Source organism: Chanos chanos, chromosome 10 (genome assembly GCF_902362185.1).
Source record: "Chanos chanos chromosome 10, fChaCha1.1, whole genome shotgun sequence".
NCBI classification, from domain to species: Eukaryota; Metazoa; Chordata; class Actinopteri; order Gonorynchiformes; family Chanidae; genus Chanos; species Chanos chanos.
In genome coordinates, this window is record NC_044504.1 from 18,963,735 (window position 1) to 19,096,981 (window position 133,247).

General features: G+C 41.1%; 3 protein-coding genes across 3 annotated transcripts; all 3 read left to right on the plus strand.

Annotated features, from left to right (window-relative positions):
• Positions 1–12,859: 12,859 nt before the first annotated feature.
• On the plus strand, positions 12,860–85,662 carry LOC115822942 (ankyrin-3-like). The gene is made up of 44 exons (XM_030786908.1): positions 12,860–12,976; positions 38,055–38,156; positions 38,478–38,576; positions 39,569–39,667; positions 41,519–41,617; positions 42,318–42,503; positions 43,472–43,495; positions 46,022–46,120; positions 46,939–47,037; positions 47,507–47,605; positions 48,217–48,414; positions 48,954–49,052; positions 49,157–49,255; positions 49,642–49,740; positions 50,185–50,382; positions 51,110–51,208; positions 52,253–52,351; positions 53,284–53,481; positions 53,737–53,835; positions 54,301–54,399; positions 54,515–54,613; positions 54,988–55,083; positions 55,933–56,005; positions 56,785–56,844; positions 60,079–60,202; positions 62,250–62,261; positions 64,467–64,569; positions 65,951–66,001; positions 66,481–66,590; positions 67,132–67,164; positions 68,297–68,521; positions 68,694–68,848; positions 69,160–69,371; positions 69,797–70,004; positions 70,423–70,519; positions 71,178–71,406; positions 72,814–72,939; positions 73,194–73,316; positions 73,649–73,675; positions 74,439–74,520; positions 75,507–81,485; positions 83,626–83,700; positions 85,073–85,204; positions 85,508–85,662. Exons 1-44 carry the CDS (start codon positions 12,860–12,862, stop codon positions 85,660–85,662), a joined length of 10,896 nt encoding a protein of 3,631 aa, XP_030642768.1.
• A 14,890-nt stretch (positions 85,663–100,552) lies between these two features.
• Positions 100,553–118,369, plus strand: ccdc6a (coiled-coil domain containing 6a). Its single transcript, XM_030786910.1, has 9 exons — positions 100,553–100,857; positions 102,248–102,397; positions 103,600–103,728; positions 104,371–104,474; positions 104,903–105,063; positions 109,802–109,958; positions 110,519–110,619; positions 112,886–113,007; positions 117,232–118,369. Exons 1-9 carry the CDS (start codon positions 100,603–100,605, stop codon positions 117,409–117,411), a joined length of 1,359 nt encoding a protein of 452 aa, XP_030642770.1. The 5' UTR covers positions 100,553–100,602; the 3' UTR covers positions 117,412–118,369.
• A 6,697-nt stretch (positions 118,370–125,066) lies between these two features.
• On the plus strand, positions 125,067–131,398 carry slc16a9a (solute carrier family 16 member 9a). Its single transcript, XM_030787439.1, has 5 exons — positions 125,067–125,217; positions 128,471–128,614; positions 129,371–129,466; positions 129,749–130,642; positions 131,190–131,398. The coding sequence occupies exons 1-5, from the start codon at positions 125,082–125,084 to the stop codon at positions 131,396–131,398; spliced, it is 1,479 nt and encodes a 492-aa protein (XP_030643299.1). The 5' UTR covers positions 125,067–125,081.
• The last annotated feature ends 1,849 nt before the right edge of the window (positions 131,399–133,247 follow it).

Here is a 133,247-nt window from a genome sequence, read left to right on the forward strand (position 1 = left end):
TCACTCCATCTCACTCGGTAGTGATTCGTCCATTCAGGTATGGAAATGACTAATTTGTCTTATCCATCATTACAAACAACTAATGTCTCCAAATACATACACACTCACACTCACACGCACACACAATTACATACTCATGCAGAGCCAACACACAGTAAGATAAGTTCTAGACCGTAGGGCAGCCCCATTCTGAGCACACCATTTCCTCAGTATACTGGCCTTAACCCGTTGGCTTTTCTCCCTCAATGAGTCTACAGCAGGAAGCTCCTGGCTCAGCAAAGCATTCCCACTTAAACACATGCACATCACTTCCAACCAATTCCTTTGCCAAATTAGAAAGCTTTGTAATAATAACAGCGATGCTCAGATGTGGTGATTCAGATTTACAGTCATGACTTTATACAGCGTGGTGAGAATGGTATTGAATTGTATTGAATGGTATAACTGACACAGGCTGTTTAACACTGGCTGTTTCAGCTGTTGGGGTCGCTGTAGGGGTGTGATTCCTGCTTTGGGGTGGGGATATATTTTACTGATCATGCTAATGGAGGTTTGACAGTCCAGACCATGGCTTGGGAGCTTTCAGACTACAAAACTATTGACTGTCTTCTCCCTTTAAATGTTTAATGAGATGAGACTGAACTTCCAGGAGCGTGATGGAAATTGTTAGACGCATTTAACAGCTTGGACTAAAGGCACACACTTATGTGCTTCCATTTAACTCACTTACACTCAAAGACAGTAAATCTTAATGGAACATTTTCAGAAGTTTCCATAACGAATTACATCTCCTTAAAATCTTCAGACTCTTATCCCTGCAGCGGGATTTTCCATCCATCTTTTCTAAGCGGAACAGATATAAACGAAAAGCTTTAGACAGAAAACTTATAATTTTGATTATTTCATTTATTGCAGACTAACTGGAGGTACAAAAAGACAGATCACTTCAGTTAAGCCATGGCATCAAAGGATGATGTTAGAAGTACTGAGCCAGTGTCTGCTTTTCACTAGAGATGATTAAGACTGTTTGTGTGTGTCCAGCTTGAGAGGACAACCAATGAGCATTAGCCTTGAAAATTCGCTCTGATCAGGATTTTGAAAGCCTTCAGACATTTCATTATATCAACATCAGTTCCTACAAAAAGTGTCTGTAAAGATGAGATTTATGCACCCTAACAAGATGTCCTAAAATGTAGATATTATCAGGCCAATGTCATCCCTTTGAATCCAGTTATGTCTTTTTGTCTGTCTCTGTACAAATACACATCCGAACAAATGGCATGTGATAATTTGAAAAAAAATACTTTGCAGTAATACATACTGAATTGAAATGTTTTTTATTGCCTTACTTATTAATAATCTGTTTGAACTGTGTTTCTATTGATTTGTTAGCAACAGTGTATTTTAATACTAATTGGCTCGATCACAATATCAGATGGGGTCTTTATATATGTACTGATTGATGGACATGCGCTCCTTCTTTTGTCCCAGGCTTCTCTCTATTTCACGCTATTTTGAACTTGCTCTAAAGTGGTCTCTCTCTCTTTCTCTCTCTCTGTATGTGTGTGTGTGTGAGTGTGTGTTTGTGAATGCATGATGAGTGTAAGATGCTTTCATTAAGCTGCCTCAGATGTTTATAGCAATCTCTCTCCTGATAGTCATTTCCTGTGTGTGAGAGTATATGTATGTGTATGTGGTTTCGTTAGCTGTGGTTAGGTGTCAGGAATGAGGATCTCCAACATGGATCTGAGAGACATGAGGTGTAGAGTGATATGAGCTAAGAGTGTGAGTAGATGGATTTACCTGCTTGTCTGGAAGGCTGTGTCTCTGTTAAAGAGATCAGTTCGCCTCTCCTTACCTCCGACCCTGTGCATCAACTCCACTATCTCAGACAGACACCAGGGCCAACGGCTCCATGGCTACTCATTCCTGGCTGAGTTATGGCCTGGGCCTTGAAATGAGAATGTAAACACTGGGAGAGATCCACAGGCACTGACATGCCCTTTATTTCATCTCACAGAGAATGCTAATCCTGCAAAATGGCAGTCGTCGTGTTCCTGTCTCCCCAAGTCCTGGCTGTGTAGCAGCCACCAAGGATAAGCATGTGGGTGGTGTGAGTGTGTATGTGTGTGTATGTGTGTGTGTGTGTGTGTGTCTGTGAGTACTGCTGAGGATAAGCCGGTTCCGTTGCCTACAGTTGTCGAGAGAAGAGACAAAGCCAGACTGCCATTTAAAGCAATGCTGACTATAACAACATATGCATTCATCACATGGAAGTCAGAGACACACAGACACAGAGACTTGACAGCAACACAGCAGTCAAACAAATAGGAGTTACATTTATGACAAAACATACATGTATAAATTCTTCTGTGTGTTTGTGTCTGTATGTGTGAGTATGTGTATGTGCCTGTGCTGTGAGATTTGACTGTCAAGGACAAAAAGATGGTGGGTGGAAAGTGTACCAAGAGTTCTGGTTTAATCTGGTAAAGGGTGTGGGAAACCATCTGATGCATGTGTGTGTTTGTGTGTGTGTGTGAGTGTGTGTGTGTGTTACTGGAACCTCGAAGGTAGAGGCAAAGGTTATTTTTTCATGGTGCTCTATTTGCGTCTCCATTGGTTACACTCCTGTGTCCGTTGCCTAGGAGACCCCAGGGCTAGCTTCCAAAGTGAAGATCAGTGTTAGTTCTGCAATCGCTTCTGCCAGCTCTCACTCAGAAGACTCATCACTGGCCATCAGTAACTCTTAAATCCTTAATGCAAAATAATGGCTCTAACAGTGACTGAAACAAATACCACCATAGCAGAGGCTTTGCCGGAAATGATACCTCTGTGTTATGCCCCCTGGAAAAATCAGTAGTTACATTCCAAGGTGCGGTCACACTAGATGACGCTGCCCAATTGATATTTTAGTATATATTCTTTACTATTTTATTACTACGTAATAGAGAAATGATTATGTAATACACAGTAATAAATATTTCAGTTGTTCAGTTACAACAACTTCAGTATCAACATAGAATAAATACGAAGTAAGATTTGCTGGAGCGTTGGTATGAGTTATTTCATTTGACTCTTTCCCTGGACTTAAACCGGTGGTCTTTTGGTTTTAACCTGTAGGAGTTAATGTTGTCAGGACTACCTTTCCTAATTTCACCACCATGAGCACAGATTAGCATCTGAGCTCTTTAAAGGATTAGCTTCTGTGGTGATTAGCTAGCTATACACTGAATCCGGCTGAATGTCTGCTTTACGCCTGCGACCGGCTTGGTGGGTTACTGTCATGACCAACCCTAGTCTGTTGTGGAAAGTTACACTTTCACTAACACTGGCTGAGTCTTCCTGCTAACATGTTAGCAATTTGCGCTGGTTAATTAGTTCAAGACTGATACTGAGGCTGAAATACATTGGTCAAATGTGAGGGCATGGTAAGTCCTAATATTGGTGAGTTAGTTTAAGTGTTGTAATGTAATGTGTTGAATGTATTCGTTTTTCAAAGACAGACATTACAGATTTTGTCTATTCAATATTTGTGTATTTCATTAATGTAAAATTGACTTCATTATTGTAAAGCAGTTAGGCTATATGCTTATCTATACCATCTTTGAGATTAGATGAAATGTCATTAATCAGGGTCAGTTTTGCCCCAGTTTAACAGATTGCTTTGACAAAAGAATATACAGCTTGGGAGGGACAGTGTTTGCTTGATAGAACTGTAGAGAGAAATAGGGGACCAAGAAGAGATAACAGGGGGAAAAAGCGTCCTGAAAATATGACAGAGAGGAAGTGTGAGGGAGGAGGAAGAGGAGGACCAGATATCCACTGGGTACAGACAAAGTAGAAAACAAATCTTAAAGAAGACTGTGACAGAAAATGAAGAGCAGACAAATGAGAGAGGGAGAGGATGTATCTGCTAATCAGTTTTCATTAATCAAATTCGTGCTGCATTGATAAGCCTTGGTTTTCTCCTTTCCTCCACGATGAAAGACGTAGGAAATGGGAAAAAAAAAAACTGTGTGTGCATAATGGAATATCTTAGGGCGAAAGGTTTGGTCATGAATATATATGATTAAAAGTCCAGTCCAGACAGTTGTTGTATAATTTAATTAATTTAACATAATTCAATTAAATTACAATGCCTCCCACTGTTTACTCAGTTATGTTGAAAACTATGTGAATCTATGGAAGACCTTCCAAATTTACCAGCTGCAGAGTGTGTTGGTGAGAGTTGTGATGACCAATCAGCCAATCAGCAGATTATTTGATTACAGGCCATGGTTAGTTGTCCTCAGTAAGCACTTTGCTGCTTCAGAGGTGCCAGAAGTTAATTAGTCAAGAAGTGCTTTTTTTGTGATTTTGTCTCAGACACCACTGTTTCTGTGTTTTTTTCACTTTGCATACTCTAGTCAGTATTTCTCCATTCAAATTCAAGATCAACTCACACTTCAGCTTAAAGGTGTGCCACCAAACTGTGAGCTTCAAACAATGAGCAGCTGCTGACAGATACTTGTTTCACCTGATTAGTTACATAACTGGAGTGTTGACTGACATGACAACCATTTGTGCATTTGCGGGAATGTTTAGATTGTTTCTTATCTGCATTTTTAGCTCTGTAAACATTTTACTGTGCAGTTCTGTGTGAGTGTGTGTGTGTGTGTGTGTGTGTGTTTGTATTTTAGAGAGAGTTAGAAAAAGGAAGACACAAAGCGTGTCTGTGTGTGCATGTGGGACAGTGAGTGACAGTACACTTGCGCTTTCGAATAAGGTGAGGAAATGTTCAGAATGAGCATTAAGGACATGACATTTAAGATACCTTCTTTCAGCTCTCTCTCCGTCTCACTCTTTCATCCTAGTCTCCTGTATCCCTGTCTTTGTCAAGTGAATTTCTAAATGACAGACACTTTCATCGAGAGGGTGTCTGTTATTCTTAAATTCTTTTTCTCTTCATCTCCTCATCATATGCAGTGTGTAGCTCTGCAGAGAGCTGAGGAGGGCTGTGCTGTGGGCTGAGTCTCAGACTGTAATGTAATACTGTGTGTTTGATGATCAGTCCCCTAAACTGAACACTGTGTAAAGCAAGAGTAACCAAACACACCCTGCAAATCTCTCTATCCCATAAGCGGTATGCCACTAGCAATTGGGCTTAAGGTCACCAGTTAAACAAATCACCTGTAAAAAAGTGTGTGTTTGTGTGTGTCTATCTCTTTGTAAATGTCTACGTGTGTGCCTGTGTGGGACTGTGTAAGGTGTGGGGTGTGACCTTAGACACCAATTTGTCCCCTTCACCACTAGCCAAAATTTGATGCAATCATACAAAGTGAGATTAAATAACTTTTATATCTAATTTGGGGTGGACTGTTCCAGTTCTGTTGAATTCTGTTCCAGTTCTGTTGAATTTAGTCTCTATCAAAAGTTTAGTGTTTCCATAACAGTGTGTAATCAGTCAGCGGGTCAGTTATGTTACTGATGAAAAGAGAATGGGGGAGAGGCCGAGAGAGGAACGTCGTCTCTTGCCATGCAGGAGTGGATCTCCAGCACACTGGATTTGGCAGAGATAGAAGAGAATCTGGTGATCAGAAAAATGACTGCATGCGTACACACGCCCTCTCTCTCTCTCTCTCTCTCACACACACACACACACATACACACACACAGAGTCAAAGAGGAAACACCCATCTTGATCAGAGGCCAGAAACTTGACACTACAATATTCTGTGTAGCATATGAGTTTACACACACACAGACACACACCCACACACACAGACACACACACACACATACTCCTCGTGACTGTGCTAATGAAGGCTTTACTGTGTGATCAGTCTGTGATATTGACTAACTGAAGGAAAGTCTTACGCTAGCATAACTGGGCAGATGGCATATGGACCTACTGATGGGCACACACATATGGTCTCACAAACACACACACACACGCACGCACACACAGAATGTTCTGCCATGAAGCAGAGTGAGGTGTTGGTTCGACTGCATATTGCTTTAGTACAGGCGTCCACAAGCACCTACAGTACAGCAATGATAACATACTAATAACTGGATTCATTAGGTTCATGTAAATCAAATGTAAAGTTCTGAGTCCTTACAGATGCATACACACACACACACACACACACACACACACATACACAAGTACACATAGAATTGTACTGGTTTTGGTTTGGGCTCCCATTAATGTACTTTTCCACTATGTTTCATGTTTTCTTCTAGAGCCTCATAGTCCACTGAACAAACCCAGCTCACACCTAGTCTTCTCTTTCTCTCTCTTTCCCCTGAGCTGCATTTTGAGGGCTGTGATCATGCTTGATTGACAGTCCCTCTATGCAATATAATCTTTAAAATGGGAGAGCAGTTTTCATGCACTGAGTAGAATGGTGTTTGTAAAGTTGGGGCAAGTATAGTTCATACCAACCACACAAGTGGACCAAGGTTATGTATTCTAAAGCAATGACTTTAGGGAGGTTTAGTAATGGGTTTTTTTCTGCTGACATAGCCTACAGAGTACCAGCAATGAGCTGGTAATGCACAGTCAGGTTCTGTTTCCACTTGCGCACATGTGCGCAATTATCATATGAGCTTTATGGTTATGTTATGTTGACTTCGGTTTGGCTTTGATAACTAAAATTGGTGAGATACTCATTGCCACATCACTGCAGAAATGAAATCTGCTCTTTGTTTACACTTTATGATTACTTGACATTAGGCTTAAAGTGAGAATTGTTGCTCAAGTGTGAAATCGTTGAGGGTTTTTCTTTTTTCCATAGCATTTTTATTCACATCAAAAAAGGATATTTGCCAGATGTTCAGTAAGCTCTCAATTATAGGGACATTCGTTTTCCATACTGGTATAGCACGATATATGAAATCAGAACCTTGTTTGTTTGCTGACAGTTTTCAATCCTGCATACAGACAGAGCATGGTGACATGAATTATTTCCTCTGACTTGTCAATGTCTACTCAGCTGAATGAAAACATAAAAATATAACTATTAAAAAATGACACATCAGATTCTAACTGCCAAATGACAAAAAAGACACAATTTCTAATACAGCAAGTTGATTTTCAACATTTGTGAATTATTCTTGGTTTGCTATGTTTGACTATGACACATTTTTACGAACAATTTAAATATACCTATTCCAGCTCCGTTCTTTGTGCTGATTCTTTGCTGCTGTCTGAACTGTCTTAACTGTTTTTGAGGCTTTTCAAAGGTCCAGACAAGTCTAAAGCTTTTCATATCTTGTAAGATGTGCCATTTTCAGACGTCTTTTGATGAAATATTTCTAGCAACTTGGCGCACAGAAACTGCTGGACTCTTCAGATGTGGCTGATTAAGAATGCTCTTTGTATTTATTCAGGCAGATACCGGTAAAAGCATCGATAATCACTGAGAGAACATGGACTGACTGAGGTTTTGAGGCTAAAAACGTGTAGCTCTTAGGATACGACTATGGATCAAATTCACAAAAGGTTCTTCATCTGAATCAAGGTGGAAAGATTCAGATGTAGATACAGAAACAAATCCAAACACAGATCCAGATATAGATATGTGAGTGATTTGGTAAATCAGTGAATCTTATTACACTGTGGCAGTTATCATTTTTAAATAGGCTGTTGTTTAGTCATCTAGGGCATGCCAATCTGCCCTCTTTCTTTAAGCAACAGCCTGCCCCAGTGTGGGGGGACAAGGCAATGACCATTTGGTCTGATTTGAGCGACAGCATTTCAGACACGTATTTCACTATTTTCTGCCCAAGTTCCAAGTTTCAGGGGCCCTACTACTAAAGTGGGTTAACATTCGAGCCTGTCTGAAAAAAAAAAAAACACCTATGCTCTGGAGAGGGACATTAGCATGTTAAAGGACATAGAGGAGGGGGAGCTTGAAGGTGACCTGGATTTGATTTAGGTGAAAGAAAGGACCATCTGTATATTTCATGTTTAAATCCTCTGGAATGTGGAGAAAAATAAACACTTTTGTTCTGCCTTCAGCAAGGACGTGACCTGAATGAGAGACCTCAGCCCATTAATGTTAGTGAAAGAATTATATTTGAGACCTAGATGACAGAAAAAAAAAAAAAGATTGGCTTGGATTCATAATTTTATTCTTTGATAGTGGTGATGTCAGTGTGGCTCTTCCTAACCTGCTTTACATACTCTTCCACCCAATCACCACTTCATACAAGTGACATCAGTTAGTTTGTATTTGACCTTCACTAACCACCTGACTATCTTTGACACTTGGCCTCTGATTCAGACTTTTAGGTAACTACTGTTATACGCTGCAGACTAAATGTGACGACCCTTGGTAGACTTTAGTGAAAGTCCTTACTGTTAAACTCATGGCTGTTGCTGGCTGATCAGGCACTGGTGTCTACAGCATTTAGAAATAACAAAATGTTTTTTTCAGCTCTGATGGAGATTTTCACATATGCTAGATATAGGCTATTCAACTTAACAGAGACTTGTGCTTATGTTCGTAAATTAACTGAATAATTCAAGCAGTAAAGTTGCAGGTGAACAGAGTTAGTGTGAGTAGTGGAAAGGGGAAAGTTCAGTTTCAAAGTGATCACACAAGGTGATCTGTTTTGACAGCCGTGCAGTGAGAATGGAGTTAATGGTAAATGTCACTGTAAACAAAAGGATGACTCTCTCTGTGAAGGATTTGGGGCCTGGTATTTAGACTAGTCCTAACTTGTGCCCGTAATACTGTCTAACATGAGAATACCTCCCTATGGGTTTCAGAGCCACTAATTTAACGGTGTTTTACATTGCACAGATAAATATCACGCAGTTTAACTGTGTTTTACATTGCACTGATAAATGTCACTCAGCTGTAAACCACGAACAGTGCAGCATTATATGTTCTTTCCCATATATAAACCACCCAACTGCAAAAAACACTGAATATAAAATGAATACTGTGAAATAAATGAGGTAGTTTGACTGGGTTTTTACTGCACTATCATAATGTGGCATTATCAGCTTTACAATGTTGTACTCAACTGCTGTAGTGCCAATCAGTGTCTATTAGCTACTCTGAGATTAAAGCTCTTTTCAATATATGTGTTTGATTGTGAACTAATATACAGCTCACAATGAGTCATAAGTTATGATATCTCTCTAGACACGGAGGGAACACATCAGTACTCTAACTTTCTTAGAGTTAGGAGCTGAGAATATTAAAAATGTGTCATAACCATAGTCTACAGGGTGCTTACATAATTTTTTTTTTTTCTAAATTTTTTTGTTTCAAATTTATTGTATGATTTGTTTTTAAAATATGCCTTGCTTTAAAAGACACCAAGTGTATTAGAGAATCTAAGAAAATCAGGATAGAGGGAAGATGATATATTAGCTTTGCACAGTGTTGTGAGATACACAGAAGCCTGTGTGTGTTTAGACAGGTGATATCAGTGGACTTTAAGAGAAGAGTCTCTACAAAAGTGTGTAGAGACGCACTCGTCTTCATTTATATTTTTTAGATTTACATTTATAGATTTATAACAGCGATGATGCATGTAAATCAATGTTCAGGTGTTCTCTTGTGATTTGTATTGTCCAAGACTAGGCAGATCATTTATCCAGTCTATGGCTTAAGCCTTGGGACATAGTTACTAAGCACTACTTTCAGTAGGTGGGAGGAGAGCTGTTGCTCTTGTTTCCACCACTAGGGGGAAATAAAGGACTTCCAAAAACACAGTTACTGACCAAGATGGCATCCCAGTACAGGCAGTAGAAGCAATATCAAAATCTCAAGGAACCCCTAAAAATATTAGTAAAGTGTTTAGAGAGTGTGTGAAATTCGAAAGATAAGTAAAATAATGAAATGCTTTAGTCCAGAGGTCACCTGATTGAACTTTTTTTTTTTTTTAACCTTGATGGATTTAGCCATGATGTTTCAAATTAGCCAAAATCAATGAAATGATTGCTTTTTTGTATGTGCAGAATCATTGTGTAATATGGATCTGTTCATGCCCTCTCTCACTCTCTCTCTCTCTCTGAGGGTGGTGTCTGTTTTTTGGCTCTGGTGTAGTCTAGGTTCTGGCTCTTGGCTGAGGTGGTGAAAGACACACGTTGTTGTGACTGCAGAGGTCACAAGGTCAGTGACACTTGTCACAGTGGCATTTTGGGTTAGTCCCCGGGGGCGACTGTCTGGGTGTGTCTGTCATGGATGGGTGACTGGGGTACTTGTCTTGTGATACTCTTAATATTACCTTAAATTCTAAGCATTATTATATCATGACTTATAGTTGTGGTGTTGTCACCCCAGTCATCAAGCAGTTAATCGGTTCTGACCGTCACATGAGCTCAGTGTTGTATGACATATTAAATTAGGATTTTCACTTCCCATATGACATGTATGTACCACAGGTTTTCTCAGCCTATTAGCTATCATTCGTTGCCTTTCTGACTTGATCAGTTAATATTTACTAGTACAACTGTAGTGTGTTTGAATCAAAAACAATGTAGTAGTTGTGGAGATTCCTTCATCTATCACAGCAGGTCAGAGGTGTATGTATTACACACCCACTGTGTTTTAAGAGAGTGTGCTATCCCCTGAACTGTTCTTGTTACTTGCTGTCCCTTATCAGTGTGTGTTTGTGCGTGCATGTGTGTGTGTGCGTACGTGTGTGTGTGTGTGTGTGTGTGTTTGTGTTTGTGTGCGTCTGTATGTATGTACTGAAGGGTAAGTGGACCTATTGAAGTTCTGTTTCTGTACAGAGCCTTGGCTCTGACTCAGGAACCAAACCAGGGCAGTACAAGGTTGAAAAAGGCTTCCTGATGTTCTCCCATCTATATGAATTTTTAGATGTTAGTTTTTGTCTTATATGCATTGCAGACCTCCAATTATCCTGCAGGAATCCTCCTGGTTTTCCATTTATCAGTCAATGTTTTATTAAAAAGAATATGAATCTACACAGAGGGAACTAACTGGCATTTTTTACCTTTAACTGTCCAAAACTGTCTGTTTATTGACAGAATGAGAGATTTCCTTCGGTGACACTGTTTTTTTTTTTTTTTTTCATATTTTCTGGGACAGAAGGATTATACTGGAGCATAGAGACTCCTCTGCAGTCTTTTCTTCAAGCTACAAATGTCCTGGCCCCACCCCCCTCTCTCTAAGTAGCAACCTCCCTGAGCTTTATTATTGGTCCTTGCCTAGCAACAAAATTCAAATCTGCCATAATGTGACACCCTCAGATGTACTGATGGGGGCTGTAGCTCCGCCTTCCTGGCACTAGTTTGTGTTTTCACATGGAAGCAAGAGACTGGTGTGAAGTGAAAAATGATGAAAGGGTTTTACCACTGAGTCCATCCACAACGGATATCCTCGTTTTGAATATGCTTCTCATATGAGTGTGTTATATCTTTTTTAATCTTTTCTCTGACACGTATATGAATGCGAGGCAAAACAGATTTTTGGAGTGTAGACAGTGGTCTTCAGGCTAAAGACCTGCTGTCAGGTGCCACAGAGACACAGCGTGAGGACGAAACATGGCCGACGCTCTTTCCACATGGAAACTCTGAATGCGTCAATAACATCAGAGTGAGAGTGAGAGAAAGGGGGGGCGGAAGCTATAGGATGATTTTTAGTGCTCAGTCATCTCTCTGTCTCTCTCTCTCTCTCACTCTCTCTCTCTCTCTCTCTCGTTCTTTTTTATGCTCTCTCAAAAAGGCATCATAATGAACACTGACTTCAATATTCGTGTTTGAAATGGGTCCATTATCACAGAGAGTCTCAACAGTAACTGTGGCCAAAGTCAGAAAGAAGGACAATTCATTCATCTGTTTTTAGTCTGAGTGTAGTAAGTTATGAAAGGGTGGGTTTTCACCACTGTGTAGCCTTTGTAGTAGAAAAACTGTAATTGGTGTCATTTTCACACATCACACCATTTCTCTGTCACTCCATCATTCTGCCCTACAACACATTCTGATAAACTAGGAGGAGTAAGTGTGAGTCCCTAATTTAATGAGACCGATGTAGTAGCAAGCAGTACAGATACACCAGCGCTCGCGTGTGTGTGTGTGTGTGTGTGCGTGCGCTTATGTGTGTGACTAGGGTAATCTCTGTGAAATCACCCCCTTGTGCCCCCCCCTTCTGTCCACCCCTACATAGACGCTTAGGCAATTCCAGCCAGTGGGGGTTGCATCACACACACACACACACACACACGCACACACACTTATACGCCACATGCAGATATGCAGTCATAACACTCCTTCTCTTCATCTCTGTCCCAGCTGTCTGTTCTTCTCTCCATCCCTCCCTTTCTTTCCTTTTTTTCATTCAACCTCTCACAGCCATACGCTAATGTGCACACAGACACACACACACACACACAGAGAGACAGAGCTCACACTCGTTCTCATTTCCACGGCAACCCAGAGATGGGTTCAGGTAGATCTACGAAGAGGACGGCCGAAGAGAGTATGTGGTTTCCGTAGTAACCAGCCGGCCTCCCCTCCTCCTTCTTCCCCTCCTCCTTCACTCGTGCCTGGTGATGCTGGTGTCACCGTCCCGCTCTCTTTCTCTTTCTCTCATCTCTTCTCCTTTTCTTTCTCCTGCCCTGTCCTCTCATCCCTCTCTTTTGGATACGGTACCCTGAACACTGGATGAAAAAGAGAGGAAGACAGCTGGAAAGATAGTCTTTTCTTTTCCCTCTCCCTCTTGCTCTCCATCTTTGGACGGATTCTTACCTCTTCTATCCCATTTTTCGGTTTTGAGGCAGGATTCTAATTTGACTCAATTTTGTATTCTGTCCTGGTTGGAGTTTTTGTGGTATTATTATCACTGGTGTGTCAGTCACCTGACGTTGCCGTGGAAATAGGGGCAGTTCCAACATGGCTCATGCTGCCTCTCAGCTGAAGAAAAATAAGGATGTGGACATAAATGCACTTGAGGATGAGAAAGAGAAGAAGAAGAAGGGCAGGAAGCATTCCCGTGAGCAAAAGAAAAAGGTAGAGGTACTGGAGAGTGACCCCAAACCGCACACACACACACACACACACACTCACACACAGCACACACATACAGACTCTTGAAGATGTAACATGTGTACCAAATAGCAACAGTTTCAGAAAATCCCTACATTTTAGCTGTGGTGTGTGTGTGTGTGTGTGTGTGTGTGTATTTGCTGAAAGACATATGTAAGCATTTAAGTGTGTGTTTAGGACAGGCTGGTGGTTTCACCTGTTAATACGGCGGTGCTAAAGGCTGTGTCTGTACTGCAGCGGCAAGGTTACACTTAACATTTCCCACCCAGCTTCTTACAGACACCACTGATCAGTAAGACAAACGTGTGCTCAGCCAAATCAAGTAATGTGAGTGGAGAGAGAGAGAGAGAGAGAGAGAGAGAGAGAGAGAGAGAGAGAACAAAAGAAAAAAGAGGGCATTAATCCAAAAAATTAGATTCATTTCTGAACCACACTGTGAAGTAGTATGTATGTAGCTGGAATTGCACTGGCTGTGTATAGAGAGTTGACTTGAGTGCTCTAAAATGTGTGTGTGTGTGTGTGTGTGTGTGTGTGTGTGTGTGTGTGTGTGTGTGTGTGTGTGTGTAAGTGTATGTGTGTGTGTGTGTGTGTGTGTGTGTGTGTGTGTGTGTTCAGATACTCGTACATAATGCATCTGAGTGTGATTTATTGATGTTAGTGCTGTGCATAGCGATGGAACCAAGCACATGTCTGTTCCTGCGATGAGTCGTGCTCTTCACTGCCTACATAAAGCAAACACACTCACACGCACAGAAATGGCATATAAATATATTTTATACATTTCCTTATTTTAGATGAAATACACTCATGTCAGCCTCAATGAATTCATTTGAGAGCACATGAACCTAAATGTTTAACCAATAAGCTCAATGTTCAAGATTTGCTAATTTTTTTTATGTGCATGATCTTTTCTGAGTAATCATCTCTAGAGCAGAAATCTGCCCTATGTGATGGTGGCCATTACCTGTGATTTATAAGAGGAAAGTCTCATTTATTTGGGAGAATGATCATATGATATGTGGCATGGTTTTGAATTTCATCATTGCTCTCTCTCTCTTTTTCTCTGTGTTTCTCTCTCTCTCTCCCCCTCTCTTTGTGTGTGTATCTCAGTCTGTCTGTCTGTCTCTCTGTGTCATTCTCGTTCCTAGTTCATGTTTGCTTGGTGTGTGTATTGATTGTATATTAGAAGTGAGATAAAGGTTTAAAAGATGGGGGGGGGTGAATTGATGAAACTGAATGGAAGGATTAAAGCTGGACGTGTGATGAAAAGGATGGAGGAGAAACGGGACTGAATAGGAGGAGGAAAGTACTGACTGTATGCATGCTTCACTTTGTTTAGAGAGAGAAAAGAGAGACATGAGACTAGCACAGTAAGGACAGACACACACACACACACACACACATACACACGCCATATATTTACCAAAATGCCAAAATCCTGAACTGTCTAATTTTCTAGATATAGCAGACAAGACAAAGGCTGAAATTGTATGATATAGACAATCACTAATACAAACACAACCAGTCACAGAGATTGAGGTTTATATTCTCTGCATTCATGCATACCGGAGATAATTGCCTTGGCATTGTGAAACCCTCCCCCCTCCTTTCCCCTCCCCTCCTGTCATCTCCCCTCCCCACTCCAACCAGCACCACCCTTTATGCATCACAACCACCAGCAAGATGGATGCCAAACCGTGCACCTAGTGTAGCCACCCGGTGCATCCTATGAACCAATAACTAACAACAAACAGTTTCTCAAAGCGACTGCTAGGTCTCCCTAAAACAAAGAACCTCTCTTTACACGTGTATTAGAGGCTCTGTGTTAAGATATATTGAGTTTGGTTACACTGACTGAACAAAAGATGAATGGACTACAGGCAGGTCCATTGTGTCCAGACTGCAGCAGGTGATTTTCAGCCACCAAACACTGTACTCAAACCCAGTAAGAGTCTAATGTTCAGAGGAACTAGTACAGACTTAGCATAACAGAATACAGATTACATTGGCTGAAATGATGTTGATTTAGTGTATAGATGTGTTTCTCAAAAAATGGGTCCACTAAAAAAAGTGTGTTTTTCCAGTGTGTCAGTTATCTCCAAAGCACTAAATTGTAAAATTTTGATGGCAGAAGAAAAGCTCAAATTATTTAGTGTTTCATTAACATAGATGCAGAGTGTCTGGAAAATGAACCCACCCAGAGCACTGTCAGGAAACCCATACATTTCAAAATTTAATTTTATGAATTTTTATTGAATTTCTGTTGAATTTATTATTTAGTATTCTGTGTGTATTGTGCCTTACATTAATTTAATTTTATTTATTTATTTATTTTTTAGTTAATAAAAGCCGCCCTGTCTGTTGGCAATAAAATGGCTCTAACGTAATCTAAGTGAAAATGTTAGGCAATCTAGTTTCCATTATGTCTGCTGAAAAATTATTGCAATTCTGCGGGCACCAGTTGTTAGGATTCTTAATCCTGCTGCTGACATATAGCAATAGAGCGCATGTGTGTTGCCTGTATTTCTCTCATTCATTACAGAGTAAGTAAAGAAAAGCCAAAATGAATCTCTTTCTGAATAAGACAGGTAGCTGATGTCACTCAGAGCCCACAGCGAGTTTTACAATTGGAGGAGTTTTTTTTGTTTGCCCATCTTAGTTTTTATTGCGAGCACTAATTTAGATGTACATTCTACATACCTGCGCTTTGTCTTATAAAAACTGTACTGATTTAAGAACCATCTTTAATCTATCTCTGGTCTACTTCTCTGAGTCAGACTGATTCAGCACTGATTTGGGTGCAGTGTGTAACTCACCTATGGTGTCCTCTGTATCAGAGAGGTTCAGTGCTGATTGAAGAACACTCTTTAACTCATCTCTGGTCTACTTCTCTGTGACTGGGTGGCTCAGTACTGATTTGAGAACAGTCCCCAAGGGTGTAGTTGTGATTTAATGAAAGGCCTCATCACTCAGGGGCCAAGCTTTCTGTCACTCATGCTAAACTGTAACAACTCCCCTGTGAATGAACATGTGTGTGTGTGTGTGTGTGTGTGTGTGTGTGTGTGTGTGTGTGTGTGTGCATGTAGGCTTCTGTGTTCTTTTAGACAAATCAATAGTTTGCCATAGCTGTTTGATAAGAACGATCTAGAGCTCCTAGTGTTTCAGTCCTCTGTGCAGTGCATCCACTTACATTCTGCTTTGAATTATCTAATTCCTTTGCAGTTTGGATTAGTTATATAATGACTGCTGCTTTTTAAAAGTTTAAATGTGATGGGTTTGCAATTCATCCTATGGATTCCTGTCTCTATAACATATTAGTTATCAGGCTGTCCTACTTTCACTGTATGATTGGTTTGGTAGAGGGACGGAAGCGGAAAATTGGAAAGAGAGTTTAGAACAGGGTTGAGATTATAGAAGGATAGTTGAAGATGCTCAATGTGTAAGATTGCACAGGTAAATGATTGTTTAAAGCTTCAGTCTTATCTGGTTGTGGATACATAACGATACGCCGGGAGAGAAACATTAGCCTGATATATTAGCCAGATGAGGTGACTGTGAGAGAGGCAGAGAAGGGGATTGGTTGATGTGTTAGCAGAGGTCATTTGAAGGTTAGATGGCTCTTAGCCTGCCTGGCTGATTTCAGGGAAGCTTTCATCTTCAGGGAAACACTACTTTCTTAATCGGTATTAAAATCAGACCTCGGCATATCACTCTGTCTCCAAATAAGTGTACAAATGAAGCTGGTAAAAACATCGCTGTCCTCTGTCTCTGAGCATTAAAAAGGAATCCCCGTGATCACAAATGAATCACACATAAAACCCGTACAATTCACGAATTATGAGACACTGTAACACAATCATACCATGTTCTGGAATGTTCCTCATGTTGTGTTTGGTGATTGCGTCAGTAGGGAAGGCGTATATTCTCAGATGTGTTTGGTGAACACAGTTTGTCTATGTTCTGTGCATGGTTCATTTTTTATTGATGATGCATAGACAGTGCGGTTTCTGCCTCCACTGCTGCTGGTTCATGTACTGACAAACGTTTCCATGTGCTCCCATTTTTCAGAGCTCTTTGTATTGCTGAGTTGACTGAACCTGATAAACAGGGAAAAAGTGCTACTCAGGCTTTGGTAACAAGTGAGTCTTGTCAACCCAACATGTCAAACCAGACGTCAGTAAAGAGCTCTGAGCTTCACAACTAATTTTCAGTGTTTCATAGTCCTCAAAAGTAGCTGTGGAGTATTAGTCTTTTCCTCTTCACCCATGTGCTGGTTTTGAATCAATGTCGAGTATCATCTTCAGGATATTTTTACTTTGTATGAAAGAAAAAAATCAAATCCTTTAGCTGTTTCTCTTTACGGTGTTTTACAAATGAAAGCATGTCACCTATTCTTTTCCTACAGCCAGACCCACAGCCGTCGCTTTTCATGAAATAGCTCACTGAAATACCTGTATTCCTATGACAGAGGCCTGATTGTATGGTTTCATTGACACTGCATCACAATAACATATCCAGAGGTTTCACATCTGTCATTGCATGTTGTCCTGATGTTTACACTAAAGCTAGTGCAATTTAGTATGAGTCAGACTGGCTTCAGCTTTAGCTCACATTCCAAATGTGAACAGTAAAGTTCAAACTCCTTTAGTTTGTGGGAGAGAATGTGCATTCTGAGAAGGGCCAGTAAGATAATAAAAGAGAAAATGACTGAAAAGGAGAGACTGAGTGAGGAGCTTAAAGAGGAGAAGGTGTGAAATCCCCCTCATAATTACTGACCATCAGATGAAGGACATAATGGCAGTTAATGAGATGGGTAGCCACACGCACGCGCACACACACACACACACACACACATGCAAGCACACACATACAAACACACATACCCACTCGACACACACGCACCCGCACATGCACAGGCACACGCGCACACACACACACACACACACACACAAATGCACATGCATTCACAGGCAGAATAAAGGACACAGGTTGGTGGATAATGACAGGGTGAGTTGTTCGGTACAGAACCCCATGCCCCTCATTTTGAATGCTCTCCTTGGCTCTTTCTCTCTCTCTCTCTCTCTCTCTCTCTCTCTCTCTCTCTCTACAGCAGAGGCTCACCCTCCCCCTCTCCATCAGCATCCTCCCTTTGTGTTTGGGGGTTACACCACGTCCTCTGTGTGTGTGTGTGTGTGTGTGTGTATCGGCCAGCCCTCTTCGACATCACTCCTCTTATTAATCCCCTGCTGTGTATCAAACCTCATTCATCACCCACTCTGTATGTGTGTGCATGTGTGTGTGCATGTGTGTGTGCACGCGCGTGTGTTCGTCTTTCACATATATTGGAATTTTGCCCTCTGGGACTGAGTGAATGCTTGGCCATGCACCAGGAACAAAACCAAAAAGCATTTAGCCTCTTTGACCTCCTCCTGCCCCCCCCACCCCCCCAACAATCTTAACCCACTACCCTCCCTACAGTTTCTCCTCCCCCAGTCACATCAGCTATCACTGAATTACCAAACAGTATTTTATAGCCCTTTACAACGCTTTACCAATCACTGTACGGTTACCGTGTATATCCTTGTCGGTATCTTATATTGCAGAACTCTCTGCTTTCACCACAGAATACAGATCATTTTAGCTTTACGATCTACCAGCGTCATTTCATAGTAGTGTAGATTTGTCATCAGAGGCTGTCTATAACAGAGCTCTCTGGTATGATGACCATAATGGGAAGTATGCAAAAGGCTGTAGTCTGAATTCTGAGGGACTTAAATAAACACATATATAAAGAAACCAACGCGACATGTCTCAGTTCACTTCTCAGAAGTGGCACTCTCTCTCCCTGCCTGAGCATGGCTGGCTGGAGCTTGGCCTTGAGATACAGCCTGAAAGTGTGTTCAGTTATGGAAAGATCAATAGCAATCAGTGCTGCGGCCTGGGCCAAGTAAATGGATGAGTCTCTCTCTCTCTCTCTCTCTCTCTCTCTCTCTCCCTCTCTCCCTGTCTTCCTCTCACTTTGTGTAACCCTCCATCTATCCCTTTTTCTTTGTCTTTTTCAGTTGTAGATGATAGTGAGGGAGATTTATTGAGTGAAAGCCAACATACGTTGTTTCTTCTTTTGTCTTTGTGCACTGGGTGTCCTCCTCCTCAGCCAATGTTTACAACGTGTTATTCAGCCAAGCCAGGAATCACCTAAATATTTATGGCTCTGTTTTTTCTCTTTGCTCTTTGTGACTTTTTCATCTCTTATGAAAAAGAAGTAGACATGGAGGAAATGTTGTAACATTTGGATCCAGTGGTACCATTTGATTTCTTTGAATTTATTAAAGATTCAGTGTTTGTATATTAGGCTTGTTTGGGCATAATAAATTCATTGTGGGTATTAATTGAATCAGGCTCTCATTTGACTAAGACAGTGACAGCATGAGTAGCATTGCTTTCTGAGGAAAGGAGAAGAATGATTAGCTGTTAATGTACAGTAACTGGCATGTAAAATGCAAAAGATACTAGCGCTGTTATGGTAAATGGAATGTGGATTGTTGGTTTGGGTGGTTGTGTGTGTGTGTGTGTGTGTGTGTGTGTGTGTGTGTGTGTGTGTGTTTGTGTGCTATATCAACTGTCAGTAAAAGGTTGATTTCAGCTTCAGGGAGTTTGTGGTAATTCCCACAACTCTACAAGCAGTCTTTTCAGGTCTGACTACAGAGAGAGAAGTGCATTTTTATTGCTCTAAGAGATTGCCTGATCACAGGCAGAAACACACACTCACACATACCTACACACATATACCCCAGTAACCTGTAGGCTCTTCTGCACACTCATATGTAATGTAGGAAGTCTATAAAATAAAGAATACAATGAAAGAATGATATAAAGTTAAGCACTTTAACTAATTAGCATGTAGTGTGACATTATTTAATAGCCTCTATTCCACGCCATGGAGACTCCAATCCCAGTCACTTCGGGCCGATAGCTATGCTCCCTGTGCATTGCAGGAGAAGAGATTCAGACCACATGTGGATGGCATATTACATCACAAGCAGTCAAAAATAGACCCTGCTCAAAGGCTCACTGTATTATCTTACAACACAGAATGTATGGTCTGGGTGAGTATTTTCTGCTGGTGGTCATTAGCAGTGGCGTTTATGGCCATCCTGGCACCCTAGGCGAGATCTCCAACCCCACCCTGTCCACACCTGGTGCCTCCCCCACCATGTCTCTCATCATTTCATAGTCGTAACAAATAAGTACCTCTTAATGCGTGTGTTGTTCGTTTTATTTTTATAATCATTGAGAATACATATAGACTGCCCCAATATATATGTGTTTTTAAGGGGTGGCAGGGGGGCTGGGGGGCGCCCAATCGGTGCCCTCCTTGCAGGTGGCGCCCTAGGTGATCGCCTAGGTTTCCTGTGCCTAGAAACGCCCCTGGTCATTAGGATCAGATGGGATGATGTTTGCGTGTGTGTGTGTGTGTGTGCATGCACCAGCGCATACATGTGTAGCACTGGTATTCCACACTTTAGAGAATAGAGTTGATGTGATAAGTGTACAGTTACCTGAGTCAGAGTTCAGTGCTGGATTTTGAGTCAGAGTGCCGTTTTGAACATCACATAAAACTAGTGATGTGAGTGGGTAGTCAGTGTTGATGTGTGAGGAGAAAGAGAGAGAGAGAGAGAGAGAGAGGATGCTGTGACTTCCCATGCTACCAATGTAAAGATAATCTCTTCTCTACATCTACAGTAAGAGTAAACTGATGAAAGGAGGCCAAATTCTACCTTTTCTTCTGACACCTTATATCTTACCCTCCTTCACACTACATAAGCAGTAAGAGTCAGCGACTGTACACAGAAATCTATTAAAAAATGTTCATTTAGCATATACAAAACATGGCCTAAAAGGAGTATATAAATCCAGAAGATAATGTTCAGTCTAAGTCACTACCATAGATATGTTAGCTCTGGTGATTTGGACACAGTGACAATGTTATTATGGGCACAGTGCCAGACATCACCTTGCTAAGGTTGCTAAGGACATCTTTCCAAGCTGCACTGACCCATTTTTCTGTCTCTGACTCCTGTTTGCGTTTAGAATTCAATATTTGTTGTTGGTGTTGTTTTTGAAGATGAGCTAAGATAATAAGAAAAAAATCTCCAGTGCTCAACATGGGTCCCACCTAAACCTAACCTAACAACACTCCCAGGCTGGATTCTTAATAGATTTTGTTGTTTGTTCAGGTTTTCTATCATTCAGTATCACTTTTCTCATCAGACCTGTAATCCTGTAATCAATTGTTCTTCCCTCTCCCTCTCCCTCTCTCTCTCTCCCTCTCTCTCTCTCTCTCTCTCTCTCTCTCTCTCTGAGATATTAATTATGTGAGGGGAAAACACTAGCTGAGTAGTTGCTGCGGTGCACCAGTTTCTGAAGGTGAAGGAGGGATATATCAGAGCAGTGCGAGTATGCGTGTGTGTGTGTGCGTGTGTGCGCGTATATGTGTGTGTGTGTGTGTGTGTGTGTGTGTGTGTGCGTGCGCGTGCGCGTGCATATATGTGTGTGTATGTGTGTGTGTGTGCGTATGCGTATATGTGTGTGTGTGTGTGTGTGTGTGCGTGTGCGTATATGTGTGTGTGTGTAAAGCTGCTCTTTCCAGTCGATCTCCTTTACTGCTCATAATGGTATGAATGTCCTTTCTTCACAGATTATCATTCCTCCTTCCTCAGCAGTACAAAATGGCCACTTTAAGACAATTGTGTACCTACATGTGTTCCTGTGTGTGTGTATGTGTGTGTGTGTGTGTGTGTGTGTGTGTGTGTGTGTGTGTGTGTGTGTGTGCAGGCACGCGCATGTGCATGTATGCTTACTGTCACAACAGACAGTGTATCACTGTGCTCACTAACTTTGGCCATCCTGCATATGTGCATCAGTGTTTACACATATTGGTGAATATCTCAGCATGTGTGTACTTTTACTCAGTAGGTTCATTAATGATGTCACTGCTTTCTTTGGCTGTGTGTGCACATGGCGATGTGTAGGTGTGTGTGTGTGTGTGTGTGTGATAGAGCACGTTTGTTCCAGTCTTGGCAGAGAACCCTTGGGCTGTTCACAGTGAATGATAGATAGTCTCTCTCAGGGTCAGTCCTGCATGCTGTCCAGGCCCTGCCACCGTGTGTGTGTGTGTGTGCACACGTCTACACTACTGTATGAGTGTGTGTGTGTGTGCGCACGCTTTTGTGTGTTTCTCTCTAACTCGTTACGGAACATTCTTACACAAGACAAATTAACTGTACTCCATCAGCAAATAGCACTGTTAAAAAATAAAATCTGGAGAATTTCAGAATTCTCAGTGTTTTAATCCATGCCAGTTTGTGTGAAACTTCAGGAAGTTGCTGATTTGAGAAAGCTTTCACATTGTCCCCTATTTCGTTAGACACTCAGTCCTTGCTGCATTTAACTTATGTGATCAAATATTATGCCTCTTGCTTTTGTTCTGTATGGATGAAATATGCCTATATCCCATAAATGTCAAACACATTATTAACCGTAAATGGCCGTGTGTGTGTACCTGGAGAGCAGTATTGATCCCACCCATTACAGAATAGTGGAGATTTCCAGTTACAGTGTAGATCTTGGGCAGGGTATTGGTGATATACTCACGCACCACATCCTATTGTGGTGATTCTCTGTGTTCCACCAGGGACCATATTGTAGTATGTTTCTTAAAGGGAGTTTTTAGTTAAGATATTGTAATGAAGAAATGATCTAGATTCAGGACCCTTGCACTACAGCACTACTCTGTGTGTGTGTGTGTGTGTGTGTGTGTGTGTGTGTGTGTGTGTGTGTGTGTGTGTGCGTGCGCGCACGTGTGTTTGTGTGTGTGTGTGCACATGAGTGTGTACAGGTCACAGAAGGGATCCACTGAGACAGATGGCCTTTCCTGCTCTCTCATCTGCTTCTCTCTCTCTGCCAAAAATCTAGCACAGATTCCGACTGTGTATGTGAGCGACACATGGATCCAAAACCCCACCCACCACCTTGCAGTACACGGCCTCTGGCTCTGCTCAGCCCTTCCAGACATAGTATACTATGACACTGTGATGCTTATCAGTTAGTTTGTTCTTGATATTCATAGTTTATCCATGTAAATGCAACGCTGTGTTTCTGCTTGCACTTACTATAAAATGTATTGATTTAACGAAAAAAAAACCCTCCAATTTTTTTTTTTTGTACATTAAACATAGATCATGTGTATATGTGTGTTTGTGTGTGTGTGTGAGAGAGTGAGCGAAAGAGACAGAGAAAGAGGAAGAATTGTTATAATAACTTCAATCATGTCAAATAGTAGAAATATATTAAACAGTAACACAAACAAGTTACATTTCAAGTCAGAATCGACATGATCTCCCCAGCCCCGTAACAGACTATAAAGCTGAGTCTTGTTAGTGTGTCCGGTTGCTAAATTTCTGTTCATCAGTCTTGTGAGAGTTCCTCAAGGTCCCTTTTTCCGCTTCACTCCAAATGAAGCCTTGATCTGTTAAATGTCCCAGCGGACAGCTTGCTTTGCTGTCTGAGAGGTTTTCTCCCTCTGCCAGCTCTTCCCTGGGTTTCTGCACAGTCACGCTGAGGAGAGGAGAGGAGATGGGCTTTGTTCTGATGAACTTGATGTGAAGGCTCTCACATTGCTCTTTCATCCACTTATTTATTGTGTGTCTCCCAAACTTCTTCTCTTTTAATTCCCGCGGGATTGTGGGTTTTGCTGTTTGCGTCTGTAATGCATTTATAATGTGTATTATTGTTATTATCTTAGCTTTCAAATTGTGAAATGTGTTGATTTAATGGTCACATTGATGGCATTTGGTCTTTATTTCAGGATGCTCTTAGGCTAATGGTGTTCTTGTTTTGAAGTAGAATTAGAGAGTTTTTATACTGTTGTTGAATCTTTATGGCATCCAACAGCTGGTATAGTGGGTCTTGGAATCATAGTAGCATGGTCAAAAACAAAAGGTAGTGTGACAATGTCTTAATGCTAGAAAACTTGGTTATTTATTTATTAATTGATTTATTTATGGTAGTTTTAGTATAATGTCAGTGTATTGTCGCTCCTATGTACTTGATTACGGGTGTCATGTTTGGGCATTTTCCTGTTCAGGAAAACACGATTGTGTGACGGTCATATAAGGGGTTGCTTATATTTCAACTTTTCGTAACAATTTTTGAAACTAATATTTCCAGCTTTCCAACTGTATATATAGCACATTCGCTATTTTGCAGAATGAGTAAAAACGGCAAATATGTGATGATGCCTCTGTTGTTTGCACGCGCTGGTTATCAATGACACCTTCAAGCAGCGCCAGCAATACATGCAGTTTGTGCCCTAGTCCTGTTCTGTATATATGTGTGTATGTGTATGCAAGTGACAGGCCAAAGTGAAAATAAAAAACTGACTGAGGATGAAAACTGACAACCGTTTTCTGTTGTGGAATGTTGAAGAAGGCCCCATTACACAGATGATATTTTTCAGAAATCTGAAAATCTGAAATTTTTGAGGCCTACTTGTTACTGCAAAATTACAGTGGTTGATGGAGCAAGATACTGGCAGATTTATTTAAAAAGTTTACATTTATGTCACGTTTTGTTTGTTTGTTTGTTTGTTTATTCTTTTGTTTGTTTGCTTTCAGTTCAGTTTTTTAAAATAATGTCCTCTAGAAAAGACTGACTGTTCTATAATAACCATTTTTTATCATTTGTTGTTTTGTTTCTCACTTTCATGAAAATCATAAATTAAAAGATAAAATGACTTAATTCATGCAATGGTAAAAAAAGAACAATTGACAAATAAATAAAAAAGTACTGGTGCTTCATTTAGTACATCACTAGTTCATTAGTTCATATGCGTGTGTGATAGAGAGAGAGAGAGAGAGAGAGAGAGAGAGAGAGAGAGAGAGAGAGAGAGAGAGGATTAATGAGAATGAATAGGCACCCCATCTCTGATTTATCTTTTTTTTTCCCTTTTATTTTTTTTTTTTTTGGTTAGTATTAAATGAAACCCACCAAAACCTCATAAACCTCATAAGAGCTTTTTCTTGGGAAATTCACTTCCTATCTTAATTTGCCCAAATCCCTCTCTGACTCCTAATTAAGACTAACATGGGATTAGTATAACACAAACTTGCAAGATGTTCCTGAATCAGCTTTTCCTTTGTTCTCTGAGATTATGATCCAAGAGGGTTCAAGGTAATCCCGTGATCTTTGAGGAGCTCTTTTCAAACCTGCACACCTCTCAGATACTCACTGCCTCTCTCACAGAGAGAACCTGGCTAAACACTAACTCGATTTCTCTCTCATTATTGGTTTAGTGGCACTGCCACACTGAGTATGCCCGTAGCAGTGAGAAAACTTGCTCTCTCAGGTGTTTTAACTTTCTACTCACAGCATAGCTGTCATAAAATACATTTTTATAGCTCTGTCCATAAACAGTCGGAAAATGAAGAAACAAGTTGGGAAAACCCAAACTCTACTCTTACCCGTAAACCACTATTGCAGGATTTAAGATATTTGATTGATAGGTTTTAAGGATAGGATGAAAAGCCTCATGAATGTCAGATTCAAGGACATTGTGTTCCCCACTGAGATGTGTCAGCTGTGATTAGACACAGAGAAAGAGAGAGAGAAAGAGAGAGAGAGAGAGAGAGAGAGAGAGAAAGAGAGCAGCTGTGTCCAGATGGGGACCAACAGTCAGACATCAGAGTCTGACCCAGTATAAAACAGATCTGTTTAAGTTTACCACCACAGACACAGTGTCTGGAGACTATCCTTACTACTGCACCTGGACCAAGGGCTACACAAACATACCCACACACACACACACACACATGCACACACACACACACACACACACACACACACACACACATACACACACACACACACACACACACACACAAAATCTGACTCATTGACTGGCTTGTTGTGGAGTTTTAGTTTCCAGAGTCCAGAATACTTATCACACTTTGTGCATATGTGTGTATGTGTGCATCACTTCATTCTGTGTATTGGGACAGCATTTTTTGGTACAGAAACCAGTGTGGGGACCATGGGGAGATCAATCTGCAGATCACTTTAACATGTACCATCTCCATAGAGAAAGAGAGATTAAGAGGGAGAGAGAGACAGACAGAGATACTAATACATATACTACTAACAGATAGAGAGAGAGAGATACTAATATACTACTAACATATGAAATGGTCTGATTGTCATCAAGTGTTCCCATCAATACTCTGTTCTCATCATTCCAACTGATCAAACTGTCACAGTTCAGATCTGACAGCATGTGTCCAGGCAGCTGTCCAAGCAAATTAATTCTTACTTCGCAATGATTCTTGCGAATGTTTTTTTTTAGCCTGTCATCGTTATCTGTGTTTATCAATACATGTAAACCAATGGCCAGGCAGAAAAATGTCTAATGACTGACTAGCTCAAGCGTGACAAAGGTCACCTCAGACAGTGTGAAGCAGGAAGGTATCACTTTTAGTGTGTCACCCCCCCCACCCCCGCCCCCCCAATGTTCATCTCTGTGTGAAAAGGCCCCTGAATGAGGTTAGACACAGTGTTACAGTTAAGGGAGGTAAAACATGCTGACAGGCATTAGAGTGATACTTCTCTCTCGGTAAATGGATGCACAATTAGTGTGTTTGTGTGGGGGTGGGGGGGGGGGGGGGTGTGCGTGCATGCGTATGTGCATGTGTGTGTGTGTATGAGAAAAGAAAGGGATGATGGAATATGTAGTTCAGTACCGGTGTGGGTTGGAAAAGTCAACATATGAATCAGGTAACAGTAATACACTAACCATATGTATCAGGTAAAGGTAATACACTAAACATATGAATCAGGTAAAGGTAATACACTAAACATATGAATTAGGTAACAGTAATACACTAAACATATGAATCAGGGAACAGTTATACACTAAACATATGAATCAGGTAACGGTAATACACTAAACATATGAATCAGGTAATGGTAAAACATTAAATGCGTAACAGTGTAAACACTGGGGTGCACAGATAGTGGTTTGTTCTCACGATAATGTTGTATTATGTAATGCAGCGTTCAACTAAAAAGTGTAGGAGTTGTGTTGTGTGGGTCCAGAAATGTTAGAGCCATTGTGTGGTTAAAAAGGAAGACAGGGTTCCATAACACTCTTACCTGTTTAGCGCACGATGAAGATGGAGTTTTTGGCAGTGATGATGACATTGTTCTTGTTGCTGGAATCCAACTAGGAAAAGAACAATAGATCAAAATGCAGACTGAGAGAGCAGAGGGTAATTTATCTGGATCTTGAGTGCCATTTGTTGGCTAGCTGCATAACAGCGAGAATACAGAACTATCAACCCGAAATGCTCCTATTTCCTGTCTGTTTAGACAGTTTAGACTTCTGATCTGATGTTGCTGAAGAATAAGATATCTTATAACTGAGTGGCTGGAATAGCTCTGAACTCTTGCTTGACTGACTTGAATATTGACAGTGTTGCAGCCTTTTTTGGCTTCGTATATTATTTCTTTATTCATCTGATTAAAATTTTGATTTATATTTCATTTTCCTGTTTCAATACTATAGAATATACTTATTTATGTACCTACCCCCATAGAGTGCATACCAGTTACTGCACTGAGGAAGTATTTCAAACGAAATAGTATTCAGCTTCACAGAGCTGGTAAGGACAGTTTCCAACCATATTACGCTGCTCTCTCCATAAAAGCTACAGTTTAGAGAAATTAAGAGCAAGATATAAGTGAAATGTTCTAAGCAATTTGCTTATTGAGTATACTCTGTTGAACATAATGTAATAAACCTTACACTGAAACCTTAAACAGAGTCTGGAGGTGTGTGTATCTGGGTGGCGGCCGCTACAGGCAGTATTGTGATTCTCCACTAGAGTCCAGTGTGAGTCAGGTTATAATCTGTTCTTTGACTTCTCTCCACTCCTCGCCCTGTACAGTGCCCTGATTTTTGTATGGAGAACTGTCATTGCTACAGACCATATTCCATACTGATTTTTGTGTGGAGAACTGTCATTGTTACAGACCATATTCCATACCGATTCCCCTCAGTCTCAACACCCCAGTTATTCCTCCTGGGATCTTTTGACTGTCCTCCTGTTATATATGCAGTTATACTGTCGCTATACTTCTCTCTCTCTTTATCTGTCTTTCTGGCCTTCTCTTTCTCTCTCTCTCTCTCTTTCTCTCTCTCTCTCTTTCTCCCTCTCTCACTCTCCACTGAGCATCTTTTGTCCCAAGTGACATGGAGTTGTTCTCCTGCGCTCTCTCTCTCTGTCTCTCTCTCTGTGATCTGTGTGTGTGTGTGTGTGTGTGTGTGTGTGTGTGTAAGTGTTTGTGATTTTGATCATATGATGAATGCCATTATAAGTCACTAATCCACCAATAATTTTCACAATCTAGTGTCCCTGACTGGCTCTCATCAGGGCATCTGTATATCAGCTCCACTCTGTATGAGGTATAAAAAATCTAATTGCTGAGGAGGCAAAGGTCATTAAGTGAACCGGTCTCCACAGTTAACAAACATCTCCAGTGACTTTGCAAGGGATTTGCCTCTCCTCCTTTGCCACATTGCCCTGTTTCCATGGCAACCTCACAAGTCTGAGAACCAGAGAATCTGTGATTCGGCAGTGCATCATGGGATATGATTTTCTTCTGTCTACTTTCTGAAGGCAGAGGCTTTTTTTCACCAACAATGCATCAGAGCATTCTAGCTCCACCACTGATAGCCTGTGATAGCAGACCAGAAAAAGACATAGAAAAAGGCCATATATTCATATTTGCAATGCAAAATAATTAACAACTTAACAGATATCAGTGTTTCTGCAATAGGCTGCCTTCTGCCTGAAGAAAGTAGTCTTCAGCCACAACATTGGCATCTATTAAATTACCAGGATTTCAAGTGTGCAATACAACCTCTTTTCATGTCTACACTTAGTTTATATATATATATATATATATATATATATATATGTGTGTGTGTGTGTGTGTGTGTCTATATATATACAGAGAGAGATATAGATATAGATATATTTAATTGACAGAACAAAGATGATTGTTAACTATATTTGTCAAATCTGAGAAACAGAAGACTCATCACATCACCAGAGTCACCTTCATAGAGACAGTTCTGTTTAGACAAACACAGAAATGAGTATGTGAGACAGTTCTGTTTTAACAAACACAGAAATGAGTATGTGAGACAGTTCTGTTTAAACAAAAGCATAAATGAATATGTGAGACAGTTGTGTTTAAACAAAAGCAGAGATGAGTATGTGAGACAGTTCTATTTTAACAAACACAGAAATGAGTATGTGAGACAGTTCTGTTTAGACAAACACAGAAATGAGTATGTGAGACAGTTCTGTTTAAACAAACGCATAAATGAGTATGCGAGACAGTTCTGTTTTAACAAACACAGAAATGAGTATGTGAGACAGTTGTGTTTAAACAAAAGCAGAAATGAATATGTGAGACAGTTGTGTTTAGACAAACACAGAAATGAGTATGTGAGACAGTTCTGTTTAGACAAACACAGAAATGAATATGTGAGACAGTTGTGTTTAGACAAACACTGAAGTGAGTATGTGAGACAGTTCTGTTTAGACAAACACAGAAATGAGTATGTGAGACAGTTATGTTTAGACAAATGCATAAATGAGTATGTGAGACAGTTGTGTTTAAACAAACACAGAAATGAGTATGAGAGACAGTTCTGTTTAAACAAAAGCAGACATGAGTATGTGAGACAGTTCTGTTTAACCAAACACAGACATGAATATGTGAGACAGTTGTGTTTAAACAAAAGCAGAAATGAATATGTGAGACAGTTCTGTTTAGACAAACACAGAAATGAGTATGTGAGACAGTTGTGTTTAGACAAACACAGAAATGAATATGTGAGACAGTACTGTTTAGACAAACACTGAAATGAGTATGTGAGACAGTACTGTTTAACCAAACACAGAGATGAGTATGTGAGACAGTTGTGTTTAGACAAACACAGAAATGAGTATGTGAGACAGTTCTGTTTAGACAAACACAGAAATGAGTATGCTTTTTCTTTTGCATCATTATGTTAGCTCCTCTCAGTGTGTGATGAAGGCCTTTTCAGATGTTGTTCTAAGGATGTTTTGTGAGTGTCAGAGGATATGAACCATAGCACAATAATATTAATGTCAGAATTTCTGTAGTTGTGTAAGGATAGAGGACAATAGAGCTGGTGTTTGCATGTGTGTGTGTGTGTGTGTGTGTGTGTGTGTATGTATGTTGTCTATATGTTCTGTATGTGTGTGATGTGCAGGGGTGTTGTGGCCCCAATACAGGGGAAAATACCCTCTAATCCTTTTTTAATCTTCCTTATGTCTGTGTGTATGCTGTCTGTGTGTATGCTGTGTGTATGCTGTTAAACCCCCCCCCCGTACGGGTCCCCCTGGCTCCTGTCCCGAATAGCGGCTGCCTCTCTTTACCCCCTCACTCTCTTTGTGAGAGAAAAGAAAAGATAAGCACAGAAACAATACGAACATGTGCAAGTGTATCTGTGTGTGTGTGTGGGGCGGGGGGGCACCATGCTCACTGTTAGTGTGGGGGAGATGTGGGGTGACGATGGGGCGGGAGTAAAAACCCCTTCATGACCTTTTGATTCAGCAGCTATATTTGGTCCCCTTCCTTCTCTACATATCACTATTACAGTCACCCCACCCACCCTTTTCTGTGCGTGTGCGTGTGTGTGTGAAAGAGACGGAGAAAGACAGAGAGAGGGGGAGGGAGGGCATGAACAAAAACAACAGTTATGAAGAAGACGGTACATTGTCTAGTCGAGTGAAAGGATAGAAAAAACATGACAACATGCTGCTCTAAATCTGATGACAGATTTGACCACTAAGAGAGAGAGAGAGGGAGAGAGACAGAGAGAGTCATAGACCGTGTGTGTGTTTGTGTGTGTGTAGAGCAGAGGAGAGACCTCTGTGTCCTGTAATCACACTCAAACACACACACTCAGCTGTATTTCAGTGTCCTGCCACCCCGGTGACTTTTCCACAGTGTCACGTGACTCAATGGCACCTTGCTCTTCCCTCATCCACCGCTGCAGAGAATAATTGACAGATCAGGTTTCACTTCCCAACTGCAGGGCAAAATGGCTGTGGAAGAGGGAGCAGACTTCCTAACTCCAGTAAGTGTCTCTGAGAATATGGGCATTATATATGGGCACTTTTGAGTGAATTTGAGGAAACTGTCCCTTTGTAGTAAAGGGATGTGATTTGCTTAATATTTTGGAGTGGTGTGTCTGATTTAGGAGCTGATGGAAAGGCTTGTTAAGGTCATGGATGTGTTTGTGATGCAGTGTATGAGAGGTGTTGTGATTAAAAAAAAATGTCTCCAACAGAGATGTTTCTCTAAGCGTGGTTAAGTTGTTAAGTGTATTCTATTTACCTGTCTAGAAATCAGCAGGATGCGTTACTTTTTTAAGCTTAAGAGTATTTGCCTTTTAAGGTTTGCTTTTTACTTTGGGTCTAAGTCAAATGAACAGTTTAACAATGGGCAGAGAAGTTGAACTCTGTGTCTCTGTGACACTTAATATAGACATAAAACCTTTAGCAATTTCAACAAACCACTGCTGCTTATAAAAAAAAAAGCATTTAAAAAAACCTGTTTCGTTATCTTTAAATCACATAGAGTGAAATGCGATTTGGAATAAAGCATGAAAAGGTACAACAAAAGTATCTTGACATTTTGATAGGGGTAAATTAGTGAGGTGTTGTAAGTACTGGATTTTGGACTGAAGAAAGGCAAGCTTTTTGTAGAGCAGGGTGGATTGGGGACACCGGTGAGAACTGGTTTAGAAGGAAATATACTAACAATGTCCTCAGAGCTGAAATAAGTGTTGGGCTGCCTGCCACATTGGCATCATGCCTCAACTTTGAGTTTACTACTACAATAATCATTGGTAAAACACCAGTCCATTTTTTGCCAGGCAAATACAGTATTTGGTGTGGGTTTGTGTGTGTGTGTGCGTGTGTGTGTGTGTGTGTGTGTGTGTGGTGTATATGAATTATTGTTGAGAAAGAATGGTCTGGTAACACATTTGATTTATACGTTATCAAACCAGGACTATACTTATTTTCCCCTGTGTGACTACCCCAGGGCACAGGATCTTATTCTTTCGCAGTAGCATAGCTCTTGGTGATGTTGGTTTAACTGAACTAATGACTGTGACTTAATGGAACAAATGGAATCAAATGAAGAGTCTGAACACCTCAGTGAAACCAGTCAATAATCCCAAATCATTCACTTCCATTTCTATTAGTGCTTTAGTTCCACTTCTTATCTTTCAATTAGTGCTCCGTTTCACTGGCAGAGTCAGTGGGTGCACTGAATATGAAGAATGCATTAGTGTAATCAATAATATTGTTTTTGTGTGTTGTTGTTGTTTTTTGTGTGTGTGTGATGCTTGGTCTTTGACATGGGTGGGCGTAGCAGACTGTTCTCCCTCTGGCTCTGTTTTTGTGAGGGGGTGGTACGGGATGGGTTGGGGAGGGATAAAAGCTGTGTTTTTGTGTGTACTGAGGTGGGGGTTACTCTATTTTTATGCTGAGTGTTTGAGGAGGAGTAGGAGCTGTTGTGTTTTTGTAATGGGTGTTGATAGGAACACTACATTGGCTTGTGGGGGAGGGTGAAATGGATTAATTCAACAGTGTGATAGCTTCTGGTCCCTTTATATGAATAACAACCTGCCTAAGGCATCTACAGTAACGCTTTGTGTTCCTGTGAACATGTGTGTGTGTGTGTGTGTGTTTGTCCATATGACATATCGAAACGTGTGTGCGTGTGTAGGGCTGTGTGTGTGTGCGCACGTGTATAAGGGTGTATGGGGGGGTTTGACTTGTGAACCGCGTAATGTTGAAAATATGGGCCGTGCTACCTCAGCAGATCTCCTATCAGCATCTCAGGTCTAGCGGTGCACACAGAACTGTGTCACCAGCATCAGCCTCATTTACACTTTCATTACGTTTTCAAATCTTCCTGCCCAGTGTGTCCTTCTCAGTGACACAAGACTGAGTCTCTGAGAGATTTATCTGTCACCTCACAAGGTGCTGATTGTGTAATACTGTATGTGTCTTGGGTTTGGGAGTTCCTCTATATGTACTTTCCTCAGCAGTCTCTGTGTGAATGGGTGTGATGATGATAGTGATGTGAGGAGGAGGAGGAGGAGAGGAATGAAGAGTATTATTGTACAGTGAATTCACTAGTGTTAAATTTGGTCTGAATGTGGTTTACATTATCCCATACCTTACTGTTTATCCTTATATTTCCTGAGTTAGGAACATTAAGTTTACCCTAAAAGTTCTTTGACTGTGACATGTGTTAACACTGGTCCAATCACAGGCTTGACCCTGTATCACTGGGGTTTGACCACATCATAACCACTTCAATAGTGCAGTGTTATCGGTGTGAATCTTAAACTTACAACAACAACATGCATTTGGACACTTAGAGCAGCTGATACTTGATACTGGAACATAATGACAGCTAACAAGACTAAACTCATTTTGTGGTTTGGAGGAGACAGCGTGATTATTGTTTGTGGTAAAAATATCTCCCTGTGGAATGAAGGGCTGAAATATTTGTGATACATTTGAATGTGCTGTGTTGAGGTGGTGCTGTGTAAGTGTGATGTATGTAAATGTAGTGTGTTGGAGTGGCGCTGATGTTGTCAGGGTAGTAGTGGGAGAATGGCAGGGACAGTAGTCACCCTGTCTGCTGCCACACTGACAGGACCACTTTGTGTTTCAGGCTTTTCTGTTGATGCTGCATTATTTGAGCTGGCTGCTTATCTCAAACCAAGACAGAGAAAGAGAGAGAAGAGAGAGAGAGAGAGGGAGAGAGAGAGAGAGAGAGAGAGAGAGAGACTACATGGTCTTGGCTTCCATCCCTGGTTAAAATTAAAGTGAAAAAATTACTTGACTGTCATGCTAAATGGAATGTTATCCTGATGTTTATAATCTAAATCTGATGAAAATGAAATTAATTGATCATAGGCCTTCATACATGTACAGTAGAGCCCTCCCTCTTTCTCTCTCTCTCTCTCTCTCTCTCTCTCTCTAATGTCCCTGGACCTCTGATGTGTGAAGGTTAATCGTATTCGCAGAGCTAATCCCCCCTCCATCCTCAGACACTTATAATTCTAAACGACATGACAGCACTTTTATGCCAATTCAGTGTCTGTTTGTCCTGAAAACCTAAAATGGTTAGGAATGCTCTCTGAATGATTTGATGTTTATGGGAAGAGGAGGCAGCTTTCTGCAATCCTGTGATGAAGATGTCCATGAAGAGGTCATATTTGTCATACTTAGACTACATGAATGAGACACCCCATACATCTTCATAAAACATTTCCCCTAGCATTTAAGTCCTAAGGTCACCGCTTAACATATGTTAGCTCTATCATTCAAACTGATTACCTTTGATGAATGACATAATACTATGTATAGGTGGGAGTACCATGACAAAGATGCAGATTTGGATTTACAAAGAGCTTTTAGTCAAAGACCAATTTTTCTCATAACCACGAGAAAGAGCTAAAAATATCAAAATACCATGGAAGCAAGAATAACTTTAATGGTCACACAAATCCAGAGTAGAAGGCACAGCTTGTAAAAAAAGTTTTGTTCTTCTCACGGTGTTCTTCGCTACAATTCTTGCAGCATATAACTTGTCTTCTGCAGAAAGACCCTAAACATTACGTAATATCACGTGTGTGAGTGAGAGGTAGATGCGTGCGTGTGTGCGTGCATGCGTGCGTGCGTGTGTGCGTGCGTGCGTGCGTGTTTGCGTGTTTGCTAAAGGATGCTTGCATTCTAGCTTGCGAGTATTTTTTATATTTCTGTGTACACGATGTACACACATCGGGGCTTCTGGGAAATTCCCACGCTGAATTATACATGTGCACTGTCTTAAAGTGTGCAGTTTTCAGAAGGCAGTTTTATTTTTAATCTTTCATGGCACATGGCCACAAAAATGTTCCTTTTTTAAGCCATTAAAATACTTTGTTTTACAGCTGCATCGTACTATTTAAAATGGGAAAAAGTCAGCACACTTATTTATACTGCCCGTACACATAGCCATGAAAAAGCTGTACAAAAAGTATCATTCACTGATCTTTAGGATGCCTTGTTTACCTTTACTGTGTGCTGTGGATACTGCATAATATAATCTCTGGATGCTGTGTACAGGTGAATGCGGAATTTGTAACAACCATTATTAAGTAGTTATGGATGATGTAATTATCCAGTTATCCAGTAGGGCACTTAATATTATAGTAATGATATATAATGTGTGTCTTAGAGGTGAACACATTGTGAGATTACAGTTGAGCAAGACGGCCGAAGGTTGAAAGTACAGCTGAAAGTTCCACAATCTCCCGACCACTACATGTCTTTTTTTTCCACAACATTCATGATTTTCAGTGAAAAACTGTCAGTTCTGTCCCTATCCTGAAATGTTATTGTTGATAAAGAAAGTCATTGAGGTTCTTCTTCTGGCTGTGACAGCGCCATCAGTCACTGCCAGAGGACATGTGGATTGAGGAGTTTTGTAGCTTGTAAAGCATAATGAAAATTCACTGAAGCTGATCGTGTCGTCAGTTTGTACACTGATCCTTTACACTGAACTAAGAGGGTTTCCCAAACTGTGATGGTCTGCACACTTTTGATAAAAGCAACAGCACCAAGATATTTGGCTGTTGATATATGATTACTGTTGTTAAAATACTAAACAACGACTTTCAGTTCGAATGTGTCGACCATTGCATTAGTCTGGATCATTCTCTTGATCTTCATTTTCTGTGTGGTAGCAAAAATTCCCAAGCCAAACCCCCCTGGGATTCTTCTAACATTGACAGAGAGGAAAAACTCATTAACGGAGAGATAACGGGGAGGGAACATGTGCTCATACACACATGTCCATGCATACCCACACACATACACACACACACACACACACACATGCACACACACACACGTGCACACACACACACGTGCACACACACACACACACACACATACACACGCACACACACACACACGCACAAGCATGCATACATGCAAACATTGTGTAAAGAAGGACATGGCACAAATAAGTCAGGTCCAAAAAATGCCCTCTAAGCAAAGACATTAGTACTGTGTGATCTGTCATTAGTGGAGACTGGGCCATCAGTGTGTCCTGTGGGACTGGGACTTCCCAAAGGAACACAGGCTTTATCCTTCAAGGATGGGAAGATTAAATGATTTTGGCTAATGCGATGCACGGGTCATCAAGAAATGAGTGAAAGGATGACTGGAATATATGATCTCTTATTCAGTCAGTATTGAAACACTCACATCCACTGACACACACACACACACACACACACACAATCGTTTTTCCGTATTCTCATTTCCTCTTTCTCCATGATGGTTCTCATGTGGCCACTGTTCTCAGTCAATATCTCCTGTGAAATCTGAACAAAAATCTCTTTTTCCCATTAAAGTTAAAGACATGTTTATAGTGAGCTTTTAACTCAATGAAAATGCCAGCATTGATACCACATATCTCTAACTTATTATACTAGTGTGCAAGAAAGTCTCCTTTCGTTCCTGCCTCCACCTCCTTACCCCATGGACGTGGAATGATTTCTGGAAAAGAGGTTGAGAAAAGAGGGAAGGATTTAACTGGTGAAGTTCATTTGCCCAGTTTACCGTAAGGGTCTTTATTGGGAGCTAAATTTAGAGCATCTCTGATCTAGTTAATTTAACATGGAATTCCCCATGTGATCCTCTGATAAAATCCCCTCCCTCATACTGTCTGCAATGGTAAAACAGATTTTGCTTTTACTGTAAAGGTTGTGTTTTGTCAAGCTTTGTTGTTATTGCATGATTCACAGGAGTGGAAGGTGGTCCTTGCATTTCGCTGTGTGTTCATTTATGTCAGTTACAATGTCCCCAAAAATAAATGGACAAACCTGACCTGACATGACAAGACTAAAAGTTCACACACACATACATACTGACACACACCGACACACCGACACACACACACACACACACACACAGACACACAGAGTAAAAAAAAAAACTGCATGCCCTGTCTTTTATCAGGGTAGTTTCGGCTTTTTCGAGACAAAGAACAGAACCATAGAAACAAGGGACAAGGAGTCAAGAAGCAGTGCAGAAAAGCATGTTTATGTGTGTGTGTGAGGGAGAGCGAGTGGAGGAGACAGAGACAAAAAAAGGGTGGGCGGGTGGAAGGGATGAAGTGGGAGAGAGAATACTCTTTGTTCATTGGAATTCTGAATTGAGTGCTCATGGACTACAGAATTCATGATGAAAGATCTGTCAGCGAACTGTGGGAACTTTGTGGGGGAATGTTATGAGACAGAACCACAACAGGAAGCAATGGAGGATTTGAACATCACTAAATAAACGTTTGGGAGGCTCATTTTGTTTTTTGTCTTGCGATTTTTTTCGGCAGCCTGCGAAACATCGTGATCCTGGATTTTCATTTTGTGAGATGTTTTTAAGCCAAAACAATATGTAGTGTTCAGTGACACCTAAACAACACACTCTGTGTGAAATCTATGGCTTTGCAGAAGCCTTTTTTTCTTTATTTGTTTGGTTTGGTAATCCCAACCAAATGCTACTTGAAGTCACTTTTGGGCTAGTGTTGCGATCCTAAAATGGAGTTGGTATGGCTGCTTCGTTTTGAGTCTTTGTGTCACCTTAGAATGCAACGTTTCGTTAAATTGCATGTACCATACTGTCACAAAGGATTTCTGTAGCGGATGACGTTTCTGCTCTGTATTTATATTCTCACCAAGAATACTTTATGTTTGATCTCTGCTGGACCAATGGTTTACCTGTACTTAACCACCTGCGTTTTTTTTTTTTACCTGATTTTCATTCGCATGAACTAAGACCCATTATTTCTCATTGTCCTTTTTCTGCAGTCGGACAGCAATGCCAGCTACCTGCGGGCAGCAAGGGCAGGCAACCTGGAGAAGGTCCTCGATTACCTGAAGACTGGGGTTGATATCAACATCTGTAATCAGGTGAGGACATCTAGAGCATGTTCATTAACGAAACATCCAGTCTCTGATTAGAATGTGCTTTAGTCTTAGATTGTGTTGTGTGGCTTTTTCACAGAACATAACAAAAGCCTAAAGTCTGTTGAGGCTCTGACACTGAACATGTCATCATGAGACAGTCAGTGCTTCATAAAAATGCATGTCATAAAGTAGTTTGGCTTTTGCTCAGTTGATTAACATGCTCCTCTGTCATGTTGCTTGAGTAGTGCTCTGTGAGATGCTTCAGTTTCACAGGTCTGTATGTGATGTTCTTGAGTAATGGAGTGTTTTTGCCTCCATGGTCAGAATGGACTTAACGCTCTCCACTTGGCCTCAAAAGAGGGACATGTGGAGGTGGTGGCAGAACTTCTGAAACTGGGTGCAAATGTAGATGCAGCCACCAAGGTGAGTCATTCTCTCTCTCTCTCTCTCTCTCTCTCTCTCTGTCTCTCTGTCTCTCTCTCTCTTTGTCTGTCTCTCTTTTGGAAAGACAGGGTGCTACACTAAATATTATACTGCTTTGTAAACATTTACAAAGAGTGATACAGTTTCTGTATTCAACTGTACCAGAAATCCAAAATGAGGTAAAGTGTTTTTTGATAATGCCCTACAAATGACCTTAACACAGAGTAGTACACCTGTAACTACAGACATAAACACCCTTTTAGCTTTTGAATTCAGCTATTCTGTTACTTGCTCTCATTGTACATCAGTCACTATGGAAACAAGCACTGGTTATGTAAATATGCTGAGGTATGAAAAAATCAGCTTTGCCAAGAGCACTTCAGTTCAAATTAAATATCAGCTACTTCATTCTGAGAGACCATGGTTAGATACAGTGAAAATGTCCTCAAAATTTTCACTTAAATGGGAAACTGATTAGCAAATCAAAAACTTTGGGAAGAAGTAGACTTAAACTTGCTCCTTGAGTTTTGCTGTCAATAACTGACAAATTGGAATATCGATTGTTTTGATTTTTTTAAGTCCAATTTTAAAACTGTTCTACAGAAGAAAAAAAAACACAAGGATGTATGTCCAACCTTTATTTTGTTTCCAGTAGAAAACAACAGTCTTAAACTCTCAACTCTTCTCTGTCAGAGCTGTTATGTAGTCTGTATATAAGAGGCAGAACACCAGGCATATCCACATTCATCTGAGCACGTTCACTCGTTTATAAAAAGACACCCCTGGCTTTATTTACACTCCTGGAATGGTAGCTTTGTTTATGCCATTGGGGGTATCGGAAGTGACACATCGTTGGCAACGGGCATGGAATGTTGGGGTTGAAGGGGGGGCAGGAATGCTTGTTGCACAAAAGTGTTCCCTCCACTCTGTCCTCTGGGCAGGTGGTACAAAGATTAATGGAGGCATGGTTCTCATTCTTTCACCTAATCCAGAAAGGAAACACAGCACTCCATATTGCATCGCTTGCCGGCCAAACAGAGGTGGTGAGAGAGCTAGTGACCAATGGAGCCAATGTGAATGCACAGAGCCAGGTATGGACATCTCTGGATATTACAGTGCACAACACAGTCATAATGCAAACCACTGATAACTATTTTACTATTTCCAACTTCTCTGTTTAAGCTTTACACTTTACAAAAAACACAAACATGATGGCACAGACACAGGACTTAACAATATCTTAGCAATAGCAGTCAGTTTTCTCTGTAATTGGCTCCTGTTTCAGTTTTGGTGCCTGTGTTTGGCATATGTTTTTTAAACAAACATATCTTTATACATAACATGTGATGTGATATAAGTTATTTGAATGAACTGAAATATTTGACACTGTATGTTATGCTCCGTGCAGTTTTAATGCAGTCTTACTGACTGTGATGTAATAAGCTGTGGCCCCACGTGGTGACAAAGGTCAAGCTGACAATGATGGACACTGGACAGGCTTTGGTTCAGATTTTAGTTTGTGCCAGCAATGATTAGGAACCGTAACAACAGGCTGTGTTGGGTGGGGTTTGGTTTGGTTTATTTTCCATGTGGGCCATTCTGTCATCACAATGCTCTGCATTCCATTTATGTACCTGCAAAGTCAGCATCCTCTCATTGCCATAGGAACCAGAGTTGCAAAGGTCCTGAAAACCAATGGCTGTCTGTGACAGAGTGTGTGTTTTTTTTAAGGGAATTAGGTGTGTGTATATGCCCTTGGGTATGCTTGTGTGTGCATCATCACACAGCCATATCTACAACTCAACCTAAAATGTGAAGGCTAACCATGGTAAACAGAGTGGCTCTCCCAGAAGCATCCTTGCCTCCAACAGTCTCAAATATTGTGCAAAGAAAAAAAATTAAACTGTATTGTTTCTGAATGAGGTAGTTGTTAGCATAGTGCTCTTTGTTTACGCTGTTGAGTTATTTATTTGTTTAACACACCACATGCAAACATCTGTTTTGTTGTGGGAGAACTCTCTGTCCACATCCCTCAGAATTACAGAATTTCAATTAGGAGTAGGCATGTCTGGGCAGAGTCTGACCTTCAGAGGAGCAGTTCTCAGGTTTCACAGTGCTTCCTTGGACAGCATTTTTGACAAGACAGGCTATACTGTGCTCCAGAGACTAGGCCTATTGCTGAGAAACTAGAACATGTATACTGTATATATCTATACATATATGTATATATGCTTTCAGCGAGAACACTTCACAAAGGAAGCTTTTGTCAGAATAATACCTATAACTTTAGGATTCAGAGTAATGCACCAGCCTGTTATCTGATTAGTACCTCTGAAACTTCAGTTGGAGGTACAATCCTGGATGATGCAGTGTAATTCACTGGGACAGATTAGAGTACTAAAACTAGAGTACTACAAATTAAACAGCGCTGGCTGTCTGTTCCACACTGTTCGTTTTTTGGCCATGACTTCTGTTTGGTCGTTTTTGTTGTCACTGCATTTTGTGTTTCCAGTCCCTCTTGTTTTCAATGAGAGGGAGGTTCAATTGACACCACTATTTTTCTTCCCTGAATCAGAGAGGAAAACCTCTCTTCTAATCCAATGAGCTGTCATTCAAACAAAATTAGAAACAAAAACACGTTAGAAACAAAAAGGGGAGTTCTTCACAGCGATGAAATTTCTCAGTGATGCCCCTTGATTCAAATTACTGGACAGAGCGCTGTTTCACAGTACCTCATAGACATTATTATGGTATATTGTGTAAAATAATGTTCATTTTTCTTTCTCTCTGTTATTTGTGAGCTTTTTGAAGCAAACTACTGCTATCATGCATTAAGTACACATATGTGTGGAGAGAACCTTAAAAAATTAACATTATCTGAGAATAATGTGTGTATGGGATATGTGTAACGTATTTCTGATCTTTACATCTGATTATTACAGAATGGCTTCACTCCACTGTACATGGCAGCCCAGGAGAATCACCTGGAAGTGGTGCGTTTCCTCCTGGAACACAGCTCCAGCCAAAGCATTGCCACAGAGGTGAGTGTGCGTGTGTGTGTGTGTGTGTGTGTGTGTGTGTGTGTGTGTGTGTGGCAGTGCTGTATCGATTATAGTGGTATAGCTTTGTGACCTTGAGCAGTTTAGAGAGATAAAAGCATCTACTTCCTCCAGTCTTCCCCTCCCCCACTCCCTCTCTCTCTCTCTCTCTTTCACACATCCACACAACAGACACACTTACACACACACATTGTTTCTAAGCTGTAGAACTGATGTTCTGTCAGAGGCCACTGCAGGTGAAGCAGTGCCTTGTAATACAGTATGGCTCCTTTACTTTGATATTCACCAAATGACATCGATATTTAGTTGGTGCGGAGTAGTCAAGCCTTGCAAGATGTAGTATTTTTTTAATACTATATATTATATATTATATATTACATTATTAATTCTTCATGCTGTTTAACAATGGTATATATGCATTTCCTACTCAGTGTATCAGAGTATGCATTTACAACTACAGTGGATACTCAGCAGAATCATACATTCGTTATGAACATAGAACAGGTGGAGGACTACTCTCTGCTGGAAGAGCATTTTTTAGAAAAGGATCAGATAGGACATTATTTAATCTGGATGAAGGGTCAATGTTAGAGACATAGCTCAAATGAATGAGTCAATACACTGGTCCTTGCTATATCCAGTACATTTCTGGCTGACCTCTGTGTCTTGGTGTTATGTGTAGGATGGGTTTACGCCCCTGGCCGTGGCTCTTCAACAAGGGCATGACCAGGTGGTCTCTTTGCTCTTGGAAAATGACACCAAGGGTAAAGTGCGTCTGCCGGCCCTTCACATCGCGGCCCGTAAGGATGACACCAAGTCCGCTGCTCTGCTACTTCAAAACGATCACAACGCAGATGTGGAATCCAAGGTCAGCAACTCACAGATTTCACTGACAGTTTCGATTCCCTATTCTGTTCTTTTTCTCTCCCTTGTGTGTGTGTGTATGTGTTACCTTTCTGTATTACAATACATTGTTTTATTTTCCTTTTTGTTTTTGTTTTTAGATTTTATGCCCTCAGACGTTCTTTCCCTTGGGATGTAGCATATCTGTTGATTTTACCGCATGTTTTGTTACCAGCATAGGTTGTGAATTTACTTATTGTACAGTGAGGTGGTGAGTATCTGTTTTGATAAAACAGTGCTTTACTTAAACCACCTATCTCAGCTTCCTGTACAGTAGTTCTGACATCAAGAGACTGTATTAAATTTTGTACTCAATTTTTTTTTGTTATGGCAAAAACATTTGATTTTCTTGGTGACGGAGCACAGCTTGTATGTATGTATGTATGCGTCGGTTGGACCTGGTTGCTGACTTACAAGCCCGGTGTTGTTCTGATCCAACCCTACTCTGACCCCCTGCCAAAGTGTAGTCATGCAGATTACTTCATTACCCATGAGTCAGTGAGCTCAGCTTGAGTCTGATCATGAGATGCTAATGATTGCCAATGTATCTGATGTGTCTGAGTCAGGAGTGGTACTGGGAGACGAAACAGAGAGACATTTGGTGCTTAAGACACGGTGATAACCATAGGATGCGATTTAAAGTTACACTGAGCCTCTGTTTTTTTCACTATGTCTTATGAGTTTATATAAGAGAATAGCCATTGGAGCCCTATTAATTATATAATATAAAGGAATTATCTGGAGTGACTATGTAAGATGTTTCTGTTTCAAAGGAGACTTGCGCTTCTGTATTCAGTGTATCGGTAACACACCCAGCCTGCATCGCCGTGTCGGCTTGGCTCCATTTTAATGTGTGTTTTTGTTTTCCTGTTGTGTGCACTAACCTCACGTTCTCTCCTTTCCTCACTGTTGGTTTTGCGCTGCCCTGCGTAGATGATGGTGAATAGAACAACGGAGGTACACCTCAACTGTGCTTACTCTACCCATTGCACTACAAACAAATCCAATACCCCCATTCCCCCTGTCTTTGCCCCAAAACTCTGCCACTGCCCTATAGTGTTGCTTCTGCCTCACCAGCTTCTTATTATTTTTTCTCTTTCTCTTTTAATAAATATCAGCTTTTTCCATTCCCGTTCTTTCTTTCTGACCATTTTTGTCTATCATTTGGACTATTTTTTGTTCTCTTCTTTATCTTTTCTGAGTTTCTTTAATGTCCTTGTTTCTTTCTTTGGTCTGTCTCCTGCTTTCTATTTCCTGATGGATAGAGCCATGCTTTGGGTAGAAGAGAAAAAGCATGTCTCACTAATACTTAAGCAGACCCCTGATTTCTGCAGCTAAGAGCAAGGGTTCAACACTGAGGTATTTGACTGGAGAGCAGATAGTTAGAAACATTTAAAGGCATACTTATCAAGCTTCTATTTCAGCAGTTCGCACCAATGTTTCTATTAAAATCATAGAACAGAGTGGTGTGTTAAGATATTGAAGGAGCAGAATTTCTTTGTGACATCACCTTTAAATAAACATTAACACACTTTTTCAGTTTTTGAATCTTTATTTGTTCGAGTCATCTTATTGACCAGAGTCAGCTGACATTATTGTGTGGACTCAAGAGAAAAATGACCACTCTGATGAGTGAAGGCAGCAGTTGTTCCCGCCGGATGTGCACATAGAGTTAATAATGTGTAGAGAAGCTGGCATTGTCAGCCCAGAGGGATCTGTTGATGTACAGTCATTTGTTTCAAGTTATAAAGACATTAAAAATTTGTTGTTTTTTTTTAGTAAGACTTTGATGCCAGCATCATAAAGTGATTATGCCAGTTGTCATGAGCAGTCATAACAGCTTATGCCGATGACAACATGTTTACCCAACACAGTACTGTGTACACCCCAGGAAACTGCTGGTGCCCAGTGTAGTCTGAGACTAATTAAAATGTAAGCCTGTGTCAGCTGCATGTAGCCTACGATCAGCTGGTAGCTCACAGACCTTGTAGGGGAACCACAAGACAGTTTCACAGTGTTAGGCTGGTTCCATGATGAACAACTTTAGTTTTAATAAATGATTCAGAGGAGGGAGAATGTCAGGCCAAGTTTTGGAAGCTTAGCAGAAGAACCTTGTTAGCCAGCTGCAGAGATGGTCTGTTGGATTATTAGACTGCATTTTGACCCAGCCCCTCAGGCTTGTGCATGGTGCTTTGAATCAATCTCTGTAGGTTTCCTCTGGCGGAAACAACAGGACATGTTTGCAACAGTAGACATTTTTGTTTGTTTGTTTGTTTGTTTGTTTACAACAGCTAATTTTTGTTTTGTTTAGACTAGCATGGCTACCAGACAAGCTAATGCTGCAAGCAACTGTAGTTTGATTTGGTAGAGGTAGAGTAGTTTCGCTGCATGGTAGATAATTTCCCTTAAACCATGAACTAACCACCAACATTTTAAAAGAGTTGATGTTTTAAGAACATTGTTAATATAATGGAACAATTTCAGAGATTTGGGGGCACTGTCAGTGGTCAGTCATTAGAGACTGTTGGTTGACAAGAGATCCATAGACCCTCGTGATTATCTCAGTGTCACTAAGTTTATGTATACTTACACATCACATAGTGCTCTTCCCATGCTTTGATTTACAGTCATATAATATCTCTGATGAGACTTTAAAGCAGTAGAGCTAAAAAAAAAAAAATCCTTTCACTATGAACGATTTAGCATTAAATTTTGCAATGAACAGATACCAAATATCAGCTTCAGTGCTTTGCTCTTCTCCAAAACTGAAGTTGTTTTGTGCATTTCCCTGAGTGTAGTACCTGTTAGTATTTCTGTATTTGCTCTAGCAGTCTATACTTGTAATAATTCCCTGCAAAGTGGGTGGGAGGTTAGTTGTTCATATAAGACCCTGTGCATATGCCCAGTGGGCAGATACCTCAAAGACCACCTGCTTTGTGTTGAATTATTGGTAAATTGATATGAAAATTCCCATGACTTGATAGCTTTGGCCATGACGTGGATTATAGGAAACACCATCTCACTTTGACACCTGTTGGGAAAGCTATGTTCTCAATTTATTCTAGACTGTTGATGGAGTCAGCATGTACAGACTGAATGTAATGCTGTTTACTCTGAAGTCTTGTTGGTCATTTAGACTAAACTTGGAGAGGTATTGCAGTCTAGTCATTTCACCTTGTGAAAACTACTGTAAGTAGATTTTCCATTGTGATACATCACAGCCATGTATTCATACTGTTGAATGTATACTACACAATATGGTATACAGTTTGAGATTCACATAATGCTACACATTCAGTCCAGACACTGTTATGTTAATTGGTTAAATTATTTCTTGATTTCAAAGAAATAAGAAAGATGCTGATGTAACTTCAGTGATGCTTGCCTAAGTTGAACATAGATCTGCACTTACGGGCAATGAGCTGATGAGAGGTGCGGTTTCTGATTAACCTGTGGTTTGCCTTCCTTCTCTTTCTCTATCAGAGTGGCTTCACACCTCTCCACATCGCCGCTCACTATGGCAACATCAACGTCGCAACACTGCTGCTGAACAGGGGGGCGGCTGTGGACTTCATGGCCAGGGTAAGAGAAGACTGCCAGCTAGTGGCTTGGAGGATCACTTTTGTTATGAAAAACAGCAGGAGAAGGACATCTTCAAAGCCTTTGAGCTTAGTATCCACACGTCAGATCTGTTTGGATTTTTGTTTATGTCATACAGATTTTAATTCTCTCATATCCCAAGAAAACATTTTGGTGCAGACTTTTTTTTTTTAATTTTTTTTAAAAAGCTGAAAATTGTCTATATCAGGCCATAGGAAAAATATGGTTGTTGGTCTCCAGGGGATATGTTGTGTTTTAATATAGATTCTGGTTATGCAGCTTTTTGGCTTTGTTCTCCATGTGTGTGTTTGATCGGGCTAAATGATAGAATTTAGAAGCAGGTCCTGGACTCTTGGCTGCCATATATCCACACAGGTGAATGAAGCACAGTTGTCTTTTTTTTTTTTTTACTTTATTTTTATGAAATGATTTGTATCAGAGCTGCAAACAATAATTTGTATCAAAGCTGCAAAGTTATACACAAAATAATCAGTTCCACACATGTTTTCCAAAAGTCCATCATTTCTTAGTTGTACGAATGTCTCTTTCCTGGGTTAAATAGGTTGTCCATTTCTGGAAGCACAGTTGTCTGTTCACTTTGGTGTATGTTAAACATGCAACAAACCAACAGGTTTCTCCTATTTGGCCAGGAATGATCTGATATCACAGGCTCGTGCTTGAAAACTGGATATTTTAGACCTGTATCGGGAGATTCATATAGCTTGATAGTGATCTGAGGACTGTTATTCTCTCTCTCTCTCTCTCTCTCTCTCTCTCTCCTCACTTTCTGTGTTCATAAGAATGACATCACTCCCCTGCATGTGGCAGCTAAAAGAGGAAACGGAAACATGGTGAAACTTTTGCTGGATCGTGGAGCCAAAATAGATGCCAAGACCAAGGTGAACCCCCTCCCCACCCCCACCTCTCCACTGTTTGTGACCTGACACAGGGGGCCCAGTTCGGCCAAAACAGGGTCCATCTCTGCTGCTTATTTTATCTTTTATTTATGGTTGTGGAACATGCTATATACTTTTATATGACGCATTTGGATATAAAGATTCATAACTAAGAGCGAGAAGACATAGGTTTGTAGGTGTCTGTTTTTCTATAGACAAAATGCTACGGATTCTTTCTGTACTGCTTATGGCCCATTGGTGAACACTGTCTGACAGTCAGATATTTTCCAGTCAGATGATTTGTAACCAACTTGGACTCGCTGCTCAGTTCTGGACAGCCAAACAACTACAGAGGGAGGAGAGAGTTCTCATAACTCAATCAAATTATTCACACAGTGAACTGTGGTTTCATATGACTAATCCGTGCTCATGTCCATGGTAGCCTGTGGTTGACCCTGATTTGCGGTTTTAGGATGGTCTGACGCCGTTGCACTGTGGGGCCAGGAGTGGTCATGAAAAAGTCGTTGAGATGCTGCTAGACAGAGGAGCACCCATCCTGTCTAAGACCAAAGTAAGACTGTTTGCCTCTGACACTGCCACCTAGTGGTTCTTTAAGAAAATCACAATGTCTTATGCAAGCCCACATAGAAGTAATCATTATATGTCATTTTACACTTCAGGTGTAGATTTTTTCTTAAATTCTCAACTGAGCACTTCTATATTTCACATTTACAATTTACCAAGAGTATAAATGGTTTTATTACGTTCAGGTTCAAGCGAGTGACCTTATATAGATGGTTCAGTAACTCAAAGGATCTGACTGTCTGTTGACAGCATTGTGTGTTAATATGCAGTGTTTTGGTTTGAACGGGTGTGGCATAGCAGTGTGTTCGTGACATGATGGTTTTATCATTGGTATCGCTTCATTACTGTTTGTGAAACTAATATTTAATTTAGACTTTAATTTCATGTAGAGCTCAACCACACTTATAGTTTCACGTTGTGAAAGCAAATTACAGTTGGCAGCTGTCTTTAAACCTGCAATCTAATGTATATCAAATATGACATGGAAATTTGAAAGATAGATTTATTGGAAAGACCTAATGAAAAATGTAATACATTAAAACATGGATAAATTTTGTAACATCTATGTATATATTTATATATATTCTCTCTATGCAGAACGGTCTGTCTCCATTGCATATGGCAACACAGGGTGATCATTTAAACTGTGTTCAGCTTCTCCTGCAACACGATGTTCCTGTCGACGACATCACCAACGATTATTTAACTGCTCTCCATGTTGCTGCCCACTGTGGCCATTACAAGGTCGCAAAGGTCATTGTGGACAAGAAGGCCAATCCCAATGCAAAAGCACTGGTGAGAAGACCTGAAATAAGAGTGCCCCATCCCCCCAAAAATCTATTACTTTCCCTTGTGTCCTTCAACTTGTTTCTTTTTTAGTATATCACCTCCACTCCCTCTCTTGGTGTGTTTGACTAGGTGTGGTTCACCCCTGGTTCCTGTTGATATCAGCACTTCCCGTTTTGCCCTAATAATCCCATTAGGGGTATAGACTGATGTACCCAAACCCTCTGTGGCGTGACCCTTTCACACTCATTTACAGTCACTGCAGCTGGGAGGTCACAGAGAGGCTGGTCACACACCAGTAAACCTGTTGCTATGGTGTTGTTTTCATAGTGGATCTGATTGAGTGTCACTCATATAAGTGACAAAAGAAGAAGCGTGCCCAAAAAACACAAGGTTTAAATATAGACTCAGTGCCCCAGTGCATTAGAAAAAAAAAAAAAAAAAAGAGGATAGCCTTTTTTTTTCAAACCCTAATTCACCATCTGTGGTGAGGTGTGTACATATCTAACTCAGTCAGTGTGTACATATGTGTGGTATTTGGTCTTCAGAACGGTTTCACCCCGCTTCACATTGCGTGTAAGAAGAACCGTGCAAAAGTGATGGAGCTGCTACTTAAACATGGAGCCTCCATACAAGCCGTGACTGAGGTAAGAGAGAGAGAGAGTTGTAATGTTTATTTTTGGGTATATTCATGCAATGAATAACTCATACTAAAGTTGTTTTTTTTTCGTTTTGTTTTTTTTTTTTACAGTCCGGGCTTACGCCCATCCATGTGGCTGCCTTTATGGGCCATGAGAACATTGTGAAGCAGCTCATGCATCACGGAGCTTCTCCCAACACCACCAATGTGGTGAGACTCTCTTTTTCATTATTCCTGTTTCCTCTCACCTCAACAAGAATTTGACTAATGAGTTTTAAAACTATTTTCAGTCTGACAGTGACATCATTATAGACATCAGCTGATACGCAGTATTGCCAAAACAGCTGGTGAAATAATAGAATATGACTTAAGGCTGTTGAACTGTTGTTTTTAGCTGTACTACTGTTACAGAATCTTTTTAATGGAAGTAATACAAAGGAATAGGTTTGGTGCGGGTATATAGCTACAAAGATAAGAGAGCCATGAATATTTGATCTGTAGGTTGGTTTAAATCTTTAATTCACTGTTAGTTTCGGAAACATGTAGCTCATCTTGTTGTGTGTGTGTTTGTGTGCGTGTGTGTGTGTGTGAGACAGAGGGGTGAGACAGCATTACATATGGCAGCCAGGGCAGGACAAGCTGATGTGGTGAGATACCTACTGCAGAATGGAGCCAAGGTGGAGATAAAAGCCAAGGTAAGGCGCACACGCACACACACACACACACACACACGCGCACACACATGTCCGCAGACATCCTTGATAACACAGTAATGCTTTGATGTATGAAATATTTTGTTGTTCTGTTATTTTGCCACTGTAGACTGTATAGAGATGGAAAGTTGGAATAAATCTTTTCTACACGACTGTTACGCACGACACTTTTTTGCATGTATTTATGAAAATGGCAGATGGAGTGCAGAACAGAGCGTATCTAAGAGCATTCTACACCACTGTTATGAACACTCTGTGATACAATGATTTAATCAAATTTAAAGAACCTTCTCTTCTCTGAGAGCACAGATTGGATGGTCCTCAGACTATTGCGGGAACAGTTCAGCATTTGGGACTCATCTTATATTTTAGTATCTCACATGACCTTCTCTCTGTCTCTCTGAATCTTCAATGATGGTCCCTCAGGATGACCAGACAGCTCTGCACATCTCCAGTCGCCTGGGGAAGGCAGAAATCGTACAGCAGCTGCTGCAGCGAGGTGCGTCGGCCAACGCAGCCACCACGTCAGGCTACACCCCCCTGCACCTGGCTGCCAGAGAGGGCCATCAGGAAGTGGCCTCTCTACTGCTGGAGCAAAGAGCTTCTCTCTCAGCTGCTACCAAGGTCTGTCGACCATCGCCAAGCTCCACCCAAAATATACTGCTCATCATGCAGAGTCCATCCTCATTTTAACACTAGTTATTTGAGTATTTGGTCATGGTCCTCTTTGATGGTTTGATTATTTTTGTTTTAATACGTGTGTGTGTGTGTGTGTGTGCGTGCGTGTGTACATGTGTGTATGACCACGTTTTGTATGTGAGCTGTTCTTGAAGGTGACTCCTGTCAAACACAGATTAATGACATATCAAATCTCACTGTGCCAGTGTTCACTTCACCTCAACTCTCTCTCTCTCTCGCTCACTCTCTCTTGCTCACTCTCTCTTTCTCTCTCTCTCTCACACACACACACACAGTCCCTCATTCTGTCAACTCTCTCACTCACACACAGATTAACGGAGCTGAAACGTAAAACACAGCACACCCATGAAAGCAATACGTATAAAGTATATCTGGTTAATCTTTCCCATAAAATTTTAAAATTTCATATTCCAGAATTAATAAATTTAGCAAAGTTCTTGTCTCTATCTCTCTCTGTCCCTGTCATTCTCTCTCTCATCACACAGCTTTTCTTCAGGCTCTCTGTTTTTCTTGCATATATATTCACCTTTAATGAGTCTGCTTGGGCTCTGGCACAGCAACCCTGTTTTATGGTCAGTAAAATCTCTGACTCTGCATTAACATATTAACGTTTCACACTGATGACAGTAATGTCACTTTGTTTCCCTCACAGAAAGGGTTCACTCCTCTGCATGTGGCAGCCAAATATGGTCAGATTGAGGTGGCCAACCTACTACTGCAGAAAGGAGCTGCCCCTGATGCAGCAGGAAAGGTGGGAAAACACTCACACACAGACACACAGAGTTATACATGTAAAAAAAAAAAAAGTGAAATGTAAATTGGACAGCCGTGGTCTAGAGGTTAGACAACCGGGTTCGTGACCGAAGGGTTCGATTCCCAGGACCGGCATCCACGGCTGTTTCCCATTGCCCCCCCAGGGCGCAAGGAATGCTGTCCACTGGTCCTGCGTAGGGTGTGTGTGTTTTCTACTGGTGTGTTGGATGGGTTAAATGCAGAGGACAAATTCACTGCTCACTGTTCACAGTGTGTGTGCGTGAGCACAGTGATTTACATTTCCATAACACACATTCAACCAAAATAAATCAAGAAACTAACTCTCACTAGAGTAGTCTCACACTAGATATTCATACAAACAGCACTGATCAATGAACTGCTGACTGTGAACAAATTCCTAACAGTGTCAGATTATAGTTTTTCCCTATTTACATACCATTCCATGGAGCTCTATCTCTCCCAGTGCTTGTGTGTGCTTACCTTCCCTCTGACATGTTGGTGTTGGTTTGGGGGTTTTGGGTTTACTGTCCTCCTCCTCAAACACCTCTAATATGTGATGTATAAATGTGTGTTCCAAATGACTTGAGCACTGACTTGTCAATACTTTCATTATCATTAATGTCATATTTCTTATATATAATAATATATATTATTATTGTGCTAATAGTCTTACCTACAGTAATTTCTTTATTTTCTGTATTAGATGTCACATGCCTCTGGAGTAACCTGCAGAAGTGTCACAGTTCTCTAGCTAGTGGGCTGTTTTAGCACCACCCTAAAACTGATCAAGGACTCGGTTCACATAAAGCTGGTTCAGAATGCTCTTTCATTTGGAACATGTCTTGTTGATGTCTCACGGTGGTGCTGTACCATTAATCATGTTCTTTATATTGAGTGTGTGGTGAGCTGGGCTCCCTCTCTGAGATAATTCTAACAGAATGTGTATGTGGGATTGGGTGTGTGTGTGTACGTGCATGTGCACGGGGTGGCTTGTGTGTGTGTGTGTGTGTGTGTGTTTTAGACTGGGCTAACACCTTTGCATGTGGCTGCTCACTACGATAATCAAAGAGTGGCGTTGCTGCTGCTGGACCAGGGAGCCTCTCCTCATGCAGCTGCCAAGGTACCCTAACCTTCAGCCAGGGTCAGAGTTCTCCATGACCTCACAGTCCCAAACAACACCTAATATCATTCTGCTTCCAGGGCTTCACATGGACATGACTTGATTAATGTCATTTTCCTGCTAAAACCTCCTCATGAAATGTCTCATGGATATTCTTGTCAGTGTTCTGAAGTTAATCCTAAAAAATGTTCCCCTCAAAGGAACATCAGTTCATCCAGTCACCACAGAAATGTATGCAATCACTTCATGCTTTTTGAACAAATATTACTATCTCCACAGTTAACAAAAATGTACCCTTTCCAGAATACCTGAATGCACTCATTAGATTTTCTGACTGATATAAATCTTCCCTACTAAAACCCTTCATTCATCTGGACATTCAAGGTCATTACACTTCCTTTTCTGAGAGGAAATACTATTGAATAGCTATCCGCTGCCAGGTCTGGATTAAGGATATGTCCTCTTCACTCTAAACACACCAGGGAAGCTGTGTAAAGATCATCTCCAGGACAACAGGCCAGGAATGTCAGGGTGCATGCAGACTGGGGTCTACACTGAATGGTTGTAGGGGTTTCATGTCCACTGTGTATAAATGGGCTAAAAGGATAGTATGTGACATGGTGTGACTGGTGACCTATTTGACCTGCTGTGGTTGCCTCATTATTACCCAATACAGATGGAATGTGTTTTTGTTTTGTTTTATTATTTGTTTTAATAATGTATAGTTATACTGACTTTTCTATTAAGTAAATTCTTAGTTTGAGAGTACCTTTTTTTTGCAAATATCAAAACATGCCTGAGAAGTACAGGGTTTTAAAAAGAGCAGAGGAATGAGATATGATTAAAAATCCATCCTTTAAATTGTTTAAGAAGAGATCAATTTTAAAAGACTCCTCTTTTCAATATGCTCGTCTCTTTCCCTCCGTTTGTAGAATGGGTATACCCCTCTGCACATAGCAGCCAAGAAGAACCAGTTGGACATTGGGACGACACTGCTGGAGTACGGAGCAGAGACAAACGTAGTAACACGACAGGGCATTAGTCCTCTTCATCTAGCAGCACAGGAGGGCAGTGTGGACCTGGTGTCCTTACTTCTCACCAAGAACGCTAACGTTAACATGGGCAATAAAGTAAGACCACATTAACATACACTTGTGTTTTTATACACACACACACACACACACACACACAGTAACATGAATTAAATCACAAGCCAAATTACAGGTGTATAGACAGATTATTAAACTATTACTGAGCTAAAACAGTTATGCTAACAGTATATTTAGTGGCAGTATGCTCTGACCCAGTAATGCGCATGTGTGTGTGTGTGTGTGTGTGTGTGTGTGCGTGTGTGTGTGTATGTGTTTTGTGCTGTTATTCTACAGAGTGGTCTTACCCCACTGCACTTAGCTGCTCAGGAGGATCGGGTAGGCGTGGCAGAGGTACTGCTCAACCAAGGGGCTGATGTTCATGCCCAAACAAAGGTTAGGAGCCTGAACCTAGCATGTCACAATAAAAAACAGTACAAATGTGATAACTGAACTCTTACAGAGTTATAAAGACTCACTTTGGCTTTGATTGGCTGAACTAAGGCAGGGAGACAGAAGAAGCTAAATTCAAAGATGGGAGCTTGTGTCCTACATAAGGAGTAGTGCAAACAGTGTAGCTGTAGTAATGGTGTAAAGTTACAGTCATATGATATGATTCCCTGACAGTTTTACACACATATGATGTCTCCTGGTTAAAGTTTCCTATGACCAGACAGGAGTGATGAAACATGAGAAAACCTCTACCCTGTGCTGTTTTTCTCCCGTCTATACCTTTAACAATTTTCAATCTCTCTCCTCACTTCCCAACTCTCTGTCGTCTGATAAACCTCTCTTCCATTCCACCTTTCTATATCCCTCTCTCTCTATTCTCTCTCTTTCTTGCTCTGTTTTGCCACACAGATGGGTTACACGCCCTTGCACGTGGCCTCTCACTATGGAAATGTTAAGATGGCCAATTTCCTCCTGGAAAACCAGGCAAAAGTCAATGCCAAAACAAAGGTCAGTCTGCAGCATTGTTGTGTCTGTAGTAAAGTGTTATTTAAGTGTTAATTACAATTAAAGCATGAATTATAATTAAAACACACTCTCTCTCTCTCTCTCTCTCTCACTCTAGAATGGGTACACCCCACTCCACCAGGCGGCACAGCAAGGCCACACCCACATTATTAATCTTCTGCTGCAGTATGGCGCCTCTGCTAATGAGCTCACTGTGGTGAGTACAGGGACATTCTGGGAAAATGTGCTGAGTTCAGCAGCTCACAGGGGAGACTTCAGTCAGCAGGACACACGCAGACAACACACACACAACACACACACACGCACACACAAACACGCATACACACACATAAACACACACATGCACACACACACATACATAGATACACACACACATAGATACACACACAAACACACACACACACACAAAAACACAAACTGTTCTGTTGTACATGTCCCCATGCCAGTATCATTACACACACACACACCTCAATTAACAGAAGAAAGTTAAACATCACTGCACTGAATGCTAGAACTACAATAATCACACATAATTCTGAATCTGTCTCTCTTTTTTTGTCTGTATGTAAGAATGGGAATACACCACTGTCTATTGCCCGGCGGCTTGGCTATATATCTGTAGTGGACACCCTAAGAGGAGTGACCGATGAAAACCTTAATGCCATGGTAACACCTCTCTCTCTCTCTCTCTCTGTCTCTCTCTCTCTCTCTCTCTGTCTCTGTCTGACACAAACACACGCATACAGACACAGACACACACGCGCACGTGCACACATACACACAGAATGGTGGCTTTCTGAGTCCTTTTTAAATTCGCTAAACTATGATTTGAATAGCAAATAGTTGCACTACACAGTTTTCAACAGTTTTTCTCACAGAGGTCACAATTTAACCTTTCTGTCACAACTATGTAAATTGTATTTACATTAAGTGAGTTTAGTTGTAAATGTGCAAATATCCATGAAAACATGCATGCAAATCTGCCTCAGGCACTGGTGTTCTAGAGGCATAACTCAGGCCATATCATCACCATCCAAAGAGTGTTCTCCAGAATATGCTACTGTTACAAAATAACAAACTTATGATACAATGACAAAATAATACTTATAAAAACTCTATAACAGGATCTTTGAATTTTTATTGGTAATTATTACCCCTATTAACATGGATAAGAAAGACCTTGCCTGTTTTGAGATCATGCAACAGATGCTAAGGTGCATGCCCAAGTTCTAAGAATATATGGTCCAGACCTTATCAGAAATTTCTCAACTCTCTCTCAGTGACAAGCTTTTTTACAGCATAGGGGAGTGGCTGAATTAGCCTGGTAAATGTACTGAGTAATGCTATGGATCTTTCAATGTGTCTGGAATCTAACATAAAGGAGCTCTTTCACATTCACAGTGAGACACAATTATTTCATCATATTATGCCTTAGACATCACAAATACATTAGTTATTCCTGTAATATTGTTATTGATCTATCTGTTTAAACTTTGTGTGTTTTGCCTGAAACAGCCACTGACGGAGAAACACAAGATGAATGTTCCAGAGACCATGAACGAATTTCTCGACATGTCAGACGATGAAGGTAAAGAGACTCCAGATTGTTGTAACTGTACATTCCTTCTATCAAAACTACTGTGATCAGGAGGACTCTGTTGTTTTAAGTCTAATTTATACTTCAGCCAAGAATATTCATCCAAAAATAGTTTGTTGCCATGGACACTCTGTCAGTGTCCCACAACCCTGCTTTGTTTATTTACCGAACTATAATGAAAGGATTTGGAGAGAAGGGGTTGAAGAAATTAGGAAATACTTTTGAACATTATAAACAATTATCACTGGGCTTGCCTTGCAGTTGCCATAGAGACAAGGTACTCGACCACCATACCATACATGCATAAACTGCCAACAGAAACCTATCACTTAACAGTATACATTAGGCCTTAGACTTCTAGACTTCTCACTTGTCAAAACATACTGTTAATTTTTTGAGTTACAGTTTCAAAGGCCTCCGTGGCCCAAAAACTGACAAACAAAAGCCAAATTTTTCATTTCATTTTTAATTTCAACTTTTCGCTGTAGATATTCGAAAGGAAGCCCATCTAAAGGGCACACTTATCAAACAGTGATAATATCAACACCACCTTTGCACTCTTGTGAAACAGTGTGTTAACAAGTGCACCACCCACTTTTACCACAAAGATAGGAGAACATTTGCCATTGTTATTTTTGTGGTCTGTTTGTGTTTCTCCAACTGTCTGCATGTTTTTTTGCTCATGGACTGAGATGTTTGCTGATGTTGATAGAGTGTATGTCTGGTGATGTCATTATAATCACCTTGCTGTATGTATCCGTACCTCACAGTGCAGAAAGACACTGAGCGTGAAGCACTCTGCCAGGAGTGCCAATCTGATGGTGAGGAAGGTACTTGCCCCCCACATTCTAACAAGTTTGGTTTTAGTTGCTCTCTTTTAACAAACTCTTCAGTTAATTTAACATTCATGTAACCGACCTTGATTTTCAGGTTCTTCTGTTCTGTCTCTGACCCTTTGCTTGGCTTGTGATTTTGCTGTGTGGTTTCTTCATTGTGTGACGTGACTTAAACACGTAGTTCAACCAACCAGGTTATACTCCAATATTTTAACCACAAACCTTGGTGACTACTACAAACAAGAATGATGCTGATCAAACTTTGGACAGATTATACTGGAAAAAAAAAGATTTTTATGTGTACATTAGCTGCCTATAGTGGAATTTTATGTTTGAATGAAACTACCTCTGTCCTGACATGAGTCAGTTTTGGGCAGCAGTCTCACCCAGGAAAGATACTGCAGTAATGCTGTATACCAGACGCACTTTCAGTACTGATGAGCTTTCTGTCAAATGTTTGTACATCACCATGGAAACGCTACTTGCAGCAGTGAGAAGGAGTGTGGAGTTACCATGTGTGTCAGACGATACCATCGGAATCCTACAGGTGTTACTGACCTGTTGGCACGTGACTGATGGTGGCAAGGTACTTGGCAGGGCTTATAAAAAAAGACATTTAACAGAGAGAGGTTGCTCTGTTGGCTGTTGTAAAAATTAGACATAGCTTTAGTTTTTAACCATGACCTAATGAGTTGAGACTGTTTTGAAATAGAATGGTTGTGATGTAACTAAGGTTTAAATTCAAGCCAAGCATTTTTTTTCACTGATTCAGATATGGTGAATTCCATTTATTTTAAGGAATTTTTTATTTTATTCTGTGAACTGAGGTCAAATTTGGAATGTGCATGTTGATTTGCTTGCAACATAGACAGGGAAACCCATTGGGAGGGCACACTGTGTCCCTAATATGCGCATACATTCTTGCAAAGAAGCAATGTATTAGTTTATACATATATTATCTGTATTCTTATACGCTTAGAGCAGGTCCAGACTGCCCGTGAAGCAAACAAGCCAGGAAGCAGCTTCTCAGGAAAATGCTCCTAACATTTACAGATACAGTGTATCAGCATACAGGCACAGCAGTAGCTTTAGCTCCTAACAGAAATCAGGGTCCTGGACAAGGCCAGGATGGGAGAAGAGCTCACTGTGTAATCCAATTGAGAGTGAGCCAAGAAGGTTTCCACTTCTGGTCTTCCACTGCTGGAGCATGGCATGCAATGCAGCTGATCTCCACAGTTCTTTTTTAGAGCTCTCTGGGTGTAATGTCCCTGAATACTCTGAGTTATTGAGAGGGGATTACTGCTGGCGTAGCATCAGACAGTGTGACTATGCAGCACAGGCTCAGAGTCACAGAGGAGGTAACAGGTCTTCTAATGGTTATATAATGTTCTCAAGAACAACTTTGGAACTGATCTCAAGAACATTCTACAGATATATATATACATATATATACAACTCTGGAGAATGTATATATAGCCTACGTATAGCCCTAACATTCTTGAAAGATTTTATAGAAAAGGAGAAAAATGAGTACTTACTAAATTTTTCCTCACTTTGGTGTTTTAAATATTGGGGTCTAAAACACAGCCAGGGTGTGAATTCCAACTCCTACTTGCCCAAAAAATTGAGTAGTTGCAGGCTATCCCTTAGTGTGAAGTCCCCAAGCTCCAAACTCATAAACTTTTGCAAGGGAAAAAATTATTTATTTATTTATTTAATTTATTAATTTATTTATTTAGCAAAAACCCTCGCGCGCACACACGTACACATTATTTAGTGCTGCTCAGAGCAACTCATAGCCATGTGAGATGAGCTCTGCCAGATTAGCTTCTGTACAGGCATCTCTCTTCGGTCTGACACTAGATGCCTGCTGCTACTCTTTCCCTTTCGATCATGTGAGCAATTTTCTAAGTTCAGTTCAGACTGAACTTATGAGGGCGCCACGATAGAACATACTTTCTCAAGTCAAGATACTCTCTCAGGGTAAATCGTATTCGACTGGAAGATGCCGAGGCAGGATCTCATATGACAATCGGTTCCCTAGAGTGATTTGGAGAGTTCATTTTCGCGTGTGGTACTGAATATTCAAAGAGGCTGACAAAGGATATACCGCAACATTTCTGCTACGGTCGCTGGTGCCGGCATATGGCTGCAATTCTGTGTAAGAGCAGTGGATATTTGTAGTTATTGTACAGAAGACATACTTTAGGTTTGAATATTTTTTCAAATGCTGCTGCGGCGTTTTCTCAGTGTGGGTTGTGCTGTTTTAAGTGTTCACCGGGTGAGCGCTGTCGGGACAGACCTGCAGAGCTAGAGTGTCCTGAGTGTGCGCAACGGAAAATCGGTCTGCTTAACGGAGTAAGCTAGTTCTTTCAAATGTGAGGTTGCATTGCATTTTAATGAGTGGATATGTATTTCCGTTATGTGAAAATACGGTGTGAAGCCTGCATTTAACCTAGACGCAGGCAGAAGAAAAATGTCAGTGAATAGATTTCGAATCAAGAGGGAGTGCGGCACCAACCGGGGACGGTAGCCGGAGGGGAGGGGCTGCAGTGTGGAGGAGAGGACTTGCAAGAGTCGGTCGAGAGACAGTGTGCTTTGCTGCGGAAGGATTGCTGAATTCTGTTTTTTTTCTCCCCTGATTACTTCCCTTGTGTAGAAAAATATCTGTCACTGCGCACGACGTGAAAAGTATCTGTCTCTGGTTTTAAAGGACATAAAAGCGTCGCAAATTAATTCACATCATAATATCACATGTTTGTTAACCGTCAAATCAGTCTACTTCCTGCATGATTTATAAACTGCTCTTTAGAGTTCATTAATGCTGATTCCAGAAGATGTGCCTCGTTTAGGTGTTTTCTCCATAAAGCGACGTTTAAAAGTTGCAGTTGGTGTCTTTAATCTGAAGTATCTGAGATGAACACAGTGCTGATGCCGGTGTAAACAGCTGATCAGTTGTTGAGAACAGGTGACAGGGAAAACCTTGTGAAATGCAACGACGGAGACCACTGTTGGCCATTGAGAACTTTAAAAAAACGAGAACTGTATTAAGTGACATTGATTAATTATCGAAGACCGTGAACCGGACTCCGGTGTGTGTGTGTGTGTGCGTGTGTGTGTGCGCGCGCGCGCGTGCGCCTATTGGGGGGGGGGGCGTGCATGTAATGCCGCAGCGAGAGGCCCGCAGCTCCCGAATCACCACTGAGTAACGCCGGTTCTTGTCTTCAGGCGAGGATGCTATGACCGGGGACACAGACAAGTATCTGCGGCCGCAAGACCTGAAGGAGCTTGGTGACGATTCACTTCCGCAGGAGGGCTATATGGGATTCAGTGTAGGAGCTCGATCTGTAAGGTACGACTTTTCATTGGCTCAGGTTTTCTCATTCAAACTTTATGCTAACAGGGAATAGCCTACGATAACTCACAGAGAATGTACCGCAGTGGATGAGATTATGTGATAGCCACCAAATATTTGCAATAAATGGTTATGTGGCACTGGCTCTCAACAGGTCTGAGACTAATACAGTGAAGAGATTGTTTTTCACTCAATGTGCTATTAATACTCTAAGCATCCGTAAAACAGAGATTGCATAATTTGCTTATATATAGCCTGGGACATTGGTGTCACTCTGCAAGTCACCTGACAGGTTTTCTCCGTCACTGCTGTTTATCATCAGTTTATCATAACATGACTGTGGAGAGATATACGCCTGTAAGAGATTAGTGTGCTAAGGAGAGCAAATATGCTAACATACAAACCTAGCACTCTATCAGCTGGGTATTGTGTCCTGTCCCCTTATTGTCTGTGTTTTATGCCTCTGGTGACAGTACATGAGAACAGCAGATGCATGACTGGATTAAAACTGTGACATCATCAGGAAGTGGACATGTAGTGAATACTGAAAAAGGACCAATTGAGATTTTGGTGTTTCACTGATTGGGTCTGAAAACCCAATGTTTAGAAGCATGCTGTTTGTTTGTTGCAGGTGTGTGTGGGAAGGGAGATGTGTTCATATCAATGTGTGTGTTTGTTTGTATATGTGTGTGTGCTCTTGTTGAATGAGGAGTGACAGCATGGTGTTATTAGGCCCATGGTGTGTTGTTTTACTGTTGACATATCTACCTGCTGTGACAAAGGCAGGTCTCTGAGCGGAGTCATCGAAGCTCAGAGTGCTTACTCTCTCCACTGCAGTAACAACTCTTAGAAACACTGAGAGGAATTCTCCTTTTAAGGCTTTTATTTATGGACAAACTAATTTAATCTGCAAATTTGACTAGTGGGTGAAAAAAGATCCAATTCGAGTTGTTGCTATGCGTCCAGTATTTGTCAAATTTGACAGTTGTATGAGACAGTATGGCTAGCTCTTCTTATCTGTGTTGAAGATAAGGTTTGCCTACATTCAAGGATGACATTGAATATTCAAATAATGCACACATTGGTCTCACTGACACTACCTCAAGTGCTTCACTTTTAAATATACAGCATTCTTGCTACTAGCCAAGGTAAGACACACCGGTAGCTTTTTTCCCTTTACAGCTTAAATTAAATGTGAATATGATACTGTGTTTGCAGTTGGTCACCAGTTTTGTTTTTGAGATGTTGAATTCAAGTTAAATATGTGACTGTTGAAATTTTGCCAGGTTACAGTTAGTCAGTGGGATATTGATTGTGATGAATCATTATTGTACTGTGCTGAGCCTTGGAGCTTTCTCCTAACATTTCTGTTAATGACATCAGTCTAGCATTGTGTGTGCTCTTGGACGGGGCTGTTGTATTCTCTAAATTGATTCTGACAAACTTAGTACATCTTTACAAACAGTCTCTGTCTGTTAATACGTGCACACAAACTGTAAGTAGAATGAGAAAGGCACACACACATACACATGCGCGCACACATTTAGAGTAACAGACTACAAGCACAAACTTTGGACTGCATAGTGAAATATCAAACAAATTCTCTCCTAACACATTCATCTGTATTTATGTGTAAGATTTGAACAAAGAATTCACAGAATTGTAATAATTTATAGTAATTCTGACAGAAATGAGGAGATGTAGAATTAGACCAATGTCTAAATTCAATCCCTCTCATAGTTTTAGTTGGAAAGAGGCTACTTCCAAATACTTGTTTTCAAACGTTGCATATGGAAAATAAAAACACAGACACAGATATGCACACGCAGGCACATACACATACATGCACATGCACACGCGCACAAACACACACACACACACACACACACACAGAGTCCCAGTCCTGTTCAGGAGCAGAACACATGTTAAGGCAATGCCTGAGAACCATTCTCTCTAAGCTCATTGCTTCTGTCGTCTTCCAGTGCTTTGCTTTTTCACTCTTCCTTTTTTCCCTCACTCCCTCTCTTTCTCTCCGTCTCTGTAGCCCCAGAATCAGGTAAGAGCGCTCGCTATCCACTTACATCGTTTGTCACTTCTAGAGCGGCCCCTTTCCTTCTGAACTACAACTCCCATTATGCATCACTTCATTACTCCATTGTGTGACATACTACATCATTTCCACTGCAGAGCCACACTCATTTCTGTCACACGGTCACATAATGTTTTCATTCTTCATATGAGCCTATTGTAGCAACACTGTAATGTTGTGGTGAACTGTGGACCCTTTAGAAGGAGTTTTGGTTTGAGGAAAGGAAGGCAATCGCTATATGTTTGTGAAGCGTTAACAGTTTTTTTTTTAGTTTTGTTTTGTGTCGTGGTAGATTAACCCCTGTTCAGTTAAATGTGGCATGGGTTGCTTTGTCCTTTTTGTTGTTGTAATTGTTGATTTTTTTGTTTGTTTGAATTTTCAGTTTTTAATAAGATGTCTTTTATGTAACTTCCAGGGAATGTGCACATGGTTTTCATCAAGAATCAATCAAACAACCATAAATACACCAGTCAGGTTATGAAGCCAATTAGGTCCTTGAGCATCATAAAATTTAATGTGTTGTAAATATGAAAGCATTTGTTATATATTAACATAAAAGTGTTCACAAACATTGTATGTTCATTAACACAGTTATATATTATCAAACATTGTGTGTCTTTTCACACAGTTCTATCTTTATGAGTTGATAGTGTACACAGTGAATGTGTGCACATATGAAAACTTGAGGACAGAAAAGTGGTGCAAATAGCATACCTCACACTGTTAGATGTGAAAGTGAAAAATGGTTACAGCTCTGTCAAACACACACACACACACACACTGACACATGTGTATGTTACACACAGAGACATATAAGTGCATGCGCACACATATAACCTTGGAACGGAAACTGACAGGTGTGTGATAGAGGCACTTCAGGTACTGTGGGGAGAGAAATACAAATATTCACTCTTCACAAGATCACACTTGTCATACAATCTAGGCTCTGTTCATAGAGAGACAGTAAGAGGCAGAGGGAGAGAGAAAAAGAGGGAGAGGAAAGTGGTGAAGGAGGTGTAATGGTGCCAGAGAGAGAGGAGGAGCAGTTTGAACAGTGCTGCTTTACAGAGACCTTTAGCAGATTGAAAAATAAGAATGATAACAGAAAGAGAGATGTTGTGTGAAGACAAGAATAAGGACAGAACAAAGGATATGGGGTTTGCTCAAGTGCAGGGGAAATTGTTAAAGTTGTTGCTTAAGTATAACCAAACTGAACTGATTGGAAGGAGAGACAGGAGAATGAAATAGAGAGATAGACAGAGAGAGAGAGAGAGAGGGGGGCAGAATGGTGAGAAAGGAAAACCACTGCTTCTGCCCATTCATCTGTAGCGTTCAATAAAAGCATAGAGCACTGCACAACACACACACACAGACACACACACACACACACACTGCTCGGCTCTGATGGCTCAGTAGGTGTATTGTACAGTGCAGTACCCACTCAGTCCTGCTGACTGCTGCAGAATTCTCTCTCCACCACACACCAGCCCAGAGTGAATCAAGGGAAAAGCCAGGGGTGTGTGTGTGTGTGTGTGTGTGTGTGTGTGAGAGTGAGAAAGAAAAGCTCAAAAGAGAGACCTGCACTCAGTCTGCAGGCTTCAGAGACAAAACACTGAAGCTGCAAATACACTCTTATGGTGCAAAGAATTTAGGAATTATATCCAAGTGACGCTTTTGTGGAATAGATATTCCAAGAATACTGTGACAGGTTACCACAGATTCACCTCTTCTTCCGGATTATTCTTTGCTCATTTTAAACTACTCTTAGAGTGGGTGTTTTAAAATCTAATCTAATTCATTGTTAAATACTTCAATCTGTTAATCTACTTGTGCATAGATCTCAGAACCCTCAAAAGAATATAACTCAGCAAAGTGTAGTTCACCTGCCCTTGAATAGCCTTTAGATCATCTCTAGAAACATTACACACTAAAATAACTCTCATACCTCTCCACCTCTCTTCTCCTCTCTTTTTGCATCCTAGGCCTCTTTCCCCTTTCTTCTTTCCTCCATCAGTCTGCTCTAGTTCTGAGCAGAGCTGTCCCAACTTCCCTTTTCCCTGGAGGTTACATGCAGTAATGTGTATATTTTTGTTTTGTGTTTGTTTGTCCATGTCTTTTGTGTGTATGTGCGTGTCCTTCGCTACGTTGTGTGATAACCCTTACACACTCCAGCCTGCGCTCCTTCAGTTCGGACAGGTCAAACACACTGAACCGGAGTTCATTTGCAAGAGACAGCATGATGATTGAGGAGATCCTGGCACCCACCAAAGACACGGTACGATTCCGTGACCCACCTTTCTTTCACACTGTCTTTCTGTTTCTCTCTCTCTTTCTCTCTTTTCTGTCTTTCTGTTGATTCAAGATTCAAGAATTTATTTGTCACATGCTTAGTTGTAGAAGTACAGCGGCAGTGAAATGAATTTCAACAACTCCAACAACTGTGCAAGCTGTAGTGCAAACGTAAAGCTATAATAAAATTACGTAAAGAAAAGAAATATAAAACCAAAGCTACATACAGGGAAGTAACAGAGAATAAGTAAAATAATAAATATAATCTGTATCTCAGTAAACACCCCTCTCCCTCCTTAATGTTAACTTGCCTGTGAGTTTCTACCAGACAAAGTTTAGATCATCAAATTGTACTTTTTATGTGACTCATATTTGACTCTCATATATTCACTTCAAATAAAACTTACAGTTGAAACAGTTTAAACGTGGCCCTAGTATGTATGTGTGAGTGTGTGTAAAAAATCATATAATATGTAGGTGTTTTCAGATTTTCTTTCTGGTTTCTGCACTGAAAAGCCTCTTTTGATTGTTAGTTATTGTTGTGCTGGTGGCAGATATGCCTGGAAAAGAGGCTCTTATAATGCCAGGCTTTGGTAGGGCTCTGTACAGGTGGAGGCAGGGCCCTGAGGGAAACAGAGAGGACTATGTTTACACAGGAACATGTTTGGGTGGAGGGGAGAGGCAGAACAGACATCACAGCCAGGTGCTCTGTAAACAATCCCCTTATCAGCACAAGCAACACGTTCGGACCTCTTTTTTTTTCGTTTTTTTTTTTTTTTTTCATTGCCTCACAGTTCTGTTGGACAGCAGAGTATGTGCTCTCTTTAATACCTCATGTTCAACAAGCTCCTGCTTTGCAGTTTCTCTACAGCACAAAAAGATTATTAAAACGAATCAGAGATACAATTTTCAGACATGGTTAGGCTAATCTGACCATTCATAGTAAGTTTAGTTGTAAGTAGCCTTGTCAGCAATTCAACAACCAAGAAAGTAATCGAACAGTGGGCATACATATAAACAGTCTTTTTCTTTCTTCCCGTCAGTACTAGTGTGGCGTATTTTTATGTGCAGTGTAGTAATGTCTGCTGTGTTTTTGAATGACGTTTGCCTGAGTTGATACTATGTGACGAGTCAGGTGAGGTTAACTGTCTTCGAATGAAAGAGGTGTTCGTCGAAATAAGAGTTTAAGTGGGTCACAGAGAAGTCTCTACTAATGAGAATACACAGAAAATTTAAACCCAGATACTAATCTATGGGAGATGGTCCCTTGGCTGTCGATTTAACACCCTTCTGAAATAGTTTTACACTACTTACTATTTCAAGTTAAGTAAAAGTTTTTATATGTTTTCCTCCCCTGCTGTGAAAAGCTCCAGAGTGTCTATAAAGACATCTCTTACATGGCTGACCCACCAACTAAGGTACAGCATGGCCATCCAGACTGTATAACACATCCCATCTAGTAGCATGTGAAAGCACTATTACGTTTCCCTCCTTGGTTCAGTGGTTACTGAGTTTTCATTTTTTTGTGTTTACAAATGATAAAAAGAAGCCCGCTGGAAATTTCATGTGACCCATCAGTGCTTGATTCAAGTTTGTTTAACCATTTTTTTCATACATACTTATTGCATGTATAAGACATTCTTTTAAGGCAGCTGCCTGTGTCAGTATCTTATAAGTTTAGGGGGTTTTTTTTCTTTGTTTTTTGTTTTTGTTTTTTTTTTTTTCATTGCAAAGATGTGCTACCTGGAAATGTATAAGAATGTAGAAACAGATATATCATGTGCTTCCAATGGGAATTGTGGACAATTCATAACATTCTTAGTCACCAACTATCTGCTTACCTTTACCCTTTCATGAAACCATATGACCTTGTGTGTATGTGTTTGTATATTCACAGCACTTGACAGTGACCCGAGACTACAACAATGAGTGTTTAAGGCGTTACAGCTGGACCCCAGACACAGTGGACCATTCTCACAACACTGTGTCCAGCCCTGTACACTCTGGGTAAGTACATTGGTACTCAGTGATTGGATAGCAGTATGGAGGGACAGAAGGTCATAATGTAAAAAAAGTCTCAAGCTGTAGTTGTCTTTCAGTTGCATTTGCTAGTTCCCTCATATTAGACTGATAGTTTCTTTTACTGAAGTGTTTTAAGATATCATTACTGCTCAGAGATTAATGGTAATAAAAAAAAAACAGCTGTTTCCCTCCATGGTTGCCATGGTTGTGACTCATTTGAATTGCATGTGTACAGTAAAGCTCATGCCTCAATTTGCCTGCAATGTGCAGTCTATCATTTACCGTTGGTCAGTTAAAAAGGCAAAACTTTTTTTTTTTTTTTTCAAAGCTACGTTTTTTTTTTTCCTTTGGTGTTATACCTGCCTGGGAACATGTGATGGATTGTGTCAGCATTGTCTATTGGCTTATATGTGAGCTTTGTAACCATGACAGTGGTAATGACTGTGCAATGATAATGAATGTCATTTTTTTTTCTTTTTGCCTCCTGCATTTTTTGTCCTCTTTTGTTTATGTTTTTCTTTCACAGCCTCTCTTCCCCGCTTCCTCAGTATGATTCCAGGTGAAAAAATGTGTCCAGTGATGTTCTCTCTTTCTCTCTCTCTCTTTCTCTTTCTTTCTCTCTCCACACTCTTTCTGGTACTCTTACTTTGTTTTTGACTCTTCCTTGTGACTCCTCATTCACACTGTTAAAGTGGTATCTGTGCTGTAAGGCTAGAGATACATTGGTAGCTGCATTTAAATTAAAAAACTATGCCCTTGCATTTATCAAACTACAGTAAGACCATGGGTTTACAGGGAGTTTTATTAAAGAAACATGTGAAACTTCACTTACACCTATATTATTGCCTACACCATGTCGGTCATGGAAAATCAGGCGTGATGGGAGAGCAGAAATGTCATCTTTAGACACTGTTATCACTGTGCAGTGTGTAAATACAGTTATGGTTATCTTAGAGATAGTGATGGTCTGGTTTTATCCCCTTACTCCAGCTTACTGAACCATCCCTCTCTTTGATGACCTTATCACTAATGCCAAGACCTACAGGTTTTAAATGCTTATGAATGGGATTCATGTGGGGAAAAATAACCTATGTAGCACTCCTAATTTAACTCACCAGGTTTTGTCATTGATTGTTAATGAAGTGTGCTTGATTTAGTTGATCATTTGTGAAGGTGGTATTTATCACTTTGTCAATCACAGATCACAGCTTCGAAATAATTGATCTTGGCAGTAGCATTGTTTGGATGTATTTTCAATGTAGGAACTGATTAAATAATGAAGTAGAAAAATTTTTCCTCCCCAGTATTACATTGTCAGGATGCAGTTTTATTTTGTTTCTGGTTTTCTTGTTTTGTTTTTTTTTTTCACTTTTATTGTAGTGATTGTTTTCTGGTACATAACTTTGGCCATAACATTCTTTGCCAAAGCTGAATGTGTGGGATACACGTACTGCCAGGTTTAAAAACTCGAAGCCCCATCACCTCTCTTTCTTGCTTTCTTTCTTTCTCTGGTCTCTAACAGTCTCTTTCTCTTTGGTGTGTTTTGGTTGTATGGTGATCACAGCATGAGAATCGTTCCTTCTCACTTGTTTGTGTTTTCTTGTGCCGTGGGTTGGCTTGTGTTCCACTCTTTTTTTGTTCTCTCGCTCCTTTTGCATCTCTCTGACCAATCTCTGGTTCTGTGCTGGCAGGTTCCTGGTCAGTTTCATGGTGGATGCTCGCGGTGGTTCCATGAGGGGAAGCAGACATGATGGGATGCGGATCATTATCCCTCCCAGGAAGTGTCAGGCACCTACACGGATCACCTGCCGACTGGCTAAGCGACATCGCCTAGCTTACCCTCCACCTATGGTGGAGGGTGAGGGTCTGGTCAGCAGACTGGTGGAGGTCGGGCCTGCTGGTGCCCAGTTTTTAGGGTAAGGGCTTCGTCCATTTTAGTTCAAATGCAAATGCTACATTTTTGCTCAGACGGTGTTTCTCTGTGGTCAAATTGGAGAACTTACTGGTTTCAGTCAAAATGTACTTGTGGTTCATGTATGTAGCTTTTGGTACAGTGTGAGACATTCTCTCTGCTCCACTGTGTTCCAGGCCTGTAATTGTGGAGATCCCTCATTTTGGCTCCATGAGAGGGAAGGAAAGAGAGTTGATTGTACTCAGGAGTGATAATGGGGACACGTGGAAAGAACATCACTATGACTGCCGAGCTGAAGATCTCACTGCACTTCTCAATGGCATGGATGAAGGTCAGTCTGTAGAGTCCATACAGAATAACAAAATCTGCATACACCTGAGCTAACAAACACACACTTGTTTCTTGAAATAATGCACAATAACCATAATTCTTCGTATGTTTTTCATAATGTTTATTTTGCTGAAATTCTAATTATTGATCTGTAATACTGCTGTAGCTGTGGGTGTTATGCTCAGGAAAATACAACATGGCCTCTGCACTGTGGCACGCAGATATTATTTGTTGAGAAATTGAGAATGAGAAAGTGACAGAGCTGTATGTCTGTAATTTGTTTGCATTTTTTCTTCTTTTGTTTATTAACAGAACTGGACAGTCCTGCTGAGCTGGAGAAGAAGCGGATCTGTCGTATCATCACCAGGGATTTCCCGCAATACTTTGCGGTAGTGTCACGGATCAAGCAGGAGAGTGATCACATGGGTCCAGAAGGCGGAGTTCTGTCCAGTGAGACCGTTCCCATGGTGCGGGCCTCCTTCCCTCAGGGAGCACTGACCAAGAAGATCCGGGTTGGATTGCAGGTACGGAATTTCACTTCAAAAACATCTCTCTGTTTGATTGATGAGACCAACACTTCATTCATTCTTACCATTTATCTAGGTCTGACTGGGATAGAGAATAGCATGGGGATGCTACCTCAAAAATGGAATTAAGCAAGTCCTTCCAGAATTTCTGACAGTGAATGGTTGTTAATTAACCCATGGATTTTATCTGAGAACCATGGATATAATCAAAGCCGTTTAATAAAATTAAAGCCAAAACCAATTTGTATCAAAAACAGGAGTGATGATGTGTCATTATTAGACATGCTTATGGATTTGCATGAAGTGATGCAGTTGGGTTTGACAAAAATGCTGTTATGGTATCAAAAGGAAGTACTGATGTTTGTTTGGTGTCAGACTGCAGTGATGTACCAAGACTCTCCTCCTATATTTCAACCCATCAGGCTCAGCCAGTCCCAGAGGAGATGGTTCGGACCATTATTGGTAATCGAGCCTCTTTCAGCCCCATTGTTACTGTTGAACCCCGAAGGAGGAAGTTTCACAAGCCCATTACCATGACGATCCCAGTGCCCCCTCGGTCAAAGGAAGCTGCTGCTAACGGTCGCAAGGGTGAATCCGCCCCCTGTCTCAGACTCCTCTGCAGTATCACAGGTGAGTGAGGAGGTCTGTTTTTTAAAGAGTGTGGCCCATGGCAGAGCATTTTGAAAATTCATTTTGTACTGTATGGTTATTATAGGTTTAAACACGTTATGAATATATGGATGTCAGCGTGACATCAGTCAGCTAAGAATAAGATCACCTCGGCCCCTTGAGTTCTGTTGTGGTAAAATGAAAGGTGGAGTTTTTTTCATGAGGGACCACATAATGACATGGTGATGTATTATTGGGTTATGAGAGAAGGAGATTTGATAGCATAAAGGAAAACAAGCATAGCTTCCCTGTAATTTTAGGAAGGTTAATAGCGTTTTGGACAAAAACTGACACTGAACGAAATGTCGAAGAAGAAAGTGTGTGTGTGTGTGAGAGAGAGAGAGAGAGTGCGTAACATATGTGACCTCTTTGTTTCTAGGTGGCACATCTCCAGCTCAGTGGGAGGACATTACAGGCACCACTCCACTGTCCTTTGTGACTGACTGTGTATCTTTCACAACAAACGTATCAGCCAGGTAAGACACACCCAAACACATACATTTACACATGCTCATTCTCTACTCACACAAAAAAAACATCTTTTATGCTCCCCCAGAGTAAACATGAAATGAAAAACATTGTTCAAATGCATGTGTATGTGAGACATGGCAAACAGCTGTCATTTTCTGTCTCTATTCCCAATTAAAGTCATGTGCAAATGTGGACGTTCTCTTCTAAAGAAATTTGATTATTTTAATCATGTGCCATGATGCGCTCGGCCTGCCAGACTCTCAGTGATTTCAGCCATCACTCTGATCTTCCAGCATTTGCTCAAACACAGGGCATCATAGGAGCTCCTTTGAAAGGATATTGGCAATAGAGGAGAAAGACTAATGGAAATATTCAGTCATTTAGGAGGCTTGAATAAACAAGACTGGCAGAATATTCCACTTTAAGTCTATTTTGATATGAGCAGAGTAATGGTTATAGCAGGTGTTTGTCCCTCTGTTCATTAGTTATCAATACTGACATTTTTGTTCTATTCTGCCACAAGAGATATGTAAAACCTTTTTTGTCGTAGATAGGTCATTTGCAAGTGGTCTCTCAAGAGTTTTCTTAGCGTCATCAGTTATCACATTGCACCTCCTCTCCTCTCCTCTCCTCTCCTCTCCTCACCCCTCCTTTTCTCTCCAGGTTTTGGTTGGCAGCTTGCCAGCAGATTCCTGAAACGGTGAGCTTGGCATCTCAGCTCTACCGAGAGCTGATCTGTGTGCCATATCTGGCCAAGTTTGTGGTGTTTGCTAAAATGAATGACCCTGTGGAGTCTCGCCTGCGTTGCTTCTGTATGACTGATGACAAAGTAGACAAAACCCTGGAGCAACAGGAGAACTTTGAGGAAGTGGCCAGGAGCAAGGACATTGAGGTGTGTTTCTGTGTCCCACCCACACAGACAAATATAAAATCGGAAGGGACACACACAGGAAATAATTTATTTTATCAATGATTGTGATGTTAACAAACAAATAATCTGTGATTGTTAAGGTAAATTACATTATACAGTTGCCTATTTAAAATGTGAATGTTGAATGTTTCCAGGCTTTGTGAATGGGTTTTCACCCAAATATTACACCACAGTCTTAAAACACAAAACAGTATTTGTTTACACAGTTGTTAAATTTAGAGGAAAATCCAACATGTTCCACATGGCTTAGAGGATTTAACGTCTCTTCCTTCTGCTTGCTGTGCATAAATCGTCTGTTAAATCAGTACAGATGTAGCCCAAGGACACAGTCTTCATATGTGTAATAATAAAAGAAAGACATTTTGTCACAGTTAGACAACTATACTGTTAATCTCACTGACAGGTCATTATTTCTGCTCACCTACACAAGTGCGGTATAGGCACGGCAAATGGATCAAAACAGAAAACATGAGAGTCTGTTATGGAATGGAAGATTGCAGTAATGTGGCTTTCAGTAGTCACTGCAGTCCAACAATCTGCTGTGAGGCCTAGCTTTTCAGGTGCAACAAACTGTGCCTTGACTTCTTATTTTGTGCAGCAAACTGTACCTTGAGTTCTTGTTTGGTGCAGCAAACTGTACCTTGAGTTCTGTTTCATAATGCCTTTGAATGCAGCACACCACAATAACTGGGGATGGTGATTTGTAGTCCGGCTCAGTGAATTTGATCAAGCTTTTAAAACCCTCACCTTCGACCGTATGGATTGACAACATGCCTTTTTCAATCATTTGGCGTAACTTTGTGTGACTGTCTCAGTAATATGCTTACTACATTCTCACTTGCCGGTTAACACTGCAAGTATGTTAGGTTGAGTGAGGCTATCATCGTTTGCTGCTTACTCTATGCCTGAATGCTTGTTTTACATGTGACACATCTTGGGGCTTGCATAGCTGTTGTTCTGTTTTCATGATGATAAATTATCAAATTGTGCTTAGACCATTTCTTCCTGCTTACACTCGAAATGGATGCCAGCACCTAGATTTAGATGCCCCAGCCAACACAGTCTCACTAAGTTGAAATGTGGAGCTCCATCTGGTGGACAGTTTAAGTCATTATGTTTTGTCCAAAGTAGGACTGCGACATTCACTGACCCCAAGTACAACAAATTGTTATACTCATTAAGCTGGAGTGATGTGACTGTGTAATGAGTTATAATCGATCACTGTTTGATCATTCCTAGAATACATGCAAAAATATTCAGGCATACACCCTGACTATACATACATGTTCTCAAACTACGCATAAAGATGAACCTGTGTCACATGCATAGAATCCCTGTTTTGACTGATATTCTTCTCTTGATTGACAGGTCCTTGAGGGAAAGCCCATTTATGTGGATTGTTATGGCAACCTTTCCCCACTGACCAAAAGTAGCCAGCAGCTCATATTTAATTTCTATGCCTTCAAGGAGAATCGACTCCCTTTCAATGTGAAGGTAACAGATATTTCAGTGTCAGCTTTGATTTTTATTTTGAATGAATTCCCACATTACATTACACTACTCTTCAGAGTGCCTATTTGGAGGCATGTGTAAAATGATTGACTGATTCATGTGGGCATGTGTGAAGACAAATGCTCACTTAAATGATATGTTACCTGCATGCTTGATTGGGGTGTAGACTGGAATGTGACCCCATTTTGAGCAGTAATGCTTTGGTATTAGTTTGGTATGTTTGATCTGCCTTACAGATCAGGGACGTGGGTCAAGAACCCTGTGGGCGTCTTTCGTTCCTAAAAGAGCCGAAGGCCACCAAAGGTCTTCCTCAGACAGCTATCTGCAATCTCAACATCACACTGCCAATTCACAGAAAGGTATGGCTGCTAAAAGAATTTTGATCTCACAGTTAACTCCAGCACAAAGACATCCGTGCAAATATATGTTCCTAGTGCATATTCAGTGGTCTTGTTCAAAAGATTTTCAGGCTAAAATCGCTGCAGTGCTTGTCCAAGCTGACATGCATAAATGTTGTACTCTCTCTGGCTGGCTTTAGCTGTGGCATTTTTGCATTTTCTTGATGTGCTGCTACCTTTTAATATATAAATGTGTTTCCCTTACCATCTACTTCCTCTTTTCCTAACTGTGCTACTACTGCTGCTCTCTCATTATCACCCCCCCTTCTGCAATGCATCATGGGGAATGTCAGGAAATGGAGTCGGATCCCGATGATGAGGTAAATACGTCTCTGTGCCACAGTATTCGGTGTAGGTTTTTTTTTTTGTGACCATCTGCTCTTTAGGCTTACAGCGCTAGTTTTTTACAGGCATTGCTGTGATGATGTTCTCCATTGTCATAACTGGCCATAGGCCTCTCCTGCTAGTTCATAAGCTTGAATATACAGTGGCTCTGTTTAATGCATGACCTGCTGTGTTTAGCTGTGGATTGAAAATGAAGGTGCTGTGTTCATTTTGTGGCTTAGTGGACACATTTTATACCACTCCATGTATGTTTTTTTTCCATGAATATTTTCTTCCCATGAGTGAGTGGTATTACATAGGACTAAGCTGTCCTATCACATTAAAAATTGATTAGAGATTAAAGAAATGTGTAATGATCAGGCCCCTCAGTCAGACCATCTAAACAGAAATATTCCATTTTCTGAACCATATTGACACGGTGTTCTACAAAATATGAAACTACTGAGGGTAGTACAGCTGAAAAACAGTGGTGTAGTGCAAAAGTCAAAAGACTTATTTTCTCAGAAGCATTTAGATCAACATTTTTTAAATTGCTGAAACAAAAGAAATATGTATTAAAATGAAGTGAGAATTATAGACGTTTCTTTGTGTTGACTATACCCTCATTAATTTTAGGGTTAGGAATCAGTTTGTGTCTAGTTTTGAAAGTAACAAGGCCGAAGTCACATTCAGAGGTTTTAAGGGGTATGGTTTTGGCTGCATGCCTTCACGCGGGGCTTTTGTTTTTTTTTGTTTCAGAATGAAAACAAAGATCGACGTCATACCTTTGCCTCTTTAGCTTTGCGTAAGCGCTACAGCTATCTGACTGATCCTGCATCGAGTGAGTTTTTACATTTTCTCAGTTCTTACTCAGTTAATTATATATTGACATGTAGGCAAGGCCATCTGTTGCATGTAGGCTGGCATCCCATGATACAGAGAGCACTGATTCTGACAGTTTTTTTCTTTGGCGTTTTAGTTCACTGAAGTAAAATGACACTTGTCTGTGTGCCAGCGTACATGAAACAAAGACCGAATAGTATAGGACCATCTACTGTGTTTGGATTTTATAATTCATTCTTATCTTATCACCACACCATGGCATTGTCCACTGCATGAATTAGAGTGATTATACTTTACCATCCATTCTCATTTCATTTGATGGTATTTCAATGTGTTTCAATGTGTTTCATGTACATTGTCTTTCAAACTTCTGTTACTTTTGTTATTGTTTTCTCTTGTGGGAGGTATGGAGAAAGGTTATTTATTTTAAAGGCTCATGACCTGCATATGAAGATTTACAATTAAAAGGCAGATTTTTAAATGATAAATTTGTATGGATTGAGTGGTCTTGGAATGGAACTGAAAATCAGACTTATTTAGACACAACAAAGGTTTTGTGCTGTTGTCGCTGTACTAAACAATCTAAAAAAAAAAAAAAAAAAAAGGACTGGTACCATTTTTTGAGCAGTATATTTTGTGACTGTATCTCATAAATTAATAAGGTTGTTCTTTTATTTCATCTGAACATGTCTTATTTGCCTTCTGTTGTTTTTGTGCATTTCTGTTGCTGAGTATGTCTGCTTTGTATTTTTTGTTGTTTTTCATTTTTGTTGTTCTGTTTGTAGACATCTACCAAAATTGCATTTCATTTCAGCATAATCCCATCACTCACTATTCTTTGGTCTGATCAATAGAATTTGCTTCACCAGTACTCACTGATAAAATTGATCTGCTGATTAATCTTTTCTCTCTGGTCTCTTTGTTCTTTCCTTCTTAACAATTTCTGTTGATTTTATGTTACATTTTTTAATTTAATTACTTAAGAAACTGCAGACCGAACCAATACAACACAGAAAACAACGACGCAGCCTTCTGGCTACGCTTACAAACCTGTCTTTTCGACGAGATCCTATCAGGCCTGGTCATCCTCCTCTCCTGTCACCGTTCCTGGTCAAGTCAAATCCGGTTTCGGCTCCCTGTCCAGCTCCTCGTCCAACACCCCTTCTGCCTCACCACTAAAATCAGTCTGGTCCATCAACTCTGCCTCCCCTATCAAGTCTGTCATAGGAGGCTCACCAGCATCTTCCATCAAATCTGCTAGTGATGTAGCCTCGCCAATCCGTTCATACAGAACAATTTCATCCCCAATAAAGACTGTAGTGCAACAGGCCCAGTACCCAGTCCAAGCCTCTCCTACTCTCCTCTCTTCCCCAGGGAAAACAAGTGATCCCATTTCTGTGAAAGGTCTGACAGCTCTCACAGCCAGAACCTCCCCAGTCCCTGCTGGAGGGTCCTTACTTGAGAGATCCTCCATTGCTATGACACCACCAGCTTCACCTAAGTCCTCTCTTAACATGTACAATTCTAATTTGCCATATAAATCTGTCATAAGCTCAAACCCTCCAGCCACTGCCTCTCCTATTAAAACTGTACCTGGACTTTCCTCAGTTAGATCCAATGCCGATGCAGCTAGCACCTCAAGAGGCCTGTTTTCCTCGCTTTCCTCACAGGTGAAATCCAACACTGCTCCTAGTGCAGCATCACTGATTAACGGGACAGTGTCCCCCACCAAATACCGCTCCTCCTCCCCCACATCACTGCTCTCTAGTACCCTGCAGGAGAGAATTCAAGCCACAACAAATGCAGCCACGACCAGTGTCAATGCTGCTTTTGATGAAGTGGAAAAGACGTTCAACTCCTGCTCTGCAGGCTATGGTACACTCAAGTCCATGTCGTCCTCTCCCTCCTCCTCATACCAGTCTATCCGCTCTTCAGCGTCTAGCTCACTTTATGCCTCTCTCAGATCGCCTCCCAACTCAACCACCTCTGTAACCTCCAGCACTGTTACTGTGCCAGTGTACTCTGTCATAAATGTCTTACCAGATCAGTTCAGGAAGCTTCCTGAAGTCTCCAAATCAGCAGCTGCCCTCTTGTCCCCTAGAAAGATGATGGCCCCTGAGGCCAATGCCCAAGGCCAGTCCTCTTTTGCTCGAACTCTGTCCCCTGTCAAAACTCCTCTGTTTATGTCCCCTGCTGCCCTGAAACAAACCACTTCCTCCCCACTATCATCAAGCCAAGAAATTTTAAAGGATGTGGCAGAAATGAAGGAGGACTTGATAAGAATGTCAGCCATTTTACAGACTGACACAAGCTCAGCTGCCAAAGGTTTCCAGTCTGACTCTCCCAAAGAACCTAAAATGGAGGATGAAGAGCCTTACAGAATTGTGGAGAAGGTCAAACAAGACCTAGTCAAAGTTAGTGAGATACTAACAAAGGATGTTCTGAAAGAAAGTAAGACCACCATTAAAGACGGTAAAATGGAAGAGAACTTGGGGGAGAGTGCAAAAGGTGATACAGATGATAATCAGCAAAATGGTTGGAGATGTCCCCCTCGATATGAAACTCTAAACCCACAAGCAAAAACAAAAACAATACCTGACAGAGATTTTAACTTAGCAAAAGTTGTGGACTACCTCACAAATGACATTGGCACAAGCTCTCTGACTAAAATTGCAGAGGCAAAGCATAGGAATGAGGAGGCTAGGAGAGAGGTAGAAGAAAAACAGAAGCGTGTTTTAAAACCTGCTATGGCGTTGCAAGAGCACAAGCTCAAAATGCCCCCCTCCAATATCCGTCCTTCTCCATCAGAAAAAGAACTGTGCAAACTTGCTGATGCATTGTTTGGCCCAGATGCCATTTTAGAATCACCTGACGACATTTCCCATGACCAGGACAAGAGCCCACTCTCAGACAGTGGCTTTGAGACAAGAAGTGAGAGGACTCCTTCAGCCCCTCAGAGTGCAGAAGGTATGGGACCTAAGGCCCTCTTCCAAGAGATTCCTCCAGTCATCACTGAGACGCGCACAGAGGTTGTTCATGTTATAAGGAGCTATGAGCCTCCAGAGGATGCCAAAGAACCTGTCACGGAGGAGGTGAGGGTTGTGAAACCCTCCTCTCGATGTATTGATGCAGAGCCAAGATCTGCGAGAGGCTCTATCAAAGACAAAGTTAAAGCATATCAGGCTAAAGCCTCCCCAGAGGAGGACGTCATGGGCAAAGGCATGAGAGTTAAAGAGGAAACCCACATAACAACTACTACCCGCATGGTTTACCACAAGCCCCAAACTACAGAAACCAGCTCTGAGAGGATTGAGGAAACCATGTCAGTACGTGATATTATGAAAGCCTTTCAGTCAGGAAGGGATCCATCCAGAGAGCTAACGGGTTTATTTGAGCATAAGGCAGGCAATGAAGGACAGAAAGGAGATGATCTGTCACAGAGGCACATGGATAGAGATCTAAACACAATGCCCAAAGTTGAACGAATCATTGAGGTACACATTGAGAAAGGTAATAAGACTGAACCAACTGAAGTCATCATCAGAGAAACAAAAAATCAGCCTGAAAAGGAAATGTATATCTTTCAAGGCAACAGTGGCATGAAAGAGCTTCAAAACAGAATGGACATGGAGGGAATTATACACCAAGAGGAAGAGGAACCTGAGGAATCACTTCCTTGTTACTTGGATTCATCTAGAGTAAATACACCTGTCTCTCAGGAGGATGACAGTCGCCCTAGTTCTGCCCAGCTTATAGCAGATGACTCATACAAGACTCTGAAACTGCTGAGTCAGCATTCTGTTGAGTACCATGATGATGAGTCATCTGAAACAAGGGGAGAGTCCTACAAGTTTGCAGAGAAAATGCTCCTCTCTGATAAATTAGACTCATCTCACTCTGACTCAGATGAATCTGTGATTGATAGGTCACGCTACCATAGTGAGGGAACACAAGGTCACTCAGTGCGAGAATATATGTTGAAACCATCAAGAGAAATGTCTGACGCAACAGGGAGGTCTTCAAATGCAGATGATAACTATGACAAGCTAACGCTACTGCAATATGCAACAGAGCCGGGTAGTCCAAAGCAGTCAGTTTGGATGCGTGTCACTGAAGACAGACATGGGAGGAATAGAGAAAAACTCATATATGAGGACAGGGTAGACAGAACTGTCAAGGAGGCAGAGGAAAAACTAAGTGAGGTCTCGCAGTTCTTCCGTGACAAAACAGAGAAACTGAATGATGAGCTCCAATCTCCTGAAAAGAAGTCACGTCGGTCAGACACAAGAGAAACTAGATCAGGGCCCAGCTCAACCTGCAGTAGTCCAGAGAGAACGCTATATAGGACTGGAGGAACGGGGGAGGAGTGGAGCAGAGATAGATTCAGAGATCGTTATGGTTCAAATGATAGGAAATGTGCCAGTCTGCCTAGCAGTCCAGAAAGAAGGGTTCTCCTTCAGTATACTGAGGACAAACGGAAACAAGGGGATGGCTCATCCATGAACAGTGCAAGTGAATTTTCTAAACCTTTCCAACTTTCAACTTCCAGAGTAAGCTCAGTGAGATTGAAATTTGAACCAGAAACTCAAAAGCATGATAATGTACAAACTTCAAACACCCCTGATAGGAAAACACAGGACAGTAAGCTGCCAGTCTATCAAGTTTTGGCTGATGAAGAACGTAGCCCAAAGAAAGTTGTAGATACTGAGGGTAATACAACAACTGGACAAAGTTTCAATGTCAGAAGGTCATTTGTTCAAAATCAACAGAGTGACAGTAATAAACATTGTCCAGAAAGTCCTTCCCCAAAACACTTGCAGAGTGTCTATGGCAGGGAGCAAGACTCAGATAAGGAAAGAAAAATATACAAGACCTGGGAAACACATGGTAATGGACATCAAAAAGCTCAAAATGCAAAACTATCTCACACTTTGGTTCAAGATACCTTAAAGGAAAGTAAAGAGAGAGAATTGCAAAGAGACCCACAGTTAGTTAAAAATGGAATTACCACTAAAGAGGAAACAACAAAAAAAATTATTTATACTGAGCTTGTGATCCATGAAGACCAAAACACCACAGAAAAATGCAATGGAACCCTAAAAAAAAACTCGGAATCACAAATTCCTGTTAGGGTATCATCTAGTTTCATAGACCATCATCAAAGTAATGTATTAAAACTAGATTCCTCAGTGAAAGTCTCTGATAGAGTAGGGTCCCATAAACCCGCTTTAGCTAGAAACAGGCTACACTGTACTTCTGAATCAACCAAATCAGCCAGTGATGTATCAACAGAAGGGATATCCGCGAGTTCTAGTAGCCAGAAAGGTGACATAGTCTGCAATGGTGTTGATGACAACCAAGTTGAGTATGTTGGGAGACTCACTCCTGACGTTGGTGCTGACATTAAAACTCTGCCAGTTTATGTTAGCATTCAAGTGGGCAAGCAGTATGAAAAGGAAACTGCCACTGGGCAACTAAGTACATATAAGAAGGTAGTTAGCCATGAGAGCCGAACAGTGCATGAAACGAGAGGAGCATTTTATACAGTAAAACAGAGACAACCAGCATCTCCTCAGGGTAGCCCAGAAGATGACACACTTGAGCAAGTCACCTTTATGGACAGTTCTGGAAGGAGTCCTGTCACTCCTGAAACACCTAGCTCAGAGGAGGTTAGCTATGACCTTATTTCCAGAGCACCAGATTCTGTCATTGGCTTCATGCCCAGCATGCCCAGCCCAATCCTAGAGGAATCTGAGGAAGATGAACAAACCAAGACCTTCATTTTCAAGGAGTTGCCTGCAGAGAAAACCAAAACAAGCTCACATTCAGACCCTCAAAAAGGAAACCAGGAATCAGTTGGGAAACGAGCAAAAGACAAGAGAATTGCTTATATTGAGTTTCCCCCGCCTCCACCTTTAGAGTCAGAACAGTCTGACCCTGAAAAGAAGGGTTCATGTCCTTCATCTGAGACTGAAACAGAGATGATGGAAGTGAACCTTCAAGAGGAACATGACAGACATCTCCTTGCAGAACCTGTTATCCACATCCATCCCCCATCCCCTCTCCCACCTGGAGCTAATGACAGCGACTCCAGTGATGATGAATCTGTCTTTCAGCCTATACCTCTCAAGAAGTACACCTTCAAGATGACAGAACAGGATGAGAAACGCACCAAGCTAAGGAAACCAGAGAAGAACAGCTCCCAACACAAGGAATCAAGTGTCAATGGTGTGATAAAAGGAGAAGACGTAGACTTAGAGCCAAATGGTAATGATCAGTCAATCACAGATTGCTCCATAGCAACAACAGCTGAGTTCTCCCATGACACAGATGCCACAGAGATAGATTCTCTTGATGGATATGATCTTCAAGATGAGGATGATGGACTGAGTGACCCCAAAACGTCCAGCCTTTCGAATAATGGAAAGTCAGGGGATCGCTCCTTCAGTCAGAGTAAACTTGAGGTTATAGAGGAGGAGAGCCCATCCAATGAAGATACGGGAGATAAGCTAGGAGCTAAAAGTAAATCGGACAAAAAATCAGAGAATGGGGAAGATGGAGATAAAATCTACTCTTTGGAAGGAAGGCACCCTGACAGACAGGGTTTTGCAGACAACTATTTTAGCTACCAGCTGGAGGAAGAGTTTAAAACCCCTTTTAAGACTGTTGCTACCAAAGGTTTGGATTTTGACCCTTGGTCCAGTAAAGGGGAAGAAGAAATTTTTGACACGAAAGAGAAAGATGAAGACCCAAAGCCCTTTGGTCTGTCAGTAGATGACAAATCTCAAGCAACCACACCTGATACTACACCAGCCAGAACCCCAACTGATGAAAGCACCCCAACTAGCGAGCCTAACCCTTTTCCCTTCCATGAGGGCAAGATGTTTGAGATGACCCGCAGTGGTGCTATTGACATGAGCAAACGGGATTTTGTTGAAGAAAGACTTCAGTTTTTCCAGATTGGTGAGCATACCTCTGATGGGAAACAAGGGAACAAGGGAAAAGGGGGCAGGAGTGCGGGGGTAGTTGCCTCCCAGGCAAAGGCAGGGGAGAGAGCTGTAGAGGGGAAGGTAGAGGCCACAAAAGACATCACTTCATCTAAAGTCAGCCCTTCTCAGAGCAGCTCTGGTTGCTTGGACACACCAACATCTGGTGAGGTTGTAGCTGAGGCCGCCTCCTCTTGCATGGTCACAGCCTCCAAAGTCGACCCTAAATTACGTACCCCCATTAAAATGGGAATCGCTGCTTCCATTACCATAAAGAAAGATGCTGGTTCTGCTGAAGTGACTGATTTAAAGGCTGAGACATCAGAGAGTCAAATGCCAGAGTATGTTAGCTTGGAAACCAACTTAGCGGAGAGTCAGTTTAGTAGTCAAGTCTCTGACACCAAACAGGCTGCTAGGAAAGACTTCCCTTCAGAGAACTGCAATAACAACAATAATCTTGAATCATCAAGTGTCCAGGCCAACTACATTCAGTGTGGTAGTGTTGTGTTTAATTTACAGTCATCCTCAGAGCCTACTCTTCAGAAAGCCAGTAGGATAGAAGCTCAGTTCTGTAGAGACCCAGTAGAGAAGGCAGAAGAGAAGTCCAGTGCTCACAGTGAACAGAAAAAAGCAATTGGACCCAAGGAGGCAGAGGTCAGACAGCCCAAATCAAGACTCCCGGTCAAGGCTTCAGGGTTTACATTTAATACACAAAATTCAGGGAAGCAAAAACCTAGACAGGCTGTGAAACCTGAGGCTAGGAAAGTAGATCTCATCTCAGCAGCTGCTGAGCCAAAATCTAGAATCCCAGTTAAAGACATTAAAAGAAATAATAGTGCTGTCTCTGCTGTATCATCACAAGTGACACCCAGGTTAGTTAATGCTGGGGAAACAGAAGGAATGACTTGCCGGGTCAACTCCTCCAGGTTGCTAGTCAGAAACAAGACAGCTGGCACTGTAGTTGGCACTTTAAGTGAGGCCGGTAAAACTGATCCAAGCGAGGTGTGTAAGCGTTCAATTGAGTTCTTTAAGAGCGTTAGTGGGGAGACACTAAAGCTGGCAGAGCGACTCTCAGACGAAGAGAAACAGACGCAGGGAGAGCAGTCGGAGGAAGACAGCAGCACGTCACGGAGCACATCCCTGTCGGATCCCTCGCAGTCCCAGCCCTCCCTCTCCGCTGGCTCCTCTCGAGGGAGCACGCCCTCAAGGGCAAAGGTCACAAGGGCGTCGGGCAGTGAGAGGAGGAGGACTAGGAGGACTGGAGGAGGGAATGAGGGCAGTAAGGTCGCAGGGGCTCGCGGGGCGCCCCCCGTCGCGGAGATCAAGCCTAGTTTGTAAAACTTTATTGAAAATTTATTTGATCCTTAGTTGCATGAGCCGTTGTGATTGACTGATTTGACTGATTGCCTGTGGCGTGAAAAGTAGCTGTCATTCTTGTCATTTTGTCATCTCTGTACTGTGTGACTGTACTGTACTGTACTTGTCCTTTGTCAGATTTTCCCCTTTCTCTCTCTCCCTCACCTTTGACTGTTAGTTATTTTAGCATGGTAGGGAGGGAAGAGCACTGGACAACTACCTAGTTTTCACCAAGGTCAAGAGAGTATGCTTTTCTCAGTCTGTCTGTATATGGGTGGTAAATCAAAAATTGCAGTAACATGTCTTAGTACATTAACAAGTCTCACTCTGCCACTTGATTATGTTATTAGAGTTGTATAGGCTGCTTGCATGCTTATTCTGCCATTTTGAAATGTGAGTCTGCTATAGACCTCTATGTCTGTGAAATTTTAGCTCCTCATTTTTTGTTGTTTATATTTTGTTTCACTTTTGTATGGTTCTTATATATTAAGTGACTGCCTGCATAAATTTTAGAATACTTGTTCACAAACGTAGGAGAACCATGTGGGTAGCTAAAAGTAGACAACCATTTTTTGTTAGTTCTCCCTTTTCTTGCCATTCGAATTACTTTTTGAGAATATTGTGCTTTTCAACATTTTTTCATATTTGATCTCCAACAGCAAAAAAGCAGTTTGGCCAGAAAAGGATGCAATCTCTTATTTTTTGTTTTCCAACAGTGAGAGTGATGTAATGTTATTGTGTTGTCTTTTTCTCTTTCTCAGGTCCGCAAAGTCCCTGTGAAAGAACAGACCTACGCATGGCCATTGTGGCTGATCACCTGGGACTTAGCTGGACAGGTCAGTAAACACCCTGGTATCCACTTCTTAAGAGATATTTAATATAATAGTGCTGACCTGAATAGCGTCACCAATGTTTTTTTACAATTTACAGTTTAGTTATTTGGCAGACGCTTTTAGCCAAAGCGACTTACAATCAGTGCATCAGTCGGATTTCTAATACCTCATGAGCAGAGATCACCATAAGACTGAGCGTCAGTTTACCCCTTCGTATTGCGCCCCTGGAATACTTTGACAAACACAGATACAAGACAAGGTTTTTTTTGTTGTTGTTTTTGTTTTTTTAAGGAAAGGGAGGTTAGGCAGTGGGGGACAGGTGGGTTCTAAAGAGGTGGGTTTCAGTTTCCTGCGGAAGATGGTAAGAGATTCCGCAGTCCTAACTGCATGAGGGAGGTCCTTGGCCACATTTTGGACTCAAGATACTGAGGTCCACATGACCAATATGTGGTGTATCACAAGTAGTTTGACAAGTAACTGACCATGATACAGATTTTCCACAAGCTGAAATGAACTTTGCAAATGGAAAGATTTATAATGCATCGGACTTATTTTTTCACTTGTTAGTATTTGTTGTTAATGGTCTCTCAGATCTTTGAGAGAATAACAACTTTGGTCCTGATCCTAAATCAGGATTAAACACCATGAAATTTGAAAATATGGGGCTCTCATAGTCTCCACCATCAGATTTGTTTAAAAAACAGTTAGATGTTAGTTGTCCGCAAAGGGAATGTTATGTGTCGCTGTGGTGATATAGTGCCCCCTGTTGTTTCTATGTGGTCCTGCACTGTATTCACCATCCACTTTATCAAAACACCTACCGAGGACCTACACTCACTGGCCACTTTATGAGGAATACCTACCTTACAGGTACACTATGTAGGTACAATTACAGACTGTAGCTCATCTGCTGCCCTGCACAATTTGTAAACCACCTTCTGCCTATTAATCAATGGTTAGATTCTGACCACAAGACTGCCGGTGACTTGATATTATTTTTTACACTCTGGTATGAGTGTATCAGGCACAGTAGCATTGCTGAGGTTTTTACACATGTCACTGTCACTGCTGGGGTGAGAATGATGTGACACCCAAAAATATACACCCAACACCAGCCCTGGACCACCGAGGAAGGGCTAGTAGATGGCTAACACAAATAGTACATAGCAACAAATGGATCACAGTCTCTAACTGTACACCAACAATGGATGTTTATGATTACACAATATCACAATCCTAAACAATAATTATTCTAAGCTCGCACATCTATTTTCATGTTTTAAAGAGGAGTTTTTTGACCTGATATTCATGTACCTTTTTTTTACTTTATTTGATTTGAACTGATTTGACACCATGTATTTTTAATGTGACGCAGAACTGGCTCGTGAGATGAATTTCTCAGTGGATGAAATCAACCAGATCCGCATGGAGAACCCCAACTCTCTGACTGCACAGAGCTTCATGCTGCTCAAGAAGTGGGTCAGAAGAGATGGGAAGAATGCCACAAGTAAGTCTCTCTCTTTTCCCCAGTTTCTCTTTCAGTCGTTACTTGTCTTTTTCTTAACTCATATATGGGAGCTCACACATAAAGTACACACATAAAAGGAAAACATTTATTCAACCCTCAAACTCACCCACATAGAGTACACGCACAAAGCTGAAAACACTTATTCAACAATAATGCTATTACACACCTTGAACATTTGTTAAAATATGTTCACAAAGGATCAGGCACATGATACATGTGGTCCATAACACACATGTTACAAAATAATGCTGAGATCATGTTTTTTCTCATTTGTGATTCTAGCGGATGCCTTAACTGCAGTGCTGACAAAAGTGAACCGGATGGATATTGTGACACTGCTGGAAGGGCCGATATTTGACTATGGTAACATATCAGGCACCAGAAGTTTTGCAGATGATAGCGCTGTGTACCAGGATCAGGCGGATGGTAAAGTTTAGATCCATCTAGCAGTCCTCCTTAAACCCATCCCTCCTTTTTTGTTTCTTTTAAAGTCAGTAATGCTTGCTCCCTGACTGTAAGGAGTTTGAAAGGCCTCTTTATGGTAATTCCAATGTGCGTCTTTTTCCAAACACCTGGTGTTAGCATTAAGACTTCTTGGGCAATATGCCTGATAGCTAGGTCTGACAGTGTAACTATCTAAAGTGTTCAAGTCTTTCAATGATAATATCAGGTGACATATGACCTTTAAACGAGTCTATGCCCACAAAATCCCTCAATCAATTTCCTGAATAAGTGTAGAAATGCAGAGCTAATATACCTCCCTTGATCAGAAATTATTTTAATTTCTGTTTTTAATGCACCTTTCCTCTTCCATATGCATGGTGCTTGACATGCATGTAGATTATCATGAAACGTGAAGCAGTCATAGCATGATGCTTTGCAAAATTATAAAACCTATCCTACCCTGATTCAAATTCAGACCAGAATTTTTCAGTGTATGGTTTAGATTTAGATCACATTCTAAAAGTTTTGGATGGAAACAGGTCTCTGTTGAAACCTATACTTTTAGTGTGACGTGTTTACATTATACACTACAGCAAGTAAAGTTGTGTGATATTGAGGAAGATCAAAACTTCAGACAATAAATAGTTTTTCACAACACAGACTCAAATGTGTGTTGTGACCCACTGTTCCTGCTTGACATAGTTTCACATTGTTTTATTTGGGGGTCTTTTTGTGTGTGTGTTTTTTTGTAAATTGCACCACCATAGCTGACTTTACCATAGTTCATTGCAGCTCATGGCCTGGACTGAACAGCCAGATTCTGATCTCTTCTGCTTTGTTTAGTTTTAGATATGCCTAATCCTCCGTCATTCCCCTCTTCCTCTGACCTCCCTGTATAAAGCAAGGAATAGAGAGAAGGGTGAAAAGTAGTTCCTTGCATCCCTCCTACTCAGCCCACTACAACGAGCTGACAAGTCTGCCTCCTCTCCTCCAGAAGAGTCATCTCCTCCCCTCCACTCATTCCCATAACTGCATTTTCCTCCCTTTTAATCATCCCTTTTTAATTTTCTCACTCCCACTGGTCTTGTCTTATTAACACTGGATTCTTTTGTTTTTATGTCTTTGTATCCGTCCTCTTACTCTCCTGCTGTTTTGTTGATCTGTAGTGTGCTTTGCCAGACCTGATATGATTGCTGAGCTAATTTCCCAGCCTGCACTTGCTGCTTCCCTACACTCCCATTGTCCGGATAACCCCACAACTTCCTGTGCCCCTGTAATATCCCTTCCACTGTCACTTGGATCTCCAAATTCCACACCCCTTCCCGCCCCAAGCATGATTCAGTGTGATTCCCTTAGCCGTGAATGCTTGTCTGCATCTCACATGGCTCTCAGTGCCACTGTTTCCCCTGAGTCAGTTTCTGCCCCTTCTAGATCCCCCTCTCCCACCAGTTCATCCCTTATCTCTGCTCGTCGAATCTGCCTGTCCCCTTCCCCATGCCCCTCTGAGTTGCCCCCCCTCTCTCCCTGTGTCTCCCGTTGCCCCAGTCCTACCCTCACCTCACCTCCACCTGTCTTACTGCCTCCTTGTGCATCCTGCCACTGCCCCTGTGTTCCTCCAGGACCACCTCTGGTGACCCCACCCCAAAATCTGAGTCTCAGCTCATCTGATTTTGAAATCTTCATTTAAGATTTTCTCTCTTTCAAATCAACAAGAGTAAACTGACAAATAGTCATGAAAGGAGCACAGCAAAATGCCTTGTCTTTATTTACAAAATGTCATCTTTCAAATCTGTCATAACAGTAACTGTTTATTGTTCACGTAATCACACCCCAACTTTTTTAATACAGTAAATAGTGCACATAGTTGGTGGACATAGACACTCGGGTCTAATGAGGCTGATACAGCTATGGAGAGGTTCTGTAATTCACTTCCTTTAGTCAGGTGCTGGCTTTAACCTCTCTGCTGATTCACTCCACTGCCCAGTTGTAAATCTTTACTCCATTTCATTATTCACTTAGTCCACGTGTGTATGAAGTTATTTTGTGTGTGTGTGTGTGTGCGTGTCTAAGTGTGTGTTCAACTGTTTGTGCTTCAGGCTGCACTTTCAGTGGGACTCTGTTGATTTTGACTCGGCTTTCAATTTTGGTCTCGCAGTCTTTATTTTTGACTGAACTAACGGTGTGAAGTGGCAGTCTTTGTGTTTGTGTGTGGGTGGCTGTCTGTCATTCCTTGTGCTGTGTATCCATGTACGCCCATGTCTCTGTCACCTCAAACAGGTTACCACCACATCCTCGCTGAACTGCAGTCTTCCTCTGAACTGCATTCTGACACCCCTACCCCAACCATGAATCACTCCGATTCCCCCATCGAACAGCCTATCCACCCCCACATCCAAGTGCACATTGAGCCCATCCCTGACCAGCCCTTGGAGCCCCCTGCCTACTGCCCTGTTTGGGGGCTCGAACATAGCAATGAAAAGCTGATTATGGATCCCCACGGTAAGACCCCACCCAGACCCAGTGACCTGTCCCTGTCCCCACCCACTCACAATCCTCAGTCCCATGCACCTTGTCCTACTGATCACACACCCCCTAACTCAAAGCCCTCTGAGAGCACACTTGCCCCTGCTGATCCTCAAGCCCCAGCTAGTGCAAAGCCTTTTCCCTCTCCTGCTGGTGCAGAAGTTCTCACTTCCTCTAAACAGAGCCTGATCAGGGATGACCAAGCAGCTGAAAACAGAGAGAAAAAGAAAGAAAAAGAGAGGGAAGAGGAAGAATCTCCTCACCTCAATCAGAGCTACTCTCTTTCAACTGATGAGTACAAACTCATAACAAAGGAGAAGCAAGAAGTCACTGCATTGTTATCATCATCATCATCATCATCTTCATCTGAGAAACCACAGCTTGAGGTCACAGAGCAGAAGGGGTCAAATGAGTATGGGATCAAAGTTCCTGATAGCACTGACCCTGCACCTCGACCTTGGGCTGTGGTACTGGGAGAGTTTGGATCATTTGGTGATGAAGAGGAAGAGGAGGAGGATGAGGAGAGGAGGCAAGAGAGGTTGCGCTCTCTGCTGGAGGAGGTGAAATTAGAGACAGTCTCAGAGGGAGAGGAGGATGAGAGAGAAGAGATGACGGAGGAGAGAGTGAGGGAGATTCTCACTGGGGTCAGATGGGTAGAGACAGAGATGTGTTCACTTCCCACAGGCTGGCTCAGTGAAACCTCTAGCGTCAACGTGGAGCCGCCCAGCCCTGGACGCAGTCTGAGTTCAGATCTTATAGACCGGCAAGATAACAGGTATTGCTCTACACTTATACTAGTTGCTGACTGAGGTCAGCTGATCACCTCTGGCTGAACTTTTCTCTTTTATATCCTCGCAGTTTCTTCTTATAAATCGTAATAAACCAACAGCAGTATTTGGGGATAAAAAAGCATACAGGGATTAACAAAAGCTTTATTTTGATGTTGGACGCAACAGGTATTAGATTCTTTGCAAGTATAATAATTTACAATTTATAAAACAATTCAATTCAATCCCAGTCAGGAGAACTCCAGTGATTCAGTAACATCGTCATCCAGGGGAGAGTCTGGCAAGGCCAAACAAAATGGAGAAAATTCCAGCATTTCCCAGCCAGCTGCACAGGAATCAGCCAGTGGGGTGAAAACCAAGGTTGGCCGAGGATCTTTGGGCAAGGAAGAAGGAACACTCATCTCAGAGCACAAAGTACAGGTATGATGAAAACAAAATTCTGACTTTGTTAATGCAATTATGTTCTACGGTGCTACTCAGGCTTAGGAGAAGCCGTTCTCCCACAATGAATGGATTTTACCACTTCTCATTTGCTCAAACAAAATGTCTTTCCACAGCACAGGAATGAACATTACTAATTGTCTTGGTTTGAATTCAACCAAAGAGTTATTGTAATAACTTGTTCACTAAGAAAAATGTTTCTTTTGAGGTTAGCTTTCTTTTTTCCAGAGGTGAAGAAAGCATACAACCATACATGCACACTCATACATACCCTTTATTTTAATGAGATATTACTGTAAACACTTTCATCAGCAACGTAGTGTCACAGATGCTGGCTCAGATGAGGAGCGAACCGTCACTACCAGGGTGTTCCGCAGACGGCTCATCTTCAAGGTATCATTGTCTGCTGGTCCTGGATGGGTTTAAGAATCCAAACCCCTTCTAGGTCCAGGTTCTGGTAGGGGGCTTGACATTAAGCTCCTGGTCAAGGCTGGTTTTGCTTAAGCCCCTTTACTAGGCTGCTGACTCTGGGCTATGGTTTTGGTGCTTTGCGTTTCTCTGCTCTTGGCTTTTTGTTTGGGTTTGTTGTGTATTTAGCCATTTGATTTAGTGAGCCCTGTTTGTGTGTGTGTGTGTGTTTGAGTGTAATTCTTAGCCATGAAACAGAGAGACTTGTAGTTGTGCTGTATTGTGTCCTAACTAGTGTTGTCACGATACCAAATTTTTAATTTTGGTACTGATACCAAGTCATGAATTTCAGTACATGACACTTTTCAATACTTTTCCGTTAAACGGAAGAAACACTGACAAATGCCATTATTGTTTTTTATTTCTAAGCTGGACATTGTTTTCAGTTAGAACACAAACTTTCAGATCAAAGAATAAGTAAAAGCAATGGCATTCAGGGTAAAATGACAGTAATCTGTGTTAACTAAAATAGCAGTTGGCCATAATCTATAAACATTGTTTGTATAGTGATGCACATGTGTATGCGCATTTCTGTTGTAGTTAAAGGGGGGTTGTGATTTTGTTTGCAAGCTTGAGGCATATACATGATCGAAAAGTCACGCTGTAATTAGTTGATAATATCTCAGATGCTGTTATTTGCATGGACATGGACAAAATTTTGAATATTACGCAAATATCCCAAATATCACGATATATTTCTTTCATGGGCATAGCAGCTACCTTGTAGTCAGTTCTCATCATCTGCAATGCAAGGGTCGGCATGTTTGTCCGATAGACTTATGGTTAGGTTTAACATGTTGCCTCACTTAGCCAAACACTACAATGGCGCTTACACGGTGGTACCGCTTTGTTTAAGGCCCTGCCTTTTAGGCATTGTTGGTGCTGCCGCCATCTCTTCAAATCCAGTCTCTGAACCAAATGCTCTCAACTCACTTTGTTTACTGCAACTTGTATTACAAACACATTCAAAGTTGTTCTCTTTCATAGCATTCATTTTGTGTCTCACATTGGGGAACACCCACAGCGTGACATCATCAGAAGCTCTTACTGCATTCTGCCATCCAGGATTGGCTGGAACTAAGCATGCCAGTGTCAGGGGAGTGTGGAGACTCCCCCCCCTTCTAAAAGGGCTTGACACTGCGCTTCCAGTCATTCAAAAACCTCCTCTCGCTACGAGCAGAAGCTCCAAACATCCATACATTCTATCAGACTTTTTATCTTTTCTCTCTCTTTTTCTGTTGAACCAACTATCATTCTGGAGCCTAGCTAAACTGTCCATTGACATGAGTGAAAATTTGGTCACCAGGCGCTTTGTTCACGGTCTGCTCAGTTAGTTGAGAGTTTCTGCTCATACTAGCTTGTCACCAAACACTAGTTTGAGTTGGTGACTGTGGAGAGTAGTAAATATCTCAGCAGCTAGCCAAACCAAGTGACAACACTTTACGTTAGCAATACCCCAGCAAGTAGAAATCCTGGCAAAAAAAAAGAATAATGATGATGATAATAATAATAATAATAATAATAATAATAATAATATTAATAATGATAACACTGAGTAGCAATACTCCAGCTATATAAACCGCCTGGAAGTTGCAACGCGCTCAGTCAGTCCCCGCTGTCCCCTAGCAAGTACGGCAAGGCTTCACTCCCAATCAGCTCTGGCTGCCGCTAGCGTCCCCACTAAAGCAGAGGAGAAAACACAGGCGCAAACCTGCCCCTGTGGGAATAAAATATCAAACTGGGATATTCACCAGATGTGTGTGATGTGTCTTAGCCTGAAGCGTGCCCAAGCCACCTTTGAGCCCATGGAAGAGTGCACTCACTGTGGCCGATTCTCCCTCAAAGTGCTTCGTTGCCGGCTGGCTTGTCAGATGAATCTGTCTGGTGGTGATCCCATCATGGCGTCCACTGCAGCGGATCAGGAACCAAAGGATCTAGCTGAGACGATGGCTCCTGAAACCAAAGCTGGACCAAGTTGGAGGGATCAGCTCGACTTCGTTGACCTGCTTCCCCCGGAATTCAGGACTGGTCTGCTGGATTATCTGGGTGGCGGACAAGGATTCCGATGCAGGGTCGAATCTCCTTATGTCCGACGACGGTGACAATGTCTCCTCACTGGCGCTGTTGGGCCAGGTTGAAAAACCCCAACCCTCAATGGCGGCTATGGTGGAAGACATCCCAATATCCCACCACACAGGAAGTATCTCAGATTTGCCTTCCAGGGGACAAGTTACAAGTATCTAGTCCTCCCCTTTGGTCTCTCATTAAGCCCAAGAGTGTTTGTAAAATGCACCGAAGTGGCTGTGGGACCGCTTAGGAGGCGGGAATCCAAATGGCCACGTATATCGATGACTAGCTTATTGCAGCATCCTCCTGGCAGGAAGCAGCAGATCACACACAGTTATTCACAGAACACTTGGTGAATCTAGGCTTCAAAATAAATCAAGAAAGGAGTGTGTTTCTTCACCATCTCCCTTATAGGCCCATTTATAGACTCGGCTCAGGCCAGAGTGAGGCTGACTGGAGAGAAGTTACAGACACTCAGATACTGTCTAGCCCTTTTCACAGGGGAAAATTTGTGTCTCTCAGGCTTTCCCAAAGGCTGTTGGGGCTGATGGTCTCAGCCCCGGTTGTGGTCCCAATGGGACACTTGCACATGGAGGGAATACAGCGTTGGGTGGCTTCTCACAGATTACGCCCAGGCCATCAGGGCTCTCACTGGGTGAGAGCCTCAGTGGCCTGCACAACGGCACTAATCCCATGGAGAAGTGTGGGCTTCCTGACTCGGGGAGTGCCTATGGGGGTTGTTTTGTGCAGAAAAGTAGTCACAATAGATGCCTCCCTATTGGTCTGGGGGGTGTGTTGGAAGGGAGAGCAGTGAATGGAATCTGGGATCCTCAGATGCACTTGTCTCACATAAATTACCTGGAATTGTTAGCAGTTCATCTGTCACTGAAACATTTCCTCCCTTTTCTGAGGGGACATCATGTGTAAGTCTGGACGGACAACACCATAGTAGTGGCTTAAATCAACAGACGGGTGGGTCTGAGATCCCTTCAGTTGCACATAGTGGCACACAGGCTGATTGGCTGGAGCAGCAAACATTTTCTGTCCCTGAAAGCCACCCTTGTGTCGGGGATACTGAACTGCAGAGCACATGTCATATATAGGGGGAACCCCCTTTATACAGAATGGAGTCTTCACCCAGACATTGTGAGTCTGATTTGGGAGTGTTATGGGCAGGCGTCCGTGGACCTCTTTGTGACAGGGGAGAATATTCAGTGCCCTTTGTTTTTCTCCCTTCACGATCAGAATGCACCTCTGGGGTTGGAAATACTGGCCCTCCAGTGGTCTTGTGTTCTTTTGTATGCATTTCCCCTGATAGCTCTGATCCTCCCAACCCTAGCCAGAGTGTGGGAGGAGGGCCTATCTTTACTGGCTGTCAAAGCACTGGCTGGCAGAGATAACCCAGCTTCTTTATCCAGAGCCATGGCCTCTGCCAATTCGCAGGGACCTGCTGTCTCAAGGGGACGGAGAAATATTTCATCCCCACCCAGAGAGGCTGGCTCTGTGGGCCTGGCCCATGAGTGGTTCAATCTGAAGACTGTGGTGCTCCATCTTGGCATTATTGAGATCGTCCAGAATGCCAAGGCCCCCTTGACGAGGTCCCTTTATGAAAGCAAATGGTCAATTTTATAGAATTGGTGCTCAGACTTGCAGGAAGTTCCCTTTCAGTGTTCTATGGCTGTGATCTTACCTTTCTTACAAGACATGGTAGACAAAGGGAAGGCTTTCTTCCCTGTCAAGGTGTACTTGGCTGCTATTTCTTTTTGAGGGGAGGGCTGTAGGTCAACATCCCTTGCTCTAGCGCTTCATGAGAGGTGCACGTCGTAAACTCACGGTTTCTAAACCCTTAGTCCCATCCTGGGACCTTCCCATCGTGTTGGATGTGTGTTGGATGCCCTTTCGGTCTCACCTTTTGAACCAATGGAACAGGTGGACTTGAAAGCAGTGGCTTTAAAGACAGTCTTGTTGCTGTCTCTTGCTTCAGCTAAACGAGTGGGCAAGATTCATGCTCTTTCAGTACACCAAGCTTGTACAAAGATCTCCTTGGGGAATGTAAGGGTGACCTTACAACCTAACCCTGCCTTTATGCCTAAGGTGTTAGGGTCATGTTCCCCAGCTGACCTCGTGTCTTTCTATCTCCCGCCTTTCTTCTCAGATGAGCATCAGCAGTTACATATGTTGTGCCCCGTGGGGGCTTTACACATCTACATGGACAGAACCAAAAGCTGTAGGAAAAGTGACCAGCTTTTTGTGTCTTGGACAAAGAACCACTTGGGGAAGCCAGTCTCAAAGCAGCAGCTCTCTCACTGGATTGTGGGGGCTATTGTTTTAACTTATAGCTCTTGGGGTTCGCAGCTGCCAGAGGGGCTGTATGCACATTCTACCAGGGGTTTCACCACCTCATGGGCCCTCTCCAGAGGGATCTCCATACAGGAGATTTGCGCTGCAGCAAACTGAGCCTTCCCACACACCTTTGCCAGGTTCTGCAGGCTGGAATTTACGGCTCCTCCATTAGCCCATTTGGTGCCTAGTGTGGCTGAGTCTCAGTAAGACTCATTGCGGTACATTCGGTCCCTGTGTAACATCTGCCCAGCCATCCGGGAGTCAATATTTCCCAATATGAGACATGAAATGAATGCTATGAAAGAGAACTTTTGGTTACTTGCATAACCCCGGTTCTCTGAGTAGCGTGAGTGAGTGACTCACCACAACACCCTCCTTGCACTTTCATAGCGAAGAGGAGGTGAGCGTTTTTGGGGGTTTTTTGAATGACTGGCAGCACAGTGTCAAGCCCTTTTATAAGGGGGGAGTCTCCACACTCCTTGAAACTGGCATGCTTAGTTCCAGCCAATCCTGGCTGGCAGAATGCAGTAAGAGCTTCTGATGAGGTCACGCCGTGGGTGTTCTCCAATGTGAGACACTCACTCATGCTATGCAGAGAACAGGGGTTACACAAGTAACCTAAAGTTTTCCGCAACGTCCCACACACACCGCTATAGCAAAGTCACCATTGTCAGAATTTTCCCCCAAAATGCTTCTATCTTAACGTTTTCAAAATGCTGCTACCACGGTAGTTTTCAGTACTGGTTTACCGTGCAACACTAGTCCTAACTTTCTTCTGCATCTAATATTTTCTGCTTTAGATCACCTCTGTCTTTGTTCTCTGAATGCAAGCATTTTCATGGACTGTGTGAGCTGCTACAAACAATCACTTTTTTGAGTAAAATACCTTAGTGTGACACGATGAGAAAATGCATTGCTCTGGAGTGTTCTGTATTCAGTACTAAAAGGACTGCTAATCAGGTTACACTACACTGTGGCCCATAGCATTCTGCTGCTTAAATTACTAAAAAAAAAATAACATCATCCTTTTAGTTGTGTAAAAATCTAGTTTGTTGGTGCCTCACAAACTCTGTATGAGTGTGTCTGTGCGTGTACATGTGTAATGTAGTGATTTGTCCATGGCTTTAGGGTGAGCAAGCCAAGAACATTCCTGGTGAGTCTGTGTCAGAAGAACAGTTTACTGATGAAGACGGGAACATTATCACCAGAAAAGTAATCTTCCCTACTATCACATCTCTCTCTCTCTCTCTCTCTCTCTCTCACTTTGACTTCATCTTTTACCATTGTTCCTTTTACCATTCTCCCTTTTTTTACTCTGTTTTTCTTAATTTCATCAGGAACTCTGCCTTATTTTCTCACACTCATCCTCTCTGTGGTCTCTGAGTCTCTCTTTCTTTTTTTCTCTCTCTCACACTGTTTTGCTCTCTTTAAATAAATAGCTCTTAATACTTCATCTCTTTCCTATACCATCCCTCTCACCACATCATGACCTTTGATCCCTCATTATTGTCACAGGTTATCAGAAAGGTTATCCGCCGTGTGGATACCCCAACTCCTGAGGACCAGGGTGAGAACAGGGATGGAGGGAGGAGGGGTGAGCGTGAACCCCAGCACAGGCCTCTCTCACTGGGGGAAGCTGGCAGCCCTCTGGGGTCTGAACCCTGGAGGGCCACTCAGACTAAGGTCTGCTTACTTCAGCTCAGCTCAGATTAGTGTTGGTGCTAAAAATGACATGAAATGCCAGTTAAAGTGTCCCATGAAAAATACCACTCCAGACACCGGAGTCCTAAACACAATGGCACTGAAACAAATATGTACACATATTGAACTACAAAGAAATATTCATTGGGACCAAGAATGAAATTTAAGTTGCTAATTTAACACTTTGGTCTAGACATCTTAATAGTTAAATCAGTTGCTGTAGATGAGTCACGTACCTTGGCCCACTGGAGACCAAGTGAAATACTCCTAGTATAAGCTTTTGGTTTGGTTCCTTTCTTTTATTCTTTCTTTCTTTCTTTCTTTCTTTATTTTAAATACAACAGGCATGTTCTTGGCAATATAGGTTCTTTTTGGCACAACACTGATTCTGTAGGCTGAGGGCTCTTATGCTTAACAGGATTCTCAATACTCATCTCAAGCAGCTCAAACCCTGGTTTCTCAAGTTTGTGCTTTGCAGTATAATTGGGCCAGTTTGTGTGGGTTGGTATGTGCTCATGTGGTATGCTGTATATCCTGAGAAAGCCCCTGCATTTAGGACTACTCTTATGTCCTTTATGCAGGGGAAATTTCAGGTTGGGTTTTTAAGATTTGTGTGTGCTAACCCTTTTATGAGTTCTTCAGCTCTTAGCTAGTATTTTGTATGGCTTTGAATGACTCACTGGGTCTTTCTTTCCACAGACAGTAGTTTAGAGTATAATTTAACCCATGGCTGGAAGTTCACTATTATACTGTTTTACACGTTTAAAACACATTTCTAACAAAGTGGTAAAGCACATTTTTAACAAAGTGTTTTTTTCCTCAATGCTCCTGCATGCGCCTATACAAAATTAAACTTGAATTTTTTGTATCATATGTTGCTTTTTTGTTTTTTTTCTTACAGATTGATGCTGTCTGGGTGTGTTTAATTATCTGATTGCTTATCACTAATTCCCAATGAAATGCATAGAAACTTTGTAAATGTCAATCTGTCCTTTTCTCTCTCTCTCTCTCTCTCTCTATTTCAGCAAGAAGATATATCCAAGACCAAGAGGAAGGAGGAAAGGAGGTCCTCAGATAAGAAACTTCATTCATAGGGACAGCTGTGCACCAGAAGGTATAGCTCTGCACAGCACTATTTAGAACTGAATACTTATTAAAGATTTTGTTTAACTGCTGTTTGGAAGTCTACAACCAGTTGTCACAAGCTACTTAATTATCAGTGAAAAAGTAAAATTAAATTGAATGTCTTTTATAGCTTAGATCCTGATGTATTCAACCTCAAGGTCCTATGTATCTTTTCACACAGGTCTGCAGGTACTTTTCTCATCTTATTTCCCGAGGAGCACGGCCTTGAAAGCAAAGCTCAGAGGAAGAGAAAAAAATTCAACCAATAAAAACACATCCACAGCTTCCACTTTCAAAACGCATGGTATTCAACGATACAGACTTAAAGTATTTGACTTAAGCATGAGCATGAATACCCACTCTGCCTCTCCGTGGACTCCGTCACTTCCTATTCAGATAGAGACCTGGATGATTCTACTTCCTATCTACTTCTAGACCTATATGCCCCTGCTTCCTACTACAGAGGGACCTACAGGGTTAAACTTCCCGGATGTAGAAGGACTCGGAGGAGTTTTCTTCTTGTATTCATATGGACTTGCATTCAAACCTGTTCATGGCACAGAACAGGTTTGAGTGCAGCTACTGTTCTGTGCCATGAAGTGATAAGAATACTTGCAAAGCTGGGGGGCATATTCAAATAATATACTCCTAAAGGACTCCTAATGAAAATTAACACACCTGTAATCTAACATACACACTCTTCCTGTGACCAAAGATGGCACAAAAGCTCATTTGAGGAAAACACAAGAGGGACGCTTTTGAACCACATCCTACACTCGCCTTATACCTTATCTTGGACCCACCATGTCAGGATGTAAATTCTTTTTTTCCTTTTTCTTTCTTTTTTTTTTTAACAGAAAGATGTGGTTAACTTTACTGTACATAAATTTCATTATGTAAAATTCTAAAATTAGAAGGTTAGGGTCAAGAGGGCACTGACATGAAACAATTGTTTTCACCATAACTGAAAAGGGTTCCACTTTTGCGGGAGATTTAAGCAGAACTTCACATGCTCTTGTATAATTAAATATTATTGCTGGTAAGTTTGTAAATGGAAAACAAAGGTGGTTGAATTTGAACAGAGGACATTTCCTTAAAATCCTCTGCAATTTCAGTGATTCCCAAACTGGGAATTTATCTAATTCTGTGAAGAGTTATTCAGAGTACTAATATTTTGATGCATGCAATTCACCTTATTTTAAGTAATTTTTCTAAGTTTGCAAACACTGTATTTAAACAAGATGACACATTTAAAAAAAAAGACTTTTTCCCTGTGTACACATATAGCTTGAATATTTCTCACCATTTTATATTCCCCAAGAAGTTACCCTTAAAGCATTTATCATGTAGAGACGATGAAGTATGAAGAACTTAAGCTGCTTGGCTTCCCTGGGTGTATAATTTACTGTTTGTTGGTCTACACTTGGAGAGCAGCTTCTGCAGTCATTAGCTTGAATGCTAAGAGAGAAAGGTATCTGAATGTAAATGCTAGTAGACAGACTCGCTGTTAAATTATTCCTGTGTGATATGTGTCGGCTATAAGATGTAGAGGTCTCTGTATGTTTTAAGGCTGTTTGTAATCATTATAGGAGTGTGTTCATGTATTTATTTCTGTTTTTAAAGCTGCTGTGAGTGTAGAAAAAGGGCATTTACTTTTGGGGTTTTTTGGTGAATATTTTTCTCCAGAAATACTCGAATAAAAAAGTTAAACCTTCATTGACTGTAGCTCTAATAGCTGATGTATGACAAAACAAACACTGGATGGTCATAATAATTATTTTTAGCCTAAAATAAATTGTGTTACACTCTGAAATTGCGTGATCTCTTTTAGACCTGAAAATCTGTGTATTGCAGTGTCTAGCAATGGTTTTGATGCCTTTTTGAATTTAGAATTTTTCCAGCGGATTTTTTTGCGTAGAGACTGTGTAGCTGACACAAGGTGTGTATGATGAAAATATGCTGATTTTTGTGTGTTGATTCTGCTAAACACATGAGGACTGTCATGAGACTTCATTGATTCCAAAACTGAGGTCATCCTGGGGCAGTTCTGCGTCCCCTTTCTAGGTCAATCAAAAGTGGGAGGGACCTCTCATATAGTCAGATTATTCTGTTTTTATTTAATATGTGTTTTCACCCATGTAACATTTTGATGTACAACTCTTACTTGCAGAGTGAAGCCATTTAAATGTAACTGTTCTAGCACTTTGGTTATTGAAGGTCTTCTCTTTTAGAAACTAGCAGCTATGATGCCACCTGATGTGTCAGATGTCTTACAATTTTAATTTAAAAAATAATAAAATGCATTGATTTTGCAGTTTTGTGATTTGTTTTGATTTGTACTCAGAAAGACTTAATGTTTTCCGATTAGTAGATAGGACTTTGGATACACAAAAAAATCAAGTTTAGAATATTTGGCAATCGCTTAAATTTTGTTCATAGGCATATATTACATCTTGTGTCGATTCATGGCATGAATAATGTGCACATTTATACTACAGTATTTAGACACACCAGAAATATTTGGTCATGGGCTCATTTCAAACTGTATAATGAGTGTGTCCGAACTTCACGTCGATCAGCCAACGATTTTTTTTAATCTTATTCGGTAGGTACGATCATCTGAAAGCTAGTTTATGTTTTTGGGTGATACTTATGTATAATAATCTCATCTGAATCATGTAACAAAGCAATGGAGTTAATTTAACGTCTTTCTCAACGGGTGTTGTACCACACAGGAAGTCTGAGAAAAATGATCACCCTGTTTTAAAATTTTTCAAACTGTTGTTGGCACTGAAGTATCTTTAACTCAAAGAGTGCTCCCCATTCCTCGCCTTGATATATATCTATCCAACTTTACAGACTGGTTTAATTAACATTATTTTATAAATTTTATAATTAAAAAGAAATGAAAAATAAACGGAACTTTTGTCGCCTTTTAATAGATACATAAATACATAGTTTTTTAATAATGAACTTAAATCATATTTTCTCGCAGATGAAGGTCGATCTATGAAACTCTTCACAATTTGTTCTGGGCAATATTTTGTAACCATTTACAGAGCACATGATTTGGAATTTACACGGCCTCAACTTTCTAAATAAATACATTGATGTTAGAGTAATAGAGGTAAATCAGAATCAGATCATATCAGATGAAACAACAATCACTAGCTGATATCCAGTTATACATTTGGCATTATGTCTGAAATCCACGTCATATCCATGTATGCTATAGTGCGTGATCTCTTGGGCGGTTTATATCGAAATTAAAACATTTCCCAGTAAAGTGCTTTCCGCTCGTGTTTATTCTTCTAAATCGTCTGTCTTCTAAGCCACAGGACGGCGCTACCCCCTGAAAACGTTTCTAGTTTCAACCGGAGGGTCGTCCCTTTCACTGTTCTGTTCACCGTTCCCTCTCTGCTCTCCCACTCAAATCACTGCTTTTCTCCACGGCCGCCCCTCTCGCACGGCACGGCGATGGCGGACAGTGCTAGCGAGAGCGATACCGATGGAGCGGGGAGCAGTTCAGCTCCTACACTGTCATCCGCAGCTACGACCTCCGGCAAGCCAGGCATAGTAATCTCCCAATTTCGACTTGAAGAGCTGACGAACCGCCTTGCTTCGTTACAGCAAGAGAACAAAGTGCTCAAAATCGAGCTGGAAACGTTCAAACTGAAATGTAAAGCCCTTCAAGAGGAGAACCGAGATCTGCGAAAAGCTAGCGTTACAATTGTGAGTCGGTCATTTTACTGATACAAAGAAACAGTTCTCACGTTAATCTTTCTCGTGGATTTGCAGACAAGATGAGAATATTAAGTTCACCTTAACGTTAAATGACAGATCATTGTTGACACTAGCATGGCTAATCATTCCGATATTGGCTAACTACTGAATTAGCAAGCTTGGTGTCTCACAGGTGTCTTTGCTAGCTAGTTAACCTAGCAGGATTATGAACTACAATTTCAGATAACTGGTGATGATAATGGTGTCCTGCCAGATGTGAATTACACATCGTGTAATGATAGGATAGCTAAGCGATACAACTGCTAGCTTTAGCTAGCATGTGCTATACGTAGGTTGGATAGCTAACTTGCTTTTGCTTCATCTCTACATGGCTAATGTTACTTAGATTAGTTTAGAATTTTGTAGGCCTCCAAACATATACCGACCCTTTAGAACTTGTCAAACACAAGAACCCACCCAGGACAGGACGCTTTCATTCTCCAAAAAATGGTAGACTAGCCAGACTTGCCATTTTACCAGATAGAGCCAGCCTTACGGTAAAATGTATGCTTGGTATGGCTGAGGAAAAGAATAAGTTTAAACACTGTATGAACTTGCTGAATTCGGCTAAATCGAGTCAAACGAAATGATTTTGTCAGATTCTTAAAACTGTCATTGTTATGCGATTAACCGTAGTTGTCGTGGCGTTTCTGTGTTGGGTGAGTCTTTGTGTCATTCAACTAACTTGTAATTTAACTGTAGGTCCAGACTGCGTCAGCTTCCCGTGTCTGAATCATTGGTCTATTCAGACCCATTCTGTATTTGGGGAACTTCCATTCTGTTACAGGGGAAAATGGCCAGAGTAGATTTCCATTACCTCCATCCACTAGCCAAAAGTATCAGTGAATTTAAAACAATAACCTCACCACAGTAATTGTAAGAATTTCTGAAGTATTAGACTTGAACTAACATAACATCCTTTGGGTAATAAGTGTGACACTCATGAATAGAAAGGAGATGGTTTATGGGTTTTTGTGACAGGTGTAAGGTTTGTGCCATGGGTTGGGCATTTGCATGGGCATTTTTGACCTTACCACAGAATCAAAGACCGATTTTTACCAATGTAATGAGTTTGGACATTCCCCAGCCAATCAGAGACACGTAATGGTTGACAAACACAAAATCCAGCAGTATTTATGGGATCTGGGGCCTGAGCTGTGCGTCCTTGGATTAGAATATCCACAATGAGAGATGTGTCCTCTGCCCTCTGCGCTTTACAGTGTTCTGTGAATAGTGAGATTATACTTGGGTAAATCACTGCATATGCTCAAAGGAAAGAAACGCTAGAACTCAACAAAGTGATCTCTAAACGGGGATTGGGTGGGTTTTGTCCTTTCAGCAAGCAAGAGCAGAACAAGAGGAAGAGTTTATCTCCAACACCTTATTTAAGAAGATCCAGGCCCTCCAGAAAGAAAAAGAAACTCTTGCTGTGAACTATGAGAAGGAGGAGGAGTTTCTCACAAATGACCTGTCAAGAAAACTTATGCAGGTAAGCATCACCCCCTAAGGGCTTAGAACCGAGATCTTGGAGTCAATGTTGTGAGAGGCTTTTGAGATAAGGGATGAGTCTGCTGTAACACATTAGAATGTTCGAAACATTGTGAGGTCATTCGTGAGAAGCAACACCTTTTTCCCCCAAGACTGGAGAAGCAGTGTCTCACTACATATGACTACTTTTGTTGTGTGTAAAAGTCTCAAGATTTGTTGTAGTTATCAGATTTATCGAGGTTATATAGTTTTGAAGGTTGTCACTGTGCTGTGAAATGACAGAGTGCAGTAGGCTCTAGGCCAGGCTTATAGGACTGGATGCTGGTTGTTCAGTTATACCACAGAAACAGTCAGATTTTGTCAGTTTGCAGTGATGTTGAAGGGAGGTTTCTGAATTACCACTTGTGTGTGTGTGTGTGTGTGTTGACAGCAGAAGGAATCTCACTGGACCACATACATGAGTGTAATTCTATGATCATACAGACAGTGTATTTTTTGTCCATTCTCGCAGTCTATACAGGATTTTCTCTCTCTCCTCCACCCATTTCACACAGTGCTGGGCTGCCTCAGAGGTTTGTGTATCAGTTCATATCAGTGAGAAGAAAGAGATTTCTGGAATGTTTGTCCTGCTTCTCGTTCCTCGTTTGAGGACTGGGGTTCTGGTTTTTGTTCCAGCCACTGTCTATAAGTTATCTGCTGGAAAATGCAACCATTTCCCGGGTGTGATATAAACCCCCCTTTTTTCCCCAGCTTACTCTTGTTCTAACACGAGATTTATTTATGTGCACAGTGCTGTTTGAGTGAGACTTGTTAAATTTTGCATGTGGTCCTTACATTTCAAGCACGTGGCCCTCCCGGATAAACCTATTTGCATTAGAATGGTGTCTTTGGCAGCCATATTTGGCTTTTTGCCTTCTATTATCTTTGTACACTAACACACACACACACACACCACACCCTAAAAGAGAAATGTTTTTTCTTTAATATTGAAAAGGATGTAATGTGTTTCTATCTGTGGTTACAAGAAAACCATGGTGTCATAGTGTCTAGACCATGTAAGAAAGCAGGAAATGGCAAATGAGCTGCGTTGAATCATGGTGCCTATTTAACCACAGCTGTGGTAAGAATTCGTTCTGTCTGTCTTTCTGTGCGTGTGTGTTCCAATCTGAGAGTTATTTTTTCCATGCTCTTTTTCCTTTGTAGCTTCAGCATGAGAAGGCAGAGCTGGAGCAGCACTTAGAGCAAGAGCAGGAGTTCCAGGTCAACAAGTTGATGAAGAAGATTAAGAAACTGGAGAATGACACCATATCCAAACAGCTCACCTTAGAACAGGTTCCATCTTGTTACCTCTACCATTTATTCATTTTAGCTGACGCTGTCATTCAGAGTGACGCATCTTTTTTTTTTTTGCTGTATCTGAGCTTGTGTGTCTCTGGTTCAGCCTTGGGTTTAAATGGCATGCTCAAGGGCCAATTGGCAGAGAGCCACAAAGCATGAGTTTTAAACCCCACAACCTGGTTGCTGGGCTGCTTCCCTTACCACCTCTCATAGTGATTAATTACCGGACAACTTTCCCTGAACAGGTGGACGATGAAGTCATCCAAAATAAAGCAGGTGTGGTTGTGTTTTCTCATGTAATTTCCAGCTACAGCCTCTGCCGCCTGTGTTAGTGGAACACTTCTGTGAAATGCACAGAATGCAGAACATGAGCCAAACCCCGCATTAGGGAATGAGAATGAAGCTCTGTGCAAAATTTGAAGGGCTGAAATGGCAAGAACCAGTTTGCAGTACACAACATAGACACTGCTGAACAATTTGCAAAGGGGACATCTTTAGTCTCAACAATACAGAGCATTTTCAAGTTATCAATTAGCGTTCGTTTTGGGGTTTCAAGAAACTGATATAAATAACATTGGCCACACCTGTGTTTTTAGTTTAGACTGATCATATGTGTGCTGTTTTTTCTGTGTACAGCTGAGGCGGGAGAAAATTGACTTGGAGAATACATTAGAACAAGAACAAGAGGCGCTGGTCAACAGGCTGTGGAAACGCATGGACAAACTGGAGGCAGAGAAACGGTTGGACTAAATTTTTGCCAAATTGCTTAGGATCTTAAAGCAGTTTTATTTGTGTTTTTCTTTAGCCATATGTTGTGTATAGACCAAGAGTCATGGGATTCTCCCTCACAAGTGCGGATGTGTTGCTCACTAATTAAGCAATGGTTAATTTCCATATGACAGTCCAGTCACCTTAACTGACACCATGAGGAGTGTACATGGGGCAATCTAAACAGTCTCAAACAGCACAAGCAAACAGCTGTCACATTGAAACTCGTATTGATTTCCTTTAGAATCACAATATTTTGATTAAGCCATGAATGTTGGGATGTTGCTCCTTTTAGATGCTGTGAGCAGTGGAATAGGCAGCAAAGCCTCTTTTTGTTAGTTAAATTTGTAAAGGATTTAATAGATCCCTTTGGGCTTTTCTTTTCCTGTTGGATCGACAGGATACTGCAGGAGAAGCTGGACCAGCCTGTGTCGGCCCCGCCCTCCCCGCGCGATGTTTCCATGGAGATCGACTCACCTGAGAACATGATGCGGCACATTCGCTTCCTGAAAAGCGAAGTGGAGAGACTGAAGAGAAGCCTTCGCACCACTGAGCTGCAGCGTGAGTGCTAATGGGCGACCTCATAGACACAACAAGAGCAACTAAATCTTTTTTCTTCACTTTCACTTTTCTTTTTGTTTGTTTTTGGTTTTCGGACATTGCATCTATACATGATGCTTTTTCTGAATGAGCTCTTAAATTTAAAGAAATACTGGTCAGTGAATCATTTTGGATCATTTACCTATTAACAGGGTTCACACAAGGTCCTTAAAGTACTTGAATTTAGCGTTATGAAATTGAAGTACTGCATTACCTGGAAAATTGGCCTCTTTTCTGGAAAAGTGCTTAAAATGAAAGAGATTACGCGTGTGCTCCGAGAACTTTCAGAGCGCAGTGTTCTGAATTTGGTCAAATCTTTGGTGACAGCCCCAATTGTGTGTGCGGGGAGTGAGGCATAATGCTCTCCGAGAAGTTCCAGTTTAGGGTATGTTGGCATCAGTGAAGGCAGCTCCACACAGCTTCATGTTATGGAGTTCTTTGGCTCCGCCTTGTCCATTCTTTTCCTATATCCAACACCTTGGAGTGCATTATGCCATTTATACTATGACGACTTATCAAACAATTAAAAAATGAAGGCTTGGTATATATATTCGCTACTACGTAATTGAAAGCATTAATATAAAAACAGCAAACAAACACTGTGTTGCCATGATATCAACTTTCTAATCCTGCCACACAGCACTTTACCTCAGTGTCAAACTGAAGTACCCTAGAACATCTGGAAACCTGCGACTGCTTATCTAACGTAGTCTCCCTGTCAGTAAAAGTTTTCTGTAAAGAGTTTCATTCCTCGATATGGGGAAATAAGACTGACTTTCCCGACAGTATTTATGTGAGCCGCACCTTGTGTCTAGCTCATTTTTAGTAGGGTACCCTCTCATTCAAGTTCAGGTTTATTTAGAGGCCAATATCACTGGCTTACTTTATTCAAAAACTTAATAAGCCCATTGCCATGCGCAGTAAATTACTCTGTGGTCAGTTTATTATTATATTTTAGAGCCCAACCAATAAATTGGCGTGCCAGTATTATTGGTCGATATGAACTAATTGCAGATAAATCGGTATCGGCGTTTATAACGGCCGATAAATGACAATTAAAAAAGAGACAGAAGATGGATCCTTCAACCATGTTATGACATTCATGTCAGCCATGCCTGGTTTTGCTGCAGTAATGTGAAAGCTGGTACTCAGTCAAACATCAAAATTACGTTTAATGTCACGGTAGTTGAGTGGTGTAGACCAGTGGTCCTCAATCCTGCTCCTTGGGGATCCCTGCTCTGCATATCTTCTATCTATCCTTGCTCAGAGCACACCTGAGTAGAGTGATTAACATGTTGTTGATTAAATCTGGTGTGCACAGTCAATCAAAAGTGCCACTGGTGAGTTCAGTCAGGAAGGTAGAGCAGGGAAAGATGGAAAACGTGCAGAGCAGGGATACCCCAGGAGCAGGATTGAGAACCACCAGTGTAGACTAAGCTGTTGACAAATTTGATTGTAGCTTTATTTATGAAACAGCGTGGTAGTTCTAGTGAGTAAACAAACAACGGTCCTGTCATTTCTCCCTTCATCTCTTCTAAAAGTTTTCTCTGGCAAGCTCGCTTACAGCAGCTGATAACGCTGTCCATTGCTAAATTACGTTACTGGCAAAGCAAGCTAATGCTGTGTTTATCAGTGGAAGACCACTAATGTTAATGAGCGATTAAACTGTAGCGTCTAACTTATTCTGTCTAAATGAAGCAATGGTAAATATATCTGCGACTCGCATGTCTGTAGGTACAGTCAGTGCATTGGAAATTATTAAGCCAGAGGGGATGCATAAATAAATGGGAGCTGAACAAGTATCTAACATGGCTTGGTAGCCAAACAGAGTTATCTAGTTTGTCTTTCAAACGTGTAGTGTGAAATCCCAAAGTCCTCGATATGACATGAATACAGTCATGTAGTATTAGATGCATTCAACAGCAGCGTTTAGTCTACGTCACTGTATCAGTTTACTGCATTATTTATCAAAACTTTAAATATATTTTGTTGTAGGCTACCTTTGTTCAAAGTACTGCTTCTGACAATAAAACAAGTTTATTTTTGAATTGCGTTATGCCATGTTATCTTGGTGAAGATTCTTACATAACTACACAAAAACAAAGATTTTCCTTAACATTTGTTATGTTGTGTCTTTCTGAAAAAAAAATATTGGCCGACATATCATTATCGGATTTTTAAATCATCAAATATTCGAAATCGTATCGGTCTGAAAAATCCGTTATCGGTCGGGCTTTATTTTATTTAATTGCAAAATTGTAGAGCCTTAGATATTTATCATTCAGATGATCTGTCCTAGAGAAGCAGAGCATAAATCTATAGCAAACACCTGTTGTCGTTATTTGCTATTGTTGTCATGGTTATATGCATTTAGATGTATCAGAAGCATTGATTTAGAACGATGATTAAACTTTTGACCAGATCCATGTATGAGGCATCCCTATATATGATTTTAACAGATATTTGCCATCCAGTCAGAAATGCGTGTTTTCCATGGTCATAGTATGATTGATTAAGCCACTCTACCACCTTTTACTTTTCAATGCGCACTATTTTCCCTCATCACTTTAATTGTTTTAGTTTGATTTATGCTGGTTGGAGGTAAATCTCAGTCTATTATGCTTGGTTATGTGCTGTAAATTAAGTTCAACTCTGGCTGGAGATTGATATAGACAGTGACTGGCTGTATTGTGTTGAGTCTTTTAAAATGGAAAGTGGGTGCTGGAAAATGTCCTTGAAAGTCCTTTATTTTCATAAAGTCTTGTCAGTATATGTTTAAGCCTTTGCTCTCTGTTAGTATCAGTAGAGACAGGATGGAAATTAAGAGGGCAGTCAAGACACATTCATGAAATCAGTTTTTTGTGATTTTTCTGAGATTCAGTGGTTTGATTCTGTGGACGTGTTCCTCCAAAACTTCCATGAAAAGAATAGATTATTTACTCTTAAATCTCTAGTGCATTCTATCCCCCCTACCTTAGCAATGCAGGTATTTATACATTCAGACTTGCAGATGCACTTCATTACTGATTATATCATGTCATATATATATATATATATCAAGCCAGTTTATTAGGTATACCCATCTACCACCAGGTTGTTTAGTCTCCCCTGTCGCCTCTAAAACAGACTGAATTCTTCAAGGCAAGGTGTTGAAAGTATTCCACATGGATGGGTTCACACGAAGGCTTTGACATCATGCAGGTATTGCAGAGTGGACATGGTGCATTCATGCTGCAAGTCACACATTCCAGCACCACAAAAGTACTCTGTTGGGTGGAGCCCCTGGGACTGCATAACTAAAGTGTATTCACTTTCATATTTCCCAAACATCTCTGACTGCATAACTAAAGTGAATTCACTTTCAAGTTCCCCAAACACCTCTGAGGCATTACATGTTTTGAAACATGGTGTGTTATCTTGCTGGAAGAATTCATGCGATAAAGAGAAACTTTTCAGTCCCTAAACGTCATGCATCACAGAGTTTGTCTGTTTGTTTATGTTAAAGTTTACACAGTCGAACTGCAGTCAAGCGTACCAGTCATATTTTTCATTTGCAGCACATGTGCAGCCATTCAGTGTAATTTGTTACATTTATGATCACAAACAGTTTCCTGTCATGGAAATTAATGCTCTGCCACTATCAACAACAGAGTAAAATCCATACCATAGGATCACTCCCAGTATGATGATTTAACTGTTCACGCACCCTAGTTCTTGGTGAACTATGGTCTTGCACTCCTCAGTTGTCCAGTGTTGTTGGTCACCCACTCACTGGGACTGCTTCTTATTCTTTTTCAGTGACAAGAGTGGATTGCCATGTGGTGATCTGCTGCTGTATCCCATCCATGACAAGGGGGACGAACATGTTTTGTGTTCCTGGATGCTGTTCTCATCACCACTGTTATACTGCAGCCTCAAAAACCTGTTTGTGAAACTCTTGTTAGCTCACTGTGTTCTTGCTGTTAGCCCTGCGATCTCTCTCATCAGCGTGTTTGAAGCACTGCTCTCGGTAAACAGTGTTCTGAGATGATGGTAGAGACTGCATACCTGCCACCTGCCTCAAATTCACTTCCTTCACCCCTTTTGCCCATTTTACCCTGTCAGACACTAACTGGATCCCTGTTTTTCTGTTTTGTCTAACCATGGCCTCATGACTCACTGTCTGTAGGAGCCTCTACAGGAGCACACCTCCTTGTGAGATTTGCTTTAATCCCTGCTCTACTGAACAGCACACAGGTTTCCAGCTGCTAGCTCTTTTGTCACCTCTAATGAGGTCTCAGATCAGTCCTCAGTGACTCCATTAACACAGCTCACCTCTTCTCAGCAGGGCATGTGGACCCTCTTGTGCAAGGTCTTTTGTTGCAGTGTGGGTGTGTGCCTTTACGTCAAACAGCAGAGGGTGCTCTTGTCCATAAAAATAGTTTGAAAGCTCTGAGTACAGCTCTGTTGTCCACTGATGTAATCAGGTTCATGATTGCAGCACCAGAGTTTGCTAAAACCATGGTCTTTTCTGTCTATTCAAATGTTTTAAAAAAAAAAAAAACAACTTTCCTCTATCTTTTTTTTTTTTATGACAGTATGTAGTAGCCTGGTTACATTTTAGTAAAGTATGTCTGTTGTTCTTCTCTCCCTCTCCCTCTCTCTCTCTCTCTCTCTCTCTCTCTCTCTCTCTCTCCCTCTCCCCCTCTCCCCCTCTCAGACACGGAGAAGCGGGCTCAGTACATTGAGGAAGAGAGGCACATGCGTGAGGAGAACATTCGCCTGCAGAGGAAGCTCCAGAGAGAGATGGAGAGGAGGGAGGCTTTGTGCAGACAGCTGTCTGAGAGTGAGAGCAGTTTGGAAATGGATGATGAGAGGTACAGGACCCACTGTTATACCCACCAACCACAATCAGATCAGAGCCCCAACTTTAATTTGTCCCTGATAGCGTCTGTACCTTAGCCCTCTTGTGTATAGATACAGAGACAGTGATCGTGATCATGTCAATTTTGCCGACAACCTTAAAGAGAAAGTTGATGCTTTTTAACGTGTGGTCTCATTGGAACTCTTACCTCAATGTTTGTCCCTACCTCAAATATTTTTTCAACCTAATGCTTGGATTTTTCAGTTTGATTTCCTGTAAGGCCTTAAAGCATTCTCAGAATTACACAGACTTACTGTGCTGCTAACGGTGTTTCTTTATGTCAGATGGGTACAAAGGTCAGCTGACAAAAATCATTTATCAATAGAGTCGAAATGTACATAACAGAAACCTCTGAGTGATAACTGAAATGGCATATCACGGAAACAGTTTAATTACAGGGTCCCAGTACACAGAATTGGTTTATTTCTCCACAAGGCTGAACTTTCACATTCAACAGATATGTACACCTTTGTCACTGATTGTGTCACAAGCCTTTTCTCTCTGTGTGTCTAGATACTTTAATGAGATGTCTGCCCAGGGTCTGAGAGCACGCACTGTGTCCAGCCCCATCCCCTATACCCCGTCACCCAGCTCTAGCCGACCCATCTCTCCCGGTACGTCACCATGGAACTTGGCTCTCTCACGCTCTCTATGCATGACATGCTCATGCATTTCTCACCACTATATAATTTAATGTTACCTTTAAAACAGAACTATTATATAACACATCTACCTGTGCAGTAGCACATCAGCAGAATGGTTACCTGACGTGACCTAGTATGTTTACCCGGTTACACTATCACTTGTTCTGGTGCTTCCATCATTTTTTTTATCAATAATGATAGTGCTGTGACTGTATTGCCCTGTTACATGGTCACTCAGTTCAAGTTTTCTTTCCTGATGCCTTGGGGAAACCTTTTAATCAGGTATGATGTTTTTCCAAAGACTGTTATGGGATAAAGGCAGTGAACTCTTACATGCATAAACAGTACCTTTGAGATAAGGGAGCACATTGGGCTATAATTTATGTGATATGAAAACTCGTCCTTTTTTATGTTAATCATTAGACTATGTACTCAGTGCAGCATTTCCACAAACAGTGTAAGAAAAGAAAGTATATGACTTAATAGCCACGATAGATGCTGGAGTTGTGCAGCCCCTCGTGTGGATTAAGACATCTTTTTCATATCTATAATAAGCAGGCAAAACAAAACTAATCTCACATTTTGCAATTTTCCCCTCTGTATAAATTTGTTGACCTAGATTACTTATGTTTGCCCCTGTTTGTTTCATCTTCAGTTTCCCACATTGTCTGCCAAGAAAGTGAAAACATTATTGTATGTAGGGCTGCATGATAATAATAATAATAATAATAATAATAATAATAATAATAATGATGAAGGGAAGCCAAGACAGGTGTGATGTGGTCAAACTTCCTTGTTCTGGTCTGAATTCTGGCAGCAGCATTCTGGACCAGATGAAGACTTTTGGTAATAGAGGCAGGCAGGCCAGGGTACAGAACATTGCCGTAATCGAGGTGAGACGCAACAAATGCGTGAGCAATGGTTTCTGCATCAGCCATTCTTAGAATGGGCCTAATTTTATCGATATTACGGAGGTGATAAAAGGCAGTTTTGGTTGTTTTTGATATGAGAGACTAGAGTTAAAAATCACACCGAGGTTTTGAGAGATGATGCAGTTGTCAAAATCGGGGGTAAGATCACTAAAAAGATGCTTATGCGTAGGGGGACCAATGACCAGCGGAGAAAATTTGTGATAAATTTGTTGAATAGTGCAACACTGATATGAGATGTGATAAAACAAAGGTTTCAGTATATCATTTCAATGTGTGTCTTATTCTATACAGTATGCTGCAAAAAATGACCTTGAAAATGAGTAGATTGCGTTTGCTGTGTAATGAAATCTAAATAATTTCCTTTAAGAACTATTATTTTAACTATTATTAATTATAACTATTTGCGAAGTTTATCTTGTACCCGAATAGGGCTGCTCTTCTGCACTTTGTCTCTTCCTCAACTCCTCAGCTTTATGAATCTTAGGCGTTCTGATATTGTTGCCCTTTATGACGTGTTTATTATGGAAATACATATCACAATGACAGTAAAAATACAATACATCAAGCAGCCCTAGTATGTGTTTGATAGAGTTTCTAGGCTGACTAAGACATGTTTTGTGGTAAACTTGGGCTGTCCAGGCACAGCGGGCGATGATTCCCAATGCTACATGTAGGACTCAGTGACCTGTCTCTCCTTAGTCTATGGAAGTGAATGATTGTAACTGCGTGTTTGCTTTACATATCATATGTCACCTGATACTTGTAAGAATAATATCTTCGTAGTTTCACATTAGGGATATATTGGAAGCGGTGCAAAACATGCACAGTACTTTTGCAGTTAAACTTTTCTGAATATGCAAACAAAGCCATTTGTCCAGGGTGGAGTGACCGCCCGCTTTTGGACAAAACTGAACAGTATTCGCGTCAACATGGATTTCATTGTGTTTTCTTACCGTTATGATGGCCACTGAGCTGTGCTTTGGACGTGTTTGAACAAGGATGTTAATGGTGGATGTGTGTAAGCATTAATTGCTCTTGAACACACACATGCTCCATTTGTGGGTTGGAACATGGCAGTATGTCCAAAGGAAAATGTTGCCTTTTTGTACCTCCCAGCTTTTGTTTGTTGAATGTGATTTGCATTTAGATTATAAGAACTTGATAAAGACAGTGTACAGGAACCTTTTAGCAGGTCTCTTTAAGTTAGTGCTTATTAAAGGGCACAAATGCATAATTTTTCCCTAAGAAATGAGTTTATGGTTTTAACAATGTTTTGATTTATAACCCTTTTTTTTTTTTTTTAGGTCTGTCCTATGCCACTCATACAGTGGGGTTTACTCCTCCTGCCACCCTCAGCCGTGCTGCCATCCCCCACTACACCCCCCCAGGCCTGCACATCCACCCAGGCTCCTCCCACGCTGTACAGGTCAGATTCCATCGAGACAGCATTGAGGGAACTATGTCGTTTTAACTGCAGAAAACACTTCTTTTCATCTGCTTGCTCATTTTTAGCAGTAATGATCAATCGGTATTAGAGCTGTAACTGTTTACCCAGTTTATGGTTCCTGTATTGGCTTACCCAGTCCAGGGTACCTCAGCTTTTTAGCTATGGTTTGTTTTTTTTTGTCATGGTTTGGGTTGAAAGAAAATTAAACCAACTCTTGGTTTTCCATTTTCCATTTTTTTAAAACATATACTAATTTAACATGAAAAAAACAAAGCTTCAAACAAACATCAACAAAGCTCTTCAAAAAGTGAGAATGAAAGACAATTGAATTCACTCCCTGTTATTTCAAGGTTCTTCTTTAAGAAAATGATTATAAGAGGACTAAGCTTGTCTCTGTTATTTTAAGGCTCTTCTCCATGACAGTTCTCCATCAAGAAAATAACTGCGAGATTTCCATTGTTGTAAATGAATGTATACTGCCACATCAGCGATTTGAACAAGACAGGAGAGTTCTGTATTTTGGGACTGACGCTCAACCCTGCCATTTCAGCAGAGAAAGAATCACATGACAACTAGAAAATGATGATCCGACCTTTCTCAGATCGATTTGTGGGTACTTTGGAATAAGAAAAACAAGTTCTTACTTGTTCCAGCCCAGAGATTAGATCTATTTCCTAGTGTGTGTCCTAGTGTGATATCAAAGAAACTAAAAATTTCACATACAAGAGCTGAGCTGAAAAAATAAAAATCGTGGTGCACTGCTGAGGACGACGGATCTGCGTGTTTTGGTTCTGGTACCAAATCCTGATCAGTATATAGGCTAAGTGAAGATTTTATGGGGATGTAGGCCGTGTAAAGAGTCTCTTCCTGAGAACAATGTGCAGCGTGGAACCTGGTGACAGGGTCAGTGGATTCTTCAGATTTTTGTTGAATGTCTGAACTGAATTTGGATTGGATTGAGAGTTGTTAAATTATTTTTTGTTGCCAGTTGGGTCAGGCATCACAGAGAGCATGCTTTGTTTTGAGACAGTAAGCCAGACAGTGAATACTCCAGGTTGTCATGCTTCAGTGACTAAAAGTATCAGTTGGGTACCTGTGCAGGTGCAGCTGAATTGAAATCAGATAGGCCTCCACATGTGCTACAGTGCCATGGAGATGTTTGCAAACTAGGTGGGAACAGTAGTTGACCTCACTTGTTGTGTGAATGGGGTCAGTGCATATTACCTGAGTAAGACACCAGTCTTGTTTTAAATTTACAGTTGTTTATATATATATAGTGCAAGCAAAATTTTCATACACACATAAAGGTATTTTAGATTCCATGTGTCCGCTTGTACTTTGTGGCCCAACTCCCAATCTTCCAATCATTTTGCCGGAGGAGAAACCTTAAGACTGAGTATTGATATATTAGAGCAAGTCTAATTAAAAAAAAATGATGGGAGGGACAATAAACAAGTTTAACATACATGTCTAGCACCAGGCTGTCAGCTTTGTTTTCCTTGGAAGAATACGTTGCCTATGCATTTTGGAGCAATGCAGTACCTGTTTTGATAGGTAAATTTTTCAAATGTTGTTTGTTCCATGAAAGACACATGAAAACATTGTAACTATTTACTATAGCTTGTGTCTATGGTAACATAGAGCTCAAATTGAAGTTAGCCTGAGAGAATAGAGAACTTTTTGGTCTTAACTTTTAATAACACTGTTCCAGTTCTCTACATTTCTGTGTGCGGAACTAAAATGAAAAACTCCGTTTCCTCCCCGATTTCATGACATGAAAAGAAATTCCATGTTTTGTATGCCTTTTTTTCCACTGCACCGAGAACGTACCGAACCATCACTTCAGAACCGAGGTCCATACTGAACCGTGACTCTTGCGCACCATTACACCTGTAATTTAATGAATTGACTTTTTTTTCGATCTTTAATTGGATTGATCACAGGAGCACAGATCTATTTCTGCATTTATTTTATTCCTTTTTCACAAATCAGTTCTACATAAATAAAACTCTTGAAAGTGGATACCTTACCAAAGACTCTGCTTTACAAATCAGCCAAAGGGGATAGGTGGTGATCAGCAGTGACCAAATTTATCTTAGTGAACTGATCAATTTAAAAAAAAAAAAAAAAAAAAAGGATCCCTCATTTAGCTCGATAAGTGGTGTTTTTGTTTGGCACGCCCAGTCTCAACATCCAGCTGACCTTTGAAACCACAATAGAAAATATGTAGTGTGAGTGAAAAGGGACAAAACCTGTATTCTTCCCTTGCTTAGTGTCTCTAGAATTGCATTGTCTTTCTGAAAGATACAGTGATGGAGTAGCATTTCCCTCCTATAGACCCCTCACAGAAAATGGAGCATTTTTCATTGTCGAGTCGTCCTATCTTTATCTGATCTACTGGATTCCATTTTGTAATACAATGAGGGAAGTAAATCATAGCCATGAATTTTCCATTATGGTAATAAGGTAAGTCATTTAAAGAATTTCAGGTCATGAAATGGGGCAGTTACATGGACATTTTCACACCAAATTCCTAACCAAGGGCTTTGAAGTCCAGAGATGCTTGCGATCGGAATCGAACATGGGCTGAAATGCCGTGTTTTTAAGAGGGTTGCAATGCTAATTCTTGAACACTTTATTACCCTAATGTTTCCTTCCTGTGCCCAACTGTGGGCTAGGCTTTTTATAAATCTTAATTTGTTTTGAAAGATCACTTGAAGCAAAACACAGTATTGACATATGGTAGTCATTTTGCAACCTTTTTCATTGGAGCTGTGAGGAAATGTAGACCATATAGACAATATTGTTGATAAAATATATGGAATTTTAAAATAATTCAATGACTGACTAAATCTAGATAATTAAAAATTTCATCCTTGCTAACTTCTCGCCTTAAATTTAGCTGTTATTATATTGTTTATCACCTGTTTCATTTCATACAAGAATTTTCTGTGGTTGTTAATCATGCAAGAATTTAAGGCAAAGAGACATAAATCAACACCACAGATCCTCCTGACAGGTGACAGTGGTGCGGACTTGTCTTGATGTTGAAAAGTCATAACCAGCGCAAGTCCCTGCCCTGCCTTGACCTGCTGTTCTCTCTGAACACTCACCCCGTGTCCAAGGCATTCTCGTCCCAGTTTCTAGTCTCTCTAGACTAATCCTGGTCACCACTTTTCCCTTTCTTTGCTTAATTGAAAATCTCAGCTGATTGGCTGACATGCCATTAGTTTCCTGCCACACACAGTCTTGATAGATTAGGCTGCTGCTTAGCGCAAGATGTCAGAGTTTTTGTACTGTTTTAGGCTGACATGTAGTTTAAATAAGAGGATTAGCATGTACCGTACCTCAAACTCAATGGAGGATGTATTCTCTGTACTGAGCCCACATACTGACTCAGCAAATCCTCTCTTCATTTGATAAAACTGTTTCTCCACATGTCAGCTCCCACAGTTTTACTGTGCTCAGTAAAATGTCAATAGAATACTCATGAATTTTGACATTTTTAGTGGTCTGTCCTTCTCTTGCAATTGACTGCACTTTTTTATTACATTATTTGCTTGTAAGCAATGCAGAGTACTAGACATATCAGCTGATCAGGTCACACATGTGTCTGAGCCAGCATTGCCTGCAGGCCACGTTACAGTGTGAGAGCCATTCTTTTCAAAAGCGGACGCTGGTTAGGTAACATGGTATCTGAACAGCTTAGTTAAAGTGTCGGCTTAGATTGTCTTGTCGTCAGTTGCAGTGACCACCTCGTACTTTCAAAGGGTTGTGAGTTGTAACAGGTCAGAGGTTGCGATACTGAACAGATTACACTAAATCCTCTCTGTTGTAATTTCTTCATACACCTCCAAAAGGGCAATGGGGTTGTATTTTTTTGTCAGCGGGTTTGTTGTTACAGAAACACTGAGGTTGCTGTCAGGTGTTTGTTCTGGCAAAGGCTCTTTTCCTTTGGGGTTGGTCATGCTCTGGTGACCAGCACAGGAGCACTCAAACAGATAAAACCAGAATGACAGTGAGCTTGGAGCCAGCCACCCAGACACACTTCAAAGCCAAATACTTTTGCCAAGAGGAACGTCACTGAACAAACCCTGCTAGAACTGTGCCACATATGTTCTTGTGATGGAATTTATTTGTATTGTGAGAATTTTATTTTTATTAATCAAATTTTTTCTTTTGTCCCTTGTTTTTTGTACACAGAGGCCATCCCCAAGGAGAAGCAACAGCCCAGACAAATTCAAGCGCCCAACACCCCCACCTTCCCCAAACACGCACTCAGGGGTGCAGCACCCACCACCTCCACCCCCACCAGCCCAGCCAATGGTGCAGTCCAGCTCCTCTCAGGCAGCTACATCACAGCAGCCCCCCTCTCAGCCTTAATGCATGCACTGTGCTACGCTACGCTAAGCTAGGCTACGACAGTGACTCAGCGGTTCTCCAGGGGGTCAGGCTCACTACCGAAGGCTAACTGGAGTGAACAATGGTTTGGAGGCAGCACTGGAGAGCATTAACCCTGGCATTTGACTGACTGACTTGGCCAGCTTTCTGTTTGGCTTTGCCATGCCATGTAACTGAATTCGTATTTGTGTGTGTTTTGTTTTCTATAGAGCAGTCATATATGGATTGGGGAGAGGATGAGAGATAATGGTAGTTGAATGTTGAGTTTCTCTTTTATTTCAGGGGATTTCTGAAACTTGCTCTCTCAACCTCTGCCCCATCCCATCAAGTCCAACCATAGTGGTGTGTTAGAAGCTCTTGCTACAATCAGCCACTTAAATCTAAGGAGAAAATAAAGAAACTAAACAAATTTCTGCTGAACAGCTGACGTACTTCTTTGTTTGACAATTTGCTAGAGAGCTGAAGCGTAATAATTCATTTGACTGGTTGAAGTCTGGATGTAAGGAATCCCTGGTTGAGCTCAAACTTTAATAAGAATGGCCTAAATCAAAATAAGAAGCACAGGTGGAATGGAAGTGTTGTGTGATGTTTATTTTTTTCTGTTTTTGTTTTGTTTGTATAAAACCTTTATAAGCCTCTTTGGACAACGCTTAGACATTGGCCAGGAAGGCACTAAAAACTCTGAGGAAACGTATTGCCTATCTCAGCGTTTTTAAAAGGCTGTGCTGGAGTAGTGTCTCTGTGTGTACAGATATAACTCTGGATGCTTGGACCAGCCCTTTGGACAACACTGCATAAAGAAAGATTAACATCCTCTACTTATGTCTGATATATATATTATATATATTAAAAAAAAACAAACATACAAAGTGAACAGTCAAAATAAAAGGTACTGTTGAACAAATTAACCTCGGTATGATTAAAAGCTTGTACAAAGACAGATCTTTCTCCCTTGTGTTTTTTTTTCACCCAAATGAAGTGTAGGCTTTCACATTTGCCTTAACTCTTTGTTGGCTTATTTATGCATATAAGCTTGATTTCAGTATGTCTTAAGAAGTCATAATGACTTAAAATGGTTTATTGTGTTCACCTACACTAGTTTCAGAAGAGTAAATGAATCATAACAGGCTATGTGTGTAACTTGCGGATAGATTACATCTAATATGTAATCTGCTAAAATACACTGTAAAAGGACTGTTTTATCTTCCTCATTAAAGTCTCCACAGCACAAAATGAATAAGTATAAGTAGCATAAGTAGTGATTCATCTGAGATGCAGAGTTGTGCAAGAACCATTAGTCATTTAATGAAACTTCATCATGCATTTTTCTTTAATTTATATTTGAGTGGACAAGTAGACATTACTAGTTAACAATTTTTTTCCCAGACGGTCCAAAGAGACTTACTGGAAACCCTATTTTTGTCTTGCCTCAAATAACCTTGAATCATTAAATTGATGGAGTTTATCATTTGGAATTGGAAGTACTTTCTGGATCTTACACATTGAGCTGCCTGCAACTTGAAGGTATCTGTTTTGGTATGGTATTTTTTTGCATGTGTGTTTTCACATCACAGGTTACATTTCAAGAGCCTCACAAATTTGGTAAATTTTTTACGCACAAGTATGAATAGGGGTATCGGTGTAGTGAAGAGTGAAGTAAGGCCAGTAACTCCCCAGACAGCAACAACAGTGAAGTGCAAAATGTGTTGGAATGTGCTCTTAAATAAAAGACTTGAATGAATACTTCTACTTGTTTTTGCAAAACAATCCTACCAACTGAAGCTGGCACACCATGTTTTTTGTTTTGTTTTATCAAGACTACAGGATAATTAAAGCCAACACCTGCATGAGCCTTGCTAAGCCTTGGCAGGAAATGGTGTGGCATGGTTCCTGGAAGCAGCAAATGTTTATGAGATTCTGAATATTAATTTCACTCCTTCAGTTACCTTGGAGTTAAGTGATGCTGGACGAAAAGCTGCAGCCACAACTCCCTTTACCCCCTTTGCACCCTGAACTCAAAGTTAATCTGTCCTCTGAAATATTTCAATATAAGCCCCTCTGCTTCACTCTATTTCTGCCATCCACACAGCCAGTCTGAGCTGCTCCAGACTGGTTCTAGCCAGTTAATGACTGGGGATTACATGACTTCTGCTCTATGGGATGATTAATGGCATTAAAAAAAATTGTCAGAGTCTGTGTGTGAAAAGTTTGGCCAAGAGGAAGATAGGGAACCTGAGCTAGCTGTAGATCCAGGGTTTTTGATAAGGATGGAGGACTGTCTCATGCAAACAAACAAAAGAACCAAAGAGAAATGAGAACTTGGTCTATTTTCACTGCCTTTGAGGTAATGTTATGAGTTTCTCTTTGATTGACAATCACTGTTTTGTTACGTTCTGTTCACGCTGTGTGTGTGCTCTTAAACGTCCAAGCAACTTGAACTAATCCAAGCAGGGCTCTGCAGGAAAGCTGCATGAGGCAGCCCTAGCCAACTACACGATGCAGCCTGCCCAGACACTATGACGAAGGAGAGAGCACCTCCGTTTAACCAGACAGTTGGAAAGAACCTTCTCTCTTTTCACACCCTTGAACCCTGTCCTCAAATAACAAGTTACTCCTCTCCCACTTTTCTATCTATCCCATTACTCCACTCCTGAACACACCCTTTGTCCTCTGTTTATTTAACCCTCCTTTATCACAGCTAATTTAGCTAATCAAGAGTTTGAAACAAAAAGTTGCAGGGCGAAGGAGAGACCTGAGGAACAGACTGGAAAACACTGATCAGTCTATTTCCCAGGGCCTCCCTATACTGGAAATGTTTGTATCAAACCCTTGATTAGTTATATCAGCTATGATGTCATGTGATTCCACTCATCAATGAATCATTAGACTCTTCATTTATGAAGGGTTCAAACAAAGATATGCAGGGCTGAGTGCCCCCAGAACTGGAGTTGAAAATTACTGCCATAACTGGGTGGAGGGAAAGGGTAGAGGAGTGTTAAAACAACCCTGTGTCAGGGGTGACTATAAGTTAGTGTCACAGCCATGGGGGTGTTAATGGGAAAGTGCATGTGTTCCCCTGCAAACTCATTTGATTTTTGTTGTTGAAGCCAATTCAGCAGGGATTACACCATGACACTGGAGAGACATCCAACTTTGGAAAAATGAAGGGCACTAATAAGGCGCTTTCGGATCGAATAGTTCTGGGGTCTCATTTGATAGGAACTACATACGTTCTAGGACTTTTCTGTTTCCATTCGCACCGCCAGTAGGAACGCTGAAGTGAGGTAAGCCGGCCGACGGTATAGCAACATCACGCTAGGATCCGTTGTTTACGGCTAACCAGGATAGCTGCACATTTTAAGTACAAATTTAATGACTTTTAAGACCGTTTAAATACGTCCAAAAAACACGATTACTGCAGCAAAAGAAATCAACAAATTAGACTACAGTGTACACAAGTAATGAGTTTTATTGAATTTGAATAACAGAAATATTGAGTGCACATTAGATAATATATAACTGCTTTCTTATTAACGAAAATAAAACTGTATGGCGATAGACCTAATCCAATGGGAAAAAATGTCCCCCTGCATTTACCACCGTAGTAGCAGTGAAGGACTCGATGGGCATAGTACTTTTCGGGTGCTAGCATAGCGCTTGTGCCTGACGCTTGCTCACAGCGTCGTGTGTGTGTGTGTGTGTGTGTTTTTTTTTGGGGGGGGGGGGGGTCCCCCCTTTCCCCGCCGCGGCCTTCAAATCGTAAGCTACATAAACACATTCTTATTTTAGGATAAAATGTGGATCACAGCCACACAAGCGGACACGCAAGCACCTACCGAAGCGGAGTATACGCTACCTCTTCAACGTACAAATATACGTTGGACGTTGCAGAAATGGTCATTGTTGGGGGATATAAAATACCGCTCAAATAAAACAAAAACCATGTCTCCCCTCCTACAGTTCCAGACATTTTAAGACATTTTAGACATGAATATCAAAAACTAAATGTAAGACATTCTAAGACTTTATATTTTACACGGATCTTTAAAAATGGCGGTTGCAATCATCGTATACCTATGTCTGGACCAATGGACGTACATCTACGTCACAAGGTTCCTATTGCGCTGCGAAAGTCCCTACCCTGAAGTAGTAGCCAAAAAAGCCCCTCAAAACGGCGTTCTAAGAACTATGATCGTTCTAAGTTCCTGCGGTGATACCACGCGAAAAAGGGGGTATTTCCTCCAACAATTCTAATAACTATGGAAAAGTTCCTCCGGTGCGAAAGCGCCTATAGTAAACACATATATCTTGTTTCAAAGAAGTTTTGATTTCCTGGAATTTCTCATAGTGCTAACTGAACAGGTGTTAGCTTGAACTTGGGTAAAGATGTAGAGAATTTACTATATGTACAGTTCAGTTGATAAGAAGTTATATGTGGGAAAGCTGGGGCAAAACAGCCCATGATCAGACCTCAGGATTAAACTCTAAAGCTAGAGTTGTCATCATGAGAAAGACTTGTTGAAATTATCCAATTACATTGTACTACAACGGCAAAATGAAATACATCTCTAGTAACAGCAGCGTTTACACTTACGCAGCACATGATCTGCATCATGTGAATGTATTCGGAATGTCTGAAAGTCAATGGTGAAAAAATGTTTCCTTGACATTTTGCACAGTGCTTACAGCTATATTAGTGGTATCAACAATTTTTACCACCAGCTTTACCGTCAAACTTCAGTGACGTCGAGAGTTAAGCCCACAACCTTCTGATCAGAAGTAATTTGTCACCATAATAGTTGATTCTCCATCAGATTACTTCCAGTTCAAGGGTGTGGAGGGCCCATTGTCATGAGGGTAGTGCTCCTTCAGCAGATGGAATAGAATGTAGAGATCGTTCCTCCTCTTTTCTTTTAAGCTGGAGAGGATTACAAGCTTCTATTCCTCTTGTCCAGAGTCCCATCCGTGCAAGTGTGGGAAACAGTGCCTTACTAAGAACAAAGCATCAAAACGGCAATAACTCCAATGTGCGAGTCCATTTCCATAGCATAGTGATCCTCCCTGACCAGCTCACACGAGATGGTGGGAGAAGAGGGGTGTGATAGGGCTAACACGACAGGTACTGGGTTTGACTTTGTCCAGTTAGGCTCAATTTAGACCAATGATAGAACAATCTGAACGATTATAGCTGTGTTTTTCTATTTCAGAACACTCGGCACTTCTACAAAATCAACAACTTTGTTTTATTAATCGATTAATTTTGGATTGGAAGTAGTGATCACCGTGGTTGCGTCACTGACTTGAATCTTAGCAGGTGACTAAGCCTACATGAGTGAGGATGTCTTACAACCCCTCTTATATGTTCGGTTTAAGTTACGAAATAATACATGTTGCTCTTTTTAATTTGTCTATAGGGAGTCATTGAAAGCTCACCCTTTTTCCACGTGATAGGTACTGAGTGTAGAAGCCTTCATTTGGAATCTCACGGATTCACCCTGCCTAAAGACATGGCATGAGGAGATATAAAACCTAATAGTTAATCTTGTTTCACAGAATTCTGATTCGTAAATCTCAAATACTCACATATACTGTATTCTCATAGCCACCGAAGAGTAAACCTTAATGTCATGCCTGAAGGTTTGCTTTAAGATTTGTTTTGGACTGTTTGAATGAGCGTTCGCTTGCCCACTGACGCGGTAAATTCAAATTTACATATCCAACATCAAACATCATTCACATACATTTTCCAAGGCTATTAATAAGGTTTCGAGTGGTTATAAGCAAAGCACTATTGATATTGCGTCCCTTGGGCGAAGAGGAATTTACATATGACTGTTAGGTGACATTACATTGTAGCGCCCAGTGGTGACGCTCTGAACATTCTGTTATTATAGCTATCCGATAACCGGTTCTGACTGGACCACTCGCACCATTAGCAAGTATTTCTCTCCAGACATCACATGCCATCACCACAACAAACTGTCCAAGCTTGAGACATCCTCCCCATGCTTTTCCAAACTAACTCTGTTTGCGAAGTGTATATTAGGCTACTCTATGGTACCACATTTCCTTTCCAATGAAAGGACACTTCTGCTCCTCAAAGTTTTATTTTTTACATGTACTTCAATACGACTTGGCTTCAAAGTTTCATTTGAGGACTTCGTGGAAATCCCGAAGGTAAATATGCCCAGTCAGGAAATGTAATTTTCATAAATGTCCTTCACACTCTCATGCATGCTGCGCGTTCAATGCGCTGGTTTGGAATACCTTCACTTTAAACACACTTTACGGTGATATAAAGGGAAATAACAATGAAGCGAACAATATCCGTGTGAATTTTGTACTATAGTCATTGCGTGCGTGTGCATGGCCAACGCTGCGGCGAAACATGAAGCATTTCTTTGGTGTAGCGCCTATAAGCTGGACCAGTGAGAACAGCTTCAAACCGGTTTTTTTCTCCGCCAGCAAAGCTGCATGCAGTGGATGAAAGGCGCGCAGGTGCCCAGAGCGCACACGATCCTTAAATAGGTTCAGTGTAAAATCCAGAGAGATTCCGTTTATTAATGTTCAATTTTTCATTGTTTACATTCGGTCCCTTGTAAAAGGCTATTAGAAAGCATCCTTCATGACATTTTCGTACAGGCAGCGCTGTCATTTTATACTGCCAGTAGTTGCCCTTCCTGATTAGGTGAGTACCACACAGTTCACAAATGCACTCGCATGATCTAGCACAAAAGACTCTAAACAAAAGAAAGAAAAGAATTTCATGGAACAGAACGTAAACTACGTTTTAGAGATGTAATGTTTAAATTCTTTCTGTTACTTCATGGGAATGATGTGGGATAATGCATGGTTAAATTTGACCACTTGCGCCTTTGCGTCTTCTGATTTTGCAATATATAATCTCATCAAATACAGCTTGTTGAAACTTTTTGGCTCGCGCGTAGAGCGCGGTCATGCCCGGAGAGCAATGATGCTCAAAAGAGGCAGCTTGCGCTAGAGAGCTCAACATTGCACGCATAATTAATTCGGGCTGCGGAAAATAAAAGGCAGCAGCAGTGTTCTTTGGTCAAATGGCTACAAATTCATACAGAAAGTGTGGGTAAAGTGCAAAGAAGGTTGTCCGTCTCGGCACTTCCCTCCTTCAAGGTGTGGTCTCTCAGAGAGGGCTCAAAACTCTGTAGCGCGCGATGCGAAGCGCGGAGAAGGTATTCAGCAGGCAAGCGGCGAGTGACCTGCCTGGTCAGCCAGGCACGAACGGTTCAGGCTATCGCTCTATTCGACACCATTAACATCTTGAAGTTATAGTCCTGTAAGTGCTCTGTCAGTTCATGTGTATCATTGGAAAGTCAAAATAGTCATTGTGCTTCTATATGTACTTCATCATAAAACTGTTGCATACACTGATTGATTCATTAATGTATGCTGATATACTGATGTATTTATATGTATGGGCTATATTTAATCACAATTCAATCAACGTGATCTCTCTCTCTCTCTCTCTCTCTCTCTCTTTCTCTCTCTCTAATATAACTGTATCAAAATGTAGGTTCCAGAATTAAGACAACAGAACATCAGCCAGTATGAATTCAGGAAGCCCAGTTAAGGCACTCGATGGAGGATGGGGATGGGCAATCGTGGTGGCTTCTTTCATGGCTCAGTTCCTGGCCTTTGGATCACCCCAGTCTGTGGGTGTTCTGTACCCTGAGTGGCTCAGCACCTTTCAGGAAGGCAAAGGCATGACTGCATGGGTCGGATCCATGGTGTCAGGGATGGCTCTTATTGCCAGTAAGTAGAAAATCTGTGTGTATATGTGTGTTTGTGTGATTGTATACTAATAAAATACAGAAAAACAAAACTCTCTTGATGCAATGTCAGAAAGTGATGATTATGTGATGTCATCTCAGAGAGTGATGGTAGGGGTGTGTATCACTGTTTATGAGATCAAAAAATACATTTTAAGCAGCCAACTATCTGATCCTGTTTTAGCCTTGTTTCGATGCAATACGAAGCAGTGCAGTGCGATCAGGTACCGTGTGATGCAATTCAGTATGGTGCACACTGTTCAATTTGAATTCTTCTATAACTCAAAACAACACAGTTATGGGACAGAGAGAGGGGAAAATGTAGTAAAATATCAGTCAACCTGAAATGGGTCTATACCTGGGATGTATGGACATTTTATGGCACATCCTGAATTCGTTCTCCATCCCTTGACCATTGATGTTTCATTCTCCATTCAACAGGCTGAACAATGGGGCAAAAAGTGTTTTGCCTTTAGGAATAGGAGGACATGCCTCCCTCTGACTGACAGCAGGCAGAGAGAAGCATAGAGAGAAAGAAAGAAAGAAAGAAAGAGAGTGAGAGAGAGAGAGAGAGAGAGAGAGGGAGAGAGAGAATACACAATATGGAAGGAAGTAAATTTGACAACATTTGTAACTAAGAATATGAATGCACTGATTCAGTTGGTGAATTGTCACACCCCTACTGCAGAACTCTTGTAGAATATTTTATCAGTGTTTTTCATTTTATTTTAAGAGATTAGAAATTTATTATAATTTAAAGTAAACTTTTGAGTGTTGGGAGTAAAAATTCACTGATCTTGAAAATTAAAAATATTTAAAATACTTTGAAATAATTTTACACAACCCGTCCCCTAGGTTTAACACTGCCAGTCAGCGCCTACAAGTAAAGGACTTCATAATGATGCTTATCTTCAAAAGCAGAGTGCTCTCTGTACATGAACGTTGTAGTACATGGCTTCTGTATCATTTCATTCAGTGTATGGAGGGTGGTTTAGACCAGATTGACTATCAAAGTCATAAAGTCTTCCAAATGAACGGACACGTCTTTTATTATAATAGACAAGCACCATTTACCCTTATGTAATCTGTTATTATCTTTATTTTGGGGGGGGGGGGGGGGTTATGTACATAGGTGTGTTCATTTTATCCCGGGCAATTCTGTCTGTTGTATGGCTGTCAGCATGAGTTCTAGAGGTGAAATGAGAAACAGCAAGGTAATACACAACAAAACAGATTAGATTTGTTCCTAACCTCTCTATCTGATCCAGGAAACATGTCTAAAGGCTTATAGCAGTGACATCAGACTCTTTTGTGTGTTTAACCTGTAACCTTACCCTAGAAACACATTGTATCTGCTGCTTGTTAAGCACACTGCTGAGTGTGTGTATTTTGTACTTCACTCTCACTTCTGAGGAAAAGCTGTGCTGATTCATGCCATGTGACACTTACTCACTTTTGTGTTCTGGTGTTGATTTTCATGGTTTTGGCTGCACTGCTTCTGCATAGCTCTGAAAATGAACCAAGTCAAAGCTTCAGTCTCTCCAGATAATCTCCCAACTTAGAGAGAGAGAGAGACAGAAGCAGAGAGAGAGGATGAAAGAGGGAGCATGGAAATGAGGAAACCAAGAAAAGGAGAGGGGAGGAGTAAAGAGTGCAGAGAAGGAGAGAGCGTGTGAGAGAGTGAATGAGAGAGGAAACTTGTCTGAAAGAGGCCGATGAAAACTCTACGGTAACAATAGGAAAACAGAATGTTCTTTTGGTCTAGATGGGGCAGATTAGCACCATATTCTTTGATATGTGACTTGAAGCTGTAATGGCAAGCAGGGATACATTTAGCATGGCCGGGACACACAACTGCACCAGACCTGTTTGTTTACTACCATGTTTTGAGTTCTTCTGTTGCGCTGTAGAAGATCCAAAGAGGTCAAGAGAAAGTCATGTCTGTATAAAACTGGTCTCGCTGGCACACATGGCAGCTCTCTCCAGCACTGATTTATACCTTCGCTGACGCAGTAGCAAAGGGCTTTACAGAGCTCTAATTAGCTTTACGCCTTTCTCTTTCTCTTTCTCTCTCTCACTCTCTCTCTCTCTCTCTCTCTCTCTCTCTCTCACACACACACACACACACAAAGCCCACACATACATGTACACCATAAGATTCGCAGCACTGTCCAGAAAGGGAGGGAGGGGGAGTCCTCTTGGCTCTGATAGGTTCCCAGGCACACACCCTAAGGAGTATCAGATTTGTTCTTTGCAACACAATACAGTGCAGCACAACAGCTGATACATATATAACAAACATGGTCTGAGACCGTATAGGAAGTACATTGCTCAACAATCTCCTCCAAAGATAGCTCCCAAATGCTGATTTCACACTCACGCAAATATACTCTTTGATGGAGGTCGATTCATCATGTTCGTGTAAACTGTGTGGAAACAGACTGTGCTGCCTCAGGTTCTGGTGACTTGGCAGCCCACCTGGGGACAAGCAGTTCAGTCTTATTGGCTTGAAGAAAGACGTTCAGAAAAGTGATCCTGTCTAGCCCTTCCGTCTGGACTAGATTTCACCGGCTTGTTCTATCCTTCCGAGACCCATCCTCCTTGCTTCCAATATGCGTATTTCAAATAATTCTAGAGTCATCTTGTTATTGCAGAGAACTTTGTGCTGAGGCAGCAAATGTGATGACCCCAAAAAACCTCCAACACTCTCACACTCACTCAGCTGTGATTTGGTGAAGTGAATGTCAAAGGGTTCGATGACCTTTTCGCTCCTTAATTATCCTGTGTTCCCTCAGACCACTCCTTAACACACACTTGTTGACTTATTTACTCTTCAAGTGTTTGCTGGTGCCAGTTTTAAGTCTTCTATGTTTGTAGGGAACACGTGTGCTTGGAGAAAACTCGGTGTACATAAGCTTCCATAACAGGAAAAACAAACTAGTTAACATTGCTGTGAATTCTCAAAATACATGCAAAAGGCAATCATTCAAATTAGGTTAAGTCAAAGAGAGAAGATATCTGATCAATTAAAATTCCTCCCACATAGAGATGGAAAATGGTGGAAAGTGTGACTTAGGATAATGCTGTTGTTTAGTATCGTGAAAGTTGTGTCTGACACTTGTTAGGGAAATACATTTTTTGTCATTGCCCCCTACCTTCTCTCTCTTTCTCTTTACCGCTCTTTGCCGCTCACTCACTCATTTTCTGCCTCTCTCTCTCTGTCTCTCTTTTTGTAGGTCCAGTATGCAGTGCTTGTGTGGAAAACTTTGGAGCACGCCCTGTCACCATCTTCAGTGGGGTAATGGTAGCTGGAGGACTGATGCTGAGTGCCTTTGCCCCGAGTGTCTCTTTTCTTATCTTCTCCTATGGCATCGTTGTGGGTACGTCAGAAAAACCACACCGTGTTTACCTCACCATAGTGTCCTCAGAGACTTGCAAGTCACTGCAGGCCTTTATCTGTGACTGTCAGGTTCCAACTGAGAAAGTGTTTCACCAGAATGGTGAAGTACGTTTTTGTATAAATTATTAGATGGTTACAGAATAAAGGTACAGCTTCATGTGAGCGGAGCTCCTCATGGATTTGTGTGTGCGTGCATGTGTTCGTGTGTGTGTGTGTAAATGAGAAAGAGGGTTAGAGAGTCTGTCTGACCAGTCACACATCAGTTCATATTATCTAAAAATCGATGACAGCTGGGAACCTGAGAGTGAGGCTGTGTTACTGTCACTGTGCCCTCTCACAGGGGGACACTCATGCCCTCACCAATTTAAAGAAAGAAGAGTTATTTTTAGATGGCTGTGACATGGGATCCTGGGGTTTCTGCAGGATCCCTCTTCTTTCAGCCATATCTGTCATGTTTTGTTTATTAATCAGCATAAACAGGACAACACTCCTGTGCATTTCAGTTCTGCAGTTAGACATTAACTGAGACTCTCCAGGATTAGATTATATAGGTCATGCATGGTCTAGATTCCATAAGGACAACACACTGATGAGACAATGAAAGAGAAACATGTGACTTTGTGTCCAACTGTTTATTGACAACACATTGTGGGCGCAGTCCTCGAAGTGTTTGTTATGAACAAAGTTATGCTGTTGATTATGGTGAAGTACTCATAAATATTGTTTGTTTTGACAGGCATTGGCTGTGGTCTTGTCTATGCTGCAACGCTGACCATCACTTGCCAGTACTTTGACAAGAGACGTGGCCTTGCCCTCGGCATTGTGACCACAGGTATTTGTCTGCCCCCCTCCTTCTCTTTGTAGAGCTTGTCCTAGAATGTTTGTAATTGTTCTCACATTCAGGAGAGAAACTATAGCATTGTTTGAAGAGACTGCAAGACAACAACAGGTGTAACAAATTTTAATCAAAGTCATTCATTAAGGTACATATACAGCAGACTTCAAATTACCTGTAAAAGAAAAACAATGATTTATTTACATTTCAGCAGTGAAAAAAAACATGACAGACTGGTGGTAGACGTGTAATAGACTAACCAAATTGTTTTACTTTCAGGCACAAGTGTCGGAGGATTCCTATACGCTACAGTGCAGAATGAGCTGGTCGAGCTGTTTGGCTTGGAAGGCTGCCTTCTCATCATTGGTGCTTTAGCCCTCAATTTGATGGCATGTGCTGGTCCCATGAGACCCTTAAACCTCCCTGGTTACTACCTCAAACAAAAAGCCGCTCTCAAGCACACAAAAGAACCTCTTTATGAGAAACCAACTGCCATTGTCATTGGCTCCGATGACCTCAAAACAGCTCCTGGCACTGTGGACAAGAACATAGACACTGAGAAACACCTTATCGCGAAGGAAACAAAAGAACTCCAGGACTTTGTCGCTGGGATGGAAGATGAGAAGCCACAGAGTGGCCTTCTGTCATGCCGGACCATCACACGGTTCATCAAGAAAAAGTTGCAGCCTTACTGCCAGTACATGCATGTGACAATTGAATTCTTACACGACCGAGCTTTCACGGCATTCTGCATTGCCATATTCCTCTTCAGCCTGGGGGCCTTCCCTCCTGTTCTCTTTATGGAGGACGTTGCACAGAGTCAAGGCCTCATTGATGACATCAGCGTCATCCCACTGGTCTCCATTGTAGCTATGACAACAGGAATGGGAAAGCTGGTACTAGGCATGATGGCAGACTTACCCTGGATGAACAGTCTTTACCTTTATGCCTTCACTCTGATAGGATCAGGGGTGGCACTGATGCTCATCCCTGTCACCAAGAGCTATTTGGGACTGCAGATCCTTTCAGCTGTGGTGGGCTTCTTCTCAGGCAATTGGTCTCTCACTTCTTACATCACCACCAAGATTGTAGGCATTGACCAGCTCAGTCAAGCCCATGGTATCCTTATGTGTTTTGGAGGGGTTGGAATCATGCTTGGGCCTCCTGTTGTAGGTAAGGATTGGTCTGTCACATACATTATTCTGCTGTATACTTGTAGTGATAGGGTAGATGGTTTTTCTAAACACATCACATTCTTACTATACAAATATATATGCAGTAGGTGATTTGTTATTTTTAATAGCGGGATGGACCAATGGATGGCAGGTTAACAATGGGGGTGCATTTTGGTTGGGGCCATAGATTCTAACTTGCACAAACCTCAGTCAGATAAAGGATCAATGAGTCAGGCAGACTAGACTAACATATTCAACTGAACAACCCCTCTGCCCCTGCACTCTCTCTGCTACGAGAGGATGGAGAGGGGGGATGGCAGGTCAACAAGGGGGAGGCATTTTGCTAACAAGGGGGAAGGCATCCCCCCTCAAATCGCCTACTGCATATATATATGTACACTCATATACAGCTGCAAGATTTGTCTCAGTGTAAGGAATTCTTGTTAAGATTTAAACACGTGAGTTTTTTAAGTACTTTCACAGAATCCTACAAACTAGTCTTTCATTTGAAGAAATTAATCCCTTTACTTTTTGCTCTGTTCCAGGCTGGTTTTTTGATTGGACTCAGTCATACAACCTGGCATTCTATTTTAGTGGTACCTGTGTCTGCGTGGGTGGATTGTTCCTCTTCTTTGCTGCTCTGCCCTGCTGGAACCGTTGCAAAGCTGAAAATGACCAACCTGAGTGTAATTGCTGTGATGAACCTGATGTTGAGAAGTCTTTTGAGTGTGACAAAATGGCCTCTGTAGCATAAACAGCCTCTCACCTGTAATCTGTAACACTTACGTGGAGCCTCAGCAGTTTCTGCTGATGTTAGGTCCTTTTTTATTACCTGAGAAGATTCTCAGGTAACTTCTTTAAGTGCCACTTTTATCAGATTCTTATACTTTAGACACTGCTATGAAAACAAATAGACTTATATGTCATAAGATTTTAAGAGATAGCTTATTCTTATTTTCTGTGTCTTCAATGTTTAGCTTTACTGCCTCATTTTAAGAGGCAAAACAAATCAAACACAGATATTGCAGATTATGCTGATTTTTTATATATTTTATTCACTTGAAATAAATGTCCACTTAGTTTGTGCCAGACCTGTGGACTTCAAAGAACTAAAAAAATAAGCATAACAGCATGTGTTTTTATACTGTAGTAATTCAGTACCGAATACAGACCTCAGGCTGTTCTAACAGCCAGCATGCTGTGTAAAGATGTCACATATACCATGCCAACCATGCAAGTTCCAGCCCCAAAGATTTTCTATGTAATATCCAGGGATTAGCACCAGGGATTGGAATTAAGGAGGGAATGCACTTTAATGTATTCTTTTTTCTTTCCTTTTTTTTGTTTTGTTACAGAGCCGCACAAGATTTTCTCTCTTATATTCTGTCTCTGAGTATTGAACACCTCTAGTTCCTATAGATATACATGTATAGGCCAAATTCCTAACAATATATATAAACTAATAATATATATATACATGATATTATATATATGTGTGTGTGTGTGTATATATATGTATATATACACACACACACACACACACACACACACAATCAAAATGAAGGCTGATGGATACATGTGGGTTTTTAGTTTAAAAAAAAACAAACCAAAACATGTAATTCCTGTTATGCAAATGCCTTAGCTTTTTTTTTGTCAGATTGCATGACGTTTCTCTTCACATGTTTGCTAGAATAATAATATAAATTTACTAGTTACACTATCACGTTTAATGCACTCAGTCTGAAAGATGACAGATGAGTGAAAATGCTTTGCAGAAAGAAAGAAAGAATGAAGGAAGGAAATGATGGAAGAATAGTATGGTCAGGCTTGTGTGCCTGTCAACCATGTTGTCAGAAACACAATAATTTTCATTAGTCTCTTAACAGGCGGGCTCCTGACTCTGGTCTCTTTGATTGTTTTAGAAATGCCATTTTGTATGTATCCTTAAACATTATTGACTCAGCAATCTGCACTGAAGGAGTTTATTGACACCTGATGAATGTCAGCAAATGCCATTCTTTGTAGTTATTTTTATTATGTTATTATGTTATATAATATAGTATTACAACTAATGATGAATGTTTTGCTTATTAGTTACTTGAAGTCTTTCTACTTTCTATGATAGATTTCAGGAAATTCTTAAGTTGTTGGACCTGTTTTATGATGCTTTTACAGAATGTGGATTAGTGACTGAAGATGTTTGTGAACCAACAATTCAGACAGATTATCCTGATACACGCTATCATTTTATGTAATTTTTTTTTTTTTTTTGCTGGACTTTCACTTTGTCTTACTCCTTTTTACGTCAATGTAATACTGGCTTTTTTATATATATAAATTAAAGGACCAATAAAATGAGAATTGGTCAATTATACATGTCTCAGGTGTTCTTTCATATTCATTCGTCATCTTATATATTAAACAATACAATACGGTACAGTGTCAAATTCATGGTGAAAAGAACAGCAAACAGTTACTACTTTTACGTTTTATAGCTCCATCTTCCGTATCCCTCTGTAACACAGACGACGGCAGCTCCCGCTCTACAGTCTCTATGGTAACCAAACTTACGTCACGTGGTAGCAACGTGTAAACAACTCAAA

Coding starts and splice junctions, on each gene's coding strand:
- ccdc6a (XM_030786910.1), top strand. CDS start 100,603: ATGGCGGACAGTGCTAGCGAGAGCGATACCGATGGAGCGGGGAGCAGT. Junction 102,398..103,599: donor TGTCAAGAAAACTTATGCAG/GTAAGCATCACC, acceptor TTTCCTTTGTAG/CTTCAGCATGAGAAGGCAGA. Junction 109,959..110,518: donor TTGGAAATGGATGATGAGAG/GTACAGGACCCA, acceptor CTGTGTGTCTAG/ATACTTTAATGAGATGTCTG.
- LOC115822942 (XM_030786908.1), top strand. CDS start 12,860: ATGGCTCATGCTGCCTCTCAGCTGAAGAAAAATAAGGATGTGGACATA. Junction 39,668..41,518: donor ATGTGAATGCACAGAGCCAG/GTATGGACATCT, acceptor TGATTATTACAG/AATGGCTTCACTCCACTGTA. Junction 52,352..53,283: donor CTCCTCATGCAGCTGCCAAG/GTACCCTAACCT, acceptor CTCCGTTTGTAG/AATGGGTATACCCCTCTGCA.
- slc16a9a (XM_030787439.1), top strand. CDS start 125,082: ATGGCTCAGTTCCTGGCCTTTGGATCACCCCAGTCTGTGGGTGTTCTG. Junction 128,615..129,370: donor CTCCTATGGCATCGTTGTGG/GTACGTCAGAAA, acceptor TTGTTTTGACAG/GCATTGGCTGTGGTCTTGTC. Junction 129,467..129,748: donor CCTCGGCATTGTGACCACAG/GTATTTGTCTGC, acceptor TTTTACTTTCAG/GCACAAGTGTCGGAGGATTC.